The 144,179-nt window shown below is 47.9% G+C and overlaps 1 protein-coding gene across 1 annotated transcript; it reads left to right on the forward strand.

Annotated features, from left to right (window-relative positions):
- Positions 1 to 5,183: 5,183 nt before the first annotated feature.
- On the forward strand, positions 5,184 to 90,359 carry SUCLG1 (succinate-CoA ligase GDP/ADP-forming subunit alpha). Its single transcript, XM_063925309.1, has 9 exons — positions 5,184 to 5,461; positions 12,577 to 12,680; positions 31,152 to 31,268; positions 31,350 to 31,562; positions 33,736 to 33,793; positions 51,891 to 51,974; positions 61,294 to 61,445; positions 87,102 to 87,290; positions 90,131 to 90,359. The coding sequence occupies exons 1-9, from the start codon at positions 5,428 to 5,430 to the stop codon at positions 90,155 to 90,157; spliced, it is 978 nt and encodes a 325-aa protein (XP_063781379.1). The 5' UTR covers positions 5,184 to 5,427; the 3' UTR covers positions 90,158 to 90,359.
- The last annotated feature ends 53,820 nt before the right edge of the window (positions 90,360 to 144,179 follow it).

Genomic DNA, 144,179 nt, shown 5'->3' on the forward strand with positions numbered 1-144,179 from the left:
GTCGGGTGCCTATTTTTTTTATGAAAATGCATCTTATTTGCATTGCTATGTGGCTAGGATGCACAAGCAGCTTCTGCTGATTAAAATGATATGCAGCATGCCTATATACTGTGTGAGACTGAGACTGTATCTGCATATGAAATGCTACACACAGAATATAGGCATGCCGCATATCATTTTAATCAGCAGACGCTGCTTGTGCCCCTAGGCATACCAGATGCCCTAGGCAATTGCCTAGTTTGCCTATGCCTAAGGCCGGCTCTGCTTGTCTCACAAGAGCCCCTACTTGATTTTTCATGTGGATAGAGCAGAATTGAGGACTCTGCCTCAATTTTTACCTAAGGTGGTATCTTCATTTCATATGAACTAACCTATCGTGGTGCCTGTAGCTACGAGTGACTTGGAGGACTCCAAGTCCCTGGATGTAGTCAGGGCTTTAAAGATTTATGTAGCCAGGACGGCTAGGGTAAGGAAAACAGAGGCTCTGTTTGTCCTGCATGCAGCCACCAAGATTGGCGCGCCTGCGTCGAAGCAGACTATTGCTCGCTGGATCTGTAACACGATTCAGCAGGCGCATTCTACAGCAGGATTGCCATTACCGAAATCGGTTAAGGCCCATTCCACTAGGAAAGTGGGTTCTTCTTGGGCGGCTGCCCGAAGGGTCTCGGCATATATCTACCCAGTGGGCTGTCACAGTCATATAGTCCTGAGTCGGCCCTGCTCCACTTGTCCACATGTCCGTGGTTAAGTGGACATTGGGCACAACTGCATTTTTTAGGACACTGGTGACTCTTTTTCTGACGTCTGTGTACATTCTCGGTATCGCCTGCCTAGAGAAATGGAACCTAGATGGTATTTGGTACCGGGGACACAGTACCTCAAGCAATTCTCTAATTCCCTGTGAATTAACGGTGGATACCGGAAACACGTTTAACACCACCGCAGCTGCCAAGACCTGAGTTATCCGCTTTGCAGCAGGATGACTGCTGTGATATTTCATCTTCCTCGCAAAGGACTGTTGGACAGTCAATTGCTTACTGGAAGTAGTACAAGTGGTCTTCTGACTTCCTCTCTGGGATGACGATCGACTCCCAGCAGCAACAACAGCAGCGCCAGCAGCAGTAGGCGTTACACTCAAGGATGCATCGGAAGAATCCCAGGCAGGAGAGGACTTGTCAGACTTGACAGTGACATGGCCTGCAGGACTATTGGCTTTCCTGTCTAAGGAGGAAATTGACACTGGGGGAGTTGGTGGTGTGGTTTGCAGGATCTTGGTTACAAGAGGAAGGGATTTGGTTGTCAGTGGACTGCTTCCGCTGTCACCCAAAGTTTTTGAACTTGTCAATGACTTCTGATGAATGCGCTCCAGGTGACATATAAGGGAGGATGTTCCTAGGTGGTTAATGTCCTTACCCCTACTTATTACAGCTTGACAAAGGCAACACACGGCTTGACACCTGTTGTCCGCATTTCGGTTAAAATAATTCCACATCGAAGAGGTGATTTTTTTTGTAATTTGACCAGGCATGTCAATGGCCATATTTGTCCCACGGACAACAGGTGTCTCCCCGGGTGCTTGACTTAAACAAACCACTTCACCATCAGAATCCTCCTTGTCAATTTCCTCCTCAGCGCCAGCAACAACCATATCCTCATCCTGGTGTACTTCAACAGTGACATCTTCAACTTGACTATCAGGAACTGGACTGCGGGTGCTCCTTCCAGTACTTGCAGGGGCGTGCAAATGGTGGAAGGCGCCACCTCTTCCCGTCCAGTGTTGGGAAGGTCAGGCATCGCAACTGACATAACTGCACTCTCCTTGGGGATTTGTGATTTAGAAGAACGCACAGTTCTTTGCTGTGCTTTTGCCAGCTTAAGTCTTTTCATTTTTCTAGCGGGAGGATGAGTGCTTCCATCGTCATGTGAAGCTGACCCACTAGTCATGAGGAACATAGGAGAGGGCCTCAGCCGTTCCTTGCCACTCCATGTCGTAAATGGCATATTGGCAAGTTTACGCTTCTCCTCAGATGCTTTTTATTTTGATTTTAGGGTCATTTTACTGAACTTTTGTTTTTTGGATTTTACATGCTCTCTACTATGACATTGGTCATCGGCCTTGGCAGACGACGTTGATGGCATTTCATCGTCTCGGCCATGACTAGTGGCAGCAGCTTCAGCACGAAGTGGAAGTGGATCTTGATCTTTCCCTATTTTACCCTCCACATTTTTGTTCTCCATTTTTTAATGTGTGGAATTATATGCCAGTAATATATCAACAGCAATGGCCTACTGTACACAACTATATACTGTTGGGTCACCAAAATGCTGCACTGCAATACTATATATACTGCTCACAAAAATGCTGCACAGATATGGAATGGATACGTGCACTCAGTGACACAGAGCTGCAAGATACAGCAATGTCCTACTGTACACAACTATATCCTGTTGGGTCACCAAAATGCTGCACTGTAATCAGAGCCGGCCCTAACCAATATGATGCCCTAGGCAAGATTTTGGCTGGTGCCCCCTAGCACCACCGCTAGTTCCGCCTCTGACCCTGCACCCCTTTCCCAGCACCATCACCCCCCACCCATAGCAGTCCTTTTTTTGTTTTCCTACACCCTGTAATTTAAATAAGTGTGCACATTCAGTGCACAGCCCAAAAAGATATGTGTTTTTGCTCGCAAGGGGCATGGCCACACAATAGTACCAATTCAAATTATGCCTCACAGTAGTGCAACTTTATTCACAATTTATCATACGATAGTGTCCCTTATTCACATTACATCACACAGTAGTACCAATTTACCTTATATACGTTACTTCTCACAGTAGTGCCCCTTATTCACATTACATCATACTGAATTGCTCCTTATTCACAGTACACTACACCATATTGCTATTTATTCACATTAGACCACACAGTAGTGCCCTTTCTATATGTTACGCCACACAGCAGAGCACCTTATACACATAATGCCACACATTGGAAATGCATTTATACACATAATACCACACAGTAATGCCCCTTACACATATGACACACATTATTAATGTCCTTAGAAACATAGTGCACCTTACACATTATGCCAACCCTTATTAATACCCTTATACACTTAATTTCCCTTACACATATGCCGCACATTGTTAATGCCCTTATACACATAATGACACACATAATGTTTCTTACATATATGCCACACATTAATATTGCCCTTATACACATAATGACACACATAGTGCCCCTTACACATGTTACACATTATGAATGCCCTTATACAAATAATGACACATATAGTTCCTGGCGTGAGTCAACTGGAAGCTCTGCTAATGTCGGGTGCCTATTTTTTTTATGAAAATGCATCTTATTTGCATTGCTATGTGGCTAGGATGCACAAGCAGCTTCTGCTGATTAAAATGATATGCAGCATGCCTATATACTGTGTGAGACTGAGACTGTATCTGCATATGAAATGCTACACACAGAATATAGGCATGCCGCATATCATTTTAATCAGCAGACGCTGCTTGTGCCCCTAGGCATACCAGATGCCCTAGGCAATTGCCTAGTTTGCCTATGCCTAAGGCCGGCTCTGCTTGTCTCACAAGAGCCCCTACTTGATTTTTCATGTGGATAGAGCAGAATTGAGGACTCTGCCTCAATTTTTACCTAAGGTGGTATCTTCATTTCATATGAACTAACCTATCGTGGTGCCTGTAGCTACGAGTGACTTGGAGGAATCCAAGTCCCTGGATGTAGTCAGGGCTTTAAAGATTTATGTAGCCAGGACGGCTAGGGTAAGGAAAACAGAGGCTCTGTTTGTCCTGTATGCAGCCACCAAGATTGGCGCGCCTGCGTCGAAGCAGACTATTGCTCGCTGGATCTGTAACACGATTCAGCAGGCTTATTCTACGGCTGGATTGCCGTTACCAAATTCGGTAAAAGCCCATTCCACTAGGAAGGTGGGCTCTTCTTGGGTGGCTGCCCGAGGCGTCTCGACTTTGCAGTTATGCCGAGCTGCTACTTGGTCGGGTTCAAACACTTTCGCAAAATTCTACAAGTTTGATACCCTGGCTGCTGAGGACCTCGCGTTTGCTCAATCGGTGCTACAGAGTCATCCGCACTCTCCCGCCCGGTTTGAAGCTTTGGTATAAACCCCATGGTCCTTACGGAGTCCCCAGCATCCTCTAGGACGTAAGAGAAAATAAGATTTTAAACCTACCGGTAAATCTTTTTCTCCTAGTCCGTAGAGGGTGCTGGGCGCCCGTCCCAGTGCGGACTTACTCTGCAAGACTTGTATATAGTTGTTGCTTACATAAGGGTTATGTTACAGTGGGGAATCGGTCTTTGACTGATGCTGTTGTTTGTTCATACTGTTAACTGGTTGCATGTTTCCAGGTTATATGGTATGCTTGGTGCATACCCTCCAACATTTTACACTGAAAAATCGGTACAAATCCGAAAAAGGGGCGTGCCCGTGTGTAAAGGGGCGTGGCCACACCCCTTTTCCTATACTTTCAATGGAAGTTTGGAGAGCCAAAAATCGGTACAGACCATGAAAAAAAGGTACTGTACCTATTAAAAAGGTACAGTTGGAGGGTATGCTTGGTGTGGGCTGGTATGAATATTGACCTTAGATTAACAAAATCCTTTCCTCGTATTGTCCATCTCCTCTGGGGGCACAGTTCTCTAACTGAGGTCTGGAGGAGAGGCATAGAGGGAGGAGCCAGTGCACACCCATACTAAAAGTTCTTTATAGTGCCCATGTCTCTTGCGGAGCCCGTCTATACCCCATGGTCCTTACGGAGTCCCCAGCATCCTCTACGGACTAGGAGAAAAATATTTACCGGTAGGTTTAAAATCTTATTATCTCTCTCCAAGGTTTAGTAAACAGACACCTAAATGGGGAAAAGCAGAGTGACATCACAGAGTGTACAGGAGTCTGAGGCTGGAAACCTTTAAATAAGCCGCTCAAGCAGTGACGTCACCCCAGGACTACATCTCCCAGAATTCCCTACAGCTGACCCCGCCCTCCTTTATACTGAATGACGTAGCAGCCTCCACGTCACATCTCTCAGCACGCTGCGCCCTAGGCAGAATAGAACAGCTGCTCTTGGTCTCCGACAAAATGGCTGCCCCGTGCTGATTTGGAGATATTTTGTGTTTTATTGGGTTGTAACATGTGTCGGAGCTGCTGGCGCTGCGGCATAGCGAGGCTCTCTCCTCACCGTCACCCGGAGCGGCGACTCTGTCTCGCCGTGTCACCAGGACAGCCTGTTACACACACATCCACGTCCTCTCAGGCACCTGCAGAAGCAGCCTCCCCGGGGTCCTGACGCTGCCAGCAACGTCCCGCCCCTTCCTGCTGCCACTGCTGGGCCCGGGGCTGCTGCTCTCGCTGTCATTGCTGAAGGACCCGCAACATGCTCCAGGGACGGCTCCTCGGCCGCCTGCTCCGTGAGTGTCCCGTCCGGGGAAGGGGGCCCGGCTCTCCTGCCGCGGCACTGGCTGGACAGGGGGGCCACTAGGGGGGGGGGGGGGAGGAGTATGGGGGTTGGATACACCAAGGTCACTGGGATCTCCCCCCTGCACCCACACACTGCTGTTTCCCACACTGTTACTATGGCAGGACACCCTCCCTTGTGCTGCTGGGTAGCGTTGGGGGATGTATTGCTGGGAGGCTGCAGTGCTTGTTGCTTGCCTGTGAAATGTTAGCCGATAATACCAATATATATATATATATATGTATGTATGTGTGTATATATCTATTGCCGTGTGTGTGTGTGTGTATATATATATATATATATATATATATATAATGTGGTTGCATTGGTTTCGATGCAACAGACTGGAGTTGCCGGAGTATGTGGATAGGTTTGATACCTTTGCATTTATATAGCGCTAATCCCATTGCACTGCATGGAGACCGCTGCCCCTAAATCGCAGTTTCTGCAGTGTACATTCAGGGAGGTGCTATGCAGCGCGCACATGATACCGCTGCCCCTAAATCGCGTCTCTGAATAAGCACCCCTGTGGGGCTGGGAGTTAACATGGATGATTTAGGGTGTGGTTACCGGCGTTCCAGCCCTGTCGCAATTGGCGCTTTGTGGGCAGTGACTGCAGTTCACCCCTGTTGGCTTTGACCCTGATTCAGAAATGGACGCAGTTATCCCAGCAGCTTTGTGTCAATATACTAATACCCGCAGGTGACTTCTTTAGTAAATAGACGCCTCCTGCCAGCTTGCGTGACCTGCTGCTGTGTCCAAAGATGCAGCATCGGATCAGTCTGCGCAAGCGTCAGTCATCCCAGTATCACTGGTCATCCCAGTATCTCTCATGTTACTCAGAACGGCTGGGGGTGGTTAACGCTGCAGAGGGCACCAGATCTGCGTTGCAAAACGTATACACTGGCTTCAGCACGCGCACAAATAACATGTCATTTGCAGTTTTGGGAAACGCTTCCTGTCGCCGCTGCCTCTGCTGACAAACAGCAGGCTACGGCTTAGGGAGCGCCGCGTCCGACAGCTCAGGACCTGTACTGCAGAGGGCACATCAGAGATGCACAGTAAGCTCCCAGAATAAACTCCCTCAAACACAGAGAGACTGTAAAAATTCCAGACAGCTAGTGCTCTGGTTGAAATTGACCTCATGACCCCAGCATTGATGCGGCTATGCTGACCACTGTGCAAATCTGTGTTTGCAGCAGCTGCTGTGTGACTGGTGTTGGTTAGAATGTGCAGCGTCTGTTTCCCTCTATACTGACTGTTAGCGGTTGAAGGTCAGCTGTAGAGCTGATGAATGAAGCCGCTGTGGGTGAGAGGCTGTTGCACGGTTGTATGCTAGGTAAATGATTTAATAGGAAGCCTGCTTGTGGCAGCATTGTGCAGTACAGGGTAGTGAATGAGGATATATCAGTGCAGTGTTCTTTGCATGAAGAAGCAGGTTTCCAAACTAACCATTGTGTTTCTGCCTGGTAAATAAGTGGCACCGTTGGGGCATGTGGGAGATGGCTGCATTTTTAGAAACAAGAGAAGTGGTTTTATTTGGAAATTTTACTTTTTTCCATTTGTGATTTACAGGTCTTTGGTTGTAATTTACACAGAGTTTAACCAGTACTTCGTCTTAAGCTGGGTGCACACCTCAGGTTTCCGATGTAATGAAATATCACATCCTCGTACACATTGCATAATCCGCCATACACTGATGCAACATACTGCAACATATACCCCCTTCACACCACACTAATAACCCAGTATTGATCCGGTATATTGCTGGGTCAGCACGGGTCACTGCGGTGTGAAAGGGCCCATGGTGAATTCCCGGGTCACCTGGCCCGGAAATTCAACCCAGGAATAAAGCAGTGTTATTCTCAGGTTGAATACCGGGTCAGGTGCAGTGTGAACGGGTTGCCGAGGCGATGTGACCCTGACCTGTTCACTGCATAGGGAGAGGTGGCGCGGAGATGATGTAATCTCCAGCGCTGCCTCCACAACTGCCCCTGATGACGCAGCAGTCCCCGCAGCCGGTTAGCAACCCAACCCGGCATATTGCTGGGGAAGGATGACAGCGTGTAGGGTCCAAGGCCGGGTCCCACCCGGGAAGGACCCATGTCCAATTCCCAGGTGGGACCCAGCATTGGCGCTGTGAAAGGGGTATTAGTTTTCACTTTAGCACCCGCTTTTAATCGGTGAGGAGGGCATATTTACATTTTTAAGGGCAACATTTTGTATGTAATGTGTCGCTACAACAAGGCTTGATACACATTGCTGTGCTGATACCTCCCAGGCAAACAAACCCCACACACACACACACACACACACACACACACACACACACACACACACACACACTTTACTGTTCAGCTAGCCCCCAGAGCTGCGGACATAAACACTGACAAAATCCAGATCCACTTAAAAAAATAACAAATAAAACATTGACAGAGGTGGTACAGTTCTGGTGCTGCCTGTGGGCTAAGGACTTCTTATGAGGGTCCCTTACCGTGGAGGCTGCAGTAGGAGGGCAGCAGGAGCCACTCTGAACGATAAAAGCAGCCTAATCACAGGGGAGATGTAGGGGAGTGCGGCCCAGCAGCAGGAACGTAGGGCAGCAGCGGCCACGATCGGGAACCAGGCAGCGGGGTATAGGTGGAATGGGGACAGCTGGGCAGTGGTCAGAGCATTTTAAATGTGGTGCCTGCTCACAAACCAATCAGCACTCGTGGTCCAGCAGCCAATCAGGAGCCATTGATCCTGATTGGCTGCCAATCCGCACGCTCTGATTGGTTGGCGGCCGGCCGCCACATTTGACATGCTATCCAGCGATGTCTATTTTCATGGCTGCATGAATGCTTTGGGGAAGATTAGATCTCCAGTGACCTCGCAAATTCAATTAATTGTCAAACAAACTTTTTTTCCTGGCGAGAGTGTACTTTATTGATACAAAGCAGACACCAGTCAGTACCAGACCCTAAACAACCCCTGACCCTGTTCTCCTGTTCCCTGGATGATTTTGCTTTGCTAAACTGAAGCAGGCGTCCCAGAGCAATTCTGAGAGCAAAGTGCGAAGCTGTAAGCTGCTCGTAACTTGCTCATTGCCTCATCAAGTATTAAGGGTATTACAGGCATCCAGCGGACTTTGCACCATTGCTTGCTGGGCCTCTGGGGAAGAGAGGTGTTTGCAGGAATCCTTCTGACCTCTCACATATAACGTCCCCAGTCACCCAGCAAACAGATCTGTCAGGTTCCAACTGGTCGTTTGTTTGTTTTTTCCTTTCTTTCTCCATCCGTATTCTCAGCAAACAGAAATACACTTCTGCAGGACTGTCAGAACATGGCAGTTTTCTAGGAGCCTCTGTAACGCTTTTCTCTGTATATGCAAAGCGGTGTCTGCATATTACTGGTGACTTCCCACGTGTTTGATAAGTACTATCGCTGTGGAAATGCACGGACACTGACAGGAGAATTTGGAATGCCTCCAGATGACATTGCGTGAAAAGTATGCCGTGTCAGTGCAAGGGAGCCGCATAGAGACACACACTAGGCCCCTATTCCGGTGCATGTGATCCTGACAGCTGCAGGGGATCCCAGTGTCTGTGGCTACTTTGCTGCTGACAGGGAAGAGGGCTGAGTGTTGTTATACATTTGCATTCTGCATTACATGGAGTGAGCGTTGCATTTGTCTTAATACAGTAAAAGTCTGCAGTTTGTAGAACTTTAGTAAAAACAATGAAAAGGAGACTTTCTGTACTTGTTACTTTTCCAGCTGACTTGTGATTCTGTTGCTTTTACTTCTTAATTCATATTTTGTTACTTTTCTTGGTTGGCAAAATATCCTTTAATTCATTGTTTCCCAAACTCTTAAGATGTCCAAGCTTCAGCACAGATTACATTAAAATGTCTCGGGTACTATTTAAATCACCTTGGCTCAAACATGGAGACTCTGAAAACATGGGCTATTGGGTGCTATGAGGACAGAGTTTTGGAAACTATGATTTAATGAGTTACATTATTTAGTAAGACAAGTGCCTGATAATGACCACAGACACAAGTCCCGATACAGTGATGTGTGAATGATTGTGTAGTTGGTAGCACACAGTGTTGGACATTCAGGAGGGAGATAAAAATTTTTTTTTCCACACCCTTAAGTATGGGCGCCCGACTTAGCTATTCAATTGTTTTGCCGATGGGTGCAGGTGCCCATTGCTTGCTAAATGCATCAGTGGCTTGACCTATCTAAACTATTGGGCACGCTTCCATAACTGCGTTTTAGGCGCAGAACAGCACAAATCTTGGCGCATTTCTGCTCACCAGCTCAGGAGGGTGCAAGCAGAAATAATGGGCAACCAATCTGCAGAACAATTGAATTGCGAGAACTGCTGCAGCTGGAATAGGCAATGCTGTCTACAGCAATTGGCTGAATGCTTGTTTTCACTTTGCAGACTAGTCAAGGGCTTCGTGTGGTGGCCTTCTAACCTTCACAGATGTTGCCCATCACCCATATTCTCAATACACATTAAACCTACATTTAGTAACCTAATTAGTGGATCTTGTGAGATAAGCTACAGTATATGCATGCTATAACAGACAGATGGGAGCACCTAGTGATCACAGGGCACAGAATAGACATCATTTTTGGATTGTCCTCACAAAGTCTTTTCTTATTTACCCAGCCAGTAAATGCTCAGAAGATTAACCAAGTAATGGCTATATTAGTTTGTATTAATCTATAAACTGTGTTTTAATCTGTTAAATTATAAAAAGGAGTTCAAACAGAGAATATAGGATTTGCTTTATATAATAACAAGCTAACTTGTTATTCTATAGCAGTATTTCCCAGCTTCAGTCCTATGGGATCCCTAACAGTGCACGCCTTCCATTCTCTGTGCCGGCGTACAGGGGTATTCATTACTTGAAGGTGCTACTAATTATGTCACTTGTGATTCTGTGAAGAGACATGGGGGTCAATTCAATTAGCCGCATAATTGGAGTCATTCCGAACCGATCGGGTCAGAACAGCGCATGTGGCGGCGCCGCAGTGCGTCGGTGCATGCCAGACGGCTGTCATTGCCTAACGATCGCCTCTGCCTGATTGACAGGCAGAGGCGGGAGGGGGCGGCACGGCGGCGTTTGGCCACCGTTTTCGGGCAGCAGTCTGGCCAATGCAGGCGCGGCCGGACCATGCGGGTGGGTGGGCCGCAGCGGCTGCGTGACGTCACACGAAGCCGCTGCGACCCTGGCAGCGACAAGTAACTCCCGGCCAGCCGCAGGAGCTGCACTGGCTGGGAGTTACTCTACAAGTACAAAAACATCGCTGCTGTGCAATGCTTTTGTACTTGTGCAGTGGGGCCGGGGCAGACATGCGGGGTGGACTAGCCCTGTGCTGGGCGTCCCCCCGCATGTCTGTGTCAGTGATCGTAGCTGTGCTAAATTTAGCACAGCTACGATCAGGTCGGAATGACCCCCAATGTGCTTGGGACACTGGCCAGGGACCATACGAGTTTGGGTTTTATTATGGTCTTGGTAGATACTTTCCCCTGGTCAGAGGTGTACTCTGTTACAAGCTGTGTGCTACACTGATCCTGTGCTTAACTCACACGAACAGTAATTAAACATGACCCCCTCTGCATTCTGCGGTTCCCCATGATGGAAGGAGATGTGTGAGACTGGGACAGTAATATTTCAGCATGTTTCTATTTTGTCTTCTAATATTTATTTCTGAATCCCAAATAATTTTATTTCAGTTTATAAACTTTTAGTCACTGTCGTTTTATAACGATGTATAAGCCCCGACTATCTTGGGGTCTATTTTAGCACTAATCTAGGATGCACTGTAACCTACAGCCTTGCTGGGTGGTACTAATATAAAGCGTCCTGTGACCTACTGGGTTTTTACTAAACGAGTCATTGAGAGAGGGGAACTCTATTGTTTGTCATCACGTCTGAGTAATGGGGCGCTAGATGGGCGATATTCAGCTCCGCAAGTGCCGCACACTGGGTTTAGACTCATCAATCCGTGCAAAGTATTGGGTGGGTTGCCTAAATGTCAGTCTAGGTGGCCTAAAGCCCAGCTCGTTGTTTCAGAAGGTAGCAAGCAGCAATCATGGCCACCTGCAGCACTTGCGCCCCGATGGGAAAACAATTTAGCGTCCATTATTTACAGGGGCAAAAGACAGTTGAATTCTCCCCTTAGAAGGTTTTGGAGTTATTACCCCTTTTTTTATTATTTAATCGTATTGAAAGCCAATAACACAGACAAATGCGTCACACCCATTGCAGCAGATTTATACATGGGCACTTAGGGGTAATATTTACTAAACAGCAGGTTTTCAAAGCCTCTCCGTTCTTGGCGAGTTTGACCGCTGGATGTAAAACTGCAATAGTACTAAATGCTACATCAGTTTACTCTCCATTTAGGAAAAAAGGAACAGGATATAGAGGGGGTCATTCCGAGTTGATCGCTCGCTAGCAGTTTTTAGCAGCCGTGCAAACGCATTGTCGCCGCCCACTGGGGAGTGTGTTTTCGCTTTGCAGAAGTGCAAACGCCTGTGCAGCAGAGCGCCTGCAAAAACATTGGATTTACTCTTCGTGTGCGTTGATTCTAACGTTGGAGGGTTGGCTTTTGACATCACACACCCGCCCAGCGTTCGCCCAGCCACGCCTAAGTTTTCCCCCGCACGTCTGCGTTTTTCCAAACACTTCCTGAAAACGGTCTGTTGCCACCCAGAAACGCCCCCTTCCTGTAAATCTTCTTGCGTTGTGCCGTGCGACTTAAAGCTTCGCTAGAACCTGTGCAAAACCACAAAGGTATTTGTACCCGTACGTCGCGCATTGCAGTGCATATGCAGAAATGCTGATTTTTTTTGCCTGATCGCTGCGCTGCGAACAACGGCAGCTAGCGATCAACTCGGAATGACCGCCATAGTGTACATGGGATTCACAAGTGCACAGCTCAGATAGGATATAAAGGTGACTGTAGATGTGACAAGTTGAGCGCCATCTATTGGTCAATGTATAATATGACTAATCTGTAGGCTGGTTGTATGAGAAATAATTTGGGCTCTGTTTGTTTTCTAGTGCAACAGACTGGAGTAAGACACAGCTCCTACACAGCCTCCCGGAAACACTTGTACATTAATAAAGATACTAAAGTCATATGCCAAGGGTTCACTGGAAAGCAGGTACATCTTACATTACCTTTCTCATGTTTCATGGTAAACCTCTACATACAGTAAACTGCATGCTTGTTGCACAGGGCTGGACAGATACAGTAGGTATGTCACATCTACACGGAGTACATACTAATATCAAAAAGGCATCTACTGCCTATAGCTCTGCTCTTCTTTTGGTTCCAGGCAGCAGGCTGTCTCCTCTCTGGCTATATTACTCAGAGTCGGCTCACTGAGGATCTCCTGTAGTAATGCCATACTGATGTAAGTGTGGACCGGTCTCTGTTGTGCCCTTGGAATGACATTGCCGTGTTTGTCAAATGAATAATTTCAGTATCCAATTTCTCTAACGTCCTAGGGGATACTGGGATTTTCTCAGTACCATGGGGTATAGATGGGGTCCATTGGAGCCTTGGCACTTTAAAATTCTTTAGTGTGTGCTTGCTCCTCACCTCTATGCCCCTCTGCAGACTCCGTTTAGAAAAATGTGCCCGAGGAGCTGGGTGCATTCTCTGGAGCTCCAGAGTTGTCTTCAAACTTTATTTATTTATTTTTAATTTTTTTTCAGGCAGCAGTGGTTGGCACCAGTCTGCATGCGTCGTGGGAGTTAGAAGGGGGAACCGAACCAAACTCTTGAAGGGTTAATGGTCTGGATCCCCGCTGGCAAGTCATAGCTCCTGAGGGGGTGTTTCGCACGCCCGCAGGGTGAGCGTGCACTCCAACAGCACACTGCCACCCCTAACAGAGCTGAAGACTCTGGTTGGTGAGTACAGGAACCGGGGTCCCGGTTAGCGGGTCCCCGGTTCAGATGGCGGCATAAGGTCGCGGCGGGCACTCGGTGCTGCGGTGCCCGTTGACACAGCAAATGGAAAAATCCCATTTTCTGTGAGTTTGTGAGAATTGCCAGTATAAATGAATACAGGGACACTGTGCGCCATTAAGGTTGCGAGCGCAAATGAGCCCCTTGCGGGCACGCTATCTATTATCCCTCCAGGGGGCTTGTGGACCCCCAAGAGGGAGAAAAGGTGTCGGTATGCCGGTTGTCGGTGTTCCGGCGCCGGTATACTGTGCCCTGGGATCCCAACAACCAGTATACTGAATACCACCCGGCTGGATGATACGGCTGTCACCTCAGGCAAGGGTTTCCCTCCTGTGGTGGCTGCAGTCCTCCAGTCTCCTCGAAGGGTGGAGTTTCGGGATTCAGGAGTGCATTCTCCGCACAATGGATGCGAGTCTGAGAGGATGGGGAGCTGTTACCCAAGGGACGCAGTTCCAGGGCAGGTGGTCAGGCCACGAAGCCCTTCTTCTGATCAACATTCTGGAACTTTTGACAATCTCAATGCTCTGCTGCAGGCCTCTCCTCTGCTCAAGGATCACGCGATCCAAGTACAGTCGGACAACGCCACAGCAATGGTGTACATCATTCGGCAAGGAGGGACAAAAAGCAGAGCCTACATGCGAGAGGTGTCATAGATACTCCTCTGGGCGGAAAGAAATGCAAGAGCAATGTCAGCAATCTTCATTCCAGGAGTGGACAACTGGGAAGCGGAATTCCTGAGTCGTCACGATCTCCCTCCGGGTGAGTGGGGGCTCCACCATCAGGTATTTCAGCAGATCATCGACCGGTGGGGCTGCCCACAAATAGACATGATGGCTTCTCGACTTAACAAGAAGCTTCACTGGTATTGCTCACGAACCAGGGACCCTCAGGCGAGGGCAGTAGATGCACTGACGTCACCTTTGTTTTACCAGCTGTCTAGCAATTCTGATTGCCCCGGATTGTCCTCGGAGGGGGTGGTACGCGGATCTTTTTGGCCTCTACCACTAATAAGATCTTCTTCAGCAAGGTCCGTTTGTCTACCCGGACTTACGGTTACTTCATTTGACGGCATGGAGGTTTAGCGTAACATCCTAGCCCACAAGGGCCTTTTCAAAAACATTATTGCTACCATGGTTCAGGCCAGGAAACCTGTGACATCAATAAGCTATCATCATATCTGGAGAAGATATGTCTCCTGGTGCGAGGAACGCACGTATCCACCTACAGAGTTCCACTTGGGATGTTTCTTATGTTTCCTGCAGGTTGGTGTGGAGAAGGGCTTACGTCTGGGTTCTGTTAAGGTCCAGATTTCAGCTCTCTCCATTTTTTTCCCCAGAAGAAATTGGCACTGTTGCCAGAAGTTCAGACCTTCTTGCAAGGGGTACTCCACATACAACCGCCTTTTGTACTGCCTACGCATCCTAGGATTTTAATGTGGTGTTGGAATTTCTACAGTCATCCTGGTTTGAACCTCTGATAACGGTGGAAGACAAGTACCTCACATAGAAGACAGTGATGTTACTGGACCTGGCCTCTGCTAGACATGTCTCAGAATTGGGGGCCTTATCGTGTAAAAGCCCATACTTGGTCTTTTATGAGGACAGAGCGGAGCTCATGACTAAGACAGCAGTTCCTACCGAAGGTTATCTCTGCGTTTCACCTGAAACAACCTACTGTGGTTCCGTCAAGTTCTGATGCTTCTGCTCCTCCGGAGGCATTGGATTCTGTGCGCGAGCCTTGAATATCTATGTCAAGCGGACAGCTCGGCTCAGAAAGACGGATTCCGCGTTCGTGCTCTATGATGCACAGAAAAAGGGTTGTACTGCTTCAAAGCAGCCCATTCCTCGTTGGCTTAGGCTTACTGTCCAGCAGGCCTATGTGTCGGCATCCTTACCTGTTCCTAAGTCTCTCTGAAGGCCCATTCTACAAGATCGGTGGGCTCTTCCTGGTCGACTGCCCGTGGAGTCTCGGCCTTGCAACTATGCCGAGCTGCTACCTGGTCGGGGTGGAACACGTTTGTGAAGTTCTATCAATTTGATACCCTGGCCAAAGAGGATACCCAGTTTGGGCAGGCGGTGCTGGAGAAGTCTATGCACGTTCCCGCCTGTCCTGGAAGCTTTGGGACGTCCCCATCATACTAAGTCTCCCCAATATCCCTTATGGATGCTAGAGAAAATAGGATTTTAATTGCCTACTGGTAAATCCTTTTCTCGTAGTCCATAAGGGATATTGGGCGCCTGCCTCAGTGTGTTGACTTTTCTGCAGGTTCTCTCTTCCGTGGTTACCTGTTCAGCTGTTGCTGCTGTTGTTACCAGCTGTTTCTCTGACGTCCTAGTGGATGCTGGGAACTCCGTAAGGACCATGGGGATTAGCGGCTCCGCAGGAGACTGGGCACAAAAGTAAAAGCTTTAGGACTAGCTGGTGTGCACTGGCTCCTCCCCCTATGACCCTCCTCCAAGCCTCAGTTAGATTTTTGTGCCCGGCCGAGAAGGGTGCATGCTAGGTAGCTCTCCAGAGCTGCTTAGAGTAAAAGTTTTAAATAGGTTTTTTTATTTTCAGTGAGACCTGCTGGCAACAGGCTCACTGCATCGTGGGACTAAGGGGAGAAGAAGCGAACTCGCCTGAATGCAGAGTGGATTGAGCTTCTTGGCTACTGGACATTAGCTCCAGAGGGACGATCACAGGTTCAGCCTGGATGGGTCCCGGAGCCGCGCCGCCGGCCCCCTTACAGAGCCAGAAGAGCGAAGAGGTCCGGAAAAATCGGCGGCAGAAGACGTTCCTGTCTTCAATAAGGTAGCGCACAGCACTGCAGCTGTGCGCCATTGCTCTCAGCACACTTCACACTCCGGTCACTGAGGGTGCAGGGCGCTGGGGGGGAGCGCCCTGAGACGCAATAAAACATGTTTTAAACCTTATATGGCTAAAGAAATGCATCACATATAGCTCCTGGGCTATATGGATGCATTTAACCCCTGCCAGTTTTCCTAAAAAAAGCGGGAGAAAAGGCCGCCGAAAAGGGGGCGGAGCCTATCTCCTTAGCACACAAGCGCCATTTTCCCTCACAGCTCCGCTGGAAGGACGGCTCCCTGACTCTCCCCTGCAGTCCTGCTACAGAATCGGGGTAAAACAAGAGAGGGGGGGCACTAATTGGCAGAAAATACATATACAGCAGCTATAGAAGGGAGAAACACTTATATAAGGTTATCCCTGCATATATATAGCGCTCTGGTGTGTGCTGGCAAACTCTCCCTCTGTCTCCCCAAAGGGCTCGTGGGGTCCTGTCCTCTATCAGAGCATTCCCTGTGTGTGTGCTGTGTGTCGGTACGATTGTGTCGACATGTATGAGGAGGAAAATGATGTGGAGGCGGAGCAATTGCCTGTAATAGTGATGTCACCCCCTAGGGAGTCGACACCTGACTGGATGGTCGTATGGAAGGAATTACGTGACAGTGTCAGCACTTTGCAAAAAACTGTTGACGACATGAGACAGCCGGCAAATCAGTTAGTGCCTGTCCAGGCGTCTCAAACACCGTCAGGGGCTCTAAAGCGCCCGTTACCTCAGATGGTCGACACAGACACGGATACTGACTCCAGTGTCGACGGTGACGAGACAAACGTAATGTCCAGTAGGGCCACACGTTACATGATCACGGCAATGAAGGAGGCTTTGAACATTTCTGATACTACAAGTACCACAAAAAAGGGTATTATGTGGGGTGTGAAAACTACCCATAGTTTTTCCTGAATCAGATGAATTAAATGAGGTGTGTGACAAAGCGTGGGTTTCCCCCGATAAAAAACTGCTGATTTCTAATAAATTATTGGCATTATACCCTTTCCCGCCAGAGGTTAGGGCGGGTTGGGAAACACCCCCTAGGGTAGATAAGGCGCTCACACGCTTATCAAAACAAGTGGCGTTACCGTCTCCTCAAGGAACCAGCTGATAGAAAGCTGGAAAATATCCTAAAAGGTATATACACACATACTGGTGTTATACTACGACCAGCAATCGCCTCAGCCTGGATGTGCAGCGCTGGAGTGGCTTGGTCGGATTCCCTGACTGAAAAGATTGATACCCTGGATAGGGACAGTATATTGTTGACTATAGAGCATTTAAAGGATGCATTACTATATATGCGAGATGCACAGAGGGATATTTGCACCCTGGCATCAAGAGTAAGTGCGTTGTCCATTTCTGCCAGAAGAAGTTTATGGACACGACAGTGGTCAGGTGATGTGGATTCAAAACGGCATATGGAAGTTTTGCCGTATAAAGGGGAGGAGTTATTTGGGGTCGGTCACCAGGTCTATCAGACCTGGTGGCCACGGCGACGGCTGGAAAATCCACCTTTTTACCCCAGGTCACCTCTCAGCAGAAAAAGACACCGTCTTTTCAAACTCAGTCCTTTCGTTCCCATAAGGGCAAGCGGGTAAAAAGGCCACTCATTTCTGCCCCGGGGCAGAGGAAGGGGAAAAAGACTGCAGCAAGCAGCCTCTCCCAGGATCAGAAGCCCTCCCCCGCTTCTGCCAAGTCTTCAGCATGACGCTGGGGCTTTACAAGCGTACTCAGGCACGGTGGGGGCCCGTCTCAAAAATTTCAACGCGCAGTGGGCTCACTCGCAAGTGGACCCCTGGATCCTGCAGGTAGTATCACAGGGGTACAAATTGGAATTCGAGACGTCTCCCCCTCGCCGGTTCCTGAAGTCTGCTCTACCAACGTCTCCCTCCAACAGGGAGGCAGTATTGGAAGCTATTCACAAGCTGTATTCCCAGCAGGTGATAATCAAGGTACCCCTCCTACAGCAGGGAAAGGGGTATTATTCCACGCTGTTTGTGGTACCGAAGCCGGACGGCTCGGTGAGACCGATTTTAAATCTGAAATCATTGAACACTTACATAAAAAGGTTCAAATTCAAGATGGAATCACTCAGAGCAGTGATAGCGAACCTGGAAGAAGGGGACTATATGGTGTCTCTGGACATCAAAGATGCTTATCTCCATGTCCCAATCTACCCTTCTCACCAAGGGTACCTCAGGTTTGTGGTACAGAACTGTCATTATCAGTTTCAGACGCTGCCGTTTGGATTGTCCACGGCACCACGGGTCTTTACCAAGGTAATGGCCGAAATGATGATTCTTCTTCGAAGAAAAGGCGTCTTAATTATCCCTTACTTGGACGATCTCCTGATAAGGGCAAGGTCCAGGGAACAGTTAGAGGTCGGAGTAGCACTATCTCAGGTGGTGCTACGTCGGCACGGGTGGATTCTAAATATTCCAAAATCGCAGCTGATTCCAACAACACGTCTACTGTTCCTAGGGATGATTCTGGACACAGTCCAGAAAAAGGTGTTTCTTTCAGAGGAGAAGGCCAGGGAGTTATCCGAGCTAGTCAGGAACCTCCTGAAACCAGGACAAGTGTCAGTGCATCAATGCACAAGGGTCCTGGGAAAGATGGTGGCTTCTTACGAAGCGATTCCATTCGGAAGATTCCATGTAAGAACGTTTCAGTGGGATCTGCTGGACAAATGGTCCGGATCGCATCTTCAGATGCATCAGCGGATAACCCTATCTCCAAGGACAAAGGTGTCTCTCCTGTGGTGGTTGCAGAGTGCTCATCTTCTAGAGGGCCGCAGATTCGGCATTCAGGACTGGATTCTGGTGACCACGGATGCCAGCCTGAGAGGCTGGGGAGCAGTCACACAGGGAAGAAATTTCCAGGGCTTGTGGTCAAGCATGGAAACGTCTCTTCACATAAATATCCTGGAACTAAGGGCAATTTACAATGCCCTAAGTCAAGCAAGGCCTCTGCTTCAGGGTCAGTCGGTTTTGATCCAATCGGACAACATCACGGCAGTCGCCCACGTAAACAGACAGGGCGGCACAAGAAGCAGGAGGGCAATGGCAGAAGCTGCAAGAATTCTTCGCTGGGCGGAAAATCATGTGACAGCACTGTCAGCGGTGTTCATTCCGGGAGTGGACAACTGGGAAGCAGACTTCCTCAGCAGACACGACCTCCACCCGGGGGAGTGGGGACTTCACCCAGAAGTCTTCCACGTGATTGTAAACCGTTGGGAAAAACCAAAGGTGGACATGATGGCGTCTCGTCTCAACAAGAAACTAGACAGATATTGCGCCAGGTCAAGGGACCCTCAGGCAATAGCGGTGGACGCTCTGGTAACACCGTGGGTGTACCAGTCAGTGTATGTGTTCCCTCCTCTGCCTCTCATACCCAAAGTACTGAGAATCATAAGAAGGAGAGGAGTAAGAACTATACTCGTGGCTCCGGATTGGCCATGGAGGACTTGGTACCCGGAACTTCAAGAGATGCTCACGGAGGACCCGTGGTCTCTACCTCTCAGAAAGGACCTGCTCCAGCAGGGACCTTGTCTGTTCCAAGACTTACCGCGGCTGCGTTTGACGGCATGGAGGTTGAACGCCGGATCCTGAAGGAAAAAGGCATTCCAGATGAAGTCATCCCTACCCTGGTCAAGGCCAGAAAGGATGTAACCGCAAAACATTATCACCGCATTTGGCGGAAATATGTTGCGTGGTGTGAGGCCAAGAAGGCCCCTACAGAGGAATTTCAACTGGGTCGTTTCTTGCATTTCCTGCAAACAGGACTATCTATGGGCCTAAAATTAGGGTCCATTAAGGTTCAAATTTCGGCCCTGTCAATCTTCTTCCAAAAAGAACTGGCTTCAGTGCCTGAAGTTCAGACGTTTGTCAAAGGGGTACTGCATATACAGCCTCCTTTTGTGCCTCCAGTGGCACCTTGGGATCTCAATGTAGTGTTGAGTCTCCTAAAATCACATTGGTTTGAACCACTCACCACTGTGGAATTGAAATATCTCACATGGAAAATGGTCATGCTGTTAGCCCTGGCTTCAGCCAGGCGTGTCTCAGAATTGGCGGCTTTATCATATAAAAGCCCTAACCTAATTTTTCATTCAGACAGGGCAGAACTGAGGACTCGCCCTCAATTTCTCCCTAAGGTGGTTTCAGCGTTTCACATGAACCAGCCTATTGTGGTACCTGCGGCTACTAGGGACTTGGAGGACTCCAAGTTGCTGGACGTAGTCAGGGCCCTGAAAATATGTTTCCAGGACGGCTGGAGTCAGAAAATCTGACTCGCTGTTTATCCTGTATGCACCCAACAAGCTGGGTGCTCCTGCTTCTAAGCAGACGATTGCTCGTTGGATTTGTAGTACAATTCAGCTTGCACTTTCTGTGGCAGGCCTGCCACAGCCAAAATCTGTAAAAGCCCATTCCACAAGGAAAGTGGGCTCATCTTGGGCGGCTGCCCGAGGGGTCTCGGCTTTACAACTTTGCCGAGCAGCTACTTGGTCAGGGGCAAACACGTTTGCTAAATTTTACAAATTCGATACCCTGGCTGAGGAGGACCTGGAGTTCTCTCATTCGGTGCTGCAGAGTCATCCGCACTCTCCCGCCCGTTTGGGAGCTTTGGTATAATCCCCATGGTCCTTACGGAGTTCCCAGCATCCACTAGGACGTCAGAGAAAATAAGAATTTACTTACCGATAATTCTATTTCTCATAGTCCGTAGTGGATGCTGGGCGCCCATCCCAAGTGCGGATTGTCTGCAATACTTGTATATAGTTATTGTTACAAAAATCGGGTTGTTTATTGTTGTGAGCCATCTTTTCAGAGGCTCCTACGTTTATCATACTGTTAACCGGGTTCAGATCACAAGTTGTACGGTGTGATTGGTGTGGCTGGTATGAGTCTTACCCGGGATTCAAGATCCTTCCTTATTATGTACGCTCGTCCGGGCACAGTATCCTAACTGAGGCTTGGAGGAGGGTCATAGGGGGAGGAGACAGTGCACACCAGCTAGTCCTAAAGCTTTTACTTTTGTGCCCAGTCTCCTGCGGAGCCGCTAATCCCCATGGTCCTTACGGAGTTCCCAGCATCCACTACGGACTATGAGAAATAGAATTATCGGTAAGTAAATTCTTATTTTCTGGTTGTTGTATGTTAGTGGTGTGCTGGTGTATAAATCTCACCACTCATTGTTATTATGGTCCTTCTCACATATACAGATGGTTCCATCGTTTTCTTGACTAGTTTTCTGCGCCTAGTCACAACGTGATTTATTGGCATAAACCCTTCATCTGTTGTTCTCAGCTGCAATACAATACAGAGAACAAGAAGTCCGACTGGCCAGTCTCAGTTAATCCTATTAAAGGTCAAGATAAATGTGGACCCATCTGTATGTCCTTTCTCTATCGGGCGCTGTTTTACCTATAACTGCCTGTGGGAGGGGGCATAGAGGGGAGGAGCCAGCACACTCTGTGAAGAAATTTAGAGTGCACCGGCTCCTTTGGACCCCGTCTATACCCTGCGTACTAAGGGAGTCATTCCGAGTTGTTCGCTCGCTGCTATTTTTAGCAGAATTGCTAATAGGCTAAAATCCGGCAGTTCTGCGCATGCGTATGCACCGCAGGGTGCACGCGCTAAGCAATTTCACACAAAACTATGCTATTTTACTCACGGGCGAACAAAGCTTTTCAGTCGTTCTGTTGATCGGAGAATGATTGACAGGAAGTGGGTGTTTCTGGGTGGTAACTGGGCCTTTTCCGGGAGTGTGCTAAAAAACGCAGGCGTGGATGGAGAAACGGGGGAGTGGCTGGCCGGACGCTGGACGTGTTTGTGACGCTAAACCAGGAACTAAACGGACTGATGTGATCGCAATCTAGGAGTAGGTCTGGAGCTACTCAGAAACTGCAAGGAAATACTTAATAGCAGAATTGCTAATCTTTCGTTCGCAATTCTGCTATGCTAAGATACACTCCCAGAGGGCGGCGGCTTTGCGTTTGCATTGCTGCTAAAAGTAGCTAGCGAGCGAACAACTCGGAATGACCACCGAAGTCTCCCCAATATCCCTTGTGGACTAAGAGAAAAGGATTTACCGGTAGGTAATTAAAATCCTATTTTTTGATACAGGCAAAGAACCTTTCTACATATATTCCTCACAAACCTATTGAGTTCTACAAACAATTCGAAGAAATTAGGTTATGACGTAGGGGCAAAATTCTTGCCCTTGGACAGAACCTTATTTTCTAACTGAGGTAAAGGTTTGGACGATAAGTTAACAATGCCAACTGTTTCTACTGGAAGCGTCTTTCTTTCTTTCTCTTTCTCTGTCCACCTCGTCTCCCTCTTCTACTTCCCTTGCGCTTTTTGGGGTCCCTGCTAGTGGTTCGTATCTTTTGTAGTGATGAAAGTTGGAAGATAGATTCGATGGGTCCCCCAATCTCCTGCTTCTGTCAAAAAAGGGTTCCTGATGGGACCTAGGTGATGGGACCTAGGTTCTCGGTTAGGGTATCCCTTATTGATAGAATAATTCTCCCCCGCCCTGTATAAGGGACTTCTCTCCAATTAGGTGATGATGATACATTAGTGTTGCATGTCCTAATATTAGTTCCTGGGTTCTGGATAACCCACAGCGCATATTGCACACTGAAATTATTAGGACCGTCTAGCCAAAGGATTTATACACCTGTTTATCACGGGCCAGAGACCGACTGAACATTCTGAGAGTCTTCATCTTATACTATTAACAGTGGTAACTATAATTGATTATTCATTGTATTTTGGGACTTCCAGGGATTCCCTTTATGCATGCACTATATATATTTATGCTAATTTATTGTAGATCTATACTCTCCATCTCACCATTTGAGATCTAATATTGTATTGATTTTTATTGTTGTTGTCTGACATTAGAAGTGTCTTTTTATAAGGTTGCCTCTGTGGTTCTGAGTGCCTGCCTGGTACGAACAGTATACTAGTGGTTGCTTTTTTGAGGAGGCTGGCTACCCCCGCACCAGGTGGCTGCTGGTCCACAGATGTCAAGTTACACCAACATACACAGCGCCAACAAACCTTCCAGTTTTTTGTCTTTGTATTCTGTTGACAACAGATGCGAGCCTCCGCGGTTGGGGTGCTGTGATCCAGGGGGCTTTGTTTTAGGGATGGTGGTCGCCTCGGGAAGCTTCCCTTCCAATAAACATTCTGGACTCATGGTGATTTACAATGCCCTTCTATAGGCCTCCTCTCTCCTTCAACACCAGGCCTTGCAGGTCCAGTCAGACAACGCCACGGCGGTGGCCTACATAAACTGACAGGGAGGAACAAAAAGCAGGGTCGCAATGCGAGAGGTGTCCCGGATACTCCTCTGGGCGGAAAGCAATGCCAGGGCCGTGTCGCCCATATTCATTCTATGAGTGGACAATTGGGAAGCAGACTTCCTCAGCAGACACGATCTGCACGAAGGGGAATGGGGCCTCCACCCACAAGCGTTTCAGCTGTTGGTTCAATGATGGGGCTGCCTACTGATAGACATGATGGCTTCTCGGCTCAATAAAAAGCTGCGTCGCTACTGTTACAGGACGAGGGATCCACAGGCTGCAGCGGTGGACGATCTAACGAGAAAAAGATAGTCTGAAAGCGCTGGTATTCAATTAAAAAAATCTTTCCTTTTTATTTTATATTAGAAATGTATACAGAAATATCTCTTAAACAATAAACCTAAAATATATTTATGATGTTAATTATTCACTCACAGCACATACATGAGGCTGTTTTGCATAGGTATCCTCACAAATCAGGAATTTATATCTATGTGTATAGAGAATTTGAGGACTATCAATCTCTAATTAAAATCTCCAGTCCGTAGTTATACGGATGTAAAAAAAAACCTTCCCAAGGTAATCTATAGAGTCATATATATGTATATGTATATATGTATATATATATATATATATATATATATATATATATATATATATATATATATATATACACACACACACTGCTCAAAAAAATAAAGGGAACACTAAAATAACATCCTAGATATGAATGAAATATTCTTATTAAATACTTTGTTCTTTACATAGTTGAATGTGCCGACAACAAAATCACACAAATTATCAATGGAAATCAAATTTATTAAGCCATGGAGGTCTGGATTTGGAGTCACCCTCAAAATTAAAGAGGAAAAACACACTACAGGCTTATCCAACTTTGATGTAATGTCCTTAAAACAAGATAAAAATGAGGCTCAGTAGTGTGGGTGGCCTCCACGTGCCTGTATGTCCTCCCTACAACGCCTGGGCTTGCTCCTGATGAGGTGGCGGATGGTCTCCTGAGGGATCTCCTCCCAGACCTGGACTAAAGCATCCGCCAACTCCTGGACAGTCTGTGGTGCAACGTGGCATTGGTGGATGGAGCGAGACATGATGTCCCAGATGTGCTCAATTGGATTCAGGTCTGTGGAACGGGCGGGCCAGTCCATAGCATCAATGCCTTCATCTTGCAGGAACTGCTGACACACTCCAGCCGCATGAGGTCTAGCATTGTCTTGCATTAGGAGGAACCCAGGGCCAACCGCACCAGCATGTGGTCTCACAAGGGATCTGAGGATCTCACCTCGGTACCTAATGGCAGTCGGGCTACCTCTGGCGAGCACATGGAGGGCTGTGCGGCCCCCCAAAGAAATGCCACCCCACACCATTACTGACCCATTGCCAAACCGGTCATGCTGGAGGATGTTGCAGGCAGCAGAACGTTCTCCTTGGCGTCTCTAGACTCTGTCACGTCTGTCACATGTGCTCAGTGAGAACCTTCTTTCATCTGTGAAGAGCACAGGGGGCCAGTGGCGTATTTGCCAATCTTGGTGTTCTCTGGCAAATGCCAAACGTCCTGCACGGTGTTGGGCTGTAAACACAACCCCCACCTGTGGACGTCGGGCCCTCATACCACCCTCATGGAGTCTGTTTCTGATCGTTTGAGTAGACACATGCACATTTGTGGCTTGCTGGAGGTCATTTTTCAGGGCTCTGGCAGTGCTCCTCCTGTTCCTCCGTGCAAAAAGGCGGAGATAGCGGTCCTGCTGCTGGGTTGTTGCCCTCCTACGGCCTCCTCCACGTCTCCTGATGTACTGGCCTGTCTCCTGGTAGCGCCTCCATGCTCTGGACACTACGCTGACAGACGCAGCAAACCTTCTTGCCACAACTCGCATTGATGAGCTGCACTGCCTGAGCCACTTGTGTGGGTTGTAGGGAGGTCATACAGGCACGTGGAGGCCACACACACTACTGAGCCTCATTTTGACTTGTTTTAAGGACATTACATCAAAGGTGGATCAGCCTATAGTGTGTTTTTTCACTTTAATTTTGAGGGTGACTCCAAATCCAGACCTCCATGGGTTAATAAATTTGATTTCCATTGATAATGTTTGTGTGATTTTGTTGTCGGCACATTCAACTATGTAAAGAACAAAGAATTTAATAAGAATATTTCATTCATTCAGATCTAGGATGTGTTATTTTAGTGTTCCCTTTATTTTTTTGAGCAGTGTATATTACAAAAAAGTGCAATACCTATAATTATTCAAAAATTTTTGCACAGGTCCACATATATGACAACACCTATATTTTTCAGACCTGTAATCATAAAATTGAAAACGGACAAAAGCATCTATTGTTAAAGCTGGAGAGCAGAAAAAAGTGCGTAAGCAGAAATCTCACAGCTGTGTTAATTACAGTCTTTCAGCACGTCTCTTTAATGCAATTAAGAACTTTACTTTACTTTCCAGGTGTGCATAGAAAGCTACATCTGTTAGTCACAGAAAATATAGTCTGTTAGAATACAGATGTTAAAAGTCACAGTCTCCTATCATTGCCATGAAGAAATTACTTTTATAAAAACAGCATTGGTAGTATTACCACACTTTGTCCTTTTTCATTCCTCTCCTTTTGTGTTTCTATAAACTTGTCCCAAGGATTTGACTCCTGGCTGTCTATTGCCATTTGTATTAGCAGCCTTTAGCAGTTTAGAGTCCTTATTTTGGGTGACCCAACTCACTTGGAGGGAGAAGGATAATGGTGTACTCCTATGCTCATTAAAAAGCATTTCTCTGCCTCTTTGAAGTCATCAGCGGCTTCCTCGGTTAGCATGAGCTATGTATTGAATGAGCCAGGTTTTAAAACCCGTTCCCGCTGGCCGCGCATGCGCTGTGGCTATGCTATTAAAGCCTCCCTTCTATTTGGTCCATTGAGCATGTGTGGTCGTGGCCATCTTTACCGCGTCATCGCTAACCTTATGCGCATGTGTGGCGTCCATCTTTTGCATTCCAGGTGCCGGTATGCGTTCCACCGGACTTCCTGGTTCGTTCTCTTTCAAGTTAGTTGGATGTTTCTCCTCTACTTTCCGCCAAAAAAAAAGAGAATATGCATACATATATAGTGTTCCCTCTAGAAAACATAGAGGGCAGGGCGCTGAACAGCGGGGACACGTGTGCGCGCGCTGCCGAAAAGGGGCGTGGCCATGCAAATCAGGTGCTCGTGGCCATTAAACGTAATTTAAGTGGGCGGTGTGGCACACAGATGTTATTACAGGAGGCATGGGCGGCCAGCGGCGTCACTGTTGGGGGCGTGCCCAGCACCTACGTAGGTGCTGGACTTCCCCCCAAGCTCTCTCCCACCGCGTAAATGGATGCCGTGCGCATGCGCACAGCATCTTCACACGCTTGGAGGGCAGGAAACGGCAGCTGTTTAAGCAGGGCGCCGCAGAAAGGGCAGGGCAGATTTTGCCCTTAAAAAATCGGGCAGGGCGCGGCACCCTGCTAAAACAGCCTAGAGTGAACACTACATATACACACATGACTCTTCTTAAATAAACATACATGTGACTCTCAGAAAACGAACATTTAGCAAATATATGCCTCATATAGGCATAACATTATTATTCTTCCATAGTCCTTATTACAGATAGCTCAGTCGGACAACGCCACGGCGGTGGCCTACATAAACCAACAGCGAGGAACAAAAAGCAGGGTTGCAATTCGAGAGGTATCCCGGATACTCATCTGGGCGGAACGCAATGCCAGGGCTATGTCGGCCTTTCATTCCAGGAGTGGACAATTGGGAAGCAGACTTCCTCAGCAGACACGATCTGCACCCAGGGGAATGGGGCCTTCACCTGCAAGTGTTTCAGCTGTTGGTTCAACGGTGGGGGCTGCCCACTGCTAGACATGATGGCTTCTCAGCTCAACAAAAAGCTGCGTTGCTACTGTTCCAGGACGATGTAGCCACAGGCTGCAGCGGTGGATGCTCTGACGCCGCCGTGGGTTTTCCAGTTGATCTACTTGTTTCCTTCAATTCCTCTCATTCCCAGAGTTCTAAAAAGGGAAAGATTTCAATCAATTCTGATTGGCCATGCAGGGCCTGGTATGCGAACCTCCTAGCCATGTCCCTCTACGAGCCCTGGCCTCTGTCACTTCAGGAAGATCTGCAAGGTCCGTTCATCTATCAAGACTTATCACGGCTACGTTTGACGGCATGGAAGTTGAAAGGGAGATTTTAGCTAGAAAAGGGATTCCTGGAAAGGTTATCTCGACTATGGTCCGAGCCAGGAATATGGTCACATTGAAATATTACCATTGCATGGTACAAATATGCCTCTTGGCGTGAGGGTCGGCAGTATTCTACTGAAGATTTTCATCTGGGACGTTTCTTGCACTTCTTGCAGACAGGAGTAGATTTGGGCCTGCTCTTACTGTAGGCTCCATTCAAGTCCAGATTTTCCTTGTCTATCTTCTTCCAAAGGCAGTTGGCTGTTATTCCGGTAGTCCAGATGTTGAAAGGAGTCCTTCGTATTCAACTTCCCTTTGTGCCTCCCACGGCTCCGTGGGATCTCAATTTGGTTCTCTCTTTTCTCCAATCTGATTGGTTTGAACCTTTGCACAGGGTGGATATGAAATAATTGACTTGGAAGACTGTCATGCTGTTGGCCTTGGCCTCAGCGAGGCGTGTCTTGGAATTGGAGGCCTTGTCCGCAATTTTTGCCTAAGGTGGTGTCTGACATGTCTCTTACGCCAAAGTCCATGGATGTGGTTCGGGCTTTGAAGATTTATGTCGAGGACAGCTCGTCACAGGAAATCTGACTCGCTTTTTGTTCTCTATGTCGCTACCAAGATTGGTTGTCCTGCTTCCAAGCAGTCAATTGCTCGTTGGATCCACCTTACTATCAAGCAAGCTTACTCTTTTGGCAGCCTTGCCGCTGCCAAGTTGTATACAGGCCCACTCCACGAGGTCGGGTTCTTCCTGGGTGGCTGCCCGTGGTGTCTCGGCTTTGCAGTTATGCCGAGTGGCTACTTGGTCAAGTTCGAACCCGTTTGTTAAGTTCTACATGTTTGATACCTTGGCTACAGAGGATCTTCTGTTTGGTTATTTTGCAAAAACAAATTTGTGGCCTTGCAAGAGAAGACTACCTTACACTCCAGTTATGCCCCTTAAACTATATTATGCCCCACACAGTAATGCCCCTTACAAATTATGGCACACACAGTGAGGGAACTTACTTTAAACTGACTGTCAGGGATTGACTCCTGGCCGCCAGTGGGTCAGCACGGTCCCGGCACTTCCGGGTAATGCTGTGAGCTCCTATGTCAATTCCCTATTACTAGAGGTTCAGTAGGACCTCAAGCATGTCTCAGGCAGCGGCCATTTTGGCAGGGACATTTTCAGCTTTATTCCATGCGGACGGCCAGTGCGCATGAACAGACAGTGGCCACAGCGTTCCGTGCGCTACAAACGTCTCTGGTCACAGATGAAGCACAACGGAACTTGGCGTGAGGAAAACCCGCAGCTGGTGCATCGGAGACTTTCTCACAGATGTACTAACGTCGCACCCCTCAGTGTACGCTAGCAATCGCTTTTCTCGCTTACAGTTATTTTATTTATACTAATATGCACTATTTAAGCAAATAAGATGCTCAGCCGAGTCAAATGGATCTTGTTGCACCGAGAGCGGCTGTTTGGTGCGCTTGTAGCCACAGTATATGAAGACAGATCTGTAAGCAGAGTTTTATGCATCGCTTTGCGCGAGGTGGCACCACTTAGATGCTCCAAAACGGATAGCGATTTCTTGAGTTCTTTTTTTCCCATGTTAATTAGCTGATAGTGTACTACCTACTTAGGGTTATTATTTTTCTTTGTTTTATTGCAAATTGGTATTAAGCAGCAGAAAAAAGTGCATATAAGTGAGGAAAAAATGCTGCAATTTAAGAATGCTTTCAGAAATAAAGTGTTTATAGGTTATTTTTAACATTCAACAAAATACTAAGTGAATGAACAGAAGATAAATCTAAAGCAAATAAATATTTGGTGTGACCACCCTTTTGCCTTTAAAACAGCATTAATTCTTCTAGGTACACTTGCACACAGTTTTTGAAGGAACTTGGCATGGAGGTTGTTCCAAACATCTTGGAGAACTAACCACAGACCTTCTGTGGGTGTAGGCTTGCTCAAATCCTTCATGTAATCCCAGACAGACTCAATATTGTTGAAATCAGGGCTCTGTGGCGGCCATCTCATCACTTCCAGGACTCCTTGTTCTTGTTTACGCTGAAGATAGTTCTTAATGACATTGGCTGTATGTTTGGGATTGTTGTCCTGCTGCAGAATAAATTTGGTGCCAGTCAATTACCTCCCTGATGGTATGGTCAAGCTGCCTGTCATACAGTGTGATGGGCACAGTAGTAGCAGGGGACATCAGCAAGGATGCAGAGCAGAGAGTACGCCTCCCTGCTTTGTATCCCTTTGCTGAGCTTGTAACGACGACCCTGTATGAGAGGGTGGAGGATTTGTCAGTGAGGACAGGGCTGCATGTGACAGGGGCAGTGACATGATGTGAGGGGGCAATGAAAGCAGCAGGAAGCCACAGAATGGTAGTTATATAGTGGGCGGAGCAGGGTCCCCCAGCAGCACAGATTATATCAGGAGCTGAGTGATGTCAGTGAGGACAGGACTGCATGTGACAGGGGCAGTGATATGATGTGAGGAGGGGAATGGAGGAAGCAGGAAGCCACAGACTGAGAGTTATATAGTGGGAGGAGCTGACTGATGTTTCAGTGAGGTCAGGGCTGCATGTGACATGATGTGAGGAGGGGAATGGAGGCAGCAGGAAGCCACAGACTGAGAGTTACAGTATATAGTGGGAGGAGCAGGGTCCCCCAGCAGCACAGAGTATATCAGGAACTGAGTGATGTCAGTGAGGACAGGGCTGCATGTGACAGGGGCAGTGACATGATGGGAATGGAGGCAGCAGGAAGCCACAGGCCAAGAGTTATATAGTGGGAGGAGCAGGGTCCCCCAGCAGCACAGTGTATATCAGGAGATGAGTGATGTGTCAGTGAGGACAGGGCTGCATGTGACATGGCAGTGACATGATGTGAGAAGGGGAATGGAGCAGGAAGCCTTGATTTAAAGTTATTCATTAATGAGTTGCTGAGAAGGTTGGTCCCCAAGCTTAGAGCTGCGTTAACCTTTTTCTGGATAATGAGTTTATTTGGAGCACTTTGGCTGTCCAGTCATCTGTGCCATATTTTGGAACAAGTGGATTTCGAAAAAACACAATCTAGAGAACTGATCACTTTGTAAAACACAAAAAGAGCGATACTGTAATATGCAGCACTTTAACCACATCGGAAATACTGTATCTGGTGTAAACACAGTAAAGTCCTAGAATGATTAGATATGAAGAAATAAGGGCATCATGAAAACATGGACAATATGGGGGAAGGTGATGAATTAGAGTTTAGGTGTATTCTCTTCTAAATGTGTGTGTTTTGTTTTCAGGGCACCTTTCATAGCCAGCAGTCTTTGGAGTATGGCACAAAGTTAGTTGGGGGTGTGTCACCTGGCAAAGGCGGCAGCACCCACCTCGGCTTACCAGTTTTCAACAGTGTGGCAGAGGTAAGTGATCCTGTGCAGTGCCGCCTGTTGCCTCCATCCTTTCCATATTTTGCTTCTCTGAATCTGATGTCTCCTCTTCAGGCCAAGGCAGCGACCGGCGCCACCGCCTCCGTTATATATGTGCCTCCCCCGTTTGCTGCTGCGGCAATTCATGAAGCTATTGACGCCGAGGTGCCTCTTGTAGTATGTATCACCGAAGGAATCCCCCAACAGGACATGGTACGGGTCAAACACCGTCTTCTCCGGCAGCCCATTACTCGGCTCATCGGCCCTAATTGTCCCGGAGTCATCAATGTGAGTCTGTAGCTGTTACGGTACATGGGCAAAATGAATATATAGAAACAATGGTCAGGTTTCAATTGGTTTGTGGTGACCAAACTCCATTACAATAAATTACCATAAGGAGAGGACACTATGGGACTTACGTAATAGCCAGGAAGCTGCATTCTGTGTGGAAATTATTGGCGTCTGCCAGTATTTTTAAAACGACAACTGTTTACAAGCCAAAACCAGCCTGGTTTTGCCTTGTAAATGATTGCCGCTTTAAAAGCGGACTCGCCAAGCCTCCCGGCCTGTTTACAAGGCTACCAAGGTTTGAGTCTAATCTTTGGATTGCTGTGGGACATACTGTAATAATAGTTACTGTTTTTGGCTGTCATCAGAGCAGCATTGAGAGACTGTCCTACAGATTGCCTGTGGTGGTGCCCTTCTCATACAGCTGAGATAGCTTACAGTCTCCTAGCTAACAAATTAGCTATCAGGTGACATGCAAGCAGCGAGCTCACTGAAGGTGCTCTAGGTTTTTTTTTTGTCAGAGTTGTTGGAAAAACCATGTTGCACTGCAGGTGGGGCAGAGGTAACATGTGCAGAGAGAGTTTGATTTGGGTGGGGTGTGTTCAAACAGAAATCTAATTTGCAGTGTAAAAATAAAGCAGCCAGTATTTACCCTGCACAGAAACAATATAACCCACCCAAATCTAAATCTCTCTGCACGTGTTACATCTGCCTCACCTGCAGTGCAACATGGTGATGCCCAATTGCTCTTTTTTTTTTGGTTTGCTAACAACTCTGAATAAACCACTATGGCCAGTACTTGTGAGAGGCAGGATCCTCCTTATTTGTAAAACTTCATTTGATTGAATGTATTATTTGACTCACAAATTATGTATTTCAAAGAAATCTCCAAACAATTTTTGTTTATGAATATAAGCAAAAGGTGAGTTAAAGTAGCTACACACTATGCAGAGGTTTTTTTTTTTTTTTTTAACCAGTAGTCGATGCGTTTTTACAGTCAGGGGAAGGCCCCGATATCGGCCGAGCACACTGAGCAAAGGTTTTTATATTGCTAACTGATTTTCTGCAACACCACACTGAATTTGCATATGCCCGCTCACAAAGAAGATAAGGTAATTGGGATAAACCATAGGAAATATGGGCAGATAATTGAGAATGCGCACACACACTGAGATTAGCCAATTGGATCATCTAAGTCGAGCGTTTTCGGACCGTTTTATCGGTTTTAACACTTATGCCTACACACGATACGACGAAACAGGCCGATCAGTGCAAACTCAGTACAATAATTGTATAGTGTCTAGCTAGCTTTATAGCCAATAAAAAGCCCTCTGGGGAACGGGTAAGAAACATAGAAGATTGCCTAGCACAGTACTCGGGATGAGTTGGCATGAACAGATTTTGGCCCCATGTAATAGGGTCCAAGTGTAAAAGAGTACAGGATTTGCCTTGAAAAAAAAAATTGCAGCTTTAAATTCCATGGCTTTTTGTTTTTCTATAGACTGAAGATTAGTACTTGAGAGAGTTTTCCTGTTACACTGTGAAACCCCTGCGTTGTCACTCATTACATTACCATGTCACGGCTGCACTATACCCCCCCCCCCCAAATCTTTTCTCAGTGTGACGGCACAGGTTAGATGAGACACAGCTAGATCAGAATAAGGCCCATTGGTCAGTAGGGTTCACTACGATCTGCCGGCGACCAGCATACCGGCGCCGGGAGGCCGGCCGCCGGCTTACCGACAGTGTGGCGAGCGCAAATGAGCCCCTTGCGGGCTCGCTCGCCACGCTACGGGCACGGTGGCACGCTACGCACGCCACACTATTTTATTCTCCCTCCAGGGGGGCGTGGACCCCCACGAGGGAGAATAAGTGTCGGTATGCCGGCTGTCGGGCTCCCGGCGCCGGTATGCTGGTCGCCGGGAGCCCGACCGCCGACATACTGAAGACCACCCGGTCAGTATGATGGCTGTACATACAGGTGGGATAGGCCATCTCCAATGGACACTTGGGCAGATATATATGGTTATTGGCATGACGATTATTTAGGGGCAGCATGTTGTCCAATTTGCCGACACCTGTGGCCAGAGATACTTTTTATGTTTTACTCTTGTACGCTATGTTTCTTGCTGTAGACCTTTATCTTATTTACTTTATTTCAATTCATTTCTAGCCTGGAGAATGTAAAATCGGAATTATGCCAGGCCACATCCATAAAAAAGGACGAATTGGTGAGTACGTAAGTCAGTGACGCCGAATAGCATCTAGCGACTCATTGCTTCTGTCACCTTTCCATGATATGCGTTGTGTGTGTGTCGGTCTCACAATGCTGTGTTCATCACACTTGTTGCTGCATTAGATGTCTCTTTCTGGTGCTTCTGTAACCCTGCTTCTGTATATTTGGGGGTGAGGGGGGCTCGACTGCACACCCTAATCATGAACTATGGAGCACCCTCTATTTGCATCTGGTTCATTTACCATTTCGGATACCCCGAGCCACTTGGGTGCTTATTACATGAGGCTAATAAATGTGTTTGCATTGAGCTCTGCAAATTTTGCCATTGATACAGTGAAGCCACATCTTCCGTTCTATTCCAGCCGCATCTGACCCGGGTGCATTGAAGTCTACCTGTATGTATCAGTACTTCTATCAGGTAGACTCAAGACTCTTTCCCATTATATAAGATAGCAAAAAGGTTTTAATACCTCTGTGTGTTTCTAAATCCTGGAATATCCTCCTACTCTGCATACTGTAACATTCAGGTGCATGGGGAGTTGCAGAATCATGTTTGAGCTCACATTCCCAGACGGCAGAAGAATAGGAAAACATGTACTGTATATGGCTTATGTTTCCTGGATATTGCACTTGAAGCCTCAATGCAAATACCGTCTGTCTTGAACATATGGAAATGTTGCTTTTCAAATCACAGTTTGCGTATTTTTTTTTCTTCCCCCCTGTGCGGTCTATCTGGCTATATAATATCTGTGAGACGGCCACTTGGTGGCGCCATATACAATAGGATAACAACGGAAGACAAAGTTGTTAGCTGTATACAGTACCATGTGGTTAGTTCCTGGGTAATCAATACACGGTGCCCCTTTGCAGTATAGCAAGTAGTATGGCAGCTTAGAACATTGGGGCAGATGTATGACCTGGCTATAAGGGGGGGGGGGGGGGGGTGGTGGTATCAGCACACGTTATATACACTGATGCTTCTCCCTCCCCTCCATGTATTACAGCGATGTTCGATGTTACGTGACAGGGGCACTATGCACCCCTGTCATTATCGGCGCTGCTATCTGTACGATTGCGCATTGATGTGTAGTGCGATCAACAGCCGCAGGTGGTGTTGCCCCATTCTCAGCACTGTCCCTGGCTTTGTTCTCCGACAGCCAGTGACTGTGCGTACAGTGGACAATAAAGTTTATTGTTGTTTTTTTCCCTCAATGCTACTGCGGGTGCCGCTGCTGGATTTCTGGCCGGCGCATGCACAGACAGTAAGCAGCGCCGGTCAGTGGGAGCAGACACAGCTGAAAGAGGGAGCGCGTACTTCACCACAGAGGGACTTTATCACTCTCCCTCTTCAGCAAACGTCTTTATAATATATTACATGCTGGCGTTATATGGACCCGCGTCACCGCGATTCAGCGGTGAGTCGGGTCCTTACACACAACGCCCAGAGCGTGTACTGAATGTTAATACATCTACCCCACTGTGACTTAAAGCCTGTGTATGTGTACATAGGAAATGTGACTATATGGAGGTGATTGTGTCTATAGGGAAAGAAAACTAAGTGCACTTACCTCAGTCAGCTGTTCACCCAGTCTCTATTACTGTTCTGTTCCCAGTTGTAAAGTGCAGCTGAATATGCTGTCACTGTATAAATAATGATGATAATATGTAATGGAATAAGGAAATATTTCTAAGAGACAGGACATTTAATATTTATTATTATTTTTATTATTATTTTACTAGTTTTATATTGTTTTAATCCTATTTTATTATATTATTAATAATAATAATTATTATACAGTGATCGCGCTGAGCCCAAGAAAAAGTGGGTCACACGGACCCTTCACTTTAAAAAATTGAGGTCCTATCTGTCCTTTTCTGGGACCTATCGGAATGAAGGTTCATATTAATCTTATTAATTATTCAAATATAAAAACAGACTTGATTTGGACACTACAAAAGTGTTGCGAGGGGGAGGAGTGGGTGACAGTGCTGCTGGGCCGTGTAGCATACAGGACACTCTGCCCCAGAGCTGTAACTAGACATTTCATTGCCTTTTGGCAGAAAGTAAACTGGTTTTTCCCCTGCCATACTTGAAAACAAGGACAGTGCGTGGCAAAGGTGCGCATCAAAAATTTATGGGCGTGGCTTCATGGGGAAAGAGCATAGCCATGTAACAGTACCAATTTACATTACACCACATAGGCAAACGCAGGGGGGGTTTCTGGTTGCCTGGAAACCCCCATCCTCTTGGCAAGTGCCTCAAAAAATTACAACAATAGCAATGACATAATACGATTACTAGAGCTGACGCCACATCATGCAGTTTAAGGGACAGAGCAGTGCTGCTGCACATGCCCAGTGGTAGCAACTACTTCTACCAAGTTTACTGTGTATGTGTGAATCTGAGTCCTCAGTGCCCTGGAAAAGAGAGTAGCTACCAGGAAGAAGACACAGAAGCCTTGCCATGCAACGAGAGAATGTGTGCTTAGAAAGTTCAGCACTGGTTCTATTATTTGTATTTATTTATTATGGTATGTTTAACCTTTACCTAACCACTCATTTATATTAGTTAAATGTTTGATACAGCCTATAACAGTGATGGCTAACCTTGACACTCCAGCTGTTGTTGAACTACACATCCCAGCATGCCCTGCATCAGTTTTAGCATGGCCAAACAGCAAAACTGTAGCAGGGCATGCTGGGATGTATAGTTCAACAACAGCTGGAGTGTCAAGGTTAGCCATCACTGGCCTATAATATAGACTATAGCAGGTCTGACTAACTTGTGGCTCTCCAGCTGTTGTGAAACGACATATCCCAGCATGCTCTGGCACAGTTTTAGCATTCTCTTACCGCAAAACTGTGGCAGGGCCTGCTAGGACTTGTAGTTTTACAACAGCTGGAGAGCCACAAGTTAGTCAGCTTGAGTATCCCATATCAAAAATGCTTGGGACCAGAAGTATTTTGGATATTGGACTTTTCCGTATTTTGGAATAATTGCATACCATAATGAGATATCATGGTGATGGGACCCAAGTCTAAGCACAGAATGCATTGATGTTTCATATACACCTTATACACACAGCCTGAAGGTAATTTTAGCCAATATTTTTAACAGCTTTGTGTATTAAACAAAGTTTGTGTACATTGAGCCATCAGAAAACAAAGGTTTCACTATCTCAGTCTCACTCAAAAAATTCCTTTTTTCGTAATATTCCGTATATCGTAATATGTGTATGTGGGATACTCACCCTGTACTATATTCCATACAGTATCCAATGTTTACAGTAATGTCCAGGGTCATTACTAGGTTCTTCTACCGCTCCCCTAAATTCCTGCTCCAAAGGTCCAAAAAGTGGGAGACTGTGGACTGCATTTGGAAATCCCCCTCTAGAAATCCTGCATTTGCCACTGCACGTTATACAGATTGCGCCAGTTAGAACACCCTATACACATTGCACCAGGTAGCGCACGTTATACACATTGCACCAGGTAGCGCACTTTATACACATTGCACCAGGTAGCGCACTTTATACACATTGCACCAGGTAGCGCACTTTATACACATTGCTCCAGTTAGTGTTCTATACACATTGCACCAGGTAGAGCATGTTATAAACGTTTTATATGGTACCAGGGAGTAGGGACAGAGGCACCAGGGAGTAGGGACAGAGAGAGGCACCAAGGGGTAGGGACAGAGGTTGCAGGGAGTAGGGACAGAGAGAGGCACCAGGGAGTAGGGGCAGAGAGAGGCACCAGGGAGTAGGGGCAGAGAGAGGCACCAGGGAGTAGGGGCAGAGAGAGGCACCAGGGAGTAGGGGCAGAGAGAGGCACCAGGGAGTAGGGGCAGAGAGAGGCACCAGGGAGTAGGGGCAGAGAGAGGCACCAGGGAGTAGGGGCAGAGAGAGGCACCAGGGAGTAGGGGCAGAGAGAGGCACCAGGGAGTAGGGGCAGAGAGAGGCACCAGGGAGTAGGGGCAGAGAGAGGCACCAGGGAGTAGGGGCAGAGAGAGGCACCAGGGAGTAGGGGCAGAGAGAGGCACCAGGGAGTAGGGGCAGATAGAGGCACCAGGGAGTAGGGGCAGAGAGAGGCACCAGGGAGTAGGGGCAGAGAGAGGCACCAGGGAGTAGGGGCAGAGAGAGGCACCAGGGAGTAGGGGCAGAGAGAGGCACCAGGGAGTAGGGGCAGAGAGAGGCACCAGGGAGTAGGGACAGAGAGAAGGAACCAGGGAGTAGGGACAGAGAGAGGCACCAGGGAGTAGGGACAGAGAGAAGGCACCAGGGAGTAGGGACAGAGAGAAGAACCAGGGAGTAGGGACAGAGAGAGGCACCAGGGAGTAGGTACAGAGAGAGGCACCAGGGAGTAGGTACAGAGCGAGGCACCAGGGGGTAGGGACAGAGCGAGGCAGCAAGGGGGTAGGGACAGAGCGAGGCAGCAAGGGGGTAGGGACAGAGCGAGGCAGCAAGGGGGTAGGGACAGAGCGAGGCAGCAAGGGGGTAGGGACAGAGCGAGGCAGCAAGGGAGTAGGGACAGAGGCAGAAGAGAGTGCAGCCTAGAATCCCCATTGGGGAACACCACCATAACAACACCCTCCAGGGACCAGGCCCCCACCGCGTACCTGTAAAAAGAGCACTCTGGGCTGCTCCATGGACACTGCCAGCAGCAGCGGAGTCAGGCCGGGGGGTCTAGTCCGGGGACCGGCATGAGGCCACACCGCCGCCAGCCTGGAGTCAGAGGATGCGGCCAGGGGGGAGCTGAAAACGTGGAGGGGGCGGCCGCCTGGGTGAGGAGGGAGAAGAGGGTAATCAGCGGGGAGAGCGGCGGCATCGGGCCGGGGGCACAAGGACCGAACTACCCCCACCTCAGGTATATACAGCAGCGGACTCAGCCGGCAGTGGTCCAGTGGGCTGCCAGTGGTTGAGTCACGCTACTTGCAGAGGGAGGGCACCTGCAGCCGTTATTCGGGGGGGTGAGCATGCGGAGCAGAGGATGAGGGGAGGGCGGGAGATCATACTCTTCATGGTCTCCACCTCTTCCAAGTTCCTCCCTCCGTTGTTGTGGATACCGGACTGACTGACAGGACAGTGCTGCGGGTCACAGCGCGTCCTGAGGGACCCGGCGTCTTTTTATTTTTATGTCCCCACCATCAATTCTGGGGTAAAATACGTGCTACAGCGCATTTTTGCAATCACTGCAATAATAATTATTATTATAAAAAGGATTAAAACAAATGATCGTACAATAAAATTATCTAGGATTCAAAAAATGATTAAAAATAAAGCATAATATATATTACTATTAGTATGACTTTATTATTATGTAAGGGGCTCAGTGCCTCACGACAGCAGACATGCATAAAACAGGGACCATATGAAATAAATGTAAAAAGTGCCTCTATCGGCGTGCAGCCATAGTCGGATTATGAACAGAGAACTTGTATCAGAATTGTGCTTTGACGGATCTTCCCCCAGCTCCTATATTTCTACATAGAATATTGTAGCTTGGCTGAGGACAGAAGAAGCAGCTTTCCTGCTGTAATGACATACAGCCGGAGAGGAAACGGCCGTGCTGTATTTATAGTCTTCGGAGAACGCCTCTGAATGCCCATAGGTTTTTCATCAGAGGAGAGTGTCCTTTTTATGAAGAGTTATCGTGTCCTTGCGGTTCCATCTCCTCTTCCCCCTCGTCTTTATTCCGCAGCACAAAAGGGGGATAAACAAGAGTGATATTCGTCATTTAGGAAGTGCAGTATTTATGGCGCAGCTGAGCGTGATTTGCCGTGCCTCACACCTCAGACATACATTGTCCCCATTATATATGTCATCAGTCAGTACCAGCCCCCACAGTGACTAGAGGAATTAGAGTATATGCAGAAGTGGTTCCAAGTCTGATATGCACTCTCAGGCTTGTACCCTGTATTACAGGGACGCTCGTTTGTTGAGGAGCTGAGCACCATGTCAAATGCTTGCCTTCGGGTAGTTACTAATTTAGTGTTTATAGAGTATATCTATGTGTTATAGCCAAATATACAGGATTCGTGGTCCGTCTGATACACTGTGTATACTGCAGTCTCATCATGTGTATGGATCATGCTGACTTAGTTGCGTTGAAAGTTTCGCTAGTGAATTTTTCATTTAATAAATAAAAATAATTGGCTATTATACTCCAATGTGGGTCTATCTCTTACAGCGTTTACCTGCTAGAATTTTCATTTAAAAAAAAAAAATATATATATATATATATATATATATATATATATATATATATATATATATATATATATATATATATTTCTCTGACGTCCTAGTGGATGCTGGGACTCCGTAAGGACCATGGGGATAGCGGCTCCGCAGGAGACAGGGCACAAGAATAAAAGCTTTAGGATCAGGTGGTGTGCACTGGCTCCTCCCCCTATGACCCTCCTCCAAGCCTCAGTTAGATTTTTGTGCCCGAACGAGAAGGGTGCAGGCTAGGTGGCTCTCCTGAGCTGCTTAGAATAAAAGTATATTTTAGGTTTTTTATTTTCAGTGAGTCCTGCTGGCAACAGGCTCACTGCATCGTGGGACTAAGGGGAGAAGAAACGGACTCACCTGCGTGCAGAGTGGATCGGGTTTCTTAGGCTACTGGACATTAGCTCCAGAGGGACGATCACAGGTTCAGCCTGGATGGGTCCCGGAGCCGCGCCGCCGGCCCCCTTACAGAGCCAGAAGAGCTAAGAGGTCCGGTGAAATCGGCGGCAGAAGACGATCCTGTCTTCAGACTAAGGTAGCGCACAGCACCGCAGCTGTGCGCCATTGCTCTCAGCACACTTCACACTCCGGTCACTGAGGGTGCAGGGCGCTGGGGGGGAGCGCCCTGAGACGCAATATAACATGATATACCTTAGATTGGCTAAAGAATACATCACATATAGCTCTGGGGCTATATGGATGTATTTTAACCCCTGCCATTTTTTACAGAAAAAGCGGGAGATAAGGCCGCCGTGAAGGGGCGGAGCCTATCTCCTCAGCACACAAGCGCCATTTTCCCTCACAGCTCCGCTGGAAGGACGGCTCCCTGACTCTCCCCTGCAGACTTGCTACTGAATCAGGGTAAAAAAGAGAAGGGGGGGGGGGCACTATTGGCAGCTAAAAACTATATAAACAGCAGCTATAAGGGAATAACACTTATATAAGGTTATCCCTGTATATATATATATATATATATATATAGCGCTTGGTGTGTGCTGGCAGACTCTCCCTCTGTCTCTCCAAAGGGCTTGTGGGGTCCTATCCTCTATCAGAGCATTCCCGGTGTGTGTGCTGTGTGTCGGTACGTGTGTGTCGACATGTATGAGGAGGAAAATGATGTGGAGGCGGAGCAATTGCCTGGGTTAGTGATGTCACCCCCTAGGGAGTCGACACCTGACTGGATGATCGTATTTAAAGAATTAAGTGATAATGTCAGCACTTTGCAAAGAACGGTTGATGACATGAGACAGCCGGCAAATCAATTAGTGCCTGTCCAGGCGTCTCAGACACCGTCAGGGGCCCTAAAACGCCCGTTACCTCAGTGGGTCGACACAGACCCAGACACAGATACTGAGTCTAGTGTCGACGGTGAGGAGACAAACGTAATGTCCAGTAGGGCCACACGTTACATGATCACGGCAATGATGGAAGCATTGAACATTTCTGACACTACAAGTACCACAAAGAAGGGTATTATGTGGGGTGTGAAAAAACTACCAATAGTTTTCCCTGAGTCAGATGAGTTAAATGAGGTGTGTGATAAAGCGTGGGTTTCCCCCGACAAAAAACTGCTAATTTCTAAAAAATTATTGGCACTATATCCTTTCCCGTTAGAGGTTAGGATACGTTGGGAAACACCCCCTAGGGTAGATAAGGCGCTCACACGTTTATCTAAACAAGTAGCGTTACCGTCTCCTGATACGGCCACCTTCAAAGAACCAGCAGATAGAAGGCTGGAAAATATTCTTAAAAGTATATACACACATACTGGTGTTATACTGCGACCAGCAATCGCTTCAGCCTGGATGTGCAGTGCTGGCGTCGCGTGGTCGGATTCCCTGACTGAAAATATTGATACCCTGGATAGGGACAATATACTGTTAACTATAGAGCATTTGAAGGATGCATTACTATATATGCGTGATGCACAGAGGGATATTTGCACCCTGGCATCAAGAGTAAGTGCTATGTCCATTTCTGCCAGAAGAGCGTTATGGACGCGACAGTGGTCAGGCGATGCGGATTCCAAACGACATATGGAAGTATTGCCGTATAAAGGGGAGGAGTTATTTGGGGCTGGTCTATCGGACCTGGTGGCCACGGCAACGGCTGGAAAATCCACCTTTTTACCCCAGGTCACTTCACATCCGCAGAAAAAGACACCGTCTTTTCAAACTCAGTCCTTTCGTTCCCATAAGTACAAGCGAGCTAAAGGCCATTCCTTCCTGCCCCGGGGCAGAGGAAGGGGAAAAAGACTGCACCATGCAGCCGCTTCCCAGGAGCAGAAGCCTTCCCCTGCTTCTGCCAAGTCTTCAGCATGACGCTGGGGCTTTACAAGCAGACTCAGACATGGTGGGGGCCCGTCTCAAGAATTTCAACGCGCAGTGGGCTCACTCGCAAGTGGACCCCTGGATTCTACAGGTGGTATCGCAGGGGTACAAACTGGAATTCGAGGCGTTTCCCCCTCGCCGGTTCCTGAAGTCTGCTCTACCAAAGTCTCCCTGTCAGTTTTGGAAGACATTCACAAGCTGTATTCCCAGCAGGTGATAATCAAGGTACCCCTCCTACAACAGGGAAAGGGGTATTATTCCACGCTGTTTGTGGTACCGAAGCCGGACGGCTCGGTGAGACCAATTTTAAATCTAAAATCCCTGAACACTTACATAAAGAGGTTCAAATTCAAGATGGAATCACTCAGAGCGGTGATAGCAAACCTGGAAGAAGGGGACTATATGGTGTCTCTGGACATCAAGGATGCTTATCTCCACGTCCCAATCTACCCGTCTCACCAAGGGTACCTCAGGTTTGTAGTACAAAACTGTCATCAGTTTCAGACGCTGCCGTTTGGGTTGTCCACGGCACCTCGGGTCTTTACCAAGGTAATGGCCGAAATGATGATTCTTCTTCGAAGAAAAGGCATCTTAATTATCCCTTACTTGGACGATCTCCTGATAAGGGCAAGGTCCAGGGAACAGTTAGAAGTCGGAGTAGCACTATCTCAGGTAGTGTTACGTCAGCACGGGTGGATCCTAAATATTCCAAAATCGCAGCTGATTCCAACGACACGTCTACTGTTCCTAGGAATGATTCTGGACACAGTCCAGAAAAAGGTGTTTCTCCCGGAGGAGAAGGCCAGGGAGTTATCCGAGCTAGTCAGGAACCTCCTAAAACCAGGCCAGGTGTCAGTGCATCAGTGCACGAGGGTCCTGGGAAAAATGGTGGCTTCCTACGAAGCGATTCCATTCGGAAGATTCCATGCAAGAACGTTTCAGTGGGATCTACTGGACAAATGGTCCGGATCGCATCTTCAGATGCATCAGCGGATAACCCTGTCGACAAGGACAAGGGTGTCTCTTCTGTGGTGGCTGCAGAGTGCTCATCTACTAGAGGGCCGCAGATTTGGCATTCAGGATTGGGTCCTGGTGACCACGGACGCCAGCCTGAGAGGCTGGGGGGCAGTCACACAGGGAAAAAATTTCCAGGGCTTGTGGTCAAGCATGGAAACATCTCTTCATATAAACATTCTGGAACTAAGGGCCATTTACAATGCCCTAAGTCAAGCGAAACCCCTGCTTCAGGGTCAGGCGGTATTGATCCAATCGGACAACATCACGTCAGTCGCCCACGTAAATGATGGCGTCACGTCTAAACAAAAAACTAGACAGATATTGCGCCATGTCAAGGGACCCTCAGGCAATAGCGGTGGACGCTCTGGTGACACCGTGGGTGTACCAGTCAGTGTATGTGTTCCCTCCTCTGCCTCTCATACCAAAAGTACTGAGAATCATAAGAAGGAGAGGAGTAAGAACGATACTCGTGGTTCCGGATTGGCCAAGAAGGACTTGGTACCCGGAACTTCAAGAGATGCTCACTGAAGACCCGTGGCCTCTACCTCTAAGAAAGGACCTGCTCCAACAGGGGCCTTGTCTGTTCCAAGACTTACCGCGGCTGCGTTTGACGGCATGGCGGTTGAACGCCGGATCCTGAAGGAAAAAGGCATTCCAGATGAAGTCATCCCTACCCTGGTCAAAGCCAGGAAGGATGTAACCGCAAAACATTATCACCGCATTTGGCGAAAATATGTTGCGTGGTGTGAGGCCAAGAAGGCCCCTACAGAGGAATTTCAACTGGGTCGTTTCCTCCATTTCCTGCAAACAGGACTGTCTATGGGCCTAAAATTAGGGTCCATTAAGGTTCAAATTTCGGCCCTGTCGATTTTCTTCCAGAAAGAACTGGCTTCAGTACCTGAAGTTCAGACATTTGTAAAAGGGGTACTGCATATACAACCTCCTTTTGTGCCTCCAGTGGCACCTTGGGATCTCAATGTTGTTTTGAGGTTCCTTAAGTCACATTGGTTTGAACCACTCACCACTGTGGACTTAAAATATCTCACCTGGAGGGTGACGATGCTGTTAGCCCTGGCTTCAGCCAGGTGTGTGTCAGAATTGGCGGCTTTATCATATAAAAGCCCTTACTTAATTTTTCATTCTGACAGGGCAGAATTGAGGACTCGTCCTCAATTTCTCCCTAAGGTGGTTTCTGCCTTTCACATGAACCAACCTATTGTGGTGCCTGCGGCTACTAGGGACTTGGAGGACTCCAAGTTACTTGACGTTGTCAGGGCCCTGAAAATATATGTTTCCAGGACGGCGGGAGTCAGAAAGTCTGACTCGCTGTTTATCCTGTATGCACCCAACAAGCTGGGTGCTCCTGCTTCTAAGCAGACTATTGCTCGTTGGATTTGTAGTACAATTCAGCTTGCACATTCTGTGGCAGGCCTGCCACAGCCAAAATCTGTGAAAGCCCATTCCACAAGGAAAGTGGGCTCATCTTGGGCGGCTGCCCGAGGGGTCTCGGCTTTACAACTTTGCCGAGCAGCTACTTGGTCAGGGGCAAACACGTTTGCTAAATTCTACAAATTTGATACCCTGGCTGAGGAGGACCTGGAGTTCTCTCATTCGGTGCTGCAGAGTCATCCGCACTCTCCCGCCCGTTTGGGAGCTTTGGTATAATCCCCATGGTCCTTACGGAGTCCCAGCATCCACTAGGACGTCAGAGAAAATAAGATTTTACTTACCGATAAATCTATTTCTCGTAGTCCGTAGTGGATGCTGGGCGCCCATCCCAAGTGCGGATTGTCTGCAATACTTGTACATAGTTATTGTTAACTAAATCGGGTTATTGTTGTTGTGAGCCATCTTTTCAGAGGCTCCTTCGTTGTTATCATACTGTTAACTGGGTTCAGATCACAAGTTGTACGGTGTGATTGGTGTGGCTGGTATGAGTCTTACCCGGGATTCAATATCCTTCCTTATTATGTACGCTCATCCGGGCACAGTATCCTAACTGAGGCTTGGAGGAGGGTCATAGGGGGAGGAGCCAGTGCACACCACCTGATCCTAAAGCTTTTATTCTTGTGCCCTGTCTCCTGCGGAGCCGCTATCCCCATGGTCCTTACGGAGTCCCAGCATCCACTACGGACTACGAGAAATAGATTTATCGGTAAGTAAAATCTTATTTATATATATATATATATATATATATATATATATATATATATATATATATATATATATATATATATATATATATATATATATATATATATATATTTTTTTTTTTTTTTTCAATATTTCCGGATTCACTGTGATTTTCACTTAGACCTTTATTGGTGATAAGCATCGTGATACCACACGTGCTGCCCTCTGACCTTCCGATGGGCCGTACACGATACCCTAACTCTCTGTAATAAGTACAAGCCGTACATATAGTCCCTTGTGTAATAACATACCAACAGGCATGAGCAAGCGTTACAAGCACACAAATCAATTGAAGGTGTCAGGACATTTTCAATAGTTTCATATTTTATTGTGGAAAACCATTAACAAATGTTTGTTTGTTTGTTTTTTAAATGTAAATGTTGTTTGCGTTGGTGTAGTCTGTCCATATATACCCAATAGAACATCCATGATGTATAATTCCACGTGACTTGGTTACATGCTGCACATTTATTTCAATGAGCATATAAGTAACACTGGTGCGTGGTTTAGTATTGGTAATGTGAGACGTTCTGGGATCAGGAATATATTGGTTGGTGGGGATCATACCAATAAAATTGTAAAAATAGGTAATGGGGGTGTTACCGTGGATGCCAGATGGCACCTGCCATGCGGTGCACGCGGCATGCCATACAGTGACTGCCAAACAGTGCATGAGGCTTGACGGGCAGTGCACATGCCATGCAGTGACGCTAGGTTGTCCACTTACCTGCAAAGTTTGGTACATTGCTGCACCAAAATCTTGTTTTTCCTCCGTTTTCTTATACTGTGGTTAAGGCATGGGGTTGGATTTCATACAGGGGGGATTACTACAGTAGGGATGTAGTTATGTGACCGACTATCAGGAAACCGATAACTCCCCCTGCATCCCGAACCCTCACAACACCGACCGTCGGCAGCATGCCGACTAGAAAGGACTATTCCCACTTGTGGGTGTCCACAACCCCCATAGAGTGCTCGCCACCGAGCTCGTAAGGAGCTTAGCTGCGCTCGCCCTTCCCGCCGGCATTCTGGGTCCGGGATCCCGGGCACTGGTAACGCGGCCCCAACCCCTAAAGTAACTGAGTAGGATTGTCCTAGCCTAGAGCTGATCGCTATGGGGCGTTTTTTGCAGTGCTGTGACCAGGTAGTTGCCGCTTACAGGGGGGGGGGGGGGGGTAATCGCTGTGCAGTGGTGCAAATGCATGTGCAGTCTCTGCACAGCTCAGGACATACTCTTCCAGTGCGATGATCCAGCCCGAAGCTGACGTCAGGATCCTTCCCTTCAAATGGCTGGACACGCCTGCGTTTCTACGGACACTCCCTGGAAACTGTCAGTTGACACCCACAAACGCCTTCTTCATGTCAATCTTCTTGCGATAGCTGGTGCGATCGCTTTCTTCATTCATTTTGTCGCTGTCCGGCGATCCCCCGTCGCCGGAAGGGAAGGGCGATGTGCTTGCGCATTGTGGTGCATATGCATGCATAGTTCTGACCTGATCACAGCGCTGCAAAAAAAGCTAGCGTGCGATCAGGTCTGAATGCCCCACTTTGTTTCTTGTACTGTTACCATCTACCAGTCGGCTCGGGAGTTTCACTGCTGTGAATAGAGTAGATGATGGTACAGGCTGGTGTGATAGTGATTGCAGCCCGCAGTGTTTTATGCGTCCTGTGTCCCTAGCGCCGTATTTTGCACATGTACTGTAGGAATTAAGCAAATGGGTAATAGCTTACAGCATCTAATGGTAGCGGGTGGCCAGTGATCAGATTAGTGCAAAGGTGACCTATCTCGGCGTTCCCCGATTTACACCTGTGTTCAGCTCTGTAAAAAATATTTATAGGATCCATTAAGTAGAAGTAATAACAAACCTTTAAGTACTTTAAAACTTTTTCACACTTCTATTCAGTGAGATATTACAGGTCTCGCTATGGCCTAATTCAATTAGCCCCCAGTTCTTTAGTGTGAATTCCAGTGTTACATTAACAGTCACTTCAGGGGATGTCTTCATAAAGTGCTCGCTCTCCTACTACCTGTGCAAATTCACTTACAGATGGCAAGTTGCAGGTGTCATGCAATAATTATGCAGCGTACAACCTATAAAGGAGTGGGGGAAGTCATCACGAACCCCCAAAATGCAGCTAATAAGATAGCGAGACAGTTTAGGAGGCTGTTAGTGCCATAGGGAAAGTATTGGAGGCTGTTAAATGGCGTCACATGGCTGCTGTTTGCAAGTGTTGGAAATGGTGATAAAATGATGGCACATACAGTAATTGGGGTCAGTTCAATTCAACGTGTTTTTATGTAGGAAAAGGCCGGTACTCTTGGACAAAACAGGGTGTTTAGTAGTGAGAACCGACATTCTCTGACTTAGGTACCCGTCGCAATGCTGTTTCCGCCGCGCTAAGTGCAGAAAACGGCATTGTGCCAGTACTTTTCATCTCCTTGGGCATCGCATTGTGCTAATTGAATAACTCCGGGAGCTTCCTCCCGGCGCTATTCAATCCATGATGAATTGAATTGACCCATTGTATTTCAGCATAATAAAGGGTCTATAGTATTTGGGGAGCATTAAAGTGTGTCTATAGTTTTGTTTGTGTGTTTATACAAGTTTGTAAAATATTGAGGGGGAAAAACCCACTTGCAACTCCCATCTGCAAGTTCAGAACCCCCTATCCAATCTAACAACGCGTCTACATACAGATGTGTCCTCATACATAGAGTATTTGCTGCAGTCTCACCCCTTTTGGTACGTCAGGTCCTGTGAGAATCTTTTGGCATCGGGCGACCTTTCGGCCGAAAATGCATCTCTGTTGCTCAAGGAGGATGTACTGAGTAATGTGGTATGTGACCGTTGTATATCTGTATGCAACAGATTCTCTGAATCTGTACGATGTGCTACAATGTAGGAGCTGCAGCTTTTTCCCAGTACAAGTTCTGTTCTGCTCTGTATACAGACTGTCACACACTATATACAAGTGTCACATATTCCATTACTCTGTATAGTCTCCACGTGCATCTTGGTCACATCGCATTGCGACTAAAACGCATTTTTGGCCAATGTTAGCAGAGTTGCATGGGACCTGGCGGTTTACTCCTGCCAGGCATCCTGCACAGCATGGTGTATTGAGGCTGGATGTATGAGGACACATCTGTATTGTATATGTCCCATTACTCTTCTTTTAAGAGAAAATGACATGAAAAGGTACATCAGTAAATTGGCGGCATTTTCCTATTTAAACACTTTTAAATACATTATTTTTTGGGAGGGGTTTCTTGGGGTACTTACTATGTCCTGTCTGTTTATATTTCTAATAAGGATTTTCCGGTACAGTACTAAAATCAGCAATAGCTCCCATTGACAGTGATAGTTGCTGTTTTCCTGTTTGATTATTTATGTACTATGTAATTGGGCGCTGCGGAACCCTTGTGGCGCCATATAAATAAAGGATAATAATAATATTAATTGAACATTTATTTCTTATTGAATAGCAAAAAGTTGTGGCGGCGCTGCGAAAAGACGCCCATCCTAGTTCTCGGCTATTTGATTTTTGCCCTGTATGTCTGGCAAATGAAAGGTCCAATTGAAAGATTTTTATTTTCAAATGGGATCTAATCCCAATCAAAAATCTCTTCCAGACTTGAATGTGGTTAGATGCCGCAAAACTAGAACCTCGGCTTACCATCCACAGGGGAACGGACTGTGTGAGCGAGCTAATCAAACTATTATTGGAATGTTAAGAAGTCTGTCACTGGAAGATCGGGCCAAGTGGACGACCCTATTGCCTGAGCTCACTTGCCTGTATAATAATACTGAACACTGTTCCATGGGATGAAAAGCATTAACAATGTTGTGAATCTTTCATGTTGCACATGTACAGTATAATGCACTGGCTGATGTTACAGTGTTAAATTGCTGTCTCGTCTTATTATGTACTTTTTGCTCTGTAAGATGATAATTAGGTGTTGGTGTAGTATTTTTTCCCCTGTTCATAGTGATCTGAAAGTAAAGCGTGCAGGCGGAGGGTGTATTAGTATTCCACACATCCCTGTGCTTGGGATAGTGCCCATAAACTGGAAATTGAAAAATCAAATAGGAGTGCAATTACATTTTGCAGATATATTTTTTTGTGCGCCCATAAAGCGCACGTTTAATGGCACAGTCTCCGCACTTCCCTCAATATGGAGCCGAATAAAAATTGTATTGTAAAATGTGCAGGCAGAACAGTTATAGTGCCGGGTAACGAGGATTAGAAATAGTCAGAGGTAAAAATTAGATCCGCTCTATAGCAAATTCAGTATTTTTTACCAGTAAATGAACCTAAGTGACACTTGAGTCTTCGTGTCCTAATACCGTTCATCGTTATAAATATAGATAGATGTGTGTATGTATATGTATAGATCTTATTCTGTATCTGGTTTCCTCAGTAGCCTGATAGTAGTGCGCACCGTCCCAATTAAAACTGAATTCCAAATTTTCATACATGCTGGTTTGTGTAATTATAGCCACGTCAGTCTTAGGGGGGGTTCTAGATAATGGGACGGAGGCCACATAGTAAGAAATGGTCAACGTCCACCCATCTGATTCCCACTCCCATTTTGTAAAATTCCATAGTTGCCTTTTAGCAATCCATGGTGGGGTATTCATTTAAGTACCGTTTTTTAGACTGGTTGAAAAAACAGCACTAATTCGACACAGTGTATTCAATTGTGGGCATTTACGCTGTTTTTTTTTCATCCATTTTTGCCCATGTCGTTCCACTTTCTTTTTTCTTCAATCGGCATAGGCGAAAATTGCGCCAAAAACGGGCAAATTTACCAAAACACATGTATCAGTGGCAAATTCGCCAATACACGTGGTTTTCGCCAGTGCCGGATTTTTGGACCAGTCGGGGGAAAAACGTCACGGGCATTGAATAGGTCGAATGTAAAAAAAAAAAAAAAAAAAAAAAAACAGGCACTAGGTGCATTTGTTTCGACTTGTCGAGAAAACAGCACTAATTTAATACCTCCCATAATGCTTGCATGCTCCGCTCTTCCCTCTCTTCATCACTCAATAAAAGGGATACACTAAGTTTGGCGCAAATACAGTAAAAATATATTCACGAGCAGAGCCTTCTCCCCTCATGTGCTTTTCCTTCTCTCACTTAGGGGGGTACCCAATTACCTGCGGGTAATTGTATCGCCGTGGCTATCCTATTAGCCCTGATGTGGTGGGCTTCTTGCCCTGAGGCCGGCACTTATCGCAGATTATCTCGGGCACCTGAAGCATAGTCCGCGATAAGCAGCTACCAGAGCCGCTAAAACACATGGGATCAGGGACTTATCCCTGATCCCATGTGTTTTTGCGCAATCGCTGGCCGATGGAAATCTGTAATATTATACCGCGATAATGACCATCGGTCCTTAATCACGATATCTGGCCGTTTTCTCCCACTGAAAACAGATCAGAGATAATTGAATACCCCCTTAGACTAACCTCTGCTCCTTACAACAGCACCAAACCCCCGGCTTCTGCCTCGCTGTTGCTTATTTCAGTGTCTATTCTGATGATCCAGCAATGTTTATATACCATGTTCTTGTCCTACATTGTCATGTACTGTAAGTCGCTGTCTTCCTCGTTTTGCTCATATGTTTATGTACTTTGTTAGGCGCTGTGGAACCCTTGTGGCACCATATGAAGGATAATAGTAATAATTTCTGTTTGTGAAATGTAACTCTGCGTAGTTCTCTAATGTCACCACTAGATGGCAGCAACGTTTCTTCACTGAACACTATGTAATATAATTTTTTTTTTTTTTTAAATATCTCATAACTACCATGGGACCTTAACTGCACTTCAGCTCTATTTGCAGAAATACACTTATGTTGAATCTGTTATTGGACTGATCCTTTTTTTTTTTTTTCACCCATTCAGTTCCCTAATTAGCTGTAAAGCTTTGTGCTGAAAGTAGACGTGCACAGCAAATTACACAGCTAATTATGTAATGTTCGGGGAAAAAGCTGCATCCCACGCAGTTGGTGCTTTTCTCTTGTTGCGCAGCGCAGGTCGCTGTATTTTGATCTATGGGAGCTGTGTGCAGTACATTGGCTGAACTCCCCATGCCGTGTAGATTAGCTCTAATCACAGCCTGACGCCTGGAGTAAAACACATCAATATCTGTACGGCTGAAGAACGGTTGCCTGTAAGCTTTTGCCTTGTTGATTCCCTGAAACATGAGCGTGTCAGCGCAGTTCACAGGCTTCGTTGCCACAGTGCTGAAATAAACATGAACTTCCCGTTACCTTATGTTCTAAGAGGACTCTGTGCCGTTCTGTCACCCGCAGGTATCGTGTCAAGATCAGGAACGCTGACCTACGAAGCTGTGCATCAGACGACGCAGGTCGGGCTGGGACAGTCTCTGTGTATCGGTACGTATACGCAGCTTTGTGTTTTGTCCAGCCTGTAAAGTCTATGGTAACTGGTGGTGGTTTAGTTTCTGAGTAGGCGTATGTGTCCAGCGCGGTCTACACCTGGATCTACAAGGAGGAATCCTCAGCAGTTGCTGCCATCATTTTCTTCTCACTTTTGATAAAAAGAAAACGAAAAAAAATTACTTACGAAAAGTACGTTAAAATGGGTGTGATACAAAATACCGGTGGATGGGATGCTGCAGTCATAAGACCGACATCGGCATCCCAATGCTCAGAATCACGACAGGGGTTACGTAAGTATACTTACCCTGCCCCCTAACCCTCCCTTCCCCGCAGCCTAACCCTCCCTTCCCCGCAGCCTAACCCTCCCTTCCCCGCAGCCTAACCCTCTCTTCCCCGCAGCCTAACCCTCCTCAGTGGTGACTAAACCTAACCTCCCTCCTCACAGCTTAACTCTAACCCTCCCTTTCCTGCAGCCTAACCCTCCCTTTCCCGCAGCCTGACCCTCCTTATCCCGCAGCCTAACCCTGACCCTCCTTTTCCCGCAGCCTGACCCTCCCTTTCCCGCAGCCTGACCCTCCCTTTCCCGCAGCCTGACCCTCCCTTTCCCGCAGCCTGACCCTCCCTTTCCCGCAGCCTGACCCTCCCTTTCCCGCAGCCTGACCCTCCCTTTCCCGCAGCCTGACCCTCCCTTTCCCGCAGCCTGACCATCCCTTCCCCGCAGCCTAATCCTGACCCTCCCTTCCCCGCAGCCTGACCCTCCCTTCCCCGCAGCCTGACCATCCCTTCCCCGCAGCCTGACCCTCCCTTCCCCGCAGCCTGACCCTCCCTTCCCCGCAGCCTAATCCTAACCCTCCCTTCCCCGCAGCCTAATCCTAACCCTCCCTTCCCCGCAGCCTGACCCTCCCTTCCCCGCAGCCTAATCCTAACCCTCCCTTCCCCGCAGCCTAATCCTAACCCTCCCTTCCCCGCAGCCTGACCCTCCCTTCCCCGCAGCCTGACCCTCCCTTCCCCGCAGCCTGACCATCCCTTCCCCGCAGCCTGACCATCCCTTCCCCGCAGCCTAATCCTGACCCTCCCTTCCCCGCAGCCTAATCCTGACCCTCCCTTCCCCGCAGCCTGACCCTGACCCTCCCTTCCCCGCAGCCTGACCCTAACCCTCCCTTCCCCGCAGCCTGACCCTCCCTTCCCCTCAGCCTTATCCTAACCCTCCCTTTCCCGCAGCCTAATCCTAACCCTCCCTTTCCCGCACCATAACCCACCCCCTGGATAAAATCTAGGAGGCGCCGGCATACTTACGTTCGGGATGTCGGTGGTCGAGAATTTGGCATGAGTGTTTCAAGTGTTTTCGGAGTTCCGACGCCAGGATTTTAGCTGCGTGTCGGGATTCCTGCGCCGGTATTTAAAGCGCCGGCATCCTGACTGTATGCACTCTAAAATACATATATGGTAAATTGGCGGTGCTGTCCTTTTCTTACAGCTAGTTGTGTGATTACGCTCTAGAACAGGACCCAAAACAGTGACGCTTGCAACCTGATTTCTCTAACGTCCTAAGTGGATGCTGGGGACTCCGTAAGGACCATGGGGAATAGCGGCTCCGCAGGAGACTGGGCACATCTAAAGAAAGCTTTAGGACTATCTGGTGTGCACTGGCTCCTCCCCCTATGGCCCTCCTCCAAGCCTCAGTTAGATCTCTGTGCCCGAACGAGAAGGGTGCACACTAGGGGGCTCTCCTGAGCTTCTTAGTGAAAGTTTTAGATTAGGTTTTTTATTTTCAGTGAGACCTGCTGGCAACAGGCTCACTGCATCGAGGGACTAAGGGGAGAAGAAGCGAACTCACCTGCGTGCAGAGTGGATTGGGCTTCTTAGGCTACTGGACATTAGCTCCAGAGGGACGATCACAGGCCCAGCTTGGATGGGTCCCAGAGCCGCGCCGCCGGCCCCCTTACAGAGCCAGAAGGCAGAAGAGGTCCGGAAAATCGGCGGCAGAAGACGTCCTGTCTTCAACAAGGTAGCGCACAGCACTGCAGCTGTGCGCCATTGCTCTCAGCACACTTCACACTTCGGTCACTGAGGGTGCAGGGCGCTGGGGGGGGGCGCCCTGAGACGCAATAAAAACACCTTGGATGGCAAAAAAAATGCATCACATATAGCTCCTGGGCTATATGGATGCATTTAACCCCTGCCAGAATCCATAAAAAAGCAGGAGAAAAGTCCGCGGAAAAGGGGCGGAGCCTATCTCCTCAGCACACTGGCGCCATTTTCCCTCACAGCTCCGTTGGAGGGAAGCTCCCTGTCTCTCCCCTGCAGTCACTACACTACAGAAAGGGTTAAAAAAAGAGAGGGGGGCACTAATTAGGCGCAGTATTAACTATACAGCAGCTATAAGGGGAAAAACACTTATATAAGGTTATCCCTGTATATATATAGCGCTCTGGTGTGTGCTGGCAAACTCTCCCTCTGTCTCCCCAAAGGGCTAGTGGGGTCCTGTCCTCTATCAGAGCATTCCCTGTGTGTGTGCTGTATGTCGGTACTTTTGTGTCGACATGTATGAGGAGAAAAATGATGTGGAGACGGAGCAGATTGCCTGTAATAGTGATGTCACCCCCTAGGGGGTCGACACCTGAGTGGATGAACTGTTGGAAGGAATTACGTGACCGTGTCAGCTCTGTATAAAAGACAGTGGTTGACATGAGACAGCCGGCTACTCAGCTTGTGCCTGTCCAGACGTCTCATAGGCCGTCAGGGGCTCTAAAGCGCCCGTTACCTCAGATGGCAGATATAGACGCCGACACGGATACTGACTCCAGTGTCGACGGTGAAGAGACGAATGTGACTTCCAGTAGGGCCACACGTTACATGATTGAGGCAATGAAAAATGTTTTACACATTTCTGATAATACGAGTACCACCAAAAAAGGGGTATTATGTTCGGTGAGGAAAAACTACCTGTAGTTTTCCTGAATCTGAGAAATTAAATGAAGTGTGTGATGATGCGTGGGTTTCCCCCGATAACAACGGATAATTTCTAAAATGTTATTGGCATTATATCCTTTCCCGCCAGAGGTTAGGGTGCGTTGGGAAACACCCCCTAGGGGGGATAAAGCGCTCACACGCTTGTAAGGGCTCTACCTTCGCCTGAGATGGCCACCCTTAAGGATCCTGCTGATAGAAAGCAGGAGGGTATCCTAAAAGGTATTTACACACATACTGGTGTTATACTGCGACCAGCAATCGCCTCAGCCTGGATGTGCAGTGCTGGGTTGGCGTGGTCGGATTCCCTGACTGAAAATATTGATACCCTAGATAGGGACAGTATATTTTTGCCTATAGAGCATTTAAAAGATGCATTTTTATATATGCGTGATGCACAGCGGAATATTTGCCGACTGGCATCAAGTCTAAGCGCGTTGTCCATTTCTACCAGTAGAGGGTTATGGACACGTCAGTGGTCAGGTGATGCGTATTCCAAACGGCATTTGGAAGTATTGCTTTATTAAGGGAGGAGTTATTTGGGGTCGGTCTTTCAGACCTCGTGGCCACGGCAACAGCTGGGAATTCCACGTTTGTACCCCAGGTCGCCTCTCAACATGAGAAGACGCCGTATTATCAGGCGCAGTCTTTTCGTGGACAAGCGGGCAAAAGGTTCCTCATTTCTGCCCCGTGACAGAGGGAGAGGAAAAAGGCTGCAGAAATCAGCCAGTTCCCAGGAACAGAAACCCTCTCCCGCCTCTGCCAAGCCCTCAGTATACGCTGGGGCTTTACAAGCAGAATCAGGCACGGTGGGGGGCCCGTCTCAATGAATTTCAGCGCGCAGTGGGCTCACTCGCAAGTAGACCCCTGGATCCTTCAGGTGATATCTCAGGGGTACAAATTAGAATTCGAGACGTCTCCCCCTCGCCGTTTCCTAAAGTCGGCTTTACCGATGTCTCCTTCTGACAGGGAGACAGTTTTGGAAGCCATTCACAAGCTGTATTCCCAGCAGGTGATGATCAAGATACCCCTCCTGCAACAGGGAACGGGGTATTATTCCACACTGTTGTGGTACTGAAGCCGGACGGCTCGGTGAGACCGATTCTAAATCTAAAATCTTTGAACACTTACGTACAGAGGTTCAAATTCAAGATTGAGTCACTCAGAGCAGTGATTGCGAACCTGGAAGAAGGGGACTACATGATGTCTCGGGACATCAAGGATGCTTACCTTCATGTCAAAATTTACCCTTCTCACCAAGGGTACCTCAGGTTTATGGTACAGAACTGTCACTATCAGTTTCAGATGCTGCTGTATGGATGGTACACGGCACCCCGGGTCTTTACCAAGGTAATGGCCGAAATGATGATATTCCTTCGAAGGAAGTGAATTTTAGTTATCCCTTCCTTGGACAATTCCCTGATAAGGGTAAGATCCAGGGAACAGTTGGAGGTCGGTGTAGCACTATCTCAGGTAGTGTTGCGGCAGCACGATTGGATTCTCAATATTCCAAAATCGCACCTGGTTCCGACGACGTGTCTTCTGTGCCTAGGGATGATCCTGGACACAGTCCAGAAAAAGGTGTTTCTCCCGGAGGAGAAAGCCAGGGAGTTATCCGAGCTAGTCAGGAACCTCCTAAAACCGAGCCAAGTCTCAGTGCATAATTGCACAAGGGTTCTGGGTAAAATGGTGGCTTCCTACGAAGCAATCCCATTCGGCAGATTCCACGCAAGAACTTTCCAGTGGGACCTGCTGGACAAATGGTCTGGATCGCATCTTCAGATGCATCAGCGGATAACCCTGTCACCAAGGACAAGGGTGTCCCTCCTGTGGTGGTTGCAGAGTGCTCATCTTCTAGAGGGCCGCAGATTAGGCATTCAGGACTGGGTCCTGGTGACCACGGATGCCAGCCTGCGAGGCTGGGGAGCAGTCACACAGGGAAGGAATATCCAGGGCTTATGGTCAAGCCTGGAGACATCACTTCACATAAATATCCTGAAGCTAAGGGCCATTTACAATGCTCTAAGCTTAGCAAGACCTCTGCTTCAAGGTCAGCCGGTGTTGATCCAGTCGGACAACATCACGGCAGTCACCCACGTAAACAGTCAGGGTGGCACAAGAAGCAGGAGGGCAATGGCAGAAGCTGCAAGGATTCTTCGCTGGGCGGAAAATCATGTGATAGCACTGTCAGCAGTATTCATTCCGGGAGTGGACAACTGGGAAGCAGACTTCCTCAGCACGACCTCCACCCGGGAGAGTGGGGACTTCACCCAGAAGTCTTCCACGTGATTAAAAACTCGACAGGTATTGCGCCAGGTCCAGGGACCCTCAGGCAATAAGCTGTAGACGCTCTGGTAACACCGTGGGTGTACCAGTCAGGGTATGTGTTCCCTCCTCTGCCTCTCATACCCAAGGTACTGAGATTGATAAGATGGAGAGGAGTAAGCACTATATTCGTGGTTCCGGATTGGCCAAGAAGGACTTGGTAACCGGAACTTCAAGAGATGCTCACGGAGGATCCGTGGCCTCTACCTCTAAGAAGGGACCTGCTCCAGCAAGGACCCTGTCTGTTCCAAGACTTACCGCGGCTGCGTTTGACGGCATGGTGGTTGAACGCCGGATCCTGAAGGAAAAAAGGCATTCCGGATGAAGTCATCCCTATCCTGATCAAAGCCAGGAAGGATGTAACCGCAAAAACATTATCACCGCAATTGGCGTAAATATGTTGCGTGGTGCGAGGCCAGTAAGGCCCGACGGAGGAAATTCAACTGGGTCGATTCCTACATTTCCTGCAAACAGGAGTGTCTATGGGCCTGAAATTGGGGTCCATTAAGGTTCAAATTTCGGCCCTGTCAATTTTCTTCCAAAAAGAACTAGCTTCAGTTCCTGAAGTTCAGACGTTGTAAAAGGGGTACTGCATATACAGCCTCCTTTTGTGCCTCCAGTGGCACTTTGGGATCTCAATGTAGTTTTGGGTTCCAAAAGTCACATTGGTTTGAACCACTTAAATCTGTGGAGTTAAAATATCTCACATGGAAAGTGGTCATGCTGTTGGCCCTGGCCTGGGCCAGGCGCGTGTCAGAATTGGCGGCTTTATCCTGAAAAAGCCCTTATCTGATTTTCCATTCGGACAGGGCGGAATTGAGGACTCGTCCTCAGTTTCTCCCCAAGGTGGTTTCAGCGTCTCACCTGAACCAACCTATTGGTGGTGCCTGCGGCTACTAGGGACTTGGAGGCCTCCAAGTTGCTAGACGTTGTCAGTGCCCTGAAAATATATGTTTCCAGGACGGCTGGAGTCAGGAAATCTGACTCGCTGTTTATCCTGTGTGCACCCAACAAGCTGGGTGCTCCTGCTTCTAAGCAGACTATTGCTCGTTGGATTTGTAGTACAATTCAGCTTGCACATTCTGTGGCAGGCCTGCCACAGCCAAAAATCTGTAAATGCCCACTCCACAAGGAAGGTGGGCTCATCTTGGGCGGCTGCCCGAGGGGTCTCGGCTTTACAACTTTGCCAAGCAGCTACTTGGTCAGGAGCAAATACGTTTGTAAAATTCTACAAAATTGATATCCTGGCTGAGGAGGACCTGGAGTTCTCTCATTTGGTGCTGCAGAGTCATCCGCACTCTCCCGCCCGTTTGGGAGCTTTGGTATAATCCCCATGGTCCTTACGGAGTCCCCAGCATCCACTTAGGACGTTAGAGAAAATAAGAATTTACTTACCGATAATTCTATTTCTCATAGTCCGTAGTGGATGCTGGGCGCCCATCCCAAGTGCGGATTGTCTGCAATACTTGTACATAGTTATTGTTACAAAAATCGGGTTATTATTGTTGTGAGCCATCTTTCAGAGGCTCCTCTGTTATCATGCTGTTAACTGGGTTCAGATCACAGGTTATACGGTGTGATTGGTGTGGCTGGTATGAGTCTTACCCGGGATTCAAAATCCTTCCTTATTGTGTACGCTCGTCCGGGCACAGTATCCTAACTGAGGCTTGGAGGAGGGTCATAGGGGGAGGAGCCAGTGCACACCAGATAGTCCTAAAGCTTTCTTTAGATGTGCCCAGTCTCATGCGGAGCCGCTATTCCCCATGGTCCTTACGGAGTCCCCAGCATCCACTACGGACTATGAGAAATAGAATTATCGGTAAGTAAATTCTTTATTTTCCCTGCCACAAGCGAACATACTAGGGCTAAATTAGTCTTAAGACACTTAACATATCTCTATGTGCGGACCCATCGTTAGCAATCATTTATTTAGACTAGGAGTCTGCCGGCCAGTTAAGACTGGCTTACCGTATGTCCTGCCCCAGGATGCTGCAAAATGCAGGAGAAGGCCTGCTACCCATAGCATACGTATATGCCTAAGGGGATGGACATACTGTACTTCATATTGTTTTTTGAGGATTTATTATATTCACTATGCGCGCAGTCCACCGATTGGCTGCCACCATTGCATGTTGGTAGTTTGCTGTGGTTTACAATGGGAGTGAGACCCACTAATCCTTATTGGACATTGCCACGCGGTCAAAGGTTAAGTAGCTGCGGCTCGCAAACTTACAATCTTTAAGGCAGTGGTAAAGTTTCAGAGGTGATGCCGAGTGTGGGAGGTTGTGCAGTGGGTCCAACCAGGGAGCATGACATGTACAATGAATAGAGCTGGGAAATATTATGAGACAAGTGATGACATGTTAGTGTCGTTTCGTTAATGACTTCGTAGGTTAGTATAGAAAGGGCTGTCTTATATTTGTTTCCGTTATATGTAAGAAATGTACCTGAGGATCTGTCAGAAATACATGCAGTGATGGGGGAGAGCAGGGGTCCTGGGAACGAACCTTGCGTATGCTCTCTGATAGAGGAGTGAAATAACCATTTAAGGGTCGGTGTGATAAGTAGGATGTGATGTCCTGATGTGATTGCAGCATCGCCTGGAAATTCAGTGGTTGCATGCAGCAGAGATTGAGAAGAATTAGAGGCAAGAAGTGTCCCATAGCCTTATCAGTGACTGAGGACCTTCGTTGCTGGCGGGTGTTGGGAAGGACAGCCTGATCTAAGGAGGGTCCTGTAGGTTGTGTGTGGAAGGGAATGTAGGCCAGCCTTGTATGAAGCTTGGAGGGATGTGATTCCTTTGAGAATCTTAGTTATTGCAATGCTTGACCTAATGAGTGATGGATACCAGTGGCGAGGCAAAGACTACAGATGTTATGTAGGATAGGGATGAGCACAGGGTGGAGGGTACAAATGATTTATGATGGGAACGGATTGAGATGACCGGTTAGAGACTGGCAGGAGCAGAGGGTAGACACTTCTTCATTTGTGGAGTCAGAGTAACAGAAAGACCCAGAGGCTGCAAGAAAGGAAGTGAGCGGGTTGTTACACGTAGACGAGGATACCACTTCATATCGGGTCTTGCCAGTCTTGTCTTTGATGTATGAAGTAGGTGGGGTTAAGAAGATGTTAGGTGTGCTGCTGTAGGAGCCTGATGAAGGAAGGAGTGTCCTGCATTGCTGGCTACTTGGCTTCACGTTATACCGAAGCGTGCCGTCCTTTCTGTGGCCTGTATCAGTCGTCAGACGCTCAAGTCACTGGAATGTAGTGACCTCAATGGGACACTGTCCTTGACTTTTGAAGCGTATGACATTGGCATGAAACAGAAAGCAAAGTTGACCCGCCCTGATAAGCTTACAATCTCTAAGAAGCGTTAAGATGTATTGGGGGGCATCTGATACATAAAGATGCCTGATGACTTTGTGCCTGGACAATGTTACTAGTCCCTAGTGCATTGATTAAATACATTCTTATGGGATATTGGTCCACAAAGGGGTTTTCTCCGTTGCTTCACTTTGCGCCATTCCCGTTACATCTCAGTTGGTGACTCTTCTTTGTGTCCTTAATTAAACCTGAATTATACGACTCTGCTATTCTCATAATTCTTCCGTCGAGTTTAGTCTTCAGCCAGTTTTACCTGCTAGTCTGTTTCTAATTACAAAGAAAGCATTTCCTATAATAAGATTACTCCTGCCTGTATAGCGCTGATCACATTGCCAGTAATAACCAGGGGATGCCAGGAATGATCTTATTTCTTACTACTTAGGAGAAGTATGGAAATACATTTCTGGAAACACAAGATTAACCAGACACATTTGTCCGTTGTTAATGTGTCGATAGATTTTGCATAATTAGATTTATTTTTTACAAGCTTTTGGGTTCTTTGTCTTGTTACAAAGCTGGTTCCTGTTTAATGGTATCTGGCTTTGACAAATTCTAGGATACATCATAAAATGTCTATGATTTAAATGGCAGCATCACCAACCGTACTCTTTCCCTCCCCCCTACTGGTTTGAAGGTATTGGTGGCGACCCATTCAACGGAACAAACTTTATCGACTGCCTAGACGTCTTCTTGAACGACCCCAAGACAGAAGGCATCATACTGATCGGCGAGATTGGCGGCAGCGCAGAGGAAAATGCAGCCAACTTCCTGAAAGAGAACAATTCTGTAAGTATCTACGTTTATTCTAGATCAGTGGTTCTCAAACTCGGTCCTCAGGACCCCACACAGTGCATGTTTTGCAGGTAACCCAGCAAGTGCACAGGTGTTTTAATTACTCACTGACATATTTTAAAAGGTCCACAAGTGGAGTAATTATGTCACTTGTGATTCTGTGAGGAGACCTGCAAAACATGCACCGTGTGGGGTCCTGAGGACCGAGTTTGAGAACCTGTGCTCTAGATTAATGCTCATCAGGTCTTCATTCTGTAGTTTTTTAGTTTGTTAGGAGCTAGCGACATCATTGAGGCACTTTATGCCCCACATCTCCGCTCAGTGGTGTCAGGTTGCTTTGTGTTGTGAATATGGGTGGTCATTCTGAGTTCTTCGCTCGCTAGCAGTTTTTAGCAGCCGTGCAAACGCTATGCCGCCTCCCATTGGGAGTGTATTTTAGCTTAGCAGAAGTGCGAACGAAAGGATCGCAGTGCGGCGGCATCATTTTTTTGTGCGGTTTTAGAGCAGGTCAATATCTACTCAGCGCTTGCAATGACTTCAGACTGTTAAGTTCCTGTTTTAACGTCATGAACACGCCCTGCGTTCGCCCAGCCACGCCTGCGTCTTTCTTGGCACGCCTGCGTTTTTTCGAACACTCCCTGAAAACGGTCCGTTGACACCCAGAAATGCCCTCTTCTTGTCAATCACTCTGCGGCCAGCAGTGCGACTGAAAAGCTTCGCTAGAACTTGTGTGAAACTACATAGTTCGTTGTTAAATTACTTTGCGCGTGTGCATTGCGCCGCATGCGCAGAAGTGCAGTTTTTTTTGCCTCATCGCTGCACAGCGAGCGAAAGCAGCTAGCGATCAACTCGGAATGACCACCATAGTCTCAGCCTACAAGATGGCAGCCTCTACTCCATAGACAAGTGTTGCTGGTAAATAGTTGTCAGTGGTCAGAAAAGTTTTTTATGTTTTTGCATTTTGTAACCGTAGAATATTTAACTTTCTGCATTTTATTTTCTGATGACTGCACCTGTTGCAGAAAGCATGAATGGTTTTATGTTTCATCATTCAGATCTATGAGGCTGTCATGAGTCACTCACAGGCTCTAAAATCTTAATTTTAAAGTGATGACGTGTTCAGGTTCAGTAATATCCTTCTAGTATACACAGTGGATAAAGAGCCCGGAAGTCATGGAGTCCTTAAACACTGCTTAAACAGGTATAGCTGGTGGTGAATGGCAAATTTCTCATCCGTAAATCCTACGCCAGGGATTGCTTCTCCCATTTCTGTAACTGTTCATGATTTAGCCTGCTGTACAAGCTTCTCTGCCTCGTCACTGTCAGACAGAAAAGTGTGTACTGAAGCCGCAGGCAGTGCCATTGGTGATCCGCAGTAATAAGTAGTGGTAGCTAGCAGTAGTGCCTAGAGAGCACAATAATGCAGAGTCTATGCAGACATTTAGGGTAATAAATTGCACGGGTCATATTTCTTCTTCAGGGTCTACGGTCTCCACAGGGTTAACCTTGGGTATGGCTGGTGGAGACAAGGACTGGCACCGAACAGCTTAAGCTTGTCGGCTTCCCAAGATGCACTGGGCTCCTCTCCCCTCATACCCCACCCCCATGCTCAGGCACTTCAGTTTTTTTGGTGCCAGCAGGAGCTGGTCACCTCTGAACAGGGGCTGCAGCAATGCAGCCCAAGCTTTTCTTTTTTTTTTCCCCCTTTTCTTTTTGCTCTAAACTCCTCCAGGCTGTGACACCACGAGTGGTTCTGCGATTTCGGTGGGACCCCCTGCCATACTTCTACTAGCAGGAGGCACAGGAGACACTGCGGATGCACTAGACCAAAAGGGCATAAATATATACTGGCACTGGGGACCCTTTACATGCCAGGGGTACCGGTGGTTGAAGTCGGCACAGGGAAGGTTAGGGCTTCCACAGCGGCCCCTCTCCCAACCCTAGGGCGCCATTCCACCGCAGTCTTCCTGCCCTGGGCTGCTGCTCCCTCATCCTCCTTCACAGAGACACTGGGAAGTCTTAGCTGAAAGCTCTGCAGGTATCCAGGAGTGTTGGGCTGAGTCTCCCTGTATACCCCTCCTCCCCACTTTTGTATACAGCACTGCATCCTATCAGCCTTCACCACAGTGACCCTTTAATACTGGCGTGTTTTGGGTTTACTCTGCCACACATTACATTGTATTTGTGAAGGCTCTTTGTCACATACTGTTCCAGTTACCCTCTGCACATTACCATATTGTGTGTGTACACTTTTATAACAGTCATTCTAACAAAAGCATAGCTAAGCAGACTGGGGAACCTACTCTGGTAGCATGTAGTACCTGTAACATGGAGGTTTTACCTTAGGCGTTATCACAGGATGGTTAGTGCACAGCTTGCCTCGTGCCTCTGAGCACCTCAGCCCCCCTGAACCAGCCCCTCTGTTTAAGGATCCTCTGCACAAGCTGCAGAAGGTAGTGTTAGCAGAGGTTCCACACTCGGATCACTTCTTGGAAGCTAGGAATGAGGCATGAAAAACTGAGAAGTTTACGGTACCTAAAAGGCTTAGCTCCCTTTACCCGATACTGATTGTGAAAAATAGAAAAGTCCACCTCCGGTAGATGCTCATGTGATACATTTAATATAAGTTCCATCCTCCCTGTCCCGACTGTGTCCTCTCTCAAAGAACTGCCGGATAGACAACTGGATGTGTATCTTTAAATCTTTGTACTCCGTTTACAGGAGTCACAGCCAGACCGATTACGGCTACAGCCTGGGTAGCTAAAGCCATTGAAACTTGGGCTGACAACCTTGAACACAGTTTCACATATGAGCCTACCACAGAACAGTCGTCTCTTATTGCCAATGTCAGGGATGCGGCCTATTACATTGGTGAGGCTGCTTTGGATTCTGTTCTGTTATCATCCAAAGCTTCCACGGTTTCCATTGCAGCACGCCGCATAGTGTGGCTCCGTTCATGGAAAGCAAATTTGGATGCCAAGAAGGCCCTGGAAGCTCTGCCGTACACGGGCAATTTCCTGTTTGGACTGGAGCTGGGCAAGATTTTCGAGAAACTGGCAACCTCCAAGACAGCTTGCCTACCTTCGGCTTCCTCAGTGTGGCCTAGAACTTCAGGGTCAGATCTTTCTACAAATATCTCAAACATTCAAGGCCTCCAAATCCAAGCGGCCCTGGCCAACTAGACGTCCACCTACCAAGACAGATGATAAACTCTCAGCCTGGCGGTTCGGGCCTCCCCCTTGGTGTCAAATCATCACAGATGTCTGGGTCCAAGTAGCGGTCTTTCACGGGTACGCTTTCTTCTTCCTGAGGTGTCCCCGCAGACAGTACTTTCCTACCACTCCATCGACGAACCCTGGCAAAGCACAGGCACTGAGTGAAGTCATTCTTTCTTTGCTGCTGTCGGGTTTTATTATCCCTGTCCCCCGGTCTGAACAGGGCCAGGGATTCTATTCTACGCTTTTTGGTTTAGAAACCAAATTGGTCATTCCACCCAATTCTAAATCTGAAGTTGATCAACAAATACCTCAAGGTACCCAAATTCCGTATGGAGACTCTACAGTCCATTGTCCTAGCTATGCAACTGGGGATTATATGGTCTCCCTGGATGTACAGGATGCTTACCTACATGTACCTATAGCACCCTGTCATCAAACAGTAGCTCCACTTGCTATCCTATGTTAGCATTTCCAATTCCAGTCCATACCCTTCGGCCTGTCAACAGCTCCCAGGGTGTTCACCAAGCTCATGGTGGTGATGGCGGCTCACCTCCAGCGACAGGAAATTCGATTACTCCCTTATCTAAATGACCTCCTCCTTCTGACACAATCCTGGAGATACTGTACTGTCAACTACAGATGACAATGTCATTCTAGGCAGAATCATGGATGGCTGATCTATTGGGCCAAATCCTGGCTCATCCCGTCTCAGAGGATGCCCCACCTAGGTTCACTGCTGGATGCTCACGTACAATGCATCTTCCTTCCTCAGGACAAGGCGGCAGTAGTACAGTTATGTATCCGCAATCTACTTCACCAGCAACAGGTCTTGATCCATTCGGCAATGCAGACCCTAGGTTCCATGGTATCCACCTTCGACATGGTGGAATACACCTGATACTCTTCAAATGGAATGGTCTACCACAACAGATCAAATCTCAAACATTGATACTGCCGTGGGATGTTCGGGTGTTCATCTCATGGTGGCTTTACACATCCAACCTGGGCAAGAGACGACCATTCTGAATTCTTCACCGTTAGCTTCTCACCTCAGACGCCAGTCTCCAGGGGTGGGTACCGGTCACGGGCAGTCACTCATTTCAGGTGCACTGGTCAATGACTGAAAGGATCTCCCAATCAACGTCCTGGAACTTCGGGCAGTGTACCGTGACCTTCATATGGCTCATGACCTTCTACAAGGTTCTCCAGTACATATTTAGTCAGACAACACCAGGGCAGTGGCTTGTATAAATTGACAGGAATGACTTCATCTTCCGGCTGTATCTGCAACATTAATTCCGGGAGTGGGAAGCAGACTTTCTCAGTCGATAGGATGTTCACACCAGAGAGTTGTATCTCCATCCACACATCTTTTAGTGTCTGGTACACAAATGGAGTATTCCAGACGTGGATCTTATGGCCTCCAGACACAACCGCAAAGTCCCTGTGTATGGGGCCAGAACACAAAAATCCGGACGCAAGCTTCGTGGACGCACTCACAGCCCCATGGACCTTTCGTATGGCCTAGTTCTGCCCTCCAGTGTTTCTCGTAATTTGAAAGTTCAAGGAGGACTGTGGCATGCTCATCCTTGTGGCTTCGGCATGACCCAGACGCCACTGGTTCATGGATCTTCAATGTCTCTCCATAGACTAGCCCTTCCCTCTGCTTCCCCGTCTGGACCTGCTCTCTCAGGGGCCCTGCCTACATCCGGACCTTCCTCGCTTGTTTTTGATGGCGTGGCTTTTGAGACATCCCTCCTAATGGACAAAGCTTTTTCCAGGGTGGTGGTTCAAACTATGGGCCTGATTCAGACCTGATCGCTGCTGTGCGTTTTTGCACAGCGGGCGATTATCGATAGACTGCGTATGCACCGCAGTGCACATGCACATCACCAAACAGTCATCGCCAAACAGCGACAAGCTGGTGTGAAAATTTCAATCGCACCGCCATTCGCATGCTGATTGACAGGGAGAGGCCGTCTGTGGGTGGTAACTGACCGATTTCTGGGAGTGTGAGGAAAAACGCAGGCGTGCCCAAGCGTTTTCAGGGAGGGTATGTGATGTCAGCTCCGGACCCGATCAGCCTGTTCTCATCGCACTGTAGGAGTAAGTCCTGAGCTGCACACAGACTGCATACAGTGGTAAAAACATTCGATGGTAAGTGAGGTGCGAATGGATTTGCAGCTGTCCGCTGGCTGATTTATTGTAGCACAGTGTACACATGCAATTGCACACTTGCACGGGCGAATTTACACTCCCCTTGGGCGGCGAATATTTGAATGCAGGACAGCAAAATTAGCAGCCCAGCGATCAGGTCTGAATTAGGCCCTATGCTTCGGGCTTGGAAACCAGCCTCAGCACGTATATTTCTCTAACGTCCTAAGTGGATGCTGGGACTCCGTAAGGACCATGGGGAATAGCGGCTCCGCAGGAGACAGGGCACAAAATAAAAGCTTGAGATATCAGGTGGTGTGCACTGGCTCCTCCCCCTATGACCCTCCTCCAAGCCAGTTAGATTTTTGTGCCCGGCCAAGAAGGGTGCAAACTAGGTAGCTCTCCAGAGCTGCTTAGAATAAAAGTTTAGTTAGGTTTTTTTATTTTCAGTGAGTCCTGCTGGCAACAGGCTCACTGCATCGTGGGACTAAGGGGAGAAGAAGCGAACTCACCTGAGTGCAGAGTGGATTGGGCTTCTTAGGCTACTGGACGTTAGCTCCAGAGGGACGATCACAGGTTCAGCCTGGATGGGTCACCGGAGCCGCGCCGCCGTCCCCCTTACAGAGCCAGAAGAGACGAAGGTCCGGTGAAAGCGGCGGCAGAAGACATCCTGTCTTCAAGACTAAGGTAGCGCACAGCACCGCAGCTGTGCGCCATTGCTCTCAGCACACTTCACACTCCGGTCACTGAGGGTGCAGGGCGCTGGGGGGGAGCGCCCTGAGACGCAATATAACACACATATACCTTAGCTGGCAAAAGGAATACATCACATATAGCTCCAGGGCTATATGGATGTATTTTTTCCCCTGCCATTTTACACAAAAAAGCGGGAGTTAAGGACGTCGTGAAGGGGCGGGGCCTATCTCCTCAGCACACTGGCGCCATTATTCCCTCACAGCTCCGCTGGAAGGACGGCTCCCTGATTCTCCCCTGCAGTACTGCATCTGATTCAGGGTAAAAAAGAGAAGGGGGGGGCATTTTGGCAGCAAATAACTAGATTAACAGCAGCTATAAGGGATTAACACTTATATAAGGTTATCCCTGTATATATATAGCGCTGGGTGTGTGCTGGCAGACTCTCCCTCTGTCTCTCCAAAGGGCTAAGTAGGGTCCTGTCCTCTATCAGAGCATTCCCGGTGTGTGTGCTGTGTGTCGGTACGCGTGTGTCGACATGTATGAGGAGGAAAATGAGGTGGAGGCGGAGCAGTTGCCTGTGTTAGTGATGTCACCCCCTAGGGAGTCGACACCTGACTGGATGATTGTGTTTAAGCAATTAAGTGATAATGTCAGCAATTTACAAAAAACTGTTGACGACATGAGAAAGCCGGCAAATCAATTAGTGCCTGTTCAGGCGTCTCAGACACCCTCAGGGGCCCTAAAACGGCCGCTACCTCAGTGGGTCGACACGGATCCAGATACAGATACTGAATCTAGTGTCGACGGTGACGAGACAAACGTAATGTCCAGTAGGGCCACACGTTACATGATCACGGCAATGAAAGAGGCATTGAACCTTTCTGACACTACAAATACCTCAAAGGCGGGTATTATGTGGGGTGTGAAAAAACTGCCAATAGTTTTTCCTGAGTCTGAGGAAATAAATGAGGTGTGTGATAAAGCGTGGGTTTCCCCCGATAAAAAACAGCTAATTTCTAATAAGTTATTAGCACTATACCCTTTCCCGCCAGAGGTTAGGGCACGGTGGGAAACACCCCCTAGGGTAGATAAGGCGCTTACACGTTTATCTAAACAAGTAGCGTTACCGTCCCCTGATACGGCCACCCTCAAAGAACCAGCTGATAGGAGGCTGGAAAATATCCTGAAAAGTATATACACACATACTGGTGTTATACTGCGACCAGCAATCGCATCAGCCTGGATGTGCAGTGCTGGAGTCGCATGGGCGGATTCCCTGACTGAGAATATTGATACCCTGGATAGGGACAATATTCTGTTAACTATAGAACATTTAAAGGATGCATTGCTATATATGCGTGATGCGCAGAGGGATATTTGTACCCTGGCATCAAGAGTAAGCGCAATGTCCATCTCTGCCAGAAGAGCATTATGGACCAGACAGTGGTCAGGGGACGCAGATTCCAAACGGCACATGGAAGTATTGCCGTATAAGGGGGAGGAGTTATTTGGGGCTGGTCTAACAGACCTGGTGGCCACGGCAACGGCTGGAAAATCCACCTTTTTACCCCAGGTTACTTCACATCAACAGAAAAAGACACAGTCTTTTCAAACTCAGTCCTTTCGTTCCCATAAGTACAAGCGAGCAAAAGGTCACTCTTTTCTGCCCAAGGGCAGAGGAAGAGGAAAAAGGCAGCACCATGCAGCCGCTTCCCAGGAGCAGAAGCCCTCCCCTGCTTCTGCCAAGTCTTCAGCATGACGCTGGGGCTTTACAAGCAGACTCAGACAAAACCAAAGTCTCCCTCCGACAGGGAGGCAGTTCTGGAAGCCATTCACAAGCTGTACTCCCAGCAGGTGATAATCAAGGTACCCCTCTTACAACAGGGGAAGGGGTATTATTCCACACTATTTGTGGTACCGAAGCCGGACGGCTCGGTGAGACCAATATTAAATCTAAAATCTTTGAACACTTACATAAAAAGGTTCAAATTCAAGATGGAGTCACTCAGAGCGGTGATAGCGAACCTGGAAGAGGGGGACTATATGGTGTCGCTGGACATCAAGGATGCGTATCTCCACGTCCCAATATATCCTTCTCACCAAGGGTACCTCAGGTTTGTAGTACAAAACTGTCATTATCAGTTTCAGACGCTGCCGTTTGGATTGTCCACGGCGCCTCGGGTCTTTACCAAGGTAATGGCCGAAATGATGATTCTTCTACGAAGAAAAGGCATCTTAATTATCCCTTACTTGGACGATCTCCTGATAAGGGCAAGAACCAAGGAACAGTTAGAAGTCGGAGTGGCACTATCTCAGGTAGTGCTAAGTCAGCACGGATGGTTTCTAAATATTCCAAAATCGCAGCTGATTCCAACGACACGTCTACTGTTCTTAGGAATGATTCTGGACACTGTCCAGAAGAAGGTGTTTCTCCCGGAGGAGAAGGCCAGGGAGTTATCCGAGCTAGTCAGGAACCTCCTAAAACCAGGACAGGTCTCAGTGCATCAGTGCACAAGGGTCCTGGGAAAAATGGTGGCTTCTTACGAAGCGATTCCATTCGGAAGTTTCCATGCAAGAACTTTTCAGTGGGATCTACTGGGAAAATGGTCCGGATCGCATCTTCAGATGCATCAACGGATAACCCTGTCGCCAAGGACAAGGGTGTCTCTCCTGTGGTGGCTTCAGAGGGCTCATCTACTAGAGGGCCGCAGATTTGGCATTCAGGATTGGATCCTGGTAACCACGGATGCCAGCCTGAGAGGCTGGGGAGCAGTCACACAGGGAAGGAATTTCCAGGGCTTGTGGTCAAGCATGGAAACATCTCTTCATATAAACATTCTAGAACTAAGGGCCATTTACAATGCCTTAATTCAAGCAAAACCTCTGCTTCAGGGTCAGGCGGTGTTGATCCAGTCGGACAACATCACGTCAGTCGCCCACATAAACAGACAGGGCGGCACGAGAAGCAGGAGGGCAATGGCAGAAACTGCAAGGATTCTTCGCTGGGCGGAAAATCATGTGATAGCACTGTCAGCAGTGTTCATTCCGGGAGTGGACAACTGGGAAGCAGACTTCCTCAGCAGACACGACCTTCACCCGGGAGAGTGGGGACTTCACCCAGAAGTCTTCCACCAAATTGTAAACCGTTGGGAAAGACCAAAGGTGGACATGATGGCGTCACGTCTAAACAAAAAACTGGACAGATATTGCGCCAGGTCAAGGGACCCTCAGGCAATAGCAGTGGACGCTCTGGTAACGCCGTGGGTGTACCAGTCAGTGTATGTATTCCCTCCTCTGCCCCTCATACCGAAAGTATTGAGAATCATAAGAAGGAGAGGAGTAAGAACTATACTCGTGGTTCCGGATTGGCCAAGAAGGTCTTGGTACCCGGAACTTCAAGAGATGCTCACGGACGAACCGTGGCCTCTACCTCTAAGACAGGACCTGCTACTGCAGGGGCCTTGTCTGTTCCAAGACTTACCGCGGCTGCGTTTGACGGCATGGCGGTTGAACGCCGGATCCTGAAGGACAAGGGCATTCCAGAAGAAGTCATCCCTACTCTGGTAAAAGCCAGAAAGGAAGTAACCGCAAAACATTATCACCGCATTTGGCGTAAATATGTTGCGTGGTGTGAGGCCAAGAAGGCCCCTACACAGGAATTTCAACTGGGTCGTTTCTTGCATTTCCTGCAAACAGGACTGTCTATGGGCCTAAAATTAGGGTCCATTAAGGTTCAAATTTCGGCCCTGTCGATATTCTTCCAGAAAGAACTGGCTTCAGTACCTGAAGTTCAGACATTTGTGAAAGGGGTGCTGCACATACAGCCTCCTTTTGTGCCTCCAGTGGCACCTTGGGATCTCAATGTTGTGTTGAGATTTCTAAAATCACACTGGTTTGAACCATTGTCTACGGTAGAGTTAAAATATCTCACGTGGAAGGTGTCGATGCTGTTGGCCTTGGCTTCAGCTAGGCGTGTGTCAGAATTGGCGGCTTTATCATGTAAAAGCCCTTACCTAAATTTTCATTCTGACAGGGCGGAATTGAGGACTCGTCCTCAATTTCTACCTAAGGTGGTTTCTGCATTTCACATGAACCAACCTATTGTGGTACCTGCGGCTACTAGGGACTTAGAGGACTCTAAGTTGCTGGACGTTGTCAGGGCCTTGAAAATATATGTTTCCAGGACGGCTGGAGTCAGGAAAACTGACTCGCTGTTTATCCTGTATGCACCCAACAAGCTGGGTGCTCCTGCTTCAAAGCAGACGATTGCTCGTTGGATTTGTAGTACAATTCAGCTTGCACATTCCGTGGCAGGATTGCCACAGCCAAAATCAGTAAAAGCCCATTCCACAAGGAAAGTGGGCTCATCTTGGGCGGCTGCCCGAGGGGTCTCGGCTTTACAACTTTGCCGAGCAGCTACTTGGTCAGGGGCAAACACGTTTGCTAAATTCTACAAATTTGATACCCTGGCTGAGGAGGACCTGGAGTTCTCTCATTCGGTGCTGCAGAGTCATCCGCACTCTCCCGCCCGTTTGGGAGCTTTGGTATAATCCCCATGGTCCTTACGGAGTCCCAGCATCCACTTAGGACGTTAGAGAAAATAAGATTTTACTTACCGATAAATCTATTTCTCGTAGTCCGTAGTGGATGCTGGGCGCCCATCCCTAGTGCGGATTGTCTGCAATACTTGTATATAGTTATTGTTACAAAAAATTCGGGTTATTATTGTTGAGCCATCTTTTCAGAGGCTCCTTTAAAATTATCATACTGTTAACTGGGTTCAGATCACGAGTTGTACGGTGTGATTGGTGTGGCTGGTATGAGTCTTACCCGGGATTCAATATCCTTCCTTATTATGTACGCTCGTCCGGGCACAGTATCCTAACTGGCTTGGAGGAGGGTCATAGGGGGAGGAGCCAGTGCACACCACCTGATATCTCAAGCTTTTATTTTGTGCCCTGTCTCCTGCGGAGCCGCTATTCCCCATGGTCCTTACGGAGTCCCAGCATCCACTACGGACTACGAGAAATAGATTTATCGGTAAGTAAAATCTTATTATTACCATATCTGGCACTCCTACTTTCAGTGATGTGCTCATAGTAACTACCATCCTAAAGTTCTTTGGATTCCTCGGCTATTGGCCTTCTTACAGGCGGGCCAAACCATTGGTCTTCGTCTGGCTTCTCTGAAGCTCCAGGTTTTGGCCTTGTCCGTTTGGTTCCAGCAGAGACTGGCTACCTTACCAGATGTGCGTACCTTCCTCCATGGGGTACTCCGGATACAGCCTCCATTCGTCCCACCGGTTGCTGCGTGGGATCCGTTTATGGTTCTTCAGGCCTTTCAACTGACTCCTTTTGAACCATTGAAGATGGTTGACCTCAAGTGGCTTGCCGCTAAGACTCTATTTCTCCTGGCTATAGCTTCAGCCTTGAGAATCTCTGACTTGGGAGCTCTCTCCTGTCTCCCCCCCTTTTTGGTATTCTACCAGGACCAATTGGTCCTTTTGGCTAAACTACCTAAGGTAGTGTTTAAATCCCATATCAACGAACCAATTGTGGTACCGGCCTTCCAGAAACCTGGTCTTGCACAAAAGGAAGCCTCGTTGGACGTGGACCACACTGCTTCTATTCGGAAAACGGATTCCTTATTTATCCTCTATGGATTCCACAAGCAGGGTTGGCCTGCCAATAAGCAACGTTGTCTCTGTATGACCATCTCACAGGTTTACACGCAGGCTGATCTTCCTGTTTCAAGTACAGTCTCCACTCACTCTACTCGCTCTGTGGGTCCTTCGTGGGCAGTACGCCGTAGAGCGTCTGCTGAACAGTTGTGCAAGGCTGCTATGTGGTTTTTTGCCCACATATTTCTTAGGTTCTGTGCCTTTGATACATTTGTCACTCAGGATGCAACCTTTGGCCGCAGTGTCCTCCTTTCACCTTAGGAGCGTTCCCTCCCTATTACAACTGCTTTGGGACATCCAAAGGTATTCCCTGTGGAGACCATGGGCCCAGTGCATCATGGGAGGCTCACAAGAGTAAGCCGTTTGGTGCCAGTCCTGGTCTCCACCAGCCGTACCCAAAGTATTCCCTGTGGATCCCATGGACCTCAAAAAAATGTTAACAATGGTAAGTTTTACCATAACTCTTTCTTATTTCACCCAGTGGCGTAACTAGAAATTTTTCTCCCCCCCCCCCCCCCCATCCCCCATAATTGGCACTATTAAAGGGACAAACATGCGCGCGCCGCAATAAAAGGGTGTGTGGCTTCGTTGGAATTGGCGTGGCTTCGCATAAAGGGGCGTGGCATTGCAGGAAAAGACTACCTTATACCCCAGTTTTGCAACCTGCACGCCCAGACGTTGGCCACCACAGGAAAGAAAAATAATCCTGATTCATGCCCCTTACATTATTTGTCATTTTTCCTCCTTATAGTAATGCCCAGTATACATTATGCCACACACTGCAATGGCCCTTAGACATTATGCCACACACAATAATGCCCCCGACACATTATGCCACACACCGTAATGCCCCCGACACATTATGCCACACACCGTAATGCCCCCGACACATTATGCCACACACCGTAATGCCTGTGACACATTATGACAGGAATCGCAATGCTCGTTATACATTATGCTACACACTGCAATGCCCCTGATACATTATAGCACATCAATGCCTGTGACACATTATGACACACACTGCAATGACCCTGAGACATTATACCACATACCACAATGCCCTTGATATAGTATACAACACACCGTAATGCCTGACACATACCGCAATGCCCGTTATACCCTATGCCACACACCGCAATGCCCGTTATACATTATGCCACACTGCAATGACCCTGAGACATTATACCACATACCACAATGCCCGTGATATAGTATACAACACACCGTAATGCCTGACACATTTTGACACACACCGCAATGTCCGTGATACATTATGCCACACACTGCAATGACCCTGAGACATTATACCACATATCACAATGCCCTTGATATAGTATACAACACACCGTAATGCCTGTGACACATACCGCAATGCCTATTATACCCTATGCCACACACCGCAATGCCCGTTATACATTATGCCACACTGCAATGCCCCTGAGACATTATACCACATACCACAATGCCCGTGATATAGTATGCCACACATCGTAATGCCTATGACACACACCGCAATGTCCGTGATACATTATGCCACACCGTAATGCTCATTACACATTAAGTCCTACAGTAAGGCTTCTAATTACTTTTAAATTACCTGCTCGTTGCCAGGGGTTTCATGCTCTTGGTTCCATGCACAGTGCCAGGGGTTTTCATGCTCAGGGTGTCATGCTCGTTGCCAGGTGTTTCATGCACTGGGTGTCATGCTCGTTGCCAGGGGTTTCATGCACTGGGTGTCATGCTCGTTGCTAGGGGGTAGTGCTTGTTGCTAGGGCTGTGCTCCCAGTGCCACATATGTCCCCAGTGCCAGATATTCCCCCACGGTGCCAGGTACTCACATGCCCCCAGTGCCAAATATAGCCCCCCCCCCGTGTGCCAGGTACACATACACCCCCCCCCCCCCAGTGCCACATATGCCCCCAGTACCAGATATACCCCCACAGTGCCAGGTACTCGCATGCCCCCAGTGCCAAATATAGCCCCCCCCCCCATGTGCCAGGTACACATATCCTCCCCCCCCCCCCCCCCCCAGTGCCAGATATTCCCCCATGGTGCCAGGTGCTCACGTGCGCCCAGTGCTAAATATAGCCCCCCCCTCCCCCCCCATGTGCCAGGTACACATACACCCCCCTAGTGCCATATATGCCCCCTCAGTGCACATATGCTCCCCCAGTGCGTGCCCGCGCTCCCCCTCTGTTTTGTGTTGGAGGGACACGGAGGGCACAGCGCGCGCCTCTCCTGTGTCCCTCCTGGGTCTCCGGCGGGTCTGTTAAAGGAAGTGCCGGTTCGTGAGCCAATCGGAGCTCACGTACGGCACTTCCTTTATTAGACCCGCCGGAGACGCAGGAGGGACACAGGAGAGGCGCGCGCTGTGCCCTCCGTGTCCCTCCTTACAGCAGGGAGGTTTAGTGAGAACAGATTGACATGCGGATGCTCGTCCGCATGTCAATCTGCGCTAAATCAGTGGCGGCGCCCCCGCAGCCCCTCGCCCCCAAGCCACCGCGAGGGCTGCGGGGGCAGTAGTTACGCCACTAATTTCACCCATGAAAGGTACCAGATCTTGGGCACAATACATAGGATTACCATGGGTGGAATAGGTCACATCTAGAAGAGATGTCACAAAATGGGGTGGTTGCTGCATCCTAAAGCTAGGAGTAGTGTCCCAAGGAGCGTACCAGGATTGGCATCCATATTGGGTGTACTACAGATGTTAGTGTGAGGTATAGGCCACACCAGGAGCCAAGGTATATATGGGAACAACTGATATACCCTGGACGAATAGATCAACATGTATTGCACCCTGCCCACGGAGGAACCATCTGAGCCATCTAGGTTGCTGCTTGCTGAGTGTGCAAGGAGTAGAGTCGTAGCATACAATGGGGTTACAGGAAGAGAACAAAACACATTGGTATAGAAGAAAGTGTTAAACCCGGTGTAATCCATCAGCGTCCTGGTTTACATGTTCTGTGACTGATTAACACCAGCTGAAATTCAGACTTGAAGTCAGCCAGCCACATATATATATATATATTACACATTACTGTATATACGCGTGACAGATGAGGACCACTGATTTATCTAATTGGTTGTGCAGCTCCTTACACTCCTGTATAAATGATGAAACCAACAGCAGCTTTGTGCATATTCAGGCGATTAATCAGTAATACCACCAGTGTTTATGTAATGATGATGATGGGGCATTTAAATAGTGTTCTGTTAGGCAACATCTAATACATGATGTACGACCGTGATGTGTTTGTTCTCAAAGTAATAAGCAGCAATTCTCGTTCTGTAAGTCTGTGTGTAAGACATTTAGCTATACCAGTGTCTTACCAAAGTACGTTTACAGCTAATGGAGTAGTCCTTTTTCTTTTCCTAAATTGCTGTATTAAGCTTAGGAGCCCCAAGGCATGGTGATATATTTGCACCAACAATAGGCATACATCCACTTAAGCTTTTAATGTCTGAGCATTTAAACACCAGGATATAAACTGCGGCACCAAGCGTGGCAATAACATCCCATGCTGAGAATGAAACCCTTTCCGATGACAGCGTCGGTCTGTCTTGTGTTTGGAAATGTGTAAGTACTAGAGCATTCGGAAACTCTGTAGCTATACGGAAGAGATGATGACTGTACAGCTCACAGCCTGTAACTCCAGCACGGCCGCCGACGTAACACCAGCACGGCCACTGAGAACTTCCAGCCATTCTCAGTTGCAGCCTGTGATATTACCATAACCAGTTACCAATAGAGACCGCTACAACATTTGCATAAAACATTATCCTATAGGAAATTAGGAAAAGCCATTTATTTCAGCTGGATTTCTATATTAACAGCTAAATAATGCCAGCGAATTTTTATTGCACGTTGGGACCATAACAGCGATAACACGAGAGCAGGCGGGGAGCGCGGACCCTGCTCACTCGCTTACAGTCTGTAGGGAAATAGAAATTTGTTAGATGATGCTACATGTTACAAATGGCCCAGTCAGATTGCAGGGGTGTGATATAGCTTGTTTAAATGCATAATGTCGACATATGACCACATCGACATTCATCATGTCGACATACCCTGGTGGTGTAGTGGTGACTGCGGTGCTCCCCCCCACCTCCTCCTCCCCTGGTATCCACCCAGCACACTAAAAATTACCTGTAACAATACCTGAACCTATCTGGTAATAGAATTTCAGGGAAATTGGTCACATGCGTTTGCAAAGACATGTTTATCTGCTGAGCCGCATCAAGGCTTCTCTGATATCAGCAGTCCTAACACTACATAGTGGCAGTGCCCACATAGGGCCATGTGATGTGTCCAGTAAGGCCCCATGATAAAAGCTCATACTAAAACGCATCCAGACAGTGGGCTAGCTTACCTGGGAGCCACCCCCAGGATCTCCCATTAGCACTTCAAGGAACAGCATGCTTTCTAAATGCTGCTCCCATTCAATGCCTGTCTCACACATGCAGACAAACAGTGGTAGCTGCTCAATCATTCCTGGAGATAATTGTATACCAGGTGAGAAGGCATTGAATGGGAGCAGCATTTGAAAGGCATGCTGTCCAATCTCTCCATTAATTCCTATTTTCCCCTCCCATATCGTAACCTTAACCACCCTCTCCCGTAGCCTAACCCTAGCACTCCTCTCTTAAAGCCTAACCCTTTTCCTAGTGCCTAACCCTCTTCTACCACAGCCTAACCCTAACTCTCTCCCTTGTGCTTAACCCTAACTCTCCCCCTAGTACATAACCCTTCCATCCCAGAGCCTAACCCTCTTATACCTGTAGTCTAACTGTCCTTTCCCCACCTGCAGCCTAACCCTCCCCTCCCACACCTTAACCCTCCCCTACCGCAGCTTAACCATCCCCTCCAGCAGCCTAATCCTAACCCTCCCCTCCCGCAGCCTAATCCTAACCCTCCCCTCCCGCAGCCTAATCCTAACCCTCCCCTCCCGCAGCCTAATCCTAACCCTCCCCTCCCGCAGCCTAATCCTAACCCTCCCCTCCCGCAGCCTAATCCTAACCCTCCCCTCCCGCAGCCTAATCCTAACCCTCCCCTCCCGCAGCCTAATCCTAACCCTCCCCTCCCGCAGCCTAATCCTAACCCACCCCTCCCGCAGCCTAATCCTAACCCCCCCCCCCCCCCACACACACACACACACACACACACACACACACACACACACCCTAACACTCCCCTACTGCAATTTAACCCTCCCCTCCCGCAGCCTAATCCTAACCCTCCCCTCCCGCAGCCTAATCCTAACCCTCCCCTCCCGCAGCCTAATCCTAACCCTCCCCTCCCGCAGCCTAATCCTAACCCTCCCCTCCCGCAGCCTAATCCTAACCCTCCCCTCCCGCAGCCTAATCCTAACCCTCCCCTCCCGCAGCCTAATCCTATCCCTCTCCTCCCGCAGCCTAATCCTAACCCTCCCCTCCCGCAGCCTAATCCTAACCCTCTCCTCCCGCAGCCTAATCCTAACCCTCCCCTCCCGCAGCCTAATCCTAACCCTCCCCTCCCGCCGCCTAATCCTAACCCTCCCCTCCCGCCGCCTATTCCTAACCCTCTCCTCCCGCAGCCTAATCCTAACCCTCCCCTCCCGCAGCCTAATCCTAACCCTCCCCTCCCGCAGCCTAATCCTAACCCTCTCCTCCCGCAGCCTAATCCTAACCCTCCCCTCCCGCAGCCTATGCTTAATCCTCCCCTCCCGCAGCCTATTCCTAATCCTCCCCTCCCGCCGCCTATTCCTAACCCTCTCCTCCCGCAGCCTAATCCTAACCCTCCCCTCCCGCAGCCTAGCAGGGCCTAGCAGAGCCAGTGATGTCACACTAACTCAAATGAATGCATTCTCAGCTTTTGACTTGTCACATCGCAAGAGGAGACCATCCTAAAGACGTGGAATGACTCTTAGCTGTAATGGAGTGAGCAGATAACTAATAAAGTGATTCAGTCACTCACTCACACAGCTGTACCAGTATATGTTTTCCTGGAACCAATGACTCTTCATGAGACCTAACTCATAAGGTGGGTACACACTTGCCGATAAAGTAAACTAAGTTGCTCATTTTGCCCTTCCTGAGCGACGTCGTTTTCCTTATCGACTAGTGTGTACGCTGCCCAACGACGAGCGATGCGCACCCCCGCAGTTAATTAACCACCCTCGCTGTCGGCCGTGCATGCAGCTCAATATAGACTGTCGTCCGAAAACTGTATCACCGGCCGCGGCGTGATGTCACTGAGCGATATTGTTTGCATATCGCTCGGTGTGTACGCACTGCCGACCGCCGCCCCGGCAGGGAAGGGAACACAGTAGGTAACGTCGCTCATAGAGCACATCGCTGGCCACAAAATGGCTGCCTCTGCTGTTTGGAGAAAACTTTCATTTGAACAGAGTTGCGGTGGAAACATAAGGATGCCATTTAACAATGTTTCTCTTACGTCCTAGAGGATGCTGGGGACTCCGTAAGGACCATGGGGTATAGATTGGCTCCGCAGGAGACATGGGCACTATAAAGAACTTAGAATGGGTGTTCACTGGCTCCTCCCTCTATGCCCCTCCTCCAGACCTCAGTTAGATCCTGTGCCCAGAGGAGATTGGGTGCACTACAGGGGAGCTCTCCTGAGTTTCTCTGAAAAAGAATTTTGTTAGGTTTTTTATTTTCGGGGAGCTCTGCTGGCAACAGGCTCCCTGCATCGTGGGACTGAGTAGAGAGAAGCAGACCTACTTAAGTGATAGGCTCTGCTTCTTAGGCTACTGGACACCATTAGCTCCAGAGGGAGTCCGAATGCAGGTCTCCCCCCGCCGTTCGTCCCAGAGCCGCGGCCCCATCCTCCTCACAGAGCCGGAAGATAGAAGCCGGGTGAGTATAAGAAGAAAAGACTTCAAGGCGGCAGAAGACTTCTGATCTTCATGAGGTAAGCGCGCAGCGGTAACGCTGCGCGCCATTGCTCCCACACACTACACACACTAGCGGGCACTGATGGGTGCAAGGTGCACGGGGGGCGCCCTGGGCAGCAATAATAACCTCTATATCTGGAAGTATTATAGGCACTGTGGTGGCAGTAATTCTTTAAATCCCCCGCCAGTTTTGAGATTGAGCGGGACCGAAGCCCGCCGCTGGAGGGGGTGGAGCTTGGTCCCTCAGCACTAACCAGCGCCAATTTCTCCACAGAGATCTGAAGAGAAGCTGGCTTCCCGGTATCTCCCCTGCTGAACACGGTGACACAGGGCTGAAAAGAGGAGGGGGGGGCACTTGTAAGGCGCAGTGAGTGTATTAACACAGTGAGTAATATAAAAAGCGCTATTATCTGGGAGTTTATTTTCCAGTGTCAGTTGGCACTGGGTATGTGCTGGCATACTTTCTCTCTCCAAAGGGCCTTATTGGGGAACTGTCTCCTTATAACTATTATCCCTGTGTGTGTGGGGGTGTCTGTACGAGTGTGTCGGCATGTCTGATGCGGAAGGCTCAGCTAAGGAGGAGGTGGAGCAGATGATTGTGGTGTCTCCGTCGGCAACGCTGACTCATGATTGGATGGACATGTGGAATGTTTTAAATGCAAATGTGACCTTATTACATAAGAGATTGGACAAAGCAGAGTCCAGGGAAAAAGCAGGGAGTCAATCCATGGCTTCGGCTGGGTCACCGGGCCCTTCTGGGTCTCAGAAACGTCCCCTATCCCAAATAGCAGACACTGATACCGACACGGATTCTGACTCCAGTGTCGACTACGATGAGGCAAGGTTACACCCAAGGGTGGCCAAAAGTATTTATTATATGATTCTTGCAATAAAAGATGTTTTGCAAATCACAGATGACCCCTCGGTCCCTGACACGAGGGTGCGCATGTATAAGGAAAAGAAACCTGAGGTAACCTTTCCCCCATCCCATGAGCTTAACGAGTTATTTGAAAAAGCTTGGGAAACTCCAGATAAAGAAACTGCAGATTCCCAAGAGGATTCTTATGGCGTATCCTTTCCCTGCACAGGACAGGGTACGTTGGGAAACCTCACCCAGGGTGGACAAGGCTTTAACATGCCTGTCCAAGAAGGTGGCGCTACCGTCTCAAGACACAGCAGCCCTCAAGGATCCTGCTGATCGCAGACAGGAAACTACTTTAAAGTCTATTTATGCGCATACAGGTGCTTTGCTCAGATCGGCAATAGCATCGGCATGGGTGTGTAGTGCAGTTGCAGCTTGGACAGATACCTTGTCAGCTGACCTTGATACCCTACATAGGGATACCATTTTATTGACCTTAGGCCACATTAAAGACGCAGTCTTATATATGAGGGATGCTCAAAGAGACGTTGGGCTGCTGGGTTCGAGAGCCAACGCCATGGCGGTTTCTGCTAGGCGAGCCCTGTGGACTCGCCAATGGACGGGTGATGCCGACTCAAAGAAGCATATGGAGGTTTTGCCATACAAAGGTAAAGTTTTATTTGGGGAAGGTCTCGCGGACCTGGTTGCCACAGCTACCACGGGTAAATCTACCTTTTTGCCTTTTGTTCCCCGCAGAAAAAGAAAACTCCACAATATCAGATGCAGTCCTTTCGGTCACATAAGTCCAGAAGAGGTCGGGGCTCATCTTTCCTCGCTAGAGGTAAGGGTAGAGGAAAGAGAGCACCTGCTCGGCTAGTTCCCAGGAGCAGAAGTCCTCCCCGGCTTCTACTAAATCCACCGCATGACGCTGGGGCTCCACTGAGGGAGTCCGCACCGGTGGGGGCACGTCTTCGACTCTTCAGCCAGGTCTGGGTTCTGTCAGACGTGGATCCTTTGGCGATGGATATTGTATCCCAAGGCTACAAACTGGAATTCGAAGAGGTGCCCCCTCACCGATTTTTCAAGTCGGCCTTGCCAGCTTCTCCCCCAGAGAGGGAAGTAGTGTTCACTGCAATTCAAATGCTGTATCAACAGCAAGTGATTGTCAAGGTTCCCCTAGTCCAACAGGGGAAAGGGTACTATTCGACCCTGTTCGTGGTCCCGAAGCCGGATGGTTCAGTCAGACCCACTTTAAATCTAAAATCCCTAAAGTTCAAATTCAAGATGGAATCGCTCTGGGCAGTGATCTCCAGTCTGGAAGGGGGGGATTTTATGGTGTCACTCGACATAAAGGATGCATAACTTCATGTCCCCATATATCCTCCTCATCAGGCGTACCTGAGATTCGCTGTACAGGACTGTCATTACCAGTTTCAGACGTTGCCGTTTGGGCTTTCCACGGCCCCGAGGATTTTCACCAAGGTGATGGCGGAGATGATGGTGCTCCTGCGCAGGCAGTGAGTCATAATTATCCCATACTTGGACGATCTCCTGATAAAAGCAAGATCGAGAGATCAATTGCAGAAGAGCGTGTTGCTCTCTCTGAGAGTGCTACAACAACACGGTTGGATTCTCAATCTGCCAAAGTCACAATTGATTCCAACGACTCGACTATCATTCCTAGGCATGATTCTGGACACTGAGCAGAAGAGGGTTTTTCTCCCGATGGAAAAAGCCCAGGACCTTCAGAACATGGTCAGAGACTTGCTAAAACCAAAAAGAGTGTTTGTTCATCAATGCACTCGTGTTCTGGGGAAAATGGTGGCAGCCTACGAGGCCATCCCCCTTCGGCAGGTTTCATGCAAGGACGTTTCAGTGGGACCTCCTGGACAAGTGGTCCGGTCCCATCTACTAATACATCAGAAGATAAGCCTGTCCCCCCGGGCCAGGGTGTCTCTCCTGTGGTGGCTGCAAAGTGCTCACCTTCTAGAGGGTTGCAGGTTCGTCATTCAGGACTGGGTTCTGGTGACCACGGACGCGAGCCTCCGAGGATGGGGAGCAGTCACACAAGGAAGAAATTTTCAGGGGCTATGGTCAAGCCAACGTACTGGAATTGAGGGCCATATACAACGGCCTACGACAAGCTGAGGATCTTCTTCGCGACCTACCGGTTCTGAGTCAATCAGACAACGTCACAGCCGTGGCTCATGTAAACCGCCAAGGCGGAACAAGGAGCAGAGTGGCAATGGCGGAAGCCACCAGGATTCTTCGCTGGGCGGAAAATCACGTAAGCGCTCTGTCAGCGGTCCTCATTCCGGGAGTAGACAACTGGGAAGCAGACTTCCTCAGCAGACACGATCTCCATCCAGGAGAGTGGGGACTTCATCAAGAAGTTTTTACATAGATAACAAGTCTTTGGGGAATTCCTCACATAGACATGATGGCATCACACCTCAACAAGAAGCTTCGGAGGTACTGCCTGGGGGACCCTCAGGCAGTAGCGGCGGACGCCCTGGTGACACCTTGGGTGTTTCAGACGGTCTATGTGTTCCCCCCTCTTCCTCTCTTCTCAAAAATATTGAGAATCATACGACAAAAAAAGAGTAAGAACAATACTCATTGTTCCAGATTGGCCTCGAAGGGCCTGGTATTCAGATCTTCAGGAGATGCTCACAGGGGATCCCTGGCCTCTTCCTCTCATGGAGGACCTGCTACAACAGGGGCCCTGCGTGTTCCAAGACTTACCGCGGTTACGTTTGACGGCATGGCGGTTGAACGCCGAATCCTAGCTGGGAAAGGTATTCCGGAGGAAGTCATCCCTACTCTGATAAAGGCTAGGAAGGACGTGACGGCGAAACATTATCACCGTATCTGGAGGAAGTATGTTTCTTGGTGTGAAGCCAAGAAATCCCCCTACGGAAGATTTCCATCTGGGCCGTTTTCTCCACTTTCTACAGACAGGAGTGGATATGGGCCTAAAATTAGGCTCCATTAAGGTACAGATTTCGGCCCTGTCTATTTTCTTTCAGAAGGAATTTGCTTCTCTCCCAGAAGTCCAGACTTTTGTAAAGGGAGTGCTGCACATCCAGCCTCCTTTTGTGCCCCCAGTGGCACCTTGGGACCTTAACGTGGTGTTACGGTTCCTGAAGTCTCACTGGTTTGAACCTCTTCAAATGGTTGAATTGAAATTTCTCACTTGGAAGGTGGTCATGTTGTTGGCCTTGGCATCTGCAAGGCGGGTGTCCGAATTGGCGGCCTTGGCTCACAAGAGCCCCTATTTGACCTCCCATGTGGATAGAGCAGAGTTGAGGACTCGTCCTCAATTTTTGCCTAAGGTGGTTTCTTCATTTCATATGAACCAACCTATTGTGGTGCCTGTGGCTACGAGTGACTTGGAGGATTCCAAGTCCCTGGATGTAGTCAGGGCCTTAAAAATCTATGTAGCCAGGACGGCTCGAGTTAGGAAAACAGAAGCACTGTTTGTCCTGTATGCAGCCAACAAAGTTGGCGCTCCTGCTTCGAAGCAGACTATTGCTCGCTGGATCTGTAACACGATTCAGCAGGCTCATTCTACGGCAGGATTGCCGTTAGCAAATTCGGTAAAGGCCATTGATGGCAGTTATTGTTCACTGCCAGAGGGTGGACTGTCGAAGTCAAAAATATTACATAAAGAGAACATACAAACTACACAGATTATAAGTCGCTATACTTGCAAATATGTGCAGCGAGCACAGCAATATATGGTAACACACGCATTTACACGGACATGCCACAGAGATGGATTCGACACTTATTTCATACAGTACATAATTATAATAATATCAAGCGCCAGACATCATGATGATTTCAAATTATATATAATGATGTAATGTCACATTTGTGTATTATTTGAACGAAACAAGATAGACCGGTCATGTTTACTATTGAAGCAACCAGATTGATGTGTAGATTAATTTGATGCTTGTTGTGAAGTTGTGGGACATTGCAGCGGATAATTATGATTAAATGTATAAAAGCTAAAATCACTCTTATTAGAACAGTGGACAGGAAACTCACGCCAGCCCTTTGGATGTCTTCAAGGCTGAACCTGTTTAGCATATACAAAGGAACTGGTAACTCATCGTGAATCCCTTCCCCAGAAACTAGATAACACATTGAGCTTAGTTGCTTTTTGGGACCAGAGGATGAAGGAGTTGCTGGCAGATCAGTTCCTGTATTTATTTACAGAGAGAGACATAAGATGCATTGGAGGGAATAGTAATTGTATCGCTGGCCTGTAACTGAAACTGTATGTAACTGTATGTAATTGTATGTTTTAACTGCTTACTGTGTGAGTGTAACCATGTAACTATAGGTATACTGTACTTTGTAATATATATTGAATCCATATCCTTTTTAATAACACATATATACATCAATGAGCTTTGGAACTCGGATAATGTGTGGGTGTATTGTTTTCTCTTATGGGATGCAGTGTTTTGCGATGTATAGCGCACATTCATGGGATATGGTAATAAGAGGTGCAGGCGTTTACAATATATATTAGAGCGGGCATTTTAAATATTTGTGAGAAATCAATTTGGCATTCACAGTGGCCTCTTCTTGGGCGGCTGCCCGAGGCGTCTCGGCTTTACAGCTTTGCCGAGCTGCTACCTGGTCAGGTTCAAACACTTTTGCAAAGTTCTATAAGTTTGATGCCCTGGCTGATGAGGACCTTGCGTTTGCTCAGTCGGTGCTGCAGAGTCGTCCGCGCTCTCCCGCACTGTCTGGAGCTTTGGTATAAACCCCATGGTCCTTACGGAGTCCCCAGCATCCTCTAGGACGTAAGAGAAAATAAGATTTTAAACCTACCGGTAAATCTTTTTCTCCTAGTCCGTAGAGGATGCTGGGCGCCCGTCCCAGTGCGGACAATATCTGCAAGGCTTTGTATATAGTTGTTGCTTACATAAGGGTTATGTTACAGTTGAGATCAGTCTTTAGCTGATACTGTTTTGTTCATACTGTTAACTGGTTGCGTATGTTCCAGGTTGTACGGTGTGGATGGTATGGGCTGGTATGAATCTTGCCCTTAGATTTACAAAATCCTTTCCTCGTATTGTCCATCTCCTCTGGGCACAGTTTCTCTAACTGAGGTCTGGAGGAGGGGCATAGAGGGAGGAGCCAGTGCACACCCATTCTAGAGTTCTTTATAGTGCCCATGTCTCCTGCGGAGCCCCGTCTATACCCCATGGTCCTTACGGAGTCCCCAGCATCCTCTACGGACTAGGAGAAAAAGATTTACCGGTAGGTTTAAAATCTTATTTTCACTGTCATGGTGTATCAAAAAAAGGATATTACAAATGTTTTAAACGCCAAATAGATGTAAATAGCTTTCTAATGTATTTAAAGTCTGTTTCTGCGGTGGGGATAAAACAAAAGTTGGAAGTTATTGATTGCTATGTATATAATCAGTTTTTTTTTTTTTTTTTTTTTATTTAACTTCTTTTGTGTTGTTATTACTATTGAATAATTTAGAGATTTCCTAATTTGTTTTGTCCTACACCTGGATAAATGTCTGACTGTGCGCATTGATTATTGCTGTTTTCTAATTTAGCCAAATAATTTATTTGTCTTGGTTACTCCTCCTTTTTCCTCCCGTCTTAAACTAATTTAGAAAGTATTGGAAGTGCAGAAATTAAACCTCTAACTTCATTAGCGAGAGTTTTGCTGGTTTATTTGTTTGTTTTTTAGTTTTTGAGTTGAAAGCGATTTATATGTTGAACGGAGGTGACCTGTTGAACTGTGTTCTCCAGTTTTTGGCAGGTGGGGGGGAGGGGAGCTCGCCTCTCTGAGGTGTAGTACAAAGGAGAAAAGCACACACTTTGCTTGAGAATGTTTCTGCGGGCCGTTTCCTCACACGCAGACTGGCGTCTGTCTGTGTCCTGAGGTAGATTCTCCTCCGTCAGCCCATGTGTTTGATCATTGTGCGAGAACCAAACGCTCTGCAGCTTGCCAGAGGCAGGCACTGTGCTTCAGTTGCACCTTCTTATTCCGTATTGATCGCGGAGTTTGCCGGATCCTTTTGTGTCCCCTCTTTTCTGTGCCTGAGCAGTGTTTGCTGTCAAGATTTACACTTCTAACACTTTGGTTTATTTGTGACAGGGTCCTAATGCCAAGCCTGTGGTGTCCTTCATCGCCGGCCTGACCGCCCCTCCAGGCAGAAGGATGGGACATGCTGGGGCAATCATTGCAGGTGGAAAAGGAGGAGCAAAAGAGAAAATTGCAGCTTTGCAGAGAGCCGGTGTCGTCGTCAGTATGTCTCCTGCCCAGCTGGGCAGCACCATGCACAAGGTAAATGGAGCAGATGTTACAAAGTCTTAATATACACAGCGCTGAATAACCAAGCGGCTGTGAGTGGTTGAAACGAGTTTTTTGTCTGCTCGTCTGTCTTCTTTGTCACCCGCACTCCTGACGGGGGAGTCAGCTGAACCTATTTATCTGCCGCTGCTTCCACTTCACACGCCATCTCTGTAGAAGCTATAAGAGCACTCCGGCGTGCCGCGCAGTCCCCGTTTAAGCATTTCTCAATACACCATACAGTGCGAGCCAGACATAATTGTGTAGAATTAACATTGCATTTGGCACAGTAACAAGAAATTGACTAGAAAAAAAAAAAAAAAAAAACTCTACTGTATAGTACAGCACAGCTGTCAGGAAATGGGGCTCGGTGGTGCCGCATGGGGACACATTCATCCAGCAATGCTGGAGGTATTTCAAAGCTTCGGCTTTTCTTTTTAATAACCTGTAATTGCCGTATTCATCCGGAATGCGTTCTCTAGGTCTGGATTGTTATCTGCTGCAGCACAATAATCCATCAGTTTCCTTTTTCTTTTTTTTTTTCTTTTTTTTATGCTCAAAATAGCAAGTCCGTTCTGCACCACGTAAACCAAGGCAGCTGAGCACTTGCTGCACCGTGGGTGATATGAACATGGAAATGTTCTGTGTGGACGTGGCCCGCTTAATACTAAGAGGGTTGAAGGATAAAACAGTGCAGTAACCCTCAGCAACCATTTCCTGGCTAAATCTATTTGTCCGGTTGCTTTTGATTACAGGACCGTTACCTGTGTACCAGTTTTCACCAATGTTCCCTTTAAATATCTGCACTAATTGGGCTGTCAACCTGCCGCGTTTCACCTTTTTATAATAATACACTTTGCAGATATTCCATAAATGTTTGGTCCACTTATTGCCGCATCTAATAGGATAACGCTCGAGCACCCTAGGGTATATTTCGTCACCGGGATCTTGGGCTACTCTTTGTTAGATAGGAACAGTGCGCTCATGAGTAATGGTGCAGGAGGACAAAACAGCTAAGGACCAATCACAGGTTAGCCCATTGCGGTATTTAATTTATTTTATTGGGTGTGATTACAGATGGAGCCTCGATCATCTAGCCTTCTCTGCTGCACCATGATGCACCAAGGCACATTAGCATAAGCCTTTCATCTACTGTACTCAGCTGCAATACAATACAGAGAGAACAATACATCAAGGGATTAAGTCATTACAGCAGAGGATGAAGTCCGACTGCCCTGGTTCACTTAATCCTATGAGAGGGATAGATGAGCAGGGCTCCACCTGTATAATGGGTTCTAGCAGACTGTATTTATTTGTCATTTTATACATGAACAACACAATTGCGTCCCTTGAACTAATGCACAGCTCAAAGTAAGCAAATATACAAGTGGCACATATCAAATTAATGAACACAGTCTCTCTTGCGTCTTAGCTGCATGCTGCTGCGACGGAGACGCTAAAAACAACGCCCGACATTGGCAGAGTTGCACAGGATCTGGCGGCTCACTCACGCCGGGCATCTTGCACGGCATGGCGTATTGGGGCTGGTTATATGAGTATGTGTCTGTAACTTTGCACCTGAGTAATCCGTGCTGCAATGCAAGGGGTGGAAATCCAGGGAAAATACTGGCTACCTCTGCATGCTTCCCGCACGTGTCAGACAGTTGTATTTTCACACTGCAATACAGGGTTCACTTAGGATACGCCCCTCCCAAATCTACGTGTATACAGTACATCTGCCCCACCTGCAGCGCAGCATGGTGTTTCCCAGGTGCACAGATACTCTCTCTGTTTTGCTTTATACCCAACTGAGAATCGGGCCTAGTGTGTTTTTAGTTTTGCTGTTATGTTTGCTTTCCCTATGTTCTTGAAAACAAGAGCTAACTGTCCTGCAATGGACCAGATATACGTTCTAATACGGATTATGTCAACGTGTTTCAATTCAAATAATTATTTGGAAGTCTGCAAACTATCTGTGTAACGCGGTCTTCCTCCAGGAGGCTTCAGTCATTCCTGTGCGTGTAGCATGCTGTAGACCGCAATCAACCAAACAGAAGTGAGAATATATCTCCAAAACTAGTAATTAATGTAACTTGGCAACCGTCCCGATAAAGTTTTAAACCAAATGGTCTCCAGTGTTGTAATAATGCCTTTTGTTCTGTTGGTTTGCACGTAGATTGCTTATGGTTAGTTATTTTGGACAATTTGCAATCAAACCGTGTGGCGACTTCTCAAGGCTTGGAGACAGAGAAACTACCAGCCAATCAGCTCCTGTTATTTTTTTAAACACAGCCTGTAACATGGCAGTTAGCAGCTGATTGGTAGTTTGGCTCTCTATAAGCTTTAGTAACCCCCCTTTCCCCCCCAATGTCTGATTAATCTGTCTTTCCACATCCCGAGAATGCATTCACTTTTGTAGCATCTGTTTGTCACTGCAGTACTATATGTATGACCTGTGATGGATACAGTGTAATGCCGTCTTCGTACACTTGGTGGCAGCAGAGTACTGTTATTAATAAAGGTTCCCTGTGACAGGAGACAGAGCCCGTCTGTAAGGGTTTCATACAGAATGCTATGGCCAGTGCACTAATTTTAAGCAAGGTGTGATTTACGGAGCGTACGGGTGCCAAATCTGCAGCTGCCAGACTGCTGGTGCCGAGCACTGTATGTGTTCTTCACCTCTCCCATGTATTATCTGCACCCTATAATGTTTTGATTCATTAGTTTCATCTCTGCTCCCACACTACATAAAAATGAGTAAGTGTTAAGCTTCAGGCAAATGCCGCCTTCCGATTCTTTCATGTCACTAACATCTATTATTTATCCCCCTGCAGGAATTTGAGAAGAGGAAAATGCTGTAAGAAGGTGGAAGGGTAATATCCGCACAACGCACCTCCACCTCCATGCAATTCATCCAGATCCGTTATTCAGCACCACGACCTTCTGCAGCTAGAACAGTTATTTTGTGCTTCCCTTGCATTCTGTCAGAGGATAGGATGGATGGGTGCATTAGATTGTACAGCCTTCCCAAATAAATATTTCCATTTATTTTGGATCTTAAAATTTGTGCATTTCTTATTACATTGCCATTATTTTGTAACATATATGTAAAGCAGGGGTGGGCAGTGCCATTACGCGTGTAAAGCAGGGGCGGGCAGTGCCATTACGCGTGTAAAGCAGGGGCGGGCAGTGCCATTACGCGTGTAAAGCAGGGGCGGGCAGTGCCATTACGCGTGTAAAGCAGGGGTGGGCAGCGCCATTACGCGTGTAAAGCAGGGGTGGGCAGCGCCATTACGCGTGTAAAGCAGGGGTGGGCAGCGCCATTACGTGTGTAAAGCAGGGGTGGGCAGCGCCATTACGCGTGTAAAGCAGGGGTGGGCAGTGCCATTACGCGTGTAAAGCAGGGGAGGGCAGTACTATTATGCATATAAAGCAGGGGTGGGCAGTACTATTATGCATATAAAGCAGGGGTGGGCAGTACTATTATGCATATAAAGCAGGAGTAGGCAGTAATATGCATATAAAGCAGGGGTGGGCAGTACTATTATGCATGTAAAGCAGGGGTGGGCTGTACCATTGCACATGTAAAGCAGGGGTGTGCTGTACCATTACGCATGTAAAGCAGGGGTGTGCTGTACCATTACGCATGTAAAGCAGGGGTGTGCTGTACCATTACGCATGTAAAGCAGGGGTGTGCTGTACCATTACGCATGTAAAGCAGGGGTGTGCTGTACCATTACGCATGTAAAGCAGGGGTGTGCTGTACCATTACGCATGTAAAGCAGGGGTGGGCTGTACCATTATGCATGTAAAGAAGGGGTTGGCAGTACCATTATGCATGTAAAGCAGGGATGGGCAGTAACATTATGCAAGTGAAGTAGTGGTGGGCAGTAACATGCATATAAAGCAGGGGTGGGCAGTATTATGCATATAAAGCAGGGGTGGGCAGTACCATTGTGGGGAAGCTGTCAGGACCCAGGCTGTCTGTATTCTGACTGCCGAGATACATACACCGGAATACCGACCCTATTCATGCATGTAAAGCAGGGGTGGGTAGTAATATACATGTAAAGTATAGATGGGCAGTAACGTGTGGGTAATAACATTATGCATGCAAAGCAGGGGTGGCCAGTAACATGCATGTAAAATGGCGGTGAGCAGTAACGTGTGTAAAGGGGCTAGGCAGTAACGTCCATGTAAAGCAGGGGTGGGCAGTAACGTCCATGTAAAGCAGGGGTGGGCAGTAACATGCATGTAAAGTGGGGTGGGCAGTAACTTGCATGTAAAGTGGGATGGGCAGTAACATGCATGTAAAACGGGTAGGCAGTAGTATTATGCATGTAAAGCAGGGGTGGGTAGTAACATGTAAAGCGGGTGGGTAGTAACATGCATGTAAAGCAGGGGTGGGCAGTAACATGCATGTAAAGCAGGGGTGGGCAGTAACATGCATGTAAAGCAGGGGTGGGCAGTAACATGCATGTAAAGCAGGGGTGGGCAGTAACATGCATGTAAAATGGCGGTGAGCAGTAACATGCGTGTAAAGGGGCTAGGCAGTAACTTCCATGTAAAGCAGGGGTGGGCAGTAATATGCAAGGAAAACGGGTGGGCAGTAACATGCATGTAAAGTGGGGTGGGCAGTAACATGCATGTAAAGTGGGGTGGGCAGTAACATGCATGTAAAACGGGTAGGCAGTAGTATTATGCATGTAAAGCAGGGGTGGGTAGTAACATGCATGTAAAGCAGGGGTGGGTAGTAACATGTAAAGCGGGTGGGTAGTAACATGTAAAGCAGGGGTGGGCAGTAACATGCATGTAAAGCAGGGGTGGGCAGTAACATGCATGTAAAGTGGGGTGGACAGTAACATGCATGTAAAGTGGGGTGGGCAGTAACATGCATGTAAAGCAGGGGTAGGCAGTAGTATTATGCATGTAAAGCAGGGGTTGGTAGTAACATGCATGTAAAGTGGGGTGGGCAGTAACATGCATGTAAAGCAGGGGTAGGCAGTAGTATTATGCATGTAAAGCAGGGGTGGGTAGTAACATGCATGTAAAGCAGGGGTAGGCAGTAGTATTATGCATGTAAAGCAGGGGTGGGTAGTAACATGCATGTACAGCAGGGTTAGGCAGTAGTATTATGCATGTAAAACGGGTGGGTAGTAACATGCATGTAAAGCAGGGGTGGGTAGTAACATGCATGTAAAGCAGGGGTTGGTAGTAACATGCATGTAAAGTGGGGTGGGCAGTAACATGCATGTAAAGCAGGGGTAGGCAGTAGTATTATGCATGTAAAGCAGGGGTGGGTAGTAACATGTAAAGCGGGTGGGTAGTAACATGCATGTAAAGCAGGGGTGGGCAGTAACATGCATGTAAAGTGGGGTGGGCAGTAACATGCATGTAAAGTGGGGTGGGTAGTAACATGCATGTAAAGCAGGGGTGGGTAGTAACATGCATGTAAAGCAGGGGTGGGTAGTAACATGCATGTAAAGCAGGGGTGGGTAGTAACATGTAAAGCGGGTGGGTAGCAACATGTAAAGCAGGGGTGGGCAGTAACATGCATGTAAAGCAGGGGTGGGCAGTAACATGCATGTAAAGCAGGGGTGGGCAGTAACATGCATGTAAAATGGCGGTGAGCAGTAACATGCGTGTAAAGGGGCTAGGCAGTAACTTCCATGTAAAGCAGGGGTGGGCAGTAACATGCATGTAAAGCAGGGGTGGGCAGTAACATGCATGTAAAGCAGGGGTGGGCAGTAACATGCATGTAAAATGGCGGTGAGCAGTAACATGCGTGTAAAGGGGCTAGGCAGTAACTTCCATGTAAAGCAGGGGTGGGCAGTAATATGCAAGGAAAACGGGTGGGCAGTAACATGCATGTAAAGTGGGGTGGGCAGTAACATGCATGTAAAGTGGGGTGGGCAGTAACATGCATGTAAAACGGGTAGGCAGTAGTATTATGCATGTAAAGCAGGGGTGGGTAGTAACATGCATGTAAAGCAGGGGTGGGTAGTAACATGTAAAGCGGGTGGGTAGTAACATGTAAAGCAGGGGTGGGCAGTAACATGCATGTAAAGCAGGGGTGGGCAGTAACATGCATGTAAAGTGGGGTGGACAGTAACATGCATGTAAAGTGGGGTGGGCAGTAACATGCATGTAAAGCAGGGGTAGGCAGTAGTATTATGCATGTAAAGCAGGGGTTGGTAGTAACATGCATGTAAAGTGGGGTGGGCAGTAACATGCATGTAAAGCAGGGGTAGGCAGTAGTATTATGCATGTAAAGCAGGGGTGGGTAGTAACATGCATGTAAAGCAGGGGTAGGCAGTAGTATTATGCATGTAAAGCAGGGGTGGGTAGTAACATGCATGTACAGCAGGGTTAGGCAGTAGTATTATGCATGTAAAACGGGTGGGTAGTAACATGCATGTAAAGCAGGGGTGGGTAGTAACATGCATGTAAAGCAGGGGTTGGTAGTAACATGCATGTAAAGTGGGGTGGGCAGTAACATGCATGTAAAGCAGGGGTAGGCAGTAGTATTATGCATGTAAAGCAGGGGTGGGTAGTAACATGTAAAGCGGGTGGGTAGTAACATGCATGTAAAGCAGGGGTGGGCAGTAACATGCATGTAAAGTGGGGTGGGCAGTAACATGCATGTAAAGTGGGGTGGGTAGTAACATGCATGTAAAGCAGGGGTGGGTAGTAACATGCATGTAAAGCAGGGGTGGGTAGTAACATGCATGTAAAGCAGGGGTGGGTAGTAACATGTAAAGCGGGTGGGTAGCAACATGTAAAGCAGGGGTGGGCAGTAACATGCATGTAAAGCAGGGGTGGGCAGTAACATGCATGTAAAGCAGGGGTGGGCAGTAACATGCATGTAAAATGGCGGTGAGCAGTAACATGCGTGTAAAGGGGCTAGGCAGTAACTTCCATGTAAAGCAGGGGTGGGCAGTAATATGCAAGGAAAACGGGTGGGCAGTAACATGCATGTAAAGTGGGGTGGGCAGTAACATGCATGTAAAGTGGGGTGGGCAGTAACATGCATGTAAAACGGGTAGGCAGTAGTATTATGCATGTAAAGCAGGGGTGGGTAGTAACATGCATGTAAAGCAGGGGTGGGTAGTAACATGTAAAGCGGGTGGGTAGTAACATGTAAAGCAGGGGTGGGCAGTAACATGCATGTAAAGCAAGGGTGGGCAGTAACATGCATGTAAAGTGGGGTGGACAGTAACATGCATGTAAAGTGGGGTGGGCAGTAACATGCATGTAAAGCAGGGGTAGGCAGTAGTATTATGCATGTAAAGCAGGGGTTGGTAGTAACATGCATGTAAAGTGGGGTGGGCAGTAACATGCATGTAAAGCAGGGGTAGGCAGTAGTATTATGCATGTAAAGCAGGGGTGGGTAGTAACATGCATGTAAAGCAGGGGTAGGCAGTAGTATTATGCATGTAAAGCAGGGGTGGGTAGTAACATGCATGTACAGCAGGGTTAGGCAGTAGTATTATGCATGTAAAACGGGTGGGTAGTAACATGCATGTAAAGCAGGGGTGGGTAGTAACATGCATGTAAAGCAGGGGTTGGTAGTAACATGCATGTAAAGTGGGGTGGGCAGTAACATGCATGTAAAGCAGGGGTAGGCAGTAGTATTATGCATGTAAAGCAGGGGTGGGTAGTAACATGTAAAGCGGGTGGGTAGTAACATGCATGTAAAGCAGGGGTGGGCAGTAACATGCATGTAAAGTGGGGTGGGCAGTAACATGCATGTAAAGTGGGGTGGGTAGTAACATGCATGTAAAGCAGGGGTGGGTAGTAACATGCATGTAAAGCAGGGGTGGGTAGTAACATGCATGTAAAGCAGGGGTGGGTAGTAACATGTAAAGCGGGTGGGTAGCAACATGTAAAGCAGGGGTGGGCAGTAACATGCATGTAAAGCAGGGGTGGGCAGTAACATGCATGTAAAGCAGGGGTGGGCAGTAACATGCATGTAAAATGGCGGTGAGCAGTAACATGCGTGTAAAGGGGCTAGGCAGTAACTTCCATGTAAAGCAGGGGTGGGCAGTAATATGCAAGGAAAACGGGTGGGCAGTAACATGCATGTAAAGTGGGGTGGGCAGTAACATGCATGTAAAGTGGGGTGGGCAGTAACATGCATGTAAAACGGGTAGGCAGTAGTATTATGCATGTAAAGCAGGGGTGGGTAGTAACATGCATGTAAAGCAGGGGTGGGTAGTAACATGTAAAGCGGGTGGGTAGTAACATGTAAAGCAGGGGTGGGCAGTAACATGCATGTAAAGCAGGGGTGGGCAGTAACATGCATGTAAAGTGGGGTGGACAGTAACATGCATGTAAAGTGGGGTGGGCAGTAACATGCATGTAAAGCAGGGGTAGGCAGTAGTATTATGCATGTAAAGCAGGGGTTGGTAGTAACATGCATGTAAAGTGGGGTGGGCAGTAACATGCATGTAAAGCAGGGGTAGGCAGTAGTATTATGCATGTAAAGCAGGGGTGGGTAGTAACATGCATGTAAAGCAGGGGTAGGCAGTAGTATTATGCATGTAAAGCAGGGGTGGGTAGTAACATGCATGTACAGCAGGGTTAGGCAGTAGTATTATGCATGTAAAACGGGTGGGTAGTAACATGCATGTAAAGCAGGGGTGGGTAGTAACATGCATGTAAAGCAGGGGTTGGTAGTAACATGCATGTAAAGTGGGGTGGGCAGTAACATGCATGTAAAGCAGGGGTAGGCAGTAGTATTATGCATGTAAAGCAGGGGTGGGTAGTAACATGCATGTAAAGCAGGGGTAGGCAGTAGTATTATGCATGTAAAGCAGGGGTGGGTAGTAACATGCATGTACAGCAGGGTTAGGCAGTAGTATTATGCATGTAAAACGGGTGGGTAGTAACATGCATGTAAAGCAGGGGTGGGTAGTAACATGCATGTAAAGCAGGGGTGGGTAGTAACATGTAAAGCGGGTGGGTAGCATCATGTAAAGCAGGGGTGGGCAGTAACATGCATGTAAAGCAGGGGTGGGCAGTAACATGCATGTAAAGCAGGGGTGGGCAGTAACATGCATGTAAAATGGCGGTGGGCAGTAACATGTGTGTAAAGGGGCTAGGCAGTAACGTCAATGTAAAGCAGGGGTGGGCAGTAACATGCATGTAAAGTGGGGTGGGCAGTAACATGCATGTAAAGTGGGGTGGGCAGTAACATGCATGTAAAACAGGGGTAGGCAGTAATATAAATGTAAAGCAAGGGTGGGTAGTAACATGCATGTAAAGCAGGGGTGGGTAGTAACATGCATGTAAAGCAGGGGTGGGTAGTAACATGCATGTAAAGCAGGGGTGGGCAGTAACATGCATGTAAAGCAGGGGTGGGCAGTAACATGTATGTAAAGCAGGGGTGGGCAGTAACATGCATGTAAAGCAGGGGTGGGCAGTAACATGCATGCAGTAACAAGCATGTAAAGCACGGGTAGGCAGTAGTAATATGCATGTAAAGCAGGGGTGGGTAGTAACATGCATGTAAAGCAGGGGTGGGTAGTAACATGTAAAGCGGGTGGTTAGCAACATGTAAAGCAGGGGTGGGCAGTAACATGCATGTAAAGCGGGTGGGCAGTAACATGCATGTAAAGCAGGGGTGGGCAGTAACATGCATGTAAAATGGCGGTGAGCAGTAGCATGCGTGTAAAGGGGCTAGGCAGTAACGTCAATGTAAAGCAGGGGTGGGCAGTAACATGCATGTAAAACGGGTGGGCAGTAACATGCATGTAAAGTGGGGTGGGCAGTAACATGCATTTAAAACGGGTAGGCAGTAATATGCATGTAAAGCAAGGGTGGGTAGTAACATGCATGTAAAGCAGGGGTGGATAGTAACATGTAAAGCGGGTGGGTAGTAACATGTAAAGCAGGGGTGGGCAGTAACATGCATGTAAAGCAGGGGTGGGCAGTAACATGCATGTAAAGCAGGGGTGGGCAGTAACATGCATGCAGTAACATGCATGTAAAGCACGGGTAGGCAGTAGTATTATACATGTAAAGCAGGGGTGGGCAGTAACATGCATGTAAAGCAGGGGTGGGCAGTAACATGCATGTAAAACGGGTGGGCAGTAACATGCATGTAAAGTGGGGTGGGCAGTAACATGCATGTAAAGCAGGGGTAGGCAGTAGTAGTATGCATGTAAAGCAGGGGTGGGTAGTAACATGCATGTAAAGCAGGGGTGGGTAGTAACATGCATGTAAAGCAGGGGTGGGTAGTAACATGCATGTAAAGCAGGGGTGGGTAGTAACATGTAAAGCGGGTGGGCAGTAACATGCATGTAAAGCAGGGGTGGGCAGTAACATGCATGTAAAGCAGGGGTGGGCAGTAACATGCATGTAAAGCAGGGGTGGGCAGTAACATGCATGTAAAGTGGGGTGGGCAGTAACATGCATGTAAAGCAGGGGTAGGCAGTAGTATTATGCATGTAAAGCCGGGGTGGGTAGTAACATGCATGTAAAGCAGGGGTGGGTAGTAACATGCATGTAAAGCAGGGGTGCGTAGTAACATGCATGTAAAGCAGGGGTGGGTAGTAACATGTAAAGCGGGTGGGCAGTAACATGCATGTAAAGCAGGGGTGGGCAGTAAAATGCATGTAAAGCAGGGGTGGGCAGTAACATGCATGTAAAGCAGGGGTGGGCAGTAACATGCATGTAAAGTGGGGTGGGCAGTAACATGCATGTAAAGCAGAGGTAGGCAGTAGTATTATGCATGTAAAGCAGGGCTGGGTAGTAACATGCATGTAAAGCGGGTGGGCAGTAACATGCATGTAAAATGGCAGTGAGCAGTAACATGCATGTAAAGTTGGCTAGGCAGTAACGTCCATGTAAAGCAGGGGTGCGCAGGTGATTTTTTTCCTGGGCAGAGCTGCTAGACGGGGTTTGGTGACCTGTCGGACACACAAAGCAGGACAATCTCAGTTACTGGGCCGATCGTACTCGGTCATCCATCGGATGGATATAATGCAGTCTGAGATCACCAGAGGTGCGGGATGTAGGCCGATCTCAGACAATCACTTACAATGCAAAACCATGCCTGGTTAATGATTGCCGCTTTAAAAGTACATGAAAACTTTGGGCGAAGTCCCGCTATTACTTTCCCCTCCATCATTACTATATCCCAGTGCCTTTCTCTCACCTCACCACTGTAGAGTCTGGCCAACACTTAGAAGGCCTAGATCATAAATCCTATACCCAGTAAGCAGGCTGCCGCAACCATGTGGAAATATGACTCCGGAACAACCCAATGTTGGCCAGCCTTATATTTGGAACAAATGTGTATGGGCGGAACGTCTGAAGTAGGAAAAAATACACACAAATGTTTCATCACTGATAATGTAAACTGAGCAGGATCGGGTCAACATACTGACGTTCGGGATGCCAGCAGTCAGAGTGCCGACACTGGGATCCTGACAAATATACTGGGGCTTCTTAAGGTCAGGCCACAGGGAGGGGGAGGAGTTAGGTTTAGGATTCACTGGGGAGAGTTAGATTTATGCTGAGGGTAGGGGGACTAGGGTTAGCCTGTGGGAAAGGGGGGAAGGGTACAGGTAGGGTTAGGCTGCGTAGATGAGAGGTTTAGGTTGCAGGTGGGGTTAGGTTTAGGCACCACTGGGGAGGGTTAGACTTAGGAGGCGGGGGCAGTTAGGGTCATGCTACAGGAAGGGAGTGTTAGGCTTGGGGGGGATAGAACAGAAGGGTTAGCATACTTACCTTCCAGGTGTCGGAATCCTGCACGGCGTGGTGCCTCTGTTTTTATTCTGACCGCTGGGATCCTGATACCATCCCCACTGAGCAACATCAGAATCAGCTTTATTGGTCAGGTGTACTACACTAGGAATTATTTGTGGTACAATGCATCGCCAAGCAGCAACATGTAGGGGGAATACATCGCATAAGAAGGGGGAAAAACATAACATACATTACACATATGTGTTCATACTGCACATTGCAACTGTACAATAGACTCGACATATTAGACATAATATACATGTAAGACTAAAAACAAAGACATGCAACATTATGTAAAGGTGAATATTTCATGGGCTAAATTAATATTGTGCCAGACTGCGGAAGAATCGCAACAATGCCTTATACACACTTGTGATTCCCAGAGTGACTGTATCTTAAGGTCCATACACACTTAACGATAAAATGAGCGACGCCGCTCATTTTCCCCCTCCTTGAGCGACGTCGCTCATTTTATCGTCAAGTGTGTATGCCGCCAGCGACGACCGATGCACGGCCCCGCGGGTCGGCAACGATCGTCGCTGTCGGTAGGGCATGCATGAAGGATGTGGACTGTCGTCCACGACCTTCATGCAGGGCTGGCGGGGGCGTGACGTCACTGAGCGATATGAGCGGTCATATCGCTCAGTGCGTACAGGCGGCTGCCGACCAGAGCGACATCGTCTAATGTGTATGGGCCTTTACTCTCAGATCATAACAATTTACTATAGACCAGTGGTTCTCAAACTCGGTCCTCAGGACCCCACACAGTGCATGTTTTGCAGGTAACCCAGCAAGTGCACAGGTGTATTAATTACTCACTGACACATTTTAAACAGTCCACAGGTAGAGTTAATTATGTCACTTGTGATTCTGTGAGGAAACCTGCAAAACACGCACCGTGTGGGGTCCTGAGGACCGAGTTTGAGAACCTGTGCTATAGACTATAAAAATAAAATAAAGGTTATGGCTGCTAAAAACCAGCATCCCTATTGACCATGATCCGGCTCCTGCCGCACCAAACAAAAAATTGATTTGGCTGAGCCAGGAGGCGGGGATATATGGACGGGGGGGGAGCCAGGAGCCGGGATATATGTTGCATGCTGGGATGCCGAAAGCTTTGACCGTTTGGTGCCAATCCGCTGTTGTGTCATATCCCAATGTTTATCCTGTGGATAATCTGTGGACCCTACAGGAAAAAATTTAGCTCAGAGCCTGTATGATGCCAGAAATGTTCTGTGATGGTAAAAAGCCAGTATTCTAAAAGACAAAACACACATACTGTATTTTCTCTAACGTCCTAGTGGATGCTGGGAACTCCGAAAGGACCATGGGGAATAGCGGCTCCGCAGGAGTCTGGGCACAACTAAAAGAAAGCTTTTAGACTACCTGGTGTGCACTGGCTCCTCCCACTATGAACCTCCTCCAAGCCTCAGTTAGATTTTTGTGCCCGGCCGAGCTGGATGCATACTAGGGGCTCTCCTGAGCTCTTAGAAAGAAAGTATATTTTAGGTTTTTTATTTTACAGTGAGACCTGCTGGCAACAGGCTCACTGCAACGAGGGACTAAGGGGAGAAGAAGCGAACCTACCTGCTTGCAGCTAGCTTGGGCTTCTTAGGCTACTGGACACCATTAGCTCCAGAGGGATCGACCGCATGGAACTGGCCTTGGTGTTCGTTCCCGGAGCCGCGCCGCCGTCCCCCTTACAGAGCAAGAAGCAAGAAGAAGTCCGGAAAATCGGCGGCATGAAGACTTCTGTCTTCACCAAGGTAGCGCACAGCACTGCAGCTGTGCGCCATTGCTCCTCATACACACTTCACACTCCGGTCACTGAGGGTGCAGGGCGCTGGGGGGGGCGCCCTGAGCAGCAATAAAAACACCTTGGCTGGCAAAACAATCACAATATATAGCCCCAGAGGCTATATATGTGATAATTACCCCTGCCAGAATCCTTAAAAAAGCGGGAGAAAAGTCTGCGAAAAAGGGGCGGAGCTATCTCCCTCAGCACACTGGCGCCATTTCTCCCTCACAGCTCCGCTGGAAGGAAGCTCCCTGCAGTCTACACTACAGAAAAGGGTAAAAAAAGAGAGGGGGGGCACTAAATTTAGGCGCAGTAAATATTATAGCAGCTATAGGGGACATAATTCAGTTAGTCCCTGCATTATATAGCGCTCTGGTGTGTGCTGGCATACTCTCTCTCTGTCTCCCCAAAGGGCTTCTGTGGGGTCCTGTCCTCTGTTAGAGCATTCCCAGTGTGTGTGCGGTGTGTCGGTACGGCTGTGTTGACATGTTTGATGAGGAAAATTATGTGGAGGCGGAGCAGATGCCTATAGAAGTGATGTCACCCCCTGCGGGGCAGACACCTGAGTGGATGGTTTTATGGAAGGAATTACGTGCAAGTGTCGACTCCTTACACAAAAAATTTGACGACATGCCAAATGCGGGACAGCCGGCTTCTCAGCTCGTGCCTGCCCAGGTGTCTCAAAGGCCATCAGGGGCTCTAAAACGCCCGCTACCTCAGATGGCAGACGCAGATGTCGACACAGATACTGATACCAGTGTCGACGACGATGAGTCTAATCTAATGTCGACTAGGGCCATTCGTTGCATGATTGAGGCAATGAAAGAGGTGTTACACACTTCGGATATAAACCCAGGTACCACTAAAAAGGGTATTATGTTTGGGGAGAAAAAACTACCCGTAGTTTTTCCCCCATCTGAAGAATTAAATGAAGTGTGTGAAGAAGCGTGGGCTTTCCCCGATAAAAGATTGGTAATCTCTAAAAAATTACTAATGGCGTTCCCTTTCCCACCAGAGGATAGGGCACGTTGGGAAACACCTCCTAGGGTGGATAAAGCGCTCACACGTTTGTCTAAAAAGGTGGCACTTCCGTCTCCGGATACGGCCGCCCTGAAGGAGCCTGCGGATAGAAAGCAGGAGGCGATCCTGAAGTCTGTATATACACACTCAGGCATTATACTTAGACCAGCTATTGCGTCAGCATGGATGTGCAGTGCTGCCGCTGCATGGTCAGATTCCCTGTCAGAAAATATTGACACTCTAGACAGGGACACTATTCTGCTAACCATAGAGCATATAAAAGACTCAGTCTTATACATGAGAGATGCACAGAGGGAGATCTGCCGACTGGCATCTAAAATAAGTGCATTGTCCATTTCTGCTAGGAGAGGCTTATGGACTCGGCAGTGGACAGGGGATGCAGATTCCAAAAGGCACATGGAAGTTTTGCCTTATAAGGGTGAGGAGTTATTCGGGGATGGTCTCTCTGACCTAGTTTCCACAGCAACAGCTGGGAAGTCAGCATTTTTACCCCATGTTCCCTCACAGCCTAAGAAAGCGCTGTTTTATCAGGTACAGTCCTTTCGGACCCAGAAAAACAGGCAAGGAAAAGGCGGGTCTTTTCTGTCCAGAGGCAGAGGTAGGGGAAAAAGGCTGCAACAAACAGCAGGTTCCCAGGAGCAAAAGTCCTCCCCCGCTTCTTCCAAGTCCGCCGCATGACGGTGGGGCTCCACAGGCGGAGCCAGGTACGGTGGGGGCCGCCTCAAAAATTTCAGCGATCAGTGGGCTCGCTCACAGGTGGATCCCTGGATCTTTCAAGTAGCATCTCAGGGGTACAAGCTGGAATTCGAGGCGTCTTCCCCCCGCCGTTTCCTCAAATCTGCCTTGCCAACAACTCCCTCGGGCAGGGAGGCTGTGCTAGAGGCAATTTACAAGCTGTATTCCCAGCAGGTGATAGTCAAGGTGCCCCTACTTCAACAAGGACGGGGTTACTATTCCACACTGTTTGTGGTACCGAAACCGGACGGTTCGGTGAGACCCATTTTAAATTTGAAATCCTTGAACACATACATAAAAAAATTCAAGTTCAAGATGGAATCGCTCAGGGCGGTTATTGCAAGCCTGGACGAGGGGGATTACATGGTATCCCTGGACATCAAGGATGCTTACCTGCATGTCCCCATTTATCATCCTCACCAGGAGTACCTCAGATTTGCGGTACAGAATTGCCATTACCAATTCCAGACGCTACCGTTTGGACTGTCCATGGCACCGAGGGTGTTTACCAAGGTAATGGCGGAAATGATGATACTCCTTCGAAAAAAGGGAGTTTTAATTATCCCGTACTTGGACGATCTCCTAATAAAGGCGAGATCCAGGGAGCAGTTGTTGGTAGGAGTAGCACTATCTCAGGAGGTGCTACACCAGCACGGTTGGATTCTGAATATTCCAAAGTCACAGCTGGTTCCGACGACACGTCTACTGTTCCTTGGAATGATTCTGGACACAGTCCAGAAAAAAGTGTTTCTCCCGGAGGAGAAAGCCAAGGAGCTGTCATCTCTAGTCAGAGACCTCCTGAAACCAAAACAGGTGTCGGTGCATCACTGCACGCGAGTCCTGGGAAAGATGGTGGCTTCTTACGAAGCAATTCCTTTCGGCAGGTTCCATGCCAGAATCTTTCAGTGGGACCTGTTGGACCAATGGTCCGGATCGCATCTTCAGATGCATCGGCTAATAACCCTGTCTCCAAGAACCAGGGTGTCTCTGCTGTGGTGGCTGCGGAGTGCTCATCTTCTAGAGGGCCGCAGATTCGGCATACAGGACTGGGTCCTGGTGACCACGGATGCCAGCCTTCGAGGCTGGGGGGCAGTCACACAGGGAAGAAACTTCCAAGGACTATGGTCGAGTCAGGAGACTTCCCTACACATAAATATTCTAGAACTAAGGGCCATTTACAATGCCCTAAGTCAGGCAAAACCCCTGCTTCTACACCAGCCGGTACTGATCCAGTCAGACAACATCACGGCGGTCGCCCATGTAAACCGACAGGGCGGCACAAGAAGCAGGACGGCAATGGCAGAAGCCACAAGGATTCTCCGATGGGCGGAAAATCACGTACTAGCACTGTCAGCAGTGTTCATTCCGGGAGTGGACAACTGGGAAGCAGACTTCCTCAGCAGGCACGACCTCCACCCGGGAGTCTTCACACTGATTGTGAATCGCTGGGAACGGCCACAGGTGGACATGATGGCGTCCCGCCTAAACAAAAAACTAGAGAGATATTGCGCCAGGTCAAGGGACCCTCAGGCGATAGCGGTGGATGCTTTAGTGACACCGTGGGTGTACCAGTCAGTTTATGTGTTCCCTCCTCTGCCTCTCATACCAAAGGTACGGAGAATAATAAGAAAACGAGGAGTAAGGACAATACTCGTGGTTCCGGATTGGCCAAGAAGAGCGTGGTACCCGAAACTTCAAGAGATGATCTCAGAGGACCCATGGCCTCTTCCGCTCAGACAGGACCTGCTGCAGCAGGGGCCCTGTCTGTTCCAAGACTTACCGCGGCTGCGTTTGACGGCATGGTGGTTGAACGCCGGATCCTAAAGGAAAAGGGCATTCCGGAGGATGTCATTCCTACGCTGATCATTATCACCGCATATGGCGGAAATATGTTGCTTGGTGTGAGGCCAACAAGGCCCCAACAGAGGAATTTCAGCTGGGTCGATTTCTGCACTTCCTACAGGCAGGAGTGACTATGGGCCTAAAATTAGGCTCCATTAAGGTACAGATATCGGCTCTGTCGATTTTCTTCCAAAAAGAACTAGCTTCACTACCTGAAGTTCAGACATTTGTAAAAGGAGTGCTGCATATTCAGCCCCCTTTTGTGTCTCCAGTGGCACCCTGGGATCTCAACGTGGTGTTGAGTTTCCAAAAATCACATTGGTTTGAGCCACTAAAGACCGTGGATCTAAAATATCTCACGTGGAAAGTGGTCATGTTATTGGCCTTGGCTTCGGCCAGGCGGGTGTCAGAATTGGCGGCTTTGTCATTTAAAAGCCCTTATCTGATTTTCCATATGGATAGGGCAGAATTGAGGACTCGTCCCCAGTTTCTCCCTAAGGTGGTATCTGCTTTTCACTTGAACCAACCTATTGTAGTGCCTGCGGCTACTAGCGACTTGGAGGATTCCAAGTTACTGGACGTAGTCAGGGCCTTGAAAATTTATGTTTCCAGGATGGCTGGAGTCAGGAAAACTGACTCGCTATTTATCCTGTATGCACCCAACAAACTGGGTGCTCCTGCTTCTAAGCAGACTATTGCTCGCTGGATTTGTAGCACAATTCAGCTGGCGCATTCTGCGGCTGGACTGCCGCATCCTAAATCAGTTAAAGCCCATTCTACAAGGAAGGTGGGCTCATCTTGGGCGGCTGCCCGAGGGGTCTCGGCTTTACAACTTTGCCGAGCTGCTACTTGGTCAGGGGCAAACACGTTTGCAAAATTCTACAAATTTGATACCCTGGCTGAGGAGGACCTTGAGTTCTCTCATTCGGTGCTGCAGAGTCATCCGCACTCTCCCGCCCGTTTGGGAGCTTTGGTATAATCCCCATGGTCCTTTTGGAGTTCCCAGCATCCACTAGGACGTTAGAGAAAATAAGATTTTACTCACCGGTAAATCTATTTCTCGTAGTCCGTAGTGGATGCTGGGCGCCCATCCCAAGTGCGGATTGTCTGCAATACTTGTACATAGTTATTGTTCACTAAAGGGTTATTGTTATGAGCCATCTGTTGAGAGGCTCAGTTATGTTTCATACTGTTAACTGGATATGGTATCACGAGTTATACGGTGTGGCTGGTATGAGTCTTACCCGGGACTCAAAATCCTTCCTTATTGTGTCAGCTCTTCCGGGCACAGTATCCTAACTGAGGCTTGGAGGAGGGTCATAGTGGGAGGAGCAAGTGCACACCAGGTAGTCTAAAAGCTTTCTTTTAGTTGTGCCCAGACTCCTGCGGAGCCGCTATTCCCCATGGTCCTTTCGGAGTACCCAGCATCCACTACGGACTACGAGAAATAGATTTACCGGTGAGTAAAATCTTATTTATTTATTTTTTTTAATCTCAATCCTGTCTATCTCGGTACAGCATGTGATCTACAATTTCCATCAGAAATATAGGTCATAGAATTAAGGGATCCATTCAGGATATCGTCTTTGGGAATACCGACGCCGGACTCCCGACATGGACCGAAATGTTGGCACCGGGATCCCGAACTACCTCTGCCGGGACTCCTCATTGGTAAGCCATCAGAGGCGGTAGAGGGTAAGACAGTAGAGCAATTTAAACATGCATGGGATAGATCTAGGGATAGCCTTACAAAGAACAGAGGGGTACATTTACTAAGCAGTGATAAGAGCGGAGAAGTGAGCCAGTGGAGAAGTTGCCCATGGCAACCAATCAGCACTGATGTAACATCTATAATTTGCATACTATAAAATTATACAGAGCTGCTGATTGGTTGATGGGGAAACTTCTCCACTGGCTCACTTCTCCGCTCTTATCACTGCTTAGTAAATGTCCCCCTAAGGATCAAATAAGGTTTGAGGTAAAGATATGGGGGGGGGGGGGGGGAAGGGGGGCAGACTAGATGGGCCAAGTGGTTCTTGTCTGCCGTCACATTCTAAGCCGCTGGGGAAGGGTTAGGGTTAGGCTGCGGGGAGGGAGAGGGTAAACATACTTACCTTGTCAGTATACTCTGACTCGTGATACTGTGTCGGTCATATGGCCGCCGGCATCTTATCCTCCAGGTTCCCTTATGTATCCCAGAATTTATTGGAAGTGTAATATAAAAAAAAAAATAGTTGGAGTTCGCATCTGTAACAATGGATAAAAACGGAACAATACTTAAAATAAAAATTTGTTATGAAACCGTCCATAACATATGAGTTGTACATTTTAGATAAACGTTTCAGGGGATTGACACTGGATGCCTGCATGTTATAGCTCTCATTAGGGTCGGTCTGGCCTAAGGGTAATCCCCACTACCTGTGCCTCCCCTCCCCAGGGGTCAGGTTCCAGACCATGCATTCAAATTATTCATTGTCGTTCTATCAGAGGGTCTGTCACCTGGTGGGGCAGGATCACTGATGAACATGGGAGCTTGGTTTACTTCTTTGGAAACACCAAGTTCTCCCAGTGGTAAGAGCTTAGATCAGAGGTTCCCAAACGCGGTTCTCAAGGCACACCAACAGTCCAGGTTCTAGGTATATCCATGGCTCAGCACAGATGGTTAAATCAAATTGACTGAGGTGCTAATTAAGTCACCTGTGGCCAAGCATGGATACATTTAAAACCAGCACCGTTGGGGTGCCTTGAGGCCTGCGTTTGGGAACCTCTGGCTTAGATAGTTTATTTGTTTTACACAATGGCATGTTTTGGACACCAGCCAGTCAGTGCCAGGATCCCCTATCACATGTACAATGCATTAATGTGGTATATATAGGCAGGGCCACCTACATGTGCTTAATTATTATACATGTCACATCAGTGGTTATCATTCTGTGTCCTCCGGACCCCAGACAGCTCACGTTTTCCAGGTCTCCTACCAGGTGCACAAGTGCAGTCACTCATTACGCATTGACACATTATAAAAGATGTACAGGTGGAGATAATGATTTCACTGGTGATTCTGTGAGGAGACCTGGAAAACGTGATGTTTCTATTTAGGGTCCTGAGGACTGAGTTTGAGAACCCATGTGTTACGTTATACTGCAATCTGTGGACTATGGTGTATTACTAGGCTTCCATACAATCCCTTCAAACCGGGACACTCATGAATTACACTGGGTCACTATCTGATTAAACCAGGTGACATGCAGGCTTCAGGTCAGCCAGCCACAGTCCCCCCACATTTGGGGGGACGCCCAGCACAGGGCTAGTCCGCCACGCATGTCAGGCCCTACCCCGTCGCCCCAGCTGAGGGAGACACTGAGCTCTCCTGAGCTGGCCGGACACCGCTGCGTGCGGCGCGTGTCGGGGCCGCTCCACCAGCAGAAGATTCCGGCAGCATGGCAGCGGTGAGTATCAGTGGCCGGACACCGCTGCGTGCGGCGCGTGTCGGGGCCACTCCATCAGGATCCTGCAAGCAGCGGTGAGTACAGACATCCATCCTCGCTCCCCGCTCCCTGCTACCATAAACCCCCCTCCACTCATACGGTATGGGCTGTGTAAAGACAGTTTGCATGACTAGAAAATTTATTTTAGTGGCACCTTTATAATTTTATACTTCGGCGCCATTACTAGGGGGGCGGAGCTTAATCCCGCTCGACTCGGCGGGCTAAGCGCCCCCGCGCCACGGCTCGCAGGGCCGTCAGGGGATGTGGGGCGCTCCCCGCTAAGTTTGCGCGGGAGCTTGGTACTTTAAACATCGGAGCACTTGTTAGGGGGCGGAGCTTCCTCCCGCTCTGCTCGGCGAGCTCAGCTCCCCGGCCGCGGCTCGTGTGACATGCGGGGGAGGCAGGACGCTCCCCGCTGACTTGGTGCTGGAAATGGTCGGCTGTGGCCTAACTAGAACAGCGGCCGCCTGCAATGCTTGAAGACCCGGGTTCGATACAGAGTTTGGCACCCATTTATCGGTAAAGTTTTTAAATTGGGCGCCATAACGGGGGGCGGGGCTTACTCCCGTCTTGGACCTCGGCTCCCGGCTGCCACCTGCGGCTCTGCTGATGCTAGCGGCCATTTCCTCTCTGCAGGGGAAACCTCTACCCGGACTCCACTGCTTGCTGTGATTGTCAGGGTCTTCTCATCACTGCAGTGAGTAGTTTTTCTCAATGTGTTCCTCCTGTGGCACACCACACTAATCGCAGGGACAACTGAGTGATCTAAGGTCATATATATATGATATATAAATGTATATAGTTGTACTGTATATTATTTATATATATATATATATATATATATATATATATACAGGGCCGGACTGGCCATCTGGCACTTCTGGCAAATGCCAGAAGGGCCGATGGCCACTTGGGCCGGTCCAGCGGTCACTGAGACACGCTGCCGCTCAGTCCGGCGGCAGCATGTCTCAGCTGTCAGGAGAGGAGAGCAGAGCGCCCGCCAGCGCGGCTGTGTCTGGTGCTGCGGCGGCTTCGTTCAAACCAGCCGCCGGTTCGTGAGCCAATCGGAGCTCGCGGACCGGCAGCCAATCAGAAGCCGCCGGTCCGCGAGCTCTGATTGGCTCACGAACCGGCGGCTGGTTTGAACGAAGCCGCCGCAGCACCAGACACAGCCGCGCTGGCGGGCGCTCTGCTCTCCTGATTCACCCCCGTCCCTCACAGCCCGGAGGAGCAGCAGCAGCAGTAGCAGTGCAGCAGCGGTAAGTAGCTGCAGCACTGGCTGCTGTGGGGACAATTGTATATCTGGCACTGTGGGGGCAATTGGCTGGCACTGTGGGGCATTTGTATACCTGGCACTGTGGGGGCAATTGTTTACCTGGCACTGTGGGGGCAATTGTTACCTGGCACTGTGGGGGCAATTGTATACCTGACACTGTGGGGGCAATTGTATACCTGACACTGTGGGGGCAATTGTATACCTGACACTGTGGGGGCAATTGTATACCTGACACTGTGGGGGCATTTGTATACCTGGCACTGTGGGGGCATTTGTATACCTGACACTGTGGGGGCAATTGTATATCTGGCACTGTGGGGGCAATTGTATACCTGACACTGTGGGGGCAATTGTATACCTGACACTGTGGGGGCAATTGTATACCTGACACTGTGGGGGCATTTGTATACCTGGCACTGTGGGGGCATTTGTATACCTGACACTGTGGGGGCAATTGTATATCTGGCACTGTGGGGGCAATTGTATACCTGACACTGTGGGGGCAATTGTATACCTGACACTGTGGGGGCAATTGTATACCTGACACTGTGGGGGCATTTGTATACCTGGCACTGTGGGGGCATTTGTATACCTGACACTGTGGGGGCAATTGTATATCTGGCACTGTGGGGGCAATTGTATACCTGACACTGTGGGGGCAATTGTATACCTGACACTGTGGGGGCAATTGTATACCTGACACTGTGGGGGCATTTGTATACCTGGCACTGTGGGGGCATTTGTATACCTGACACTGTGGGGGCAATTGTATATCTGGCACTGTGGGGGCAATTGTATACCTGACACTGTGGGGGCAATTGTATACCTGACACTGTGGGGGCAATTGTATACCTGACACTGTGGGGGCATTTGTATACCTGGCACTGTGGGGGCATTTGTATACCTGACACTGTGGGGGCAATTGTATATCTGGCACTGTGGGGGCAATTGTATACCTGACACTGTGGGGGCAATTGTATACCTGACACTGTGGGGGCAATTGTATACCTGACACTGTGGGGGCATTTGTATACCTGGCACTGTGGGGGCATTTGTATACCTGACACTGTGGGGGCAATTGTATATCTGGCACTGTGGGGGCAATTGTATACCTGACACTGTGGGGGCAATTGTATACCTGACACTGTGGGGGCAATTGTATACCTGACACTGTGGGGGCATTTGTATACCTGGCACTGTGGGGGCATTTGTATACCTGACACTGTGGGGGCAATTGTATATCTGGCACTGTGGGGGCAATTGTATACCTGACACTGTGGGGGCAATTGTATACCTGACACTGTGGGGGCAATTGTATACCTGACACTGTGGGGGCATTTGTATACCTGGCACTGTGGGGGCATTTGTATACCTGACACTGTGGGGGCAATTGTATATCTGGCACTGTGGGGGCAATTGTATACCTGACACTGTGGGGGCAATTGTATACCTGACACTGTGGGGGCAATTGTATACCTGACACTGTGGGGGCATTTGTATACCTGGCACTGTGGGGGCATTTGTATACCTGACACTGTGGGGGCAATTGTATATCTGGCACTGTGGGGGCAATTGTATACCTGACACTGTGGGGGCAATTGTATACCTGACACTGTGGGGGCAATTGTATACCTGACACTGTGGGGGCATTTGTATACCTGGCACTGTGGGGGCATTTGTATACCTGACACTGTGGGGGCAATTGTATATCTGGCACTGTGGGGGCAATTGTATACCTGACACTGTGGGGGCAATTGTATACCTGACACTGTGGGGGCAATTGTATACCTGACACTGTGGGGGCATTTGTATACCTGGCACTGTGGGGGCATTTGTATACCTGACACTGTGGGGGCAATTGTATATCTGGCACTGTGGGGGCAATTGTATACCTGACACTGTGGGGGCAATTGTATACCTGACACTGTGGGGGCAATTGTATACCTGACACTGTGGGGGCATTTGTATACCTGGCACTGTGGGGGCATTTGTATACCTGACACTGTGGGGGCAATTGTATATCTGGCACTGTGGGGGCAATTGTATACCTGACACTGTGGGGGCAATTGTATACCTGACACTGTGGGGGCAATTGTATACCTGACACTGTGGGGGCATTTGTATACCTGGCACTGTGGGGGCATTTGTATACCTGACACTGTGGGGGCAATTGTATATCTGGCACTGTGGGGGCAATTGTATACCTGACACTGTGGGGGCAATTGTATACCTGACACTGTGGGGGCAATTGTATACCTGACACTGTGGGGGCATTTGTATACCTGGCACTGTGGGGGCATTTGTATACCTGACACTGTGGGGGCAATTGTATATCTGGCACTGTGGGGGCAATTGTATACCTGACACTGTGGGGGCAATTGTATACCTGACACTGTGGGGGCAATTGTATACCTGACACTGTGGGGGCATTTGTATACCTGGCACTGTGGGGGCATTTGTATACCTGACACTGTGGGGGCAATTGTATATCTGGCACTGTGGGGGCAATTGTATACCTGACACTGTGGGGGCAATTGTATACCTGACACTGTGGGGGCAATTGTATACCTGACACTGTGGGGGCATTTGTATACCTGGCACTGTGGGGGCATTTGTATACCTGACACTGTGGGGGCAATTGTATATCTGGCACTGTGGGGGCAATTGTATACCTGACACTGTGGGGGCAATTGTATACCTGACACTGTGGGGGCAATTGTATACCTGACACTGTGGGGGCATTTGTATACCTGGCACTGTGGGGGCATTTGTATACCTGACACTGTGGGGGCAATTGTATATCTGGCACTGTGGGGGCAATTGTATACCTGACACTGTGGGGGCAATTGTATACCTGACACTGTGGGGGCAATTGTATACCTGACACTGTGGGGGCATTTGTATACCTGGCACTGTGGGGGCATTTGTATACCTGACACTGTGGGGGCAATTGTATATCTGGCACTGTGGGGGCAATTGTATACCTGACACTGTGGGGGCAATTGTATACCTGACACTGTGGGGGCAATTGTATACCTGACACTGTGGGGGCATTTGTATACCTGGCACTGTGGGGGCATTTGTATACCTGACACTGTGGGGGCAATTGTATATCTGGCACTGTGGGGGCAATTGTATACCTGACACTGTGGGGGCAATTGTATACCTGACACTGTGGGGGCAATTGTATACCTGACACTGTGGGGGCATTTGTATACCTGGCACTGTGGGGGCATTTGTATACCTGACACTGTGGGGGCAATTGTATATCTGGCACTGTGGGGGCAATTGTATACCTGACACTGTGGGGGCAATTGTATACCTGACACTGTGGGGGCAATTGTATACCTGACACTGTGGGGGCATTTGTATACCTGGCACTGTGGGGGCATTTGTATACCTGACACTGTGGGGGCAATTGTATATCTGGCACTGTGGGGGCAATTGTATACCTGACACTGTGGGGGCAATTGTATACCTGACACTGTGGGGGCAATTGTATACCTGACACTGTGGGGGCATTTGTATACCTGGCACTGTGGGGGCATTTGTATACCTGACACTGTGGGGGCAATTGTATATCTGGCACTGTGGGGGCAATTGTATACCTGACACTGTGGGGGCAATTGTATACCTGACACTGTGGGGGCAATTGTATACCTGACACTGTGGGGGCATTTGTATACCTGGCACTGTGGGGGCATTTGTATACCTGACACTGTGGGGGCAATTGTATATCTGGCACTGTGGGGGCAATTGTATACCTGACACTGTGGGGGCAATTGTATACCTGACACTGTGGGGGCAATTGTATACCTGACACTGTGGGGGCATTTGTATACCTGGCACTGTGGGGGCATTTGTATACCTGACACTGTGGGGGCAATTGTATATCTGGCACTGTGGGGGCAATTGTATACCTGACACTGTGGGGGCAATTGTATACCTGACACTGTGGGGGCAATTGTATACCTGACACTGTGGGGGCATTTGTATACCTGGCACTGTGGGGGCATTTGTATACCTGACACTGTGGGGGCAATTGTATATCTGGCACTGTGGGGGCAATTGTATACCTGACACTGTGGGGGCAATTGTATACCTGACACTGTGGGGGCAATTGTATACCTGACACTGTGGGGGCATTTGTATACCTGGCACTGTGGGGGCATTTGTATACCTGACACTGTGGGGGCAATTGTATATCTGGCACTGTGGGGGCAATTGTATACCTGACACTGTGGGGGCAATTGTATACCTGACACTGTGGGGGCAATTGTATACCTGACACTGTGGGGGCATTTGTATACCTGGCACTGTGGGGGCATTTGTATACCTGACACTGTGGGGGCAATTGTATATCTGGCACTGTGGGGGCAATTGTATACCTGACACTGTGGGGGCAATTGTATACCTGACACTGTGGGGGCAATTGTATACCTGACACTGTGGGGGCATTTGTATACCTGGCACTGTGGGGGCATTTGTATACCTGACACTGTGGGGGCAATTGTATATCTGGCACTGTGGGGGCAATTGTATACCTGACACTGTGGGGGCAATTGTATACCTGACACTGTGGGGGCAATTGTATACCTGACACTGTGGGGGCATTTGTATACCTGGCACTGTGGGGGCATTTGTATACCTGACACTGTGGGGGCAATTGTATATCTGGCACTGTGGGGGCAATTGTATACCTGACACTGTGGGGGCAATTGTATACCTGACACTGTGGGGGCAATTGTATACCTGACACTGTGGGGGCATTTGTATACCTGGCACTGTGGGGGCATTTGTATACCTGACACTGTGGGGGCAATTGTATATCTGGCACTGTGGGGGCAATTGTATACCTGACACTGTGGGGGCAATTGTATACCTGACACTGTGGGGGCAATTGTATACCTGACACTGTGGGGGCATTTGTATACCTGGCACTGTGGGGGCATTTGTATACCTGACACTGTGGGGGCAATTGTATATCTGGCACTGTGGGGGCAATTGTATACCTGACACTGTGGGGGCAATTGTATACCTGACACTGTGGGGGCAATTGTATACCTGACACTGTGGGGGCATTTGTATACCTGGCACTGTGGGGGCATTTGTATACCTGACACTGTGGGGGCAATTGTATATCTGGCACTGTGGGGGCAATTGTATACCTGACACTGTGGGGGCAATTGTATACCTGACACTGTGGGGGGATTTGTATACCTGGCACTGTGGGGGCATTTGTATACCTGGCACTGTGGGGGCATTTGTATACCTGGCACTGTGGGGGCAATTGTATACCTGGCACTGTGGGGGCATTTGTATACCTGACACTGTGGGGGCATTTGTATACCTGACACTGTGGGGGCAATTGTATACCTGACACTGTGGGGGCAATTGTATACCTGACACTGTGGGGGCATTTGTATACCTGGCACTGTGGGGGCATTTGTATACCTGGCACTGTGGGGGCATTTGTATACCTGGCACTGTGGGGGCATTTGTATACCTGGCACTGTGGGGGCAATTGTATACCTGACACTGTGGGGGCAATTGTATACCTGACACTGTGGGGGCATTTGTATACCTGGCACTGTGGGGGCATTTGTATACCTGGCACTGTGGGGGCATTTGTATACCTGGCACTGTGGGGGCATTTGTATACCTGGCACTGTGGGGGCATTTGTATACCTGGCACTGTGGGGGCAATTGTATACCTGACACTGTGGGGGCATTTGTATACCTGGCACTGCACTATTGGGTGCTATAATGTGAATTTCGGCTCATACTGTGTGGTATAATGTGAAAGAGGCACCAGTACTAGATAGTATAAGGGGTCCTACTATTGTGGTGCATAATGCGTATAAGGGGTGTATGGTGTGATAAACTACACTGAAGGACACGCCCCCTTTTGAGTGGCCACCCCCCCTTTTCCGGTGCGCGCGCGCCTTCGGCGCGCGCTTATTTACAAACTTCACATTTACATACCCCCACTTAAAAATTTCCACTTCAACCACAGGTTGTGTGTATTTTAATAGAAAATGATGTATGCCTGTATGTTGTTAGAATATTAATCATATTTGTAAGAGCATAGACTAATAAGTGGGAGGAGTCAGGAATAGTAAGGGGAGGAGTCAGAGGTGGGCCTGTGTGCTTCAAAAATGCCAAGGCCTATTTTTAGTCCCAGTCCGGCCCTGTATATATATATATATATATATATATATATATATATATTTATATATATATATATATTTATATATATTTATTTATATATATTTATTTTGTTGTATGTATATTATATTATATAATATATAATTTGTTTTATATATATTATTATATTGGATTGTATCTATATATGCATACAGTATATGATCAACTAGCACTTAACCCTAACTCTCAGGTCAGTGCCACTTTGTCAGGGGGGCTATGGCTGTTAATTCAACACAGAGTCCCCTGTTTATAGAATATGGAGCCAGCTCACTACTGCTCTATATCAGGGCACAGTTACGCTCACTGAATATTTACAATAAGATAGAACTACAAGCTCCACCGACATTTATTATAATAACACAGACCTGGGTTCACGTCCCACATATCTTCACCCTGCCACATTAATTTTTCCCCCGGCTTTACTCACAGGCTGGCTGCCATTTTGGGCAACCAGCGGAGCTTACTAAATTAGCAGTACACTACATACAGGGCGGGTGTTGTCACCCCTTTATTACTCCTTTGTTTCACTTGGTAATAATACTGTGTGTAATTTGGGGAATGTGTGTGGTATCAGCCAAATAGCCGCTGTGGCTCGGTACGCTTACAGCGGGGACATCTGAACACAGATTCAATTCCAACAATCACCAACTTTAAGGGAAATGTGCCTATCACTGCACGTTATAGTGCAGAGTTTATAGAGGGTTACAGTTCTTTTGACCTGTTTTTTCTGACGTCCTAGTGGATGCTGGGAACTCCGTAAGGACCATGGGGAATAGACGGGCTCCGCAGGAGACTGGGCACTCTAAAAGAAAGATTAGGTACTATCTGGTGTGCACTGGCTCCTCCCTCTATGCCCCTCCTCCAGACCTCAGTTAGAATCTGTGCCGGCCAGAGCTGGGTGCTCCTAGTGGGCTCTCCTGAGCTTGCTAGAAAGAAAGTATTTGTTAGGTTTTTTATTTTCAGTGAGATCTGCTGGCAACAGAATCACTGCTTCGTGGGACTGAGGGGAGAGAAGCAAACCTACCTGCGTGCAGCTAGCTTGTGCTTCTTAGGCTACTGGACACCATTAGCTCCAGAGGGTTCGAACACAGGGCCTGACCTCGATCGTCCGTTCCCGGAGCCGCGCCGCCGTCCCCCTTGCAGAGCCAGAAGACAGAAGAAAGGAGATGAAATCGGCGGCAGAAGACTCTGGTCTTCATTAAGGTAGCGCACAGCACTGCAGCTTTGCGCCATTGCTCCCACTGCACACCACACACTACGGTCACTGTAGGGTGCAGGGCGCTGGAGGGGGGGGGACGCCCTGGGCAGCAATAAGAATACCTTTTTGCACATTATGCACATAATACAGTCTGGAAAACTGTATATGTGCAAAAAACCCCGCCATTAAGATATACCAAAACGCGGGAGAAGCCCGCCGCTGAGGGGGCGGGGCCTTCTTCCTCAGCACACCAGCGCCATTTTCTCTTCACAGCTCCGCTGGAAGGACGCTCCCCAGGCTCTCCCCTGCAGTATCCTGTACATGAAGGGTAAAATAGAGAGGGGGGGGGCACATAAATTTAGGCGCAAATAAGATAATAAGCAGCTATTGGGAAAAATCACTCAGTATAGTGTAAATCCCTGTGTTATATAGCGCTCTGGTGTGTGCTGACATACTCTCTCTCTCTGTCTCCCCAAAGGACTTTGTGGGGTCCTGTCCTTAGTCAGAGCATTCCCTGTGTGTGTGCGGTGTGTCGGTACGGCTGTGTCGACATGTTTGATGAGGAGGGTTACGTGGAGGCGGAGCAAGGGCAGATAAGTGTGGTGTCGCCCCCGACGGGGCCGACACCGGATTGGATGGATATGTGGAAGGTCTTAACAGACAGTGTCAACTCCTTACATAAAAGGTTCGATGACGCAGCAGCCTTGGGACAGCCGGGATCTCTGCCCGCGCCTGCCCAGGCGTCTCAGAGGCCATCAGGGGCTCATAAACGCCCGCTAGCTCAGATGGTAGACACAGATGTCGACACGGAGTCTGACTCCAGTGTAGATGAGGATGAGACAAATGCACAGTCTACAAAAGCCATCCGATGCATGATTACTGCAATGAAAAATGTATTGCACATTTCTGATATTAACCCGGTTACCACCAAGAAGGGTATTATGTTTGGGGAGAAAAAGCAGCCAGTGACTTTTCCCCCATCTGATGAATTAAATGAATTGTGTGAGGAAGCGTGGAGTTCCCCCGATAAGAAACTAGTGATTTCTAAGAGGTTACTGATGGCGTACCCTTTCCCGCCAACGGACATGTTACGTTGGGAAACATCTCCTAGGGTGGACAAGGCGCTCACACGCTTATCAAAAAAGGTGGTACTGCCGTCTCAGGATACGGCCGCCTTAAAGGAGCCTGCGGTTAGAAAGCAGGAAGCTATCCTGAAGTCTGTGTATACACACTCAGGTACTATACTGAGACCTGCTATTGCTTCAGCATGGATGTGTAGTGCTGCAGCCGCATGGTCTGATTCCCTGTCAGACAACATTGATTCCCTCGACAGGGATACTATTTTGCTAAAAATAGAACATATAGAAGACGTCGTCTTATATATGCGGGATGCACAGAGGGACATTTGCCTGCTGGCATCTAGAATTAATGCATTGTCCATTTCTGCCAGGAGAGTATTATGGACTCGGCAGTGGACAGGTGATGCTGATTCTAAAAGACACATGGAGGTTTTGCCTTATAAGGGTGCGGAATTGTTTGGGGATGGTCTCTCGGACCTCGTATCCGCGGCAACAGCCGGGAAGTCAACTTTTTTACCTCAGGTTCCCTCACAGCCTAAGAAAGCACCGTATTATCATGTACAGTCCTTTCAGCCTCAGAAAGGCAAGCGGATCAGAGGCGCATCCTTTCTGCCCAGAGGCAGGGGTAGAGGAAAGAAGCTGCACCAGGCAGCCAGTTCCCAGGAACAAAAATCCTCCCCCGCTTCCTCTAAGTCCACCGCATGACGCTGGGGCTCCACAGGTGGAGCCGGGTACGGTGGGAGCGCGTCTCCAAAACTTCAGCAACCAGTGGGTTCGCTCACAAGTGGATCTCTGGGCTGTACAAATTGTATCTCAGGGATAAAAGCTGGAGTTCGAGGCGACTCCCCCTCGCCGTTACCTCAAATCAGCCTTGCCAGCTGCTCCCAGGGAAAGGGAGATAGTACTGGCGGCAATTCACAAGCTGTACCTCCAGCAGGTGATAATCAAGGTTCCCCTCCTTCAACAGGGACGGGGTTACTATTCCACAATATTTGTGGTACCGAAACCAGATGGTTCGGTGAGACCCATTCTGAATTTAAAATCCTTGAACACTTATATAAGGAAGTTCAAGTTCAAAATGGAATCGCTCAGGGCGGTTATTGCAAGCCTGGAAGAGGGGGATTTTATGGTGTCGCTGGACATCAAGGATGCGTACTTGCATGTCCCCGTTTACCCACCTCACCAGGAGTACCTCAGGTTTGTGGTACAGGATTGTCATTACCAATTCCAGACGTTGCCATTTGGTCTGTCCACGGCACCGAGAGTATTTACCAAGGTAATGGCCGAAATGATGATACTCCTTCGAAACAAGGGAGTTATAATTATCCCGTACTTGCACGATCTCCTTATAAAGGCGAGGTCCAGAGAGCAGTTGTTAGTCAGCGTAGCACTCTCTAAGGAAATGTTGCAACAGCACGGCTGGATTCTGAATATCCCAAAGTCGCAGCTGATTCCTGCGACGCGTCTGCTCTTCCTGGGCATGATTCTGGACACAGAACAGAAGAAGGTGTTTCTCCCGGTGGAGAAGGCCCAGGAATTGTCATCTCTGGTCAGGGACCTCCTGAAACCAAAACAGGTGTTGGTGAATCACTGCACGCGAGTCCTGGGAAAATGGTGGCTTCTTACGAAGCAATTCCCTTCGGCAGGTTCCATGCAAGGATCTTTCAGACAAATGGTCCGGATCGCATCTTCAGATGCATCGGTTGATCACCCTGTCCCCAAGGGCCAGGGTGTCTCTGCTGTGGTGGCTGCAGAGTGCTCATCTTCTCGAGGGCCGCAGATTCGGCATACAGGACTGGGTCCTGGTGACCATGGACGCAAGCCTCCGAGGATGGGGGGCAGTCACTCAGGGAGGGAACTTCCAAGGACAGTGGTCAAGTCAGGAGACTTCACTACACATAAATATACTGGAACTAAGGGCCATTTACAACGCCCTTAGTCAAGCAGAGCCCCTGCTTCAAAACCAACCAGTGCTGATTCAATCAGACAACATCACGGCGGTCGCCCATGTAAACCGCCAGGGCGGCACAAGAAGCAGGATGGCGATGGCAGAAGCCACAAGGATTCTCCGATGGGCGGAAAATCACGTGCTAGCACTGTCAGCAGTGTTCATTCCGGGAGTGGACAACTGGGAAGCAGACTTCCTCAGCAGGCACGACCTCCACCCGGGAGAGTGGGGACTTCATCCAGAAGTCTTTACGCAGATTGTAAACCGTTGGGAACGGCCAGGTGGACATGATGGCGTCCCGCCTCAACAAAAAGCTAAAAAAATATTGCGCCAGGACAAGGGACCCTCAGGCGATAGCTGTGGACGCACTAGTGACACCGTGGGTGTACCAGTCGGTTTATGTGTTCCCTCCTCTTCCTCTCATACCCAAGGTACTGAGGATAGTAAGAAAGAGAGGAGTAAGAACTATACTCATCGTTCCGGATTGGCCCAGAAGAACTTGGTACCCAGAACTACAAGAAATGATCTCAGAGGACCCATGGCCTCTGCCTCTCAGACGGGACCTGTTACAGCAGGGGCCCTGTCTGTTCCAAGACTTACCGCGGCTGCGTTTGATGGCATGGCGGTTGAACGCCGGATCCTAACGGAAAAGGGCATTCCAGATGAAGTGATTCCTACGCTGATAAAGGCTAGGAAAGACGTGACAGCACAACATTATCACCGCATACCTCCCAACATGACCCTCTCCAGGAGGGACAGAATGCTCTGCTCCTGGACTTCCCTCTTAATGTATGATTGCCAGCACCTGTGCTGAAACACCTTTCTTATCTATTAACCTGTTCAACACAGGTGCTAGTAATCGGAAATGATGTGAAAAGTCCAGGAGCAGAGCATTGTGTCCCTCCTGGAGAGGGTCATGTTGGGAGGTATGTCACCGTATATGGCGAAAATATGTTGCTTGGTGTGAGGCCAGGAAGGCCCCTACAGAGGAATTCCAGCTGGGTCGATTCCTGCACTTCCTACAGTCAGGAGTGACTATGGGCCTAAAATTAGGATCCATAAAGATCCAGATTTCGGCCCTATCTATTTTCTTTCAAAAAGAACTGGCTTCACTGCCTGAAGTTCAGACGTTTGTTAAGGGAGTGCTGCATATTCAGCCCCCTTTTGTGCCTCCAGTGGCACCTTGGGATCTTAACGTTGTGTTGGATTTCCTGAAATCCCACTGGTTTGAGCCACTTAAGACCGTGGAGCTAAAATATCTCACATGGAAAGTGGTCATGCTATTGGCCTTAGCTTCGGCTAGGCGTGTGTCAGAATTGGCGGCTTTGTCATGTAAAAGCCCTTATCTGATCTTCCATATGGACAGGGCAGAATTGAGGACTCGTCCCCAATTTCTCCCTAAGGTGGTATTAGCGTTTCATTTGAACCAACCTATTGTGGTGCCTGCGGCAACTCGGGACTTGGAGGACTCCAAGTTACTAGATGTAGTCAGGGCTTTGAAAATCTATGTAGCCAGGACGGCTGGAGTCAGGAAAACTGACTCGCTGTTTATCCTGCATGCACCCAACAAGCTGGGTGCTCCTGCTTCAAAGCAAACTATTGCGCGCTGGATCTGTAACACGATTCAGCAAGCTCATTCTGCGGCAGGATTGCCGCATCCTAAATCAGTAAAAGCCCATTCCACAAGGAAGGTGGGGTCTTCTTGGGCGGCTGCCCGAGGGGTCTCGGCTTTACAGCTTTGCCGAGCTGCTACTTGGTCGGGTTCAAACACATTTGCTAAGTTCTACAAGTTTGATACCCTGGCTGAGGAGGACCTTGCCTTTGCTCATTCGGTGCTGCAGAGTCATCCGCATTCTCCCGCCCGTTTGGGAGCTTTGGTATAATCCCCATGGTCCTTACGGAGTTCCCAGCATCCACTAGGACGTCAGAGAAAATAAGAATTTACTCACCGGTAATTCTATTTCTCGTAGTCCGTAGTGGATGCTGGGCGCCCGTCCCAAGTGCGGACTCTCTGCAATACATGTATATAGTTATTGCTTAACTAAAGGGTTATTGTTATGAGCCATCTTTTACTGAGGCTCAGTTGTTGTTCATACTGTTAACTGGGTATGGTTATCACAAGTTGTACGGTGTGATTGGTGTGGCAGGTATGAGTCTTACCCTGGATTCCAAATCCTTTCCTTGTTGTGTCAGCTCTTCCAGGCACAGTTTCCTTAACTGAGGTCTGGAGGAGGGGCATAGAGGGAGGAGCCAGTGCACACCAGATAGTACCTAATCTTTCTTTTAGAGTGCCCAGTCTTCTGCGGAGCCCGTCTATTCCCCATGGTCCTTACGGAGTTCCCAGCATCCACTACGGACTATGAGAAATAAGAATTTACTCACCGGTAATTCTATTTTTTCTCTTTTCGTTTAACTAAACGTAAGTTACGTAACACCCAGGACAGAGAATTCCCTGTTATGTGTAGATTGTGCGGTGGAGCCATCTGCTTAGCCCTCAATGCAGCTGCAGGACGTTCCTGTTTGAACAGCTCAGCTTATGCAGGTAAGGTCACCGTTACCAGAGACCCCGTCCGTCATTTCTTCTTCCCAGGTTTCTAAAAGGAGGTTGCTAACCTCAGTGTTACACGACGCTGCGGATGAGAGACCTCTCTGGAAGGAGGCAATAGATGTCCGGGATACTGAGGATGTCTGTTTTCGATGGAGTCCGAACCAGGGTGTCTGGGTCCTGGAGACATCCGACTGCACGTTTTCAGGTTTCTAAAGGGATCTTGCTAACCTCCATGTTACACGAGATACTGATTATGTTTCGGTGGAGTCTGAACCAGTATCTCAGGATATTGAGGCGTATTGTACAGCAGTTCGTCTGGTGCTGCAGGTAAAGAGGTCGGACACTTCAGGTCCCTCGGGGTTTGACGCCAAGGAAGAAATGACAGCGACTTGTTCAGTTTCGAATGAGCTGAGCATGCTCCGGTAGGCGGCCGGGAGACATCCAAATTCACAATTTCAGGTATCGAACAATGTTTGTTTGCCTATCCTTTTCCCGCAGATAGCAGGAAACGATATCAGACCTCTCCAGGGTATACCCCTCAATGTATCGCCAGTCCAACAGGCTGCCGTTTTCCTGGGGCAACCTTGCTGTGGGATCCATCTGAGAGACATAGGCGACAGCAGGGTTTCGATCTTGTCCGGAGCAGGTAGGTTGTGGAACAATTGTCCTCTAGGTTACAGGATGATTTGCATCAGGATCAACTGATGCTTTGGGACAGATCAGAGTCATGATTCTGCTTTATATTCTTTTGAGATCTCCACGTCTGTATACTCGGAACCTGCATTTTCGCTTGGGCTGTCTTAACCCGACGACCTCTGGGGCTGCGACAGTGACAGGTGATCATGGAATCCTAAGGGGCAGCTGGTTCAGGGGAAGGAACTTCCTGCATGATTTCTCGAACCATTGGGGGTAAGTCCACTCTTCTTTCACCTACTGCTGCCCCAGCTCCAAGACGGACCTTTACCGGTCTTTCCTTTAGATCTTTCCGTGCCCTTTCAGGCTTTCGACTCCATGTCAGGGGCGGTATCTCCATCGCCAAGGGATCTCATGGTAACAGGCTGAAGCAGATGTTCAGCATCCTCGATCCAGTCTGATTTTAGGTCATCCAACACACCCACCGCAGGTCAGACCTTCCTACCACCTGGAGTGTCCCAGGGTAAGCGCATGTCGCTGGTCCTTCTGGAAGGAATGGGTAGGCTTGGGCGGTTACAGACTCGATTTTGGAGTCCAACCGTCTCAGGGGTCCCTCGGCATGGGTCGGCCGGTTTACGAGGACAAGCGAGTCATACTGCAGGCGGCGCTCCAGATGCTTCTAACCGCAAAGGGTGTTGATCCCTGTTTTCACATATCATTTGAATCGGGGCATTTTTCAGGCCTTTGTTTTCTTTTCCCGTGCAGAAGCCAGATGGCTCGGCCAGGCCTATTCTGGCCTTAGAATCCAATTTCTACTCCTCATAGACGGTTCTCAACTCGGTCTGTCAGAGGATTTTTCCTTCCTCGGGACCAGGTACTCTCTTTCCTCGGTCAAGTTGAGACGCAATCAGTGGTCGCCTACATTCCCCTCTGAGAGGAGGACAACAATCTTCTTTCCAGGTCAAGCCGCCAGGTCAGACTCCCAGGTGAGGGGACATTCCCCGGAGTTTTGTCAGCTGGTCCGCTGTTGGCGGATATTTCGGATCGACCTCAGGGCGTTCTGACTGACTCTTTAACCCTTTACTACTCTCGGAAGTGAGCTCTGGCGGCAGTAGCCGAGGATGCCCTCAGGGCTCCTTGGAGTTCCTGGTTAGTCTATCTTGCCTCCTTTTTTCTATTTCTACCTCACTTTCGGTAACACAGGAGGGGAGAATGCGCGCTAGTCCTCCCGGTGGCTCCGGTTTGGCAGCGCATGACTTAAAGATCCAGCCTGCACCTGTTGTCAGTAGAGGAGCCTTGGCTCCTACCTCTGCAGGACTGTCTACTTCAACAGGGTCCTTTTCTTTGTTCAATCTTACACTGGTTTCGTTTAACGGCGTGACTGTTCACGAGACCTCAGAAGGGAGGAGTTCCCTAGTTAGGTTATGCCTACTGGGCCCCGATTTAGGAAGTCGGTTACCTCTTCTCGCTTTTGCCACTTTGGGAAACTTTATGGGGCATAGTGTGGATAACAGGGGTTTTCCCTTTTGGTTTACCATTCAGCCATCATCTTTGGTTTCTCTGGATGGTTTGCTCGGCTGCGCTTCAAACTACGTTGACCTGAATTTTAGGTCTCTGCTCTTTCGGTTTTCTTCCAAAAGAAATTAGCCTGGCGGCCGTAAGTTCGGGCTCTCTTTCAGGGAGTACTCTATTGGCAACTCCCCCTTTTCGACGGGGGTTACGGCTGAGCTTCAGACTTAGCGGTCATTTTCTTCCAGGGGTGATGTCCGTTTTTCATATAAATCTGACACTGGTGTTTTCGGCCCTCTTTGAATGTTGTCCGGGCTCGCCGACTCTCTCTACAGAAGTCTTCGGCTATTCGACGAAGTGTTTTCTTCTTTGTTCTGTACGATGCTCCCGTACTAAATAGCCGGGGTCCCAGCATAAGCTGGGCCGTTGGATACATCTGACCATCAGACAGTCTTATTGGCGGTTGCTCGGGAGCCTCCGTTTTCCATTTCAACGCACTCTACGCGTGTTGTGGGACCTTCGTGGGCGGCTGCCCGTGGGGTCTCCATGACTACTTTATGTCGGGGGGCTACTTGGTCGGGCCGACATACGTTTGTCAAATTCTACAAGTTTGGCACTTTTGCGGCCTCTGCATCACAGTTTGGCTGAGCGGTTTTACAGGACTCTCAGCGCTCTCCCACCCGTTTTGGGAGCTCTGGGACGTCCCCATTGTAATTACGCTCCAGTGGCCCCGAGTGGATGAAGGAGAAATCAGGATTTTGGTACTTACCGATAAATCCCTTTCTCCGATTCCACAGGGGCCACTGGACGCCCGCCCAGGGCTGTTTCCTCCTTGTTTTTTGCTTAACGGTGTGCAGATCAATATATGACTGCTTGTTGAGTTCAGGTTAGCCTGTTTTTTGTTAGGTTCTGTTCCAGGTTTGGTTTGTGTTATCCTGGTTTACAGGGCGTCATTAACCTCCTCTACCTTAAGGTTTGTTTATTCCAGCTCTCCTCGGGCACAGTTTTACATAGACTGGCTTGGAGGGGAGATAGTAGGGGAGGAGCTAGCCACAGTATTAGAATTTTAAAGTGCCATCTCCCAATTACTGCCTACTATTTCCCCATTGTAACTACGCTCCAGTGGCCCCTGTGGAATCGGAGAAAGGGATTTATCGGTAAGTACCAAAATCCTGATTTCTTATCCATTAACCCACAGGTTCTCAAACTTGGTCATCAGGACCCCACACAGTGCATGTTTTCCAGGTCTCCTCACAGAATCACTAGTGAAAAAATTAGCTCCACCTGTGGATCTTTTAAAATGTACAAGCGAGTAATGAATACACCTGTGCACCCGCAAGGTGACCTGGAAAATGTGAACTGTGTGTAGTTCTAAGGACTGAGTTTGAGAACCACTGCATTAACCTATTTAAAACAGGTGCCAGCAATCGCAGATTAGGAGAAAAGTCTAGAAGTAGAGCATTGTGTCCCTCCTAGAGAGGGTCATGTTGGGAGGTATGCTATGTACTATAGAGTTTCCTAAAATCCATCATTACTGTCTAGGGGATACATTTTCTAAAGCTCGATTTGGGATTCAATTTTATGAATCAATAAAATCGAATCAAAATCGTAGTCAGGTCTAGAGTCAATTAGAGATGAGCGGGTTCGGTTTCTCTGAAACCGAACCCGCACGAACTTCATGTTTTTTTCACGGGTCCGAGCAGACTCGGATCCTCCCGCCTTGCTCGGTTAACCCGAGCGCGCCCGAACGTCATCATGACGCTGTCGGATTCTCGCGAGACTCGGATTCTATATCAGGAGCCGCGCGTCGCCGCCATTTTCACACGTGCATTGAGATTGATAGGGAGAGGACGTGGCTGGCGTCCTCTCCATTAGAAATTAGATTAGAAGAGAGAGAGAGATTGTGCAGAGTCAGACAGAGTTTACCACAGTGACCAGTGCAGTTGTTGTTAGTTAACTTTTATTTATTTTAATATAATATATCCGTCCGTTCTCTGCTATATCCGTTCTCTGCCTGAAAAAAAACGATACACAGCAGCAGCCAGTCACACAGTGTGACTCAGTCTGTGTGCACTCAGCTCAGCCCAGTGTGCTGCACATCAATGTATAAAAGGCAAAGCTTATAATAATTGTGGGGGAGACTGGGGAGCACTGCAGGTTGTTATAGCAGGAGCCCCCAGGAGTACATAATATTATATTAATTTAAAATTAAACAGTGCACACTTTTGCTGCAGGAGTGCCACTGCCAGTGTGACTAGTGGTGACCAGTGCCTGACCACCAGTATAGTAGTATATTGTTGTATGTATTGTATACTATCTCTTTATCAACCAGTCTATATTAGCAGCAGACACAGTACAGTGCGGTAGTTCACGGCTGTGGCTACCTCTGTGTCGGCAGTCGGAACTCGGCAGGCAGTCCGTCCATCCATAATTGTATTACAATATATACCACCTAACCGTGGTATTTTTTTTTCTTTCTTTATACCGTCGTCATAGTGTCATACTAGTTGTTACGAGTATACTACTATCTCTTTATCAACCAGTGTACAGTGCGGTAGTTAACGGCTGTGGCTACCTCTGTGTCGGCAGTCGGCAGGCAGTCCGTCCATCCATAATTGTATTATTATTATAATATATACCACCTAACCGTGGTTTTTTTTTCATTCTTTATACCATCATAGTGTCATACTAGTTGTTACGAGTATACTACTATCTCTTTATCAACCAGTGTACAGTGCGGTAGTTCACGGCTGTGGCTACCTCTGTGTCGGCAGTCGGCAGGCAGTCCGTCCATCCATAATTGTATTATTATTATAATATATACCACCTAACCGTGGTTTTTTTTTCATTCTTTATACCGTCGTCATAGTGTCATACTAGTTGTTACGAGTATACTACTATCTCTATCAACCAGTGTACAGTGCGGTAGTTCACGTCTGTGGCTACCTCTGTGTCGGCAGTCGGCAGGCAGTCCGTCCATCCATAATTGTATTATTATTATAATATATACCACCTAACCGTGGTTTTTTTTTCATTCTTTATACCGTCGTCATAGTGTCATACTAGTTGTTACGAGTATACTACTATCTCTTTATCAACCAGTGTACAGTGCGGTAGTTCACGGCTGTGGCTACCTCTGTGTCGGCAGTCGGCAGGCAGTCCGTCCATCCATAATTGTATTATTATTATAATATATACCACCTAACCGTGGTTTTTTTTTCATTCTTTATACCGTCGTCATAGTGTCATACTAGTTGTTACGAGTATACTACTATCTCTTTATCAACCAGTGTACAGTGCGGTAGTTCACGGCTGTGGCTACCTCTGTGTCGGCAGTCGGCAGGCAGTCCGTCCATCCATAATTGTATTATTATTATAATATGTACCACCTAACTGTGGTATTTTTTTTTTCTTTCTTTATACCGTCGTCATAGTGTCATACTAGTTGTTACGAGTATACTACTATCTCTTTATCAACCAGTGTACAGTGCGGTAGTTCACGGCTGTGGCTACCTCTGTGTCGGCAGTCGGCAGGCAGTCCGTCCATCCATAATTGTATTATTATTATAATATATACCACCTAACCGTGGTTTTTTTTTCATTCTTTATACCGTCGTCATAGTGTCATACTAGTTGTTACGAGTATACTACTATCTCTTTATCAACCAGTGTACAGTGCGGTAGTTCACGGCTGTGGCTACCTCTGTGTCGGCAGTCGGCAGGCAGTCCGTCCATCCATAATTGTATTATTATTATAATATATACCACCTAACCGTGGTTTTTTTTTCATTCTTTATACCGTCGTCATAGTGTCATACTAGTTGTTACGAGTATACTACTATCTCTTTATCAACCAGTGTACAGTGCGGTAGTTCACGGCTGTGGCTACCTCTGTGTCGGCAGTCGGCAGGCAGTCCGTCCATCCATAATTGTATTATTATTATAATATATACCACCTAACCGTGGTTTTTTTATACCACCTAACCGTGGCAGTCCGTCCATAATTGTATACTAGTATCCAATCCATCCATCTCCATTGTTTACCTGAGGTGCCTTTTAGTTCTGCCTATAAAATATGGAGAACAAAAAAGTTGAGGTTCCAAAATTAGGGAAAGATCAAGATCCACTTCCACCTCGTGCTGAAGCTGCTGCCACTAGTCATGGCCGAGACGATGAAATGCCAGCAACGTCGTCTGCCAAGGCCGATGCCCAATGTCATAGTACAGAGCATGTCAAATCCAAAACACCAAATATCAGAAAAAAAAGGACTCCAAAACCTAAAATAAAATTGTCGGAGGAGAAGCGTAAACTTGCCAATATGCCATTTACCACACGGAGTGGCAAGGAACGGCTGAGGCCCTGGCCTATGTTCATGGCTAGTGGTTCAGCTTCACATGAGGATGGAAGCACTCAGCCTCTCGCTAGAAAACTGAAAAGACTCAAGCTGGCAAAAGCACCGCAAAGAACTGTGCGTTCTTTGAAATCCCAAATCCACAAGGAGAGTCCAATTGTGTCGTTTGCGATGCCTGACCTTCCCAACACTGGACGTGAAGAGCATGCGCCTTCCACTATTTGCATGCCCCCTGCAAGTGCTGGAAGGAGCACCCGCAGTCCAGTTCCTGATAGTCAGATTGAAGATGTCAGTGTTGAAGTACACCAGGATGAGGAGGATATGGGTGTTGCTGGCGCTGGGGAGGAAATTGACCAGGAGGATTCTGATGGTGAGGTGGTTTGTTTAAGTCAGGCACCCGGGGAGACACCTGTTGTCCGTGGGAGGAATATGGCCGTTGACATGCCAGGTGAAAATACCAAAAAAATCAGCTCTTCGGTGTGGAGGTATTTCACCAGAAATGCGGACAACAGGTGTCAAGCCGTGTGTTCCCTTTGTCAAGCTGTAATAAGTAGGGGTAAGGACGTTAACCACCTCGGAACATCCTCCCTTATACGTCACCTGCAGCGCATTCATAATAAGTCAGTGACAAGTTCAAAAACTTTGGGTGACAGCGGAAGCAGTCCACTGACCAGTAAATCCCTTCCTCTTGTAACCAAGCTCACGCAAACCACCCCACCAACTCCCTCAGTGTCAATTTCCTCCTTCCCCAGGAATGCCAATAGTCCTGCAGGCCATGTCACTGGCAAGTCTGACGAGTCCTCTCCTGCCTGGGATTCCTCCGATGCATCCTTGCGTGTAACGCCTACTGCTGCTGGCGCTGCTGTTGTTGCCGCTGGGAGTCGATGGTCATCCCAGAGGGGAAGTCGTAAGCCCACTTGTACTACTTCCAGTAAGCAATTGACTGTTCAACAGTCCTTTGCGAGGAAGATGAAATATCACAGCAGTCATCCTACTGCAAAGCGGATAACTGAGGCCTTGGCATCCTGGGTGGTGAGAAACGTGGTTCCGGTATCCATCATTACTGCAGAGCCAACTAGAGACTTGTTGGAGGTACTGTGTCCCCGGTACCAAATACCATCTAGGTTCCATTTCTCTAGGCAGGCGATACCGAAAATGTACACAGACCTCAGAAAAAGAGTCACCAGTGTCCTAAAAAATGCAGCTGTACCCAATGTCCACTTAACCACGGACATGTGGACAAGTGGAGCAGGGCAGGGTCAGGACTATATGACTGTGACAGCCCACTGGGTAGATGTATGGACTCCCGCCGCAAGAACAGCAGCGGCGGCACCAGTAGCAGCATCTCGCAAACGCCAACTCTTTCCTAGGCAGGCTACGCTTTGTATCACCGCTTTCCAGAATACGCACACAGCTGAAAACCTCTTACGGCAACTGAGGAAGATCATCGCGGAATGGCTTACCCCAATTGGACTCTCCTGTGGATTTGTGGCATCGGACAACGCCAGCAATATTGTGTGTGCATTAAATCTGGGCCAATTCCAGCACGTCCCATGTTTTGCACATACCTTGAATTTGGTGGTGCAGAATTTTTTAAAAAACGACAGGGGCGTGCAAGAGATGCTGTCGGTGGCCAGAAGAATTGCGGGACACTTTCGGCGTACAGGCACCACGTACAGAAAACTGGAGCACCACCAAAAACTACTGAACCTGCCCTGCCATCATCTGAAGCAAGAAGTGGTAACGAGGTGGAATTCAACCCTCTATATGCTTCAGAGGTTGGAGGAGCAGCAAAAGGCCATTCAAGCCTATACAATTGAGCACGATATAGTAGGTGGAATGCACCTGTCTCAAGTGCAGTGGAGAATGATTTCAACGTTGTGCAAGGTTCTGATGCCCTTTGAACTTGCCACACGTGAAGTCAGTTCAGACACTGCCAGCCTGAGTCAGGTCATTCCCCTCATCAGGCTTTTGCAGAAGAAGCTGGAGGCATTGAAGAAGGAGCTAACACGGAGCGATTCCGCTAGGCATGTGGGACTTGTGGATGCAGCCCTTAATTCGCTTAACAAGGATTCACGGGTGGTCAATCTGTTGAAATCAGAGCACTACATTTTGGCCACCGTGCTCGATCCTAGATTTAAAGCCTACCTTGGATCTCTCTTTCCGGCAGACACAGGTCTGCTGGGGTTGAAAGACCTGCTGGTGACAAAATTGTCAAGTCAAGCGGAACGCGACCTGTCAACATCTCCTCCTTCACATTCTCCCGCAACTGGGGGTGCGAGGAAAAGGCTCAGAATTCCGAGCCCACCCGCTGGCGGTGATGCAGGGCAGTCTGGAGCGACTGCTGATGCTGACATCTGGTCCGGACTGAAGGACCTGACAACGATTACGGACATGTCGTCTACTGTCACTGCATATGATTCTCTCAACATTGATAGAATGGTGGAGGATTATATGAGTGACCGCATCCAAGTAGGCACGTCACACAGTCCGTACTTATACTGGCAGGAAAAAGAGGCAATTTGGAGGCCCTTGCACAAACTGGCTTTATTCTACCTAAGTTGCCCTCCCACAAGTGTGTACTCCGAAAGAGTGTTTAGTGCCGCCGCTCACCTTGTCAGCAATCGGCGTACGAGGTTACATCCAGAAAATGTGGAGAAGATGATGTTCATTAAAATGAATTATAATCAATTCCTCCGCGGAGACATTGACCAGCAGCAATTGCCTCCACAAAGTACACAGGGAGCTGAGATGGTGGATTCCAGTGGGGACGAATTGATAATCTGTGAGGAGGGGGATGTACACGGTGATATATCGGAGGGTGAAGATGAGGTGGACATCTTGCCTCTGTAGAGCCAGTTTGTGCAAGGAGAGATTAATTGCTTCTTTTTTGGGGGGGGTCCAAACCAACCCGTCATATCAGTCACAGTCGTGTGGCAGACCCTGTCACTGAAATGATGGGTTGGTTAAAGTGTGCATGTCCTGTTTTGTTTATACAACATAAGGGTGGGTGGGAGGGCCCAAGGATAATTCCATCTTGCACCTCTTTTTTCTTTTCTTTTTCTTTGCATCATGTGCTGATTGGGGAGGGTTTTTTGGAAGGGACATCCTGCGTGACACTGCAGTGCCACTCCTAGATGGGCCCGGTGTTTGTGTCGGCCACTAGGGTCGCTAATCTTACTCACACAGCTACCTCATTGCGCCTCTTTTTTTCTTTGCGTCATGTGCTGTTTGGGGAGGGTTTTTTGGAAGGGACATCCTGCGTGACACTGCAGTGCCACTCCTAGATGTGCCCGGTGTTTGTGTCGGCCACTAGGGTCGCTTATCTTTCTCACACAGCTACCTCATTGCGCCTCTTTTTTTCTTTGCGTCATGTGCTGTTTGTGGAGGGTTTTTTGGAAGGGACATCCTGCGTGACACTGCAGTGCCACTCCTAGATGGGCCCGGTGTTTGTGTCGGCCACTAGGGTCGCTTATCTTTCTCACACAGTCAGCTACCTCATTGCGCCTCTTTTTTTCTTTGCGTCATGTGCTGTTTGGGGAGGGTTTTTTGGAAGGGACATCCTGCGTGACACTGCAGTGCCACTCCTAGATGGGCCCGGTGTTTGTGTCGGCCACTAGGGTCGCTTATCTTTCTCACACAGTCAGCTACCTCATTGCGCCTCTTTTTTTCTTTGCGTCATGTGCTGTTTGGGGAGGGTTTTTTGGAAGGGACATCCTGCGTGACACTGCAGTGCCACTCCTAGATGGGCCCGGTGTTTGTGTCGGCCACTAGGGTCGCTAATCTTACTCACACAGCTACCTCATTGCGCCTCTTTTTTTCTTTGCGTCATGTGCTGTTTGGGGAGGGTTTTTTGGAAGGGACATCCTGCGTGACACTGCAGTGCCACTCCTAGATGGGCCCGGTGTTTGTGTCGGCCACTAGGGTCGCTTATCTTACTCACACAGCGACCTCGGTGCAAATTTTAGGACTAAAAATAATATTGTGAGGTGTGATGTGTTCAGAATAGGCTGAAAATGAGTGTAAATTATGTTTTTTGAGGTTAATAATACTTTGGGATCAAAATTACCCCCAAATTCTATGATTTAAGCTGTTTTTTAGGGTTTTTTGAAAAAAACACCTGAATCCAAAACACACCCGAATCCGACAAAAAAAATTCGGTGAGGTTTTGCCAAAACGCGGTCGAACCCAAAACACGGCCGCGGAACCGAACCCAAAACCAAAACACAAAACCCGAAAAATTTCCGGCGCTCATCTCTAGAGTCAATAGGTCGACCAATAATGGTCATCAAGGCCGAAATGGAATAGGCAGACAGTAGAAAAAGTCGAAATGTGGACACAAAAAAGGTAGACACTTTAAATGGAATAGGTGGACAACAATGAAAGAAGAAAATTTACCAAACAGGTCTAGGGCGCTTAGAACTTAGAACTTATATGGATGCTGTTGTTTGTACAATCCCACATCTATTCATATATCACTTAAAACAACATAAAAAAACAATCCTAGTGTATAACTGTTAAAAAGTAGCAATTTGAATGCGCAATAATATATTGGACTCGTACCCAGGTATAGTCAACTCGTAAGTAGACATGTATCGCTTTGATAGGGGAGCGGGCCAACAGTGTGTTATGTCCCAATCCTTTTCTTAGTCTCCTAAGAACCAGAAGTCTTCCCCCAGCGAGGTACTCACCGGGGATTCCTGGAGAGCGGGACCAGCGGCTCAAAGGCACCATTTCCAGCTGCTGCTGACTTCATGCAAGCGCTGCTCCTCCACAGACCCTGCTGAATCACCAATTGTACTGGTACCAGGGGATTTATAGAAAGGGGCGGAGCATAGAGGTGGCTGTACCATATTCTGCCTTACTAAGGCTCTGAATTATCCAGCAGAACACTTGTGCGCTGGTCTCATTCCTCTCTGTGTCACTCCATTCAGGTGTCTGGGGCTTACTGTGTTATTTCACCATCCACTGTACTGTTATTTCACTAGACTGTGTGTATTTCTGCTAAATCAGAATGTCTGACAAAAAGGCTGTGTGTCCCTCATGTAACACAAAGTTTTTCCCTTCACCCGGGGGGGGAAGGGGGGGGGGGATTTTTCCTTTGTACACAGTGGGGCAGATGTATTAAGCCTGGGTGGCATAAGAAAGTGATAAACCAGTGATAAGTGCAAGGTGATAAACGCGCCAGCCAATCAGCTCCTAACTATTACTTTACATATTGGAGATGATTGGCTAGTGCGTTTATCGCCTTGCACTTATCACTAGTTTATTACTTCCTTTTGCCTTCTCTGGGTTAATACATCTGCTCCAGTGTTCTCTACCTTCACAGGGTAGTAGTGTTCAGGAGCCAGAGTGGTTAGAATCATTTGAAGGAATGATTACTAATATTAATACAGAGTTGGCTACTGCCAGACAGGGAAGGCAGACCCTTAAGAAATCCGTGGATGATTTTTTAATCAGGGCTGCTGACCACAGGCAGGCTCCTCAGCTCCCCTGCTGGTCTCTCATAAACGCACACTCCTACATGTACTCCAACTGACTCTGATAATGACATGCCAGATTTGGATGAAGGCGAGGTAGATATGGAGGGGGACAATACTCTCTCAAGGTGTGGAGGCCCTAATTTATTCTATTAGAGAAGTACTCAACATACCGGAAAAGGAGACAGAACCTGAGGAAGAATTGTTTTTTAACATACAGTAAAACAAAAATCTTCTGCCTCATTCCCTGTCGCCAAGGAATTAAACTTACTCTTCAAAGAGGCGTGGGTCAATCCTGACAAAAAATGTGAAACCCCTAAAAGGTTGCTAAATTCTTTCCCTTTCCCACCTGGGGATAGGAAGATATGGGAGAACCCCCCGTGTGTGGGTACCTCAGTGTCCAGGCTGTCCCGCAAGTTTGTGCTGCCTGTACCTGATGTTATTTCTTTCAAAGACCCTGCTGACCATAAAATTGAGGCTGCACTCAAATCAATTTATATCGCAGTGTAGCACAGAGGTCCACCATTGCTCACGGTTGGATTACAAGAGCCATGGTAAAATGGTCTGATAATATAATAGAGGGGTTTGACACGCTACCTCTGAACTAGATCTTGACTCTACTGTATCATATCCAGGATGCTGCAAATTTCATGAGTGAGGCAATCAAAGAAATAGGCCTCGTTAGGGCCCGTGCCACAGCAATGGCGGTCTCAGCTGTGACAATCCAAGAAAGGAGTGGAATTGACAATCCAGGCTGTGCTCCGCTCGGTGCTCGGACTCCGCAGGGTCTCTGTTCATCTTTGCATCCGCCTACTGGGAAAGATGGTGGCCTCCTATGAGGCAATCCAGTATGGCAGGTTCCATGCCCGTCCGTTCCAGCTGGATCTGCTGGACAAGTGGTCAGGGTCTCACCTGCACATGCACCAGAGTATAGCTCTGTCGCCAAGGGCACAGATCTCCCTGTTTTGGTGGCTACAAGTCTCTCACCTTGTGGAGGGCCGGAGTTTCAGTATCCAGTCTTGGATTATGCTAACAACGGATGGCGGGCTGGGGGGCAGTGACCCAAGGGGCTCAGTTCCAGGGAAAGTGGTCGAGTCAGGAATCTTCATTCCTGATAAATGTTCTGCTCTTCTGCCGGCCTCCTATCTTGTCCAAAATCAGGCCATACAAATACAGTTGCACAGCGCCACGGTGGTGGCGTAAAGCTAAACCGACAGGGAGGAACAAGAAGCAGGGCTGCAGTGCGAGAGGTGTTACGGATACTCATCTCAGCCATATTCATTCCAGGCGTGGACAACTGGGAAGCAGACTTCCTCAGCAGGCACGACCTCTATACAGGGGAATGGGGCCTTCACCCTCAGGTGTTTCAGCAACTGGTTCACCAGTGGGGCTTTCCGCAGATAGACCTGATAGCTTCTCATCTTAACAAGAAGCTGCGTCGTTACTGTTCCAGGACGAGGGATCCGCAGGCTGCAGCGGTGTGCGCTCTGACATTACCATGGACTTACCAGTTTGTATACCTGTTTCCTCCAATCCTGCTCTTTCCCAGAGTTCTAAAAAGACTCAAAAGGAAAAATGTTCAGTCAATTCTAATTGCCCCAGATTGGCCTCGACGGGCCTGGCATGTGGCCTCCTGACCATGTCTCTAGTGGACCCCTGGCCTCTACCGCTTCTCAAGGATCTACTTCAACAAGGCCCATTCATCTATCCAGACTTACTGCGGCTTTGTTTTACGGCTTGGAGGTTGAAAAGGAGATTCTAGCCAGAAAAGGGCTTCCCTCCAGGGTTATCACGACTATGGTCCAAGCCCGGAAGGTGGTCTCGTCTAAGCATTACCACTGAATCTGGAAGAAATATGTTTTGTGGTGTGAGGGTAGAAAATTTTCTACTGTGGATTTTCAACTTGCCCATTTTCTGCTCTTCCTGCAAGCAGTCGTGGATATGGGCCTAAGGTTGGGCTCCCTTATGGTTCAGCTTTCGACCATCTCCATATTCTTCCAGAAGCAATTGACCATAATTCTGGAAGTGCAGACATCCTGAAGGGTGTACTTCGCATTCAACCATCCTTTATCCCTCCCACGGCTCCGTGGGATCTCAATGTGGTCTTGACCTGTCTCCAATCAGGTTGGTTTGAACCTTTACACAAGGTGGAATGGAAATATCTTACTTGGAAGATTGTCATGTTACTGGCTTTGGCCTCTGTGAGGCGTGTGTCAAAATTGGGGGCCTTATCCTGTAAGAGCCCTTATTTGATTTTTTGCGAGGATAGGGTGGGGCTCAGGACTCGCACACAGTTTTTGACGAAAGTGGTGTCGGCTTTTAACATTAATCAATTGATAGTGGTTCCAGTACTGTCTGACACATTGATTGCTCCAAAGTCCTTGGACGTTGTTCGGGCTTTGAGGATTTACGTCAAGAGGACAGCTCGTCACAGGAAGTCTGACTCGCTTTTTGTCCTTTATGACGCTACCAAAATTGGATGTCCTGCTTCTAAGCAGTCCATTGCTCGATGGTTCAGGTTGACCATTCAACAGGCCTACTCTTCTGTGGCATTGCCACTGCCGGGTTCTATTCAGGCCCACTCCACTAGGTCGGTAGGTTCTTCTTGGGCGGCTGCCCATGGCATCTTGGCCTTACAGTTGTGCTGAGCGGTTACTTGGTCTGGTTCAAACACGTTTGTAAAGTTCGATACCTTGGCTGGTGAGGACCTTAAGTTTGGTCAGGTGGTTTTGCAGGGGTCTCAGCACTCTCCCACCCGTTCTGGAAGCTCTGGGACTTCCCCATGGTACTAATCCACCCCAGTGTCCCCTAGGATGTTAGAGAAAATAGGAATTTATTACCTACTGGTAATTCCTTTTCTCATAGTCCATAGGGGATACTGGGCACTCGCCTCAGTGATTCGTGTTTCTTGCTTACCTGGTTGCAAGTTCTTGGTTGGGTCTGCTGTTGCTGTCCCTATTACTGTTTGAGTTCGCGTTGCTATCCTTTTAGTTTGGTTAGCATGGCTATCCTTTGTTCTGGTTAGCGCAGCTATCCTTTCCTTTTGTTGTGTGTTGGTTTGTTACCTCACTGCTGTTATAGGTTTTCCTTCTCTCAAAGTATGTTCCTCTATTCGGGCACAGTTTTCCTAGACTGAGTCTGGTGGAGGGGCATAGAAGGGAGGAGCCAACACACACTGAACATTTCTTAAAGTGCCAGGCTCCAATGGACCCGATCTATACCCCATGGTACTAATACATCCCAGTATCCCCTACGGACTACGAGAAAAGAAATTACCGGTAGGTATTAAATTCCTATTTTTTCTTGCACGGTTTCATTTTAGTAAACATTTATTATTTCAAAGATTGACTCTAAAAAAATGTAGTTTATTTTGCAGCCCATGTGGCCTAACAATTTCTGAAAATAAAAAATGTATACTTTAACCAACACATAAGGATTGTACAGTATGTTTGTAGGTCTACAGTTTGAAGTACATGTTAATTGGTATTCTTAACCATGCAAAACTAATGTTTTTTGTTTAATTTAAGATACATGTATAATTGTAAAGTGTTTATTGTTTGTTGATACAAAATTAGAACATTACCAAAAAAAATACATGAACACCTAACTGAAGAATATAATATTGTGTTATTTAATTAAGAAAAATATATTTACAGCTGAAATTAATCTGCCTTTCACTTTTTGCTCACATAGTTGTTAACAAAAACTCTGCCTTCTTGCTGTCTATTGCATAATCCTGGGGGAGTGGTTTTAATGCAAGATTATGCAATAGACAGCAGCAGAGCACAATATCGTACACTTTAGCAGGATGATATATTAAAATGCCTCCTAATTTATCGATACACCTGAATCTTGTTTTTAATAGCCCAAAGGTGCATTCTATCATGGATCAGGTGGCTATCTGTGCCTCGTTATACTTATGCTCAGCAGATCTGACAATGGAGACAGAAGCAAGGAGCAACAGCTATATCCTAAATCACCTGTTGGGGATGGGGGGACAATTAAAATAATATCCTGTAGTAACAAGCACTATTAGCTGCTGTATTTACACATACAGGTAACGTAGCCAACAACCATCCCTCTGGCATTTGTCCCCCAAATTTTGCAGACTGTCACAAACTGCTGGGTTTGTGAATCCGTTGAGTGAGTGTTAGCAGAAGAAGTGGATGCTTCTGCGAGGAGAAATTGAGGAGGACGAATGTAATTTCTTGTCATATACTTTTATTCAAGTAGACATGTAAAAGCAAAAATAAGAACAAGAGGAAGAACTCCAGAAGACTTGAACAGAGAATATCTAAGGACCAAGATTACTGAAAGAGTTTATATTATGAATGATTATTGACGTGGCTGAAAAAACTGAATTAATTTGTATAATAGATGATTATTGTCATGGCTGAAGAACACTGATGGAATTTGTATAATGGAAGATTATTTATCATGGCTGAAGAACACTGAAGGAGTTTGTATAATGGATGATAGCTTGTCATGGCTTAAGAACACCAAAGTAGTTTGTATAATGGATGATTACTTTCTGTGGCTGAAGAACACTGAAGGAGTTTGTATGATGGATGATTGCTTGTTGTACCTGAAGAACACTGACAGACTGCAGAGCTTTCCTCTACGGATAGAACTCCAGGAGGCGATGTCCTAAGCATCAAGCTGTGGCCTGCGGGGCTGAGGTAACCACTGGTGATTGTGCAGCAGAAGGTAGCTAAGGTGACGATTCCGTGGAGCTGAAGATCCTTAAGACACTGGAAAGGCTCAGAGGTTAAACTGTGGGGAGCACAGAGCTAAGACACTTGTACTGAGACAGAATCATAAAACACTGGCAAGATTTGAAACCGGACTGCCCCCTTTGTTGCTCTGATTGCTGTTCCTGGGTTCTCTCAGTAAGGTGGGGATTTGCATGCCACAGATAGGTGCACAGCATAGCCTTAAGAAGCCATTGTTCCTACAGCCACACTGCCCCACATGCTTCTGGGACCTTTTAAAGTCAACAGAATCAATTTCCAACCAATAGGAGGTTTTTAGAAGCTCAAATCGAATGTCTTTTATTATTCTGTTCATTTGAGGATTTGAAGTTCGATTTTCAGTTCAATTTGCAAATAGAAATGTTAGTAAATAAGGGGGTCCTATATTTGACTGAGAAAACATCTATGTTTTTCAGAAATTTGATTTTGAGTGGGATTTGAGTTGAATTCGGTCTTATGTTCAATTTGACATTCGATTTTGCCTTTGGTTAATCTCCAAAGTCATAATCGTCATGGAAATTGATTGCAAAATCCCTCAAAACCGAAAAGGGAATATTAGTAAATATAACCCCAGGTTTAAAGAATGATACAGTACATGCTTGAGCACAGGTAACTTAATTAGGACCGCAGCTGATCTGATTTAATCATCTGTACTCAAGAATAGATCAGTGGTTATCAATGTCAACCCGCTGGTTTTCACAAGAGATCAAGTTTTGAGGATTTCTCTAAAAATACTAGTATAACTGCATAAATATACAGTGTATATATATATATACAGTACAACCCTTCATGGCAAAGCTATTCCCTGATGGCAGGTGCCTCTCTCTGCAGGATAATGCACCCTGCCGCACTGCACAAATTGTTCAGGAATGGTTTGAGGACATGACAAAGTTCAAGGTGTTGACTTGGCCTCCAAATGTCCCCAAATATCAATCCGATGGAAAATATGTGGGATGTGCATGCCTTGAAATGTCAGAGCTGTTTTGGTGACACGAAGGCATACCTCCCAACATGACCCTCTCCAGGTGAGACGGAATGCTCTGCTCCTACACCTCCCTCTTAATTTATGGTTGTCATCACCTTTGCTGAAACACCTTTCTTATCCATTAACCTGTTGAAAACAAGTGCCGGCAATCATAAATTCAGAGAAAAGTCCAGAAGCAGAGCATTGTGTCCCTCCTGGAGAGGGTCATGTTGGGAGGTATGATGAAGGGGACACACAATATTAGTCAGGTGGTTTTAATGTTATATCTGATCAGTGTATTTGGTCTGAAAAAATATTTAGGTAGGAGATCTGTGTAATATCCACGTGAATGCCAGGACCCAAGGTTTCCCAGAAGAACATTGCCCAGAGCACTTCACTACCTCCACTGGCATGTCTTCTTTTCATAGTGCATCCTGGTGCCTTCTCTTCCCCGGGTAAATGATGCACATGCACCTGACCATCCACATGATGTAACACAAAACATGATTCATCAGACCAGGCCATCTTCTGCCAATGATCCTGTTTTGACGCTCATGCGCCTATTGTAGGAGCTTTTGGCGGTTGCACTGCACTGTGTGTTCTGACTCCTCTTTACTAGCACCGCTGGTCCCGACTGGAGAACGGGTTACCATGGCATTCATCCCCTGTAGCCAGTCTCCATATCCCGGTGTAGTCCACAGGAGTAGTAGTAGTAGCCGGGTGATGGGTCCAAAGATGACTTCTGTGGTATACTACTGCAACTAGAAAAAGACAAGGGATCCCCCGAGCTCGCTATAAACAAAAATTAGGCATACGTATTTTTGTAAATGAGTTTATTGTAGAGATGAGCGGGTTCGGTTTCTTTGAATCCGAACCCGCACGAACTTCACTTTTTTTTTCACGGGTCCGAGCGACTCGGATCTTCCCGCCTTGCTCGGTTAACCCGAGCGCGCCCGAACGTCATCATGACGCTGTCGGATTCTCGCGAGACTCGGATTCTATATAAGGAGCCGCGCGTCGCCGCCATTTTCACACGTGCATTGAGATTGATAGGGAGAGGACGTGGCTGGCGTCCTCTCCATTAGAATAGATTAGAAGAGAGAGAGAGAGAGATTGTGCAGACAGAGTTTACCACAGTGACCAGTGCAGTTGTTGTTAAGTTAACTTTTATTTAATATATCCGTTCTCTGCTATATCCGTTCTCTGCCTGAAAAAAACGATACACAGCAGTCACACAGTGTGACTCAGTCTGTGTGCACTCAGCTCAGCCCAGTGTGCTGCACATCAATGTATAAAAGCTTATAATAATTGTGGGGGAGACTGGGGAGCACTGCAGGTTGTTATAGCAGGAGCCAGGAGTACATAATATTATATTAATTTAAAATTAAACAGTGCACACTTTTGCTGCAGGAGTGCCACTGCCAGTGTGACTAGTGGTGACCAGTGCCTGACCACCAGTATAGTAGTATATTGTTGTATACTATCTCTTTATCAACCAGTCTATATTAGCAGCAGACACAGTACAGTGCGGTAGTTCACGGCTGTGGCTACCTCTGTGTCGGCAGTCGGCACTCGGCAGGCAGTCCGTCCATCCATAATTGTATAATTATATACCACCTAACCGTGGTATTTTTTTTTCTTTCTTTATACCGTCGTCATAGTCATACTAGTTGTTACGAGTATACTACTATCTCTTTATCAACCAGTGTACAGTGCGGTAGTTCACGGCTGTGGCTACCTCTGTGTCGGCAGTCGGCAGGCAGTCCGTCCATCCATAATTGTATTATAATATATACCACCTAACCGTGTTTTTTTTTTCATTCTTTATACCGTCATAGTGTCATACTAGTTGTTACGAGTATACTACTATCTCTTTATCAACCAGTGTACAGTGCGGTAGTTCACGGCTGTGGCTACCTCTGTGTCGGAACTCGGCAGCCCGTCCATAATTGTATATACCACCTAACCGTGGTTTTTTTTTCTTTCTTTATACATACATACTAGTTACGAGTATACTATCTCTTTATCAACCAGTCTATATATTAGCAGCAGACACAGTACAGTGCGGTAGTTCACGGCTGTGGCTACCTCTGTGTCGGCACTCGGCAGCCCGTCCATAATTGTATATACCACCTAACCGTGGTTTTTTTTTCTTTCTTTATACATACATACTAGTTACGAGTATACTATCTCTTTATCAACCAGTCTATATATTAGCAGCAGACACAGTACAGTGCGGTAGTTCACGGCTGTGGCTACCTCTGTGTCGGCACTCGGCAGCCCGTCCATAATTGTATATACCACCTAACCGTGGTTTTTTTTTCTTTCTTTATACATACATACTAGTTACGAGTATACTATCTCTTTATCAACCAGTCTATATATTAGCAGCAGACACAGTACAGTGCGGTAGTTCACGGCTGTGGCTACCTCTGTGTCGGCACTCGGCAGCCCGTCCATAATTGTATATACCACCTAACCGTGGTTTTTTTTTCTTTCTTTATACATACATACTAGTTACGAGTATACTATCTCTTTATCAACCAGTCTATATATTAGCTTGGGTCGCTTAGCTTAGTCATCCAACGACCTCGGTGCAAATTTTAGGACTAAAAATAATATTGTGAGGTGTGAGGTATTCAGAATAGACTGAAAATGAGTGTAAATTATGGTTTTTGAGGTTAATAATACTTTGGGATCAAAATGACCCCCAAATTCTATGATTTAAGCTGTTTTTTAGTGTTTTTGGAAAAAAAACACCCGAATCCAAAACACACCCGAATCCAACAAAAAAAATTCGGTGAGGTTTTGCCAAAACGCGTTCGAACCCAAAACACGGCCGCGGAACCGAACCCAAAACCAAAACCCGAAAAATTTCAGGCGCTCATCTCTAGTTTATTGTTAATATTACACTATAAACTTTCTGGTTCATATATGATATGATAATTAATATAAAATGTGGTGAAAAGATAGTTTCTACGTGCACGTAAAAAAATACCTAATACCGGTATACATACATTACAAACATATATACTGACCATACATATAGTAAAGATTGGTTAAGACCAGATACGCTTCAGCGTTTTACTCTGTCTATAAATGAGAAGTCCCAGAGTGCACTCCTTATTTACCTTAACTCTTTATAGCGTTGTATTATGCCCACTGACCTTACTTGTGGAGCTACGGATCGGAAAGCCTGCAAGCCTTCTGCCGCCGCTACCAACTGACCAGTCTGTCGGCAGACACCCTAACCTTCTGGACCAGTGAAACGCACACCTCCAACACGGGGAGCACAAGTAAGGTCAGTGGGAGAGGAAGAAATATTCTTCACTTAACAAAATATCCCACGGAGAACTTATTACTACAAGCCCTTTTTCCCTTCACCGGAAGGACTTCCCCTTCTGTCTAAGGACTTTTACGAACAAAAAAGGGGTTTCCTCAAAATTAAACTTTTATGAGCATAATACAACGCTATAAAGAGTTTAGATAAATAAGGAGTGCACTCTGGGACTTCTCATTTATAGACAGAGTAAAACGCTGAAGCGTATCTGGTCTTAACCAATCTTTACTATATGTATTGTCAGTATATATGTTTGTAATGTATGTATACCGGTATTAGGTATTTTTTTACGTGCACGTAGAAACTCTCTTTTCACCACATTTTATATTAATTATCATATCATATATATGAACCAGAAAGTTTATAGTGTAATATTAACAATAAACTCATTTACAAAAATACGTATGCCTAATTTTTGTTTATAGCGAGCGCGGGGGATCCCTTGTCTTTTTCTAGAACCCATATATAGGGGGAGTGGAAAGTTGGAAACCCCCAATTCCCCACAGCTGCTGCTTAAAAAACAAAGAGGTTTTTAGCGCAGTCCCCACCCCCAATCTACAATACTACTGCAACTGTTTCCCACAGGAGCGGGATTGTCAGCGTGGATGGTGGACAGGAATATATATGCACACATACAGCATACATACTGTATATATATCACTATCATGGGAGATTAGAGTGATGTAAACACACGGCGCCCATGACTTACAGACCAGATCAGATGCCGCTGTCAGCTAAGTAAATATGTTAATGTGTTTCTGGCAATGTATCTTTCTGCAGCTGTCAGGCCTGTGGGGACTGTCTGCCACTTGGAATAACTTGAACTTATTAGCAGATCCACAAAGCCGCACCTGCATGCAATATTCCTATTAAGTGGCGAGAATCTAGTTACTTAATGTGAGGAATTGTATTAAAAAAAAAATCATAAAATGTCAAGAAGT

The sequence above is a fragment of the Pseudophryne corroboree genome, chromosome 1 (genome assembly GCF_028390025.1).
Source record: "Pseudophryne corroboree isolate aPseCor3 chromosome 1, aPseCor3.hap2, whole genome shotgun sequence".
NCBI lineage: Eukaryota > Metazoa > Chordata > Amphibia > Anura > Myobatrachidae > Pseudophryne > Pseudophryne corroboree.

What these genes read in the sequence shown, in the direction of transcription:
- SUCLG1 (XM_063925309.1), top strand. Translation starts at nt 5,428, where the DNA reads ATGCTCCAGGGACGGCTCCTCGGCCGCCTGCTCC. An exon ending in GCTCCTCGGCCGCCTGCTCC is followed by an intron (nt 5,462 to 12,576) that starts GTGAGTGTCCCG and finishes TTTGTTTTCTAG; the next exon opens with TGCAACAGACTGGAGTAAGA. An exon ending in TGGGCAGCACCATGCACAAG is followed by an intron (nt 87,291 to 90,130) that starts GTAAATGGAGCA and finishes ATCCCCCTGCAG; the next exon opens with GAATTTGAGAAGAGGAAAAT.